The sequence below is a fragment of the Sturnus vulgaris genome, chromosome 5 (assembly GCF_052056855.1).
Source record: "Sturnus vulgaris isolate bStuVul1 chromosome 5, bStuVul1.hap1, whole genome shotgun sequence".
Lineage (NCBI taxonomy): Eukaryota > Metazoa > Chordata > Aves > Passeriformes > Sturnidae > Sturnus > Sturnus vulgaris.
Window position 1 is genome coordinate 48,807,839 of NC_142247.1, and position 144,179 is coordinate 48,952,017.

The following is a 144,179-nucleotide window of genomic DNA, read 5'->3' on the forward strand; positions in this document are numbered from 1 at the left end:
TGATTTAGCACTGCAAGCCACAGCTGGCCAACTGAACTCCAGACTGGAAAGGCACACCTATCCTCAGTTTTGGTTTAAATTGATTATTCTGGTTTTTTCACAGGTAATTTCCACTGAAAGTCTCTGGTGCATCACTGCAGCCACAGAGAAATCAGTGAATCCCTGTGAATTCCTAGCTGTAGAGGAAACCACCCTGCAAACAGAGGAGAGAGTTGTCCCACTCCTGCCAGCCCCAGCCCTAGCCCACACCTGGCACAGTCCTTCCCTGCTGCTGGGACCGAGCCACGAAGTTTGCCCAGGGCAGCAACAATGGGAAGGCGTTGGCCTCTGCCTGGGAAGTGCCAGCACAGCCCCTCTGGTGACAAACCTGGCACTGCCACACCGGGCAGGCTGAGGGTTTATCAAGTGGGAAATTATTTCCAGTGGAATCATTGATGCCAGGATCTGGCCTTGCTGCTGGGATCTTGCACTGCTGCCACCTCACTGACCGTAGCAGGATAGCTGCAGCAAAGCCGAGTGCAAGGGCTGAGTGTAGGGAACAGCAAAATGGAGCACACCAAAGCCTCCTGCTCTGCTGTGCCCTGTCTCCCCAGCATCCAGGTTGCAGAGGAGGTACAGCTTCAGAAACCTTGAAAAAGTTTCAATTAAGATTTATAAGAAAAATCATCTCATTTTAAGGAGGAAAAAAAAAAGGCATTTTGGACTGAGCATAGTATTTCCTGCTTCTAGATTTTACTTTTTCTTTTTGTATTACCAAAAGCAAAGGGAAGTGGAGGACACAAAAAATAAAATTCACCAGAGACCCAGAGAAGTCCCCAGTGACCTCAGAGATAGCACAGCCCAGAGGTGGGAGATCCCCAGTTAACCCTGTTCCCCTCTCCCACCCAGAGAGCTCACAGAGCACACACCAGCATGTCCCCTCCCTAGGACCAGCCAATCTCTCTGTCATAGATGGTGTCACAAGCATTTAGGCTCAAGGTAACAAAACACAGCAGGACCACATGCTTCCAGAGCACTGGTAGGAGGGATCCAGCAGTCCAGGTTCTCCCATGAAGTGTCTTCCAGGAGCAATTTGCCAGGAGCAATCAATCAGAATTCCTGTACTGCTGAATAGCAGATTTCCAGAGAAAATGGCTTCCTTCTCATGCCTCATCCCAGGAAACACTCAAGGCCAGGTTGCATGGGACTCACAGCAATCTAATCTAGCTGAAGATATCTCTGCTTATTACAGTGGAATTGGACTAGATGGCTTTAAAAAGGTCCCTTCCAACCCAAATAATTCTGTGATCCTCATTAAATCCTTTCGGTTAAAAAGTTCTGATAGCCCCACCCTTTCTTGTAAATCCTAAGGGTGGACTCATGTGCTTCCCTAATCACCAACTTATTAATCACTTTTCCAGGAATTTAGCAAGAGGAGACTTTGCAACATAAAGCAGATTTACTTAACATAAGCTGGAGCCAAGAGCATTTTGACATCAAGATTAGCAGCCTTGAAATAACGGAATTAAATTATTAAACTATTAAAATAATTTAGGGTGTGGATGTAACTTGAAACATATTTAGGAAATCAAACCTGACAGGCTACCACATTACAAGGTAAGAGCATTGTTTTGGAATCTTGTAGGCTTCCTGATTCTGATAAGAAGGCATCCAAGTAGAACAAGAAGAATTATGAGAGTAAAATCAATGTATACCCATCAAAGGTTAAGAACTATTTCCTGCAGTTTCATGTGCAAGCACTCCTATTCCAGCTGTGAAAAGAATCATTAATTTTATTTTTTTTTTAAGCCTGATGGGGTAAACATACTTTCAACCAAATGCTCTTATTCCTTTTCATCATACACCACTTTTGATAGGTGAAATTCCTCTGTGACAGGGCTATTGGATGGTGTTCAGCAATTGAGATTCTGTGGGGAAACAGAGATGCTGCTGTTGGAACATGCTCTTTTTTCCTACAAAAGAAGCATGCACAAATGACGAGAAGAAGGAATTAAGCCAGAAAAAGACACTTTTGACCCAGTTGATCTATTTAACTTGCAATATTACTGCTGAGGAAGTAAAAGCAGTTTAACCACAAACTCCTCCATGCCAGGAACTGGGCTTTTAAAGGCATGATTTTAGTGTCTTGTATAGTTCTCTGAGAGCCCCTTTGTAGTCAGCTTACATTGGGAAACCAGTAAAGACAAGGTTGTTTGGGCTTAAGCCATGGAAAAGGGGTAGCCAACCAGTTGCTGGAAAGGGCATCACTCCCAGCACAAGTACTGTAATGTCTTCAGAGACAGAAGATAAATAAACCACATTCCCGATGACAGAAATGCTGGGAAAAAAAAAAAAAAAGAAAAAAAAAAAAAAAAGGCAGGTAACAGTGGAAGGCTAAGTAGGGGGCTGCCTGTTCAACACTCCACAAGTGTGAAAGGAAAGCTTGAGGCCCTTCACCAGCAGTCGTGAGGCAATGCATTTATGGTGCTTAAAGGATAATATTCCTGGGGGTCACCCAGACAGGAGACCTGGGAAGAAGCAAAGTACTGAAATGAAAATCACATTCCATTAAGAAATTTGCCTTTACAGTTGTTCCCTCTGTGTCTAAGACTGACCTGCATTTCTGTATTTTTGCCAAGTAGCTTTACCTGTATCATAAATCTTGGCTTAGCCAGACAAAGGGGAAGTAATAAATTAGAGCATATAGAACAAGATAATAAAATGCAGAAGTTTTATACTGCTGTCCCATCAGCCTGAGAAAATATATGAGATCTTGGCTCTAGCAACGATGAAGAAACACATTAAGCAGCATTAATTCCTCTCAAATGCTTTCTTGAAAAACAGTTTCTCTTATCTTAGCCTCAAAGTTACCTGCCTCTGTTCCTTGCAAATTTCTGCCTTAGTCCCAGCAGACGGATGGCAATGATTTCAGTAGTAAAAAATTATTTCCAGAGATAACAAACCTATTGTAACTGAAATGACTGATGGAGCCACTAATCTCAAAGGGAGGAAATTTACAGAACTTAAATTTCCCATTTTATTCATTTTTATGCATCTCTTCAGCAGTACATCCCACATTAGCAGAGACAGTGAGGTCACAACAGGTTCAAGGCACACTTACACCATTAGCTGAACAAGGTTTTTGTGCTGTAAAATCTATTTCCTACCTGGATTACTGGAGGAAACATGACCTGCATAACCAATGCTTCTTAAACTGGTTTTATATGCAGCTCAATAAAAGATTTATCTATCTTTGACTTAATCATATAGTTGTTTCCACTAAGGACTAGCCTCTGCCTCTTCCGGTTGAAACATCTGGGCTATAACATCCTGCAAGGAAGTCTAGTGAAATCATAGCCAAAATTTCAGCCAGATAGGCACAAGCAGGCACTGAGTGAGAGTCATGGATGTGATTGGTGTCAGGGGAGTGTCACTGTCAGTGTGCCAGAGCTAACTTGATAGAAGCTGATGTACTGCCCTGCCAATATTTTGAGAAACTGCTGCTGGATCTGACCTCCATGACACTTTAGCATCTCATGGCCCAGCACAAGGACTATGGAAGCCCAAAAAGAGTATCATTAGGCCTTTTACAATTCAGTGTGCACATACGGCCTGTCCTGAAAACCTCTCCACAAAAAAAGAGCAGGCCCTTCTCAGGCAGGGGCAACCCACTGGCTCTGTTGGTTCCCCTAAATTGTTCCCAAAATTGGTATCTATTTATTGCAAGGAGCTGACTGGCAGGTCAGGGCTTCCAGCGTTGACTCTGCCATTCTGTTAAAATCACATTCCTACACAGCTCAGACAAGGAGATCTATCGTTTTAATACAATAATACACAAATTCCAGTTTTCAGTCTCTCAAGGCCTGTGTGAAACCAAGCACACAGTTAAAAGATGGTTTGCACGGGGCACTGTGCACACTTAAAAGCCATCTGTATCATCAATATTGAAAATTGATATAGATTTCATTTGTCTTTTTTGCTGTACCTGAGAAACAGCAATGGGACACACCCCAGGGCTAATTTAATATACTTTCGTGAACAAAGCATCTGCTTCACATCTCCAAGAAAATGAGTTTGAAGTCTTATACAGAATGAATTGCATTAACCTTTCTAATTATTTTTCTCCTGAGAAAGCACTTCTTGACAAAATGTATTTCGCTCTTGAAGTGTATTTACTGCCAATAGTTAAAACAAAAATAGAGCTAATGCACACACACTCCTGCAAGACAGGCAGCCCAGCAGCAGAACCACAAATGCTGAAGAGCCTTACAGCTCCATAAAGCCTTGGAGCAGCATGTAAACACAGCTGATATAAAATTCCATCCAGCACAAAATGGGTGCTAGCTACAGATTATACAACTAAACCCCTGGAAGTTAAGGTCTGACACCAGGAGTGTATTTAGTCCTCTCATTTAAAAAGTCCTATGTTTGTGTTAAATGCAGAGGCTTGACATGCTCCAGCAGAATGTGTCTGTGCATTCCAGCATGGCAAAGGATCAGTATTTAACATCAAAACAACCCCAGGAACATCCACAAGGTCTTTAAATGACAGACAACAGAATGTGTGTCCTCCCCTTCTCTCCCTACCCCAAATTGTGCACAGCTCTGTGTGATGTTACTCCACAGGGCAACTGAGACACTGGATGGTGTCTTCCTGTGATAAATAGGCACATTTATTGGGAACTCAGCACATTCATAAAAATGAAATGAACCAAAGCAAAAGTGCAGCGACTCACCAGTGGCTGATCCCTTTGAAGGGTAATGGAAATCAGAGATGGCACACTAGAAAGGATCACCTTTCCTCTGCCTCTGTCGATGCCATTTACATGTCACTTGCATTTTTAGCTCAAATCTACAAAGGAAAAAAATTCTTTCATAATGGCTGTATTGAGCTGATAAAAAATGGAAAATTGCTGATTTGATTCTCTTTAAAAGAAACACATAATTACTTTGGACTAGGCACAATAGCACTAAGTTCTGTTATAACTTGGTATAATTACAACTAGCCATTCATATGCTGAACTGACATCAAAGAACAATTAATTTTGAGTAATAGTCCCTAATTCACTCTAACACAAGTAATAAGAAATGAAACTTAGTATGTGCCCAGGCTACTGAGAGAGAATGGGAAGTACAGACTTTTGAGTTCGTACTTTGTAGGAACTGCTTAAAAATATGAAAGCTAAAGATTAATCACCCATCACTGTGCAAAAGATCAGGTAATATTAAACAACTAAACAAAAATCAAGCTGCTGAGCACAAAGGAAACCCATTATAAACACAGTGAAAATTATAGGTGCCGAAGGTAAATTAATTTCTAGTATAACTCAACTATTATGAGAAGAAAAAATAAAGCAAATATATTAAAAAGTGACTTGGGCCTCTGTTTGTGCAGCATGTGGTAGTCCCAAAGACAGCCTGAGGCTCTGTCTCCATTAGAAATGGCCATCCAGCCTCCCAAGACTGCCGCCCTGGAGTAGGAGTCTCCTACCAGGGTGGGAAGGAGCAGGGTGGCCACATCCCAGCACCACTGAGCAGCTGCCTGGCTGCAGAAGCCTCCAGCAAGTCCTGAGGGGTCTCCGCTGAACCAGTGGCAATTGCTTGGGCTACAGTAATCCCCTGGGGAGGCTCTCCAGGGATCTTGGACCTGTCCTGCTGCTGCTTTTCACAGGTCATGGCTAACATGGTGACACAACATCTGCATTTCCCAAGCTAAAACCTCCCCACCTTGGTCTTTCCCCCTGCCAGTATTTGCAAATAGTGGTCATAGTCCTTTAGGTAAGGACTAAAGGACAATACTATAACGTACCAGGCAGGCGTAAAATATAAAAATAATAACTAATCTCAAAATGCTGACACGGAAACCTCTATGTAAACTGTAGAGAGTGAGCGGAGTACAAATGTGCAAAAAGGCTTTCAATTGTTAAACTGCTGTCTTATGAAAAAAAAACCTGCTGCCTGTAAAATACAGTGACTTATCTGCTTCAAATAAAATAAATGAAGTAGAAATGTCACTGTGATAAAACATCTATATCATGTAGCACACAGGAAACAGGTACAACTCATTGCTAATTACTTCCCACCTTTCTAAGTACTTTGTCCCTGTAGCTGCTGCACATTTTCTTGAGCTGGTGTCTCACTGAAGTTTTGTACCTGATTGATAGTCTAATAATTCTGATTGCATTTAATGGCTTTACTGCTTACTTTTGAATGGCTGCATTTAAATCTTTTTTATCTTGAACATTTCTCAATGTATTTTGTGATTCTGCCTTGCTATCCACCCCTCACATCAACACTGAAACTGGGCTTCAAGAAGAAAGCAGGGGGTACCTTTTGTACCCTGAGACAAATATGCTGTTTTACTGAGACATTCAGGCAAAGGAGTACAGTGAACAGAAAGATTTCTTTTTGGGTTTAAATGTTGTTGGGTTTGGAGGCTTTTTTGACTAGGCTCTTCTGCACTCTTCTCATTCTCCAGCTCTGAACTTGCTGATTCCCAGGACTTGTCAACAGCTCAAGATGAAGCAATACCTTGTGAAGGGTACGTGGCTCTGAGCATCTCCATTTGCTGCAGCTGGGAAGAGAGGCTTTTGTGACAGGAGATATAGGGTGGAAAGCTCCAAAGAACCAAATGCAGTGAGTCACAAAAGTAAAAAGGAGGACTTAAAATGTTTGTCATAGTCCCTAGTAAATGTCTCAATATAGTTTGGAGGTAACCAGCAGCTGCTCTGGATTACTGAGCACTCTGTAGCACTCCAAGTACCATCAAAGAAGCTGCCAAAGTTGCCTGTGCTTAGTGTAGGGACCGCACTTCTGGGTCTTTTGGTTTGGTTTGTTTTAAAAAGTTGGCTTCTGAAGTTACTTCTGCTCTTCCTCTTTACTCAAATGCATTTGACCAAACAAATGTCAGCAGGCCATGATTTAATTCTGTGGAAGACAGATAGCAAGAGCCAGCTGCATTGGTTTTAGCTGGCTGGGAAAGTCTGCAACAGCCAGGGTGCCTTCCCTGTGCTTTGCTCTTCCTTCTTCACATGAGTTTCTGTGAACTTTTGCAGGACTACAGAGCTGTCTTCGTGTATATGCATATATACATATATATACACATTATTCCTATATACACTTTAAAATTAATCCCATACATGTGTGTAGAGGTATAACCTCTTACATAATCATGGGTTACATAGCAATCATGGTTAACCCTAATAAATGTTAATAATGATCCACTGGTTGTACATAAATACAACACCAAGGCCACACATGCAAGAGGCTCCTTTACCCACTATGTTAACAAAACTGCTTTTTATAGAAAATGTGTTTGTGTGCCCATGACAAAAATTGAGTAATGAATTCCTCAGGGTTATTTCAGGTTCACACACACACACACAAATTTAAAGTGCTTACACAGCTGCACCTGGACTTCTTCCCTTCTATTTGGCAGCCAGGAGTTATCCAGGGCTCTGGAATAGCTTGTCTTGTTTAACATTAACCAATGTAAACAGCTAACAATATCCCACAGTTAGCCATAATGCTAAGATACACATAGCACTGAGGAACCCTCACTCTCATTCTTTGTAAGGATAATTAAGCAATTGTAGACAGGGATGTACAGGGCCATTGTTTGCCTGGTTTTCAGGTCACTGGAGTCTCACAGAAATAAGGAAGACTGACCATTGCCAGGTCCATTTCAACAGGTTGAGGAAATTTCTAAGTCTCCATTACTGAAATCACGACTGAGCAGCTTCAATTTCCATGGACATCACCCAGCCTGCAGCTGATGCACAGGGATGGATTGGCAAAGGGAAGGCAAGTAATGGGGCAACATCTCTGGAGACCACAGACATACTTTCAGCTGGTAATGACAATGAGCATTAGGCTGATCTAACAGTCTTTAGCAGACACTGCGTCCAGTTCACTCCTAGCATGGATTGAATCACCATGGAGAAGCTGGTATTTCAGGCTGCTCTTCCGTCTCTGCTGGTCTGGCCTGCCCAACATTGTAATTTCACAGCTAAAACACTTCTGGGCTACAGATACTTCACCCAGACTCTCCCTGAAGCTCATAGCCAGCAAAAGCCACTGCTTCTTATAAACTTCAAGACTCTGAGCTATCCATTTTTACCAGTGTCACACAGGAGTGCTGACGTGTCCTTACAGTGTTAATAGCCCCAGGAAAAATGCAGCTGACCTTGTGGACAGCTGCAGGCAGGGGACTAATAGCTGCCTCTTAAGGGTGAGGGGTGAGATTTAGGAACAAGCTTATGCTGAGAGCTGCAGGCGAAGGTAGGCACTTTTCAGGACAGACAGAAAACAAAGCCCACCCTTCTGAGACACCTGGCATCCCCAGACATTCTCTGTTTCACTGACAGACCTGCCTTGCCTAGATATAACCCTGTAGTGCCACATTAGGCTGCCCCATGAGAGGGGATAGGCAGGGAGCTGAGGGCAACCCCCATCCAACAGACCTCTGCCACACTGGGTACATCAAGGGGTGAGCCAGGAGCAGGGAGCAAAACAGGAGGCCAAAGGAGCAGCAAAAGGCCAGGCAGGGCTACCCCTATAAAGTAGCCAGGATAGGTGTCCTGGGCTGAGCTGTAACAGGGTCCTGGACCTTGGAAAAGGTGGGGAGACTCCAAGGCAGGTGTGGCAGGGCAGTGAGGCCTTGTTTCTTCATATTCAATGGCTGCTTGTACCAACTACTGCTTTACTTTGTATTTAAACTACAAATATGTTTGGGCACAGGTCAACATTATTCTCCCTGTTTGAAAATGGGTCTTGTAACAAAGCATTTCTGGTATCAGAAGGAACAAATGTATTTTCTCTTAGTGAACGCTGCTTTAGAAAAAAAAAAAAAAAAGATTTTTTTTTCTTACAAACCTAGAAGAAACATTAATTTTAAGGTTTCTCTTCCTCCTGAATTCCATGTAGCCTGATAACTCTATGTGAGATATGATAGCACCTCAATGCACAGCAAATATCTAAACGTGATTAGGTTGGAGCACCCTGAAATGTCATTGGGAGCTGATAACATCCCTCCTCAACAACTATTCACTAACTAACTACTTGCCCACATAGCTTATAGGTATTTCAAACAGTACTGATCTTAACATTGATCTGTAAAGAATTCCAGTTGGTAATCCCCCTCTATTATGAAAAACAAACATTTTTCTCTATCTTTTATTGGTATTTGCAGCTTGCCTAATCATGTATGTGAAGAAGTCTATGACATGCTGGGGAAATTTGCAAATTTAATCCAATTAAAATGCTGAAATCGGGGAAGAAAGGTAAACAAAGAGTGAGGAGAAGACTCTAAGGAAATGAAAGGCTAAAAAAAAGGGAAAATTCCAAAACCAAGTGAAAACACTAAAAATTAATGGGATGACAACAAGTGCAGGGAAATGGACCAAAGCTTTCCCAAATAATCCTGAATTCACAAGATTTACTTCTCTTTCATGAAAGGAAGGATTTCCTTTCAGGAAATCTTGAAATCAGAGGACGAAGTCTAATAAACACGCTGGAAAGGAGATATGAAAAAAAAAAAATTCAATAGAAAAAAACCTAGAAAATAAGGAACTCAAGTAAATATAACAAAATATACTTGGATGAAATGAGGGGCAGTTTAAAGGAGCATAACTTGAAAAAATTACTCCAAATAAAATCCTGAAATCATGGAAGAAAAGTAAACAAATAGTGTTGAAAATTGCAAAAGAAATGAAATGCTAAAAGAAAAAAGGAGAAATTCCGAAACCAAGTGAAAACACTAAAAGTGAATGGGATGACAAAAAGTGCAGGGAACTGGACCGAAACTTGCCCAAATAACCCTCATTCAAATAATAGGATTTCTTTCCCTCTCCTGAATGAAGGAAACTTTCTTCTCACTCAAAAGGAAGTCTTCTCTTCATTCTTTGTAAGTAAGTTTGTAGTTTGTAAGGATAGTGCAGAAGGCAATTTTCCTCATTGCCGAGAAGTGGAAACAGCCTTGCCTGCCCAATGAAGTTGGGTGTTATAAAAGAGTGGGCTAGCTAGTGAGAGTGGGTTGCAGTTGAACTTTGAGATTCAGAGTCTGCTGCAGTTTGAGATGGGGGCTTCTGGCTATGTTGTGAGGAGGAAGGGACATACAGTCGTGCAAGAGACAGACAAGGTAAGAATATGCTGTGTGAGTGACAGAGTTGGGTGGCTAGGTAAGGGACAGGTTGGGGTTTAGGCAGTCATGAAGAAGGAAACTTCTGCAGAGGGAAGGAGTCAGTGCCATGTGGAGCTGCCTGAGAGAAGATGTGAGAAGTTTCTAATAGGGGACTGGTGATGGTGCCAGTTGTGTCCGTCTTGACAACTGCAATACCTTTCCTTATTCCTTATTTCCCAATGTTGGAATTTTAATTGGATTAAATTTGCAAAGTTTAGGTCCACTTTATGGGCCCTTATTCCATCCTAGTCCATTTGGTTGTAGTCACTCCATTTCCAAATTTTCTGGTTTTTTATAAATTTCATTTTCATGTATCATATCTCCTTTCTGGAGTGTTTCTTAGACTTTATTCTCTGATTTCAAGATTTAATTCCCTTTCCCAAAAGGAGCTATATATATGGAAAATTACCACCAACCCAGAATGAACGCTGACAGTGTTGTCTATGCCAGGGAACATCGTTTCATGTCTTGCTTAAGTGGTCATCAGGTTCCTTCTCTTTGGCTAAAATATATACTAAACAGCTTGAATCAGAAATGACCAACACAACAAATGCTCAGTATCCATTTCAGGCTAAACACAAGAAAAAAAAACTACATGATAAGAGCAGACACAGTGCTGTCATAATTTGTTTTACTGGAAAAAAAATATATGGTGTGTAGTCTCTCTCTTTAGCACTGTACTTTCAGGTTAGTGGTCACATTCTGTTCTGCTTTTCCCTTTCAAATTCTCCCTTCCCAAAGGCACATGCTCTTCTGTACATAGTTGTCAGGGTAATGTCCAAAACCCATGGATTGATAAAAGTGTGAAAATGCCTTCATCATTTGACACCACAGAACAACTTAAGTGGACAGAAATACTATCCTATCAACTCAATACTGAGCCGAGTTATCCTTCTGCTGGTACAACCAGTTACCTGTTATCCCTGAAAAATGGCTCCCATTGGGCTCTAGGCCCAGCATCTTGCCCACAAGCTGGTGATTATAACTGGAGAAAGCTGCAAGGGAAAAGCAGTAGCCATCCAGTTCCTCAATCATCACATCCCAAAGCTCACATTTCTTCAACTGCCAGCCAGATTCTCAAAGGTTTTTCTTATGTAACCTGCCAAGAGCGTGGCCTGAGGCTGTGCAGTATCTGAGCAAGAAAGCTGAAACGTGCATGCAAACAACCTCAAGAAAGAGAAGAGGCTTTGGGGATCCTGCATGTTTTCTCAGGAGAAATCTGTCGTTATCAGCTTTAAAGAAAAAGTTTATTTATCAACTGTCTAAGCAGGCCGCTTGATGTTAAGAGATAGGGTTAGAGAGCCTTTTGAAAGGCACCTGGTCTGTGGTGTATCTGTTCCTGCCAAATACAGGTCTCCCTTTCTGCAATTTCTGTCAACTGTTAAATCCCGTGGTCATCATGGTGCAGAGGGTAAATCAGTCAAATCAGTTTTCTTCAAGCTTTAATAGCTGTGAATCTTGAATTCTGGGGGGACAAGGGCACACGTGTGCCAGTGCCCCTGGTCCAGCAAAGTATCGAAACTGAGAGGGGCCATCATTGGCTGTGCAGAAGAGCTTTGTGTTATTTGAAATGCAAGGCAGTCCCAGCACCTCTTCCACAGCACTTCTGACAGACTAAACACCCAACTCACAGGTAGAATTGTGTCTCAAATCTTTCTTAGGGAAGTTCCCGTCTCAAAGTTATTTACTCTTTCAAGGCTTCCTACTCTGTTCCTTTCCTTACATTGCTATTTATTTATTAAACCACAAACTTACATGTACGGGGAAGACATATTTGCTAACAGACTTCACAGTGCATTGTCTGATGGAAAGTAAGATTTCCCATAAAGTACTCAGAAGAAAACTGTTTCCATGTCAGGAAAAAATAGCAGGCTGTTGGTACATTCATGTGAAATAACAAAATGCACATCTGTAATTTCTCTATGTTCAAATAAACACTGTGGTGAATATAGTGACATGAGACATCTGTCAAGTCTGCAATCCATTTCTTATGCTAGAAGCTTTTTAGTCTGAAGGAGAAAACAGAGAACTCCACCTTCTGAAAAGCTGTAGCACTGACTGCTACTGAAAGAGCTAATGTCAAAATAGAAAATGTCTTAAAATACTTTCTCCATTACAGTGGGTGGAAAACTAGTCCTTGAAAGTACAGGATATTATTACTTTCCCTAATGCCTGAAAATGAAACAAAGGATGAAAAAGACTGGAAATTAACTATTTCCACCTAACACCAGTGTTGAATGCTCTTATAAGGCAGAAAAACAAGCATCAGCCATGCTGAGAAGTGAATCAAAAACCTGGATTAAAAGGCAGATTTTAATGTTGTCAAACAATCACATCTGGGAATTCCACACATGTAAGGTGTTCAGGTTTCCTTGGCCTTCATGAAGGTCAGAAGTTAAAGCTGATAAAACTCACAGTGGGACAGGTGTATATTACTGTTACCACTAACTGTAGGTAACTGTTACCAGTGCATCCCCTTCCTTAAGATATTTTGCTTTTAATGGCAGCTGAGTTCCTTGCATAACATCTCTCATCCACACCAAGCCACTTAAATAAAGATATCAATTATTAGCCACATAAAAGGCTTCAATCATTGATCCAGAAAATCAGCTTAGTCTCCCTTGGCTTTTGCATGAAGTCAATTATGCAGATGTGGAGTACGTATTATGCACTGGCAGATAAAGCCAAACTCTGCAGAAATACTGTAAATATATTTTCTTAGCTAATACCCCAAAGCTTACCCGGTGTGAATGCTATGAAGACCACCAAAATTCAGCGTATCAAGTCCTTGTATTGCCACCTCGTGGCTGATGCACGTATAACTTGGCTTCACTACCAGGAGAGCGGATCAGAAATTCCTTCTATTGCATAAGAAGGAGGAAAATGCTGGCATAAACTGAAACAGAGTTTTAAACTGAGTTACATTTAATAATGATACTTTGCATTGGAATGAGGATCTTCTCTGAAGGAACAATATGAATCAAATACTGGGTGAAAACTCAGGCATGAAGTGGAAACTTAAGCGAATACCTCATGCAAGATGTGTCAGCTCCCTCAGCCTGGCAGGACACAAAAGACAACGGTGCCACTAATAAGTGACTTCAAAATTATTCCAGTTAGTAACCTGTCTGGGAATCTTTTTTAATCGTTTCCAAGGCCCCTGGGTGATTTGATATTCAATGGACATAGAGAGTTGTGGTTTATAGGAAATGTTACCTTTCTTTGAGAATTAGATCATACAATAATCTAAGGGTTGACTGTGATTATGTCTGCATCTACTTGAATATGAGGGCAAAAGAGCCATGGGCTCAGTGAAGAACAAGGAGGAAAATACAAGTGCAGGTGTGCCTACCACTGGAAGTGACATCAACTACTGCCCAGATGTCTTGATTTGAAAGGCAGGAGCCTCTTTTTAAAATGGAGAATGTAAACCCCCTCTCTCCAAATTATTATAATTCTGAAATTAAGGGGCTCTCAGGCAAAGATATGGAAATAGGAATAACAGTTCTTTACAAGAAAAATTAAAATAGAAATACAGCATTACAAAGAACAAACCCAAAACCACTGACAGAGAATACAACCTGACACCCTGTCAGTCAGGGTGTTGGTAGCAGTCCCATTAAATGGTGACTGCAGTCCTCCTGGATGACAGATGTGGTTCAGTTGAAGCAGTGCTCCTGTAGAGGGGTGCAGTTTTCCTCTGAAGATCCAGTGATGGTGTGGAAAGGTCCTTTTTTTCCCTCTGGAATCCAGTGTAAAAAGGCTGCCTTGGTGTTCCACATCTTAGTTTTTATCTAGTTAAAAAGGTTTGGCTCCTTCAGCTGGCTGGAGCATTTCCTAATGGGATGATGTAATTTTATCAGTCATACAGTAGGACCCAATGGCCCATTAACAGATGATATCTTCCTGGAGGAAGGATGGGTTGTGGAAAAGATAAGGATGAGTGCCCCACCTGGATGTATCAGATGGCCCATTAGCAGAGAATATCTCCCACAGAGATAAGGATCACTGCCCCTGCTGATTTCCACAGATGGTGATAGAATACATACTTTTGGTCACATCCTGTGTTGCAACCTAAGACATCAGAGAACTGTGTGGCTGCTCCCCAGGCTCCACCCAGGCCTTTCATACCAGTCAGCATTTTATATTTACTTTAATTTCATATAGCAGTTCCCTGAACTCTCCAAGTAATTTCCTTCAAACCACCTGGAAATTTATACACCTGCACTGGCAAGCAGAGGGAGTTTCAACTTTCATATTTACTTTTATACTTTCTGAAAGCAGAATGGTTTTCTCCTTTCCATCAGCATCATCCAGAGGTGAGGCAGCCAGGATAAAGGATTCATCTTCAACATCCTTCTGTTCTGAATTGGAACAAGAAACATTCTTATTTTCATTATCTCTTGTTACTTCTTGTTCTAATCTGTGTTATTTTTCCAAGTACATTGCCATGAAAATAATGATCCTTTCATGACTATTTTGTTTATCATAATGGAAGCTAAGCCTTTACTATCAGTTCTGGATTTCTTGTGTGCAAATGCTTTCAAAATGCCTGCAAAAATCATTTGCCTACAAGGTCAAAATTAATTGCTTCATGATTTATAGGAAGACAATCACACATAAAGATTGATGACTTATAATGGAAAGACTAAGCACCTAAATCATCTCTAACTGCATCCACATTTCCTCTAATTAGGCTTAGCCTGTCTCCTAATGGGATTTAGTCCTGAACACTTCCTACTTTCCCTGGTTACATCACTGGTATCCCATTATACAGCCAAGAGAGATCACCCTTGGCTTTGCCCCAATCTCTTAAGTGATTGGTTCTCAGAACAAATCATTTGACCATTACAGTATGGCAGGGTGGCAAAATAGTCATGAAAGTTTTCTCAGTTTCTCACACGCAAATACTTTGTTAGTGAGTGATACCAACCTGTAAGCTTTGGGGGAAAGACACCATGTGCCTATACACATTGTGTAATTATTTAAATTTCATGGGAGATGCAGAACTTTCTTCCCAAGACTTTCATCTGATTTGAAAATTAAGTCTATGCATGACTGTTTGTGGAGAATGCAGAGATACTGGATTTAGGATACTATCATCTCTGAAAAAGCTGTGTAAAAAATAATAATTTCTGAAAGCTAACAAGACACAAATAATAACATTCTCACAACAATATTTTAAAAATAAAGAGGATTTTCATGGTTGATTCTGGGTTTGGGGTTGTATTAGAAAAATCCAGTATTGAAATTAAATTCTATGGAGTCTAAAGTGAAGGACAAAAGCAGCTGTCAGCACATAGTCTGCAAACCCTTGGGTCATGGTAAAATCAGCAAAATGATTTAACATGGAAAAATATGAAAGCATAGTCCATATTAATTGGTCTGATATTTAAAAGATGGACATAAATTTAAAATCTGAAACAAGATCAATAAGGTACAAAGACCAATTAAACACAGCTATGCACCTGTCAGAGGACATAATAAGAGGTCCATGGAAAAGAAACAAAATTAAACAACCAATTACAAAAGAGAAATAGTAGAAAGGAACACATAAGCACCAAATACCCCTAGGTGGAAAGAGATGAGGAAACAGGGAACTAGTTACTCTTCAGCTGAAAAAGATGACAAGATAAAAAGAAGAAAACAAAAAGATATTCTGAAAAATAAGAGCAAATGAAATCAAATAAATGGGAGGATGACAAGCCACATCAAAGGAAAAGGAAAACTACTCGTTCAAATGCTCTGATTAATCTGAGAGATAAAAGCTGCAGGGGGATTAAGGACTGCAGAAAATAATAATCACCCTCTTGCCTGCAGACACCACAGAGTCAAGCATGACTACTTCTTAGATGTACATTCAACACAAGCGCTTTTCCTACCCCTAGGCCTCATAAAGAAATAAAACCCTTATAGTACAGAATAAGCAATAATAAGAAAAGAGTGTATTGGTATGAGGTGTGCTTCTGGAAAGGAGTGGGAGCAAGCAGAGCATTTACCATCAATTATCTCAGTACCAAGGAATTTACCAGAGAGGGGCTGGGGGAGGTGGATTCTAAAGCTCATGTTGCTGTTGCGGAGCTTTATGGTGGTTCACCATGCCAGCAGCCACAGACTATCCCTGTGAAATGAAAGCAGAAGTACAGAAAACATGAATAAAGAACAAAATGGCAAAACGTAGCTCTGTAACAAAATTAAACGGTTCATTGCAAAGAGAGGGATGCAAACATAACACAGGATCTCAGAGATTTCAAAGAAGTAAACTTCTGGTCCTTCACCAGCTCCATCACTCTTCTCTGGACATGCCCCAGCAGATCTCATTGTCTTGTGTCATGAAGGGCCCAAAATTGGACATAGGATTTGAGGTGTGGCCTCACCAGTGCTGAGTAGAGGGACAATCACTGCCCTGGTCCTGCTGGCCCCACTATTGCTGACATACGCCAGGTGCCATTGGCCTTCTTGGCTACCTGGGCCCACTGCTGGCTCACGTTCAGCCATCCTCAAACAGCACCCCCAGGCTGATTTTCCCCAGGCAGCTTTCTAATCACTCTTCGCCCAGCCTGTAGCATTGCAGGGGGTTGTTGTGAGCCAACAAGGGAAGAAAGAGCAAGGGATTATCTGAAGTCAGTGGCCCCTTCCAGCACAAAGCAATTGAACCATTTGCTCCAAGTAAAAACTTGCCATAGTAATTGTTTTTGCTAGCACTTAAATGTGCTAGAGAATAGGAATTTCAGCTGTGTGTGAAAGTGGTGCATGGAGAACATTACCAGGCCCTCTACAAGATAATGGTTATTTTTTGGGATCTAGTGCATCAGAACTAGATACTCTCTTCTTGGATTATTTGGAGACTTAATAATCTAACCTTCTCTAAGTCTGAAGAGTATTTCCTTTTATTGATCTTCTCACTGTATTATAACCTCTACATATTAATTCTAACACAGAATGGCAAAGATTTTGGCCATATCTATGAAGTGCTTGTCATTGTCTCAAAGGTAAGAAGGTTTTTAGCACCATGCTCTGACCAACTGAGCCCCTTTTCCAGTCAGTGGGAACCTCACCAGACTGCCACAGCTCCCCAAATATGATGGAAAGTGGCTTAGATGTTTCATCCACCAGTCCCCTCAGATCACATTGAGAGGAATGTTGAATTTGTCTTTACAAATGAGTTGTGGATCAGCCTGTAGATAAGGCTAGCACTGAGAGATAAAAGAAACAATGGGATGGATTCCACTGATTGATGAATGGAAAGAGATATTTGCCTTTACAAACAAACTGTAGGGCTGCTGATAAAAGAAATTGGATATCGAAAGATGAAAGAAGCAACGGGGGGAAAACTATGAATTCTATAAGAATTAAAAATTAAAAGGGAGGGTTATACATTAGAGGGGAATTTCAGTATCAGGCGTTCCGGGAAGTCTGTGCCTCTCAAGTACCTCAGCCAATGGGGAAAGAGAGAGGGAAATGCGGCCGGGAAAATAGGATAAAAAGGAGGCTGCGTCCTCCGAAAATTTGAGAGATCCCAGGGGAATGTCCCACGGCCTCTCCCTTTATTCGAATAAAGCAAAAAGGACTCCTCTGTCTCCTTTTTGGACATAAACCTCTGGTGTTTCTGGATTAATTTTCCTGACAACATGGACTCATTTCATTATGTCCTATGGATTTCTGCACCTGCAGGCTCCTTAGAAGGATTCAAACCTCATCTTCTCCTACAGCAGGTGGTTCATTCTCCTCATCCTTACCTTTCCTTCTGCAACTCTGCTGCTTGGAACACTTGTGTTATAAATGAGAGACAAAAGTCTCGATATTCAGCAAAATTTTAGATTGCTTTATTTGATATAGAAAGAGCAAGCAGCGCGCTGGGGAACGCGAGGGATCACCGCCCACTCCACGCTCCACCGAACCTTGGTTTGCAGCCTCTTCTTATACTGTGGGTTCTCGTACACAAATTCACAAAGCCTTTGGGTGATAATCAGTCACAGATAGCCATCCGGTCCTTGTAGATGACCACCAGGGAAGTTTTAGAGGTCTGGTCTTTGTAGATGACCACCAGAGAAGTTCTCGGAGCCTGGTTTTTGGGATAGGCAGTATTGATCAGACAAAGGCAGGAAGGGCTTTTTGGGAAGTCCGATTTTGCAAGCTGGTAGCCGATACAACTTATTTGAAAAACATAACATAATATAACATAATGTAATAATACAACATAACATAACAAGGTGATTTTAAACAGAATTATTTAATCATATAATTTCCTTTATCTAGTGTCCATGCTTCACTTCAGAGTTTAGTATTCTGGTTTATGCAAACCCCAATGCTTTTGTGATTAACACGAATCTTTTATCAATTGTCACACTTGCCAGTGAAGACTGAGGCAAAAAAATCATTGCACACCTCAGCGTTCTCCATATCCCAGCTGTTCCATTCCCTCGCAGAGGGCTCATGTTTCCTCAGTCTTCCTTTTATCACCCACGTGCCTACAGCTACACAACCCTATCTATAGTTTGAGTCGCCTTTTCCCAAGCATTCCAGACATGTTACATAGCTAAAAATGTCTAGTAATATAGCTAACACATTCTAGTAATATAGCTTATGCATTCTGGAAACATAGCTAATAAATTCTAGACTAACTCAGGCACGTAGTACCCGCTCTGCCAGGTGCCTTACTACCAGCTGAAGGGCTGATTTCCAGCGCCTGACAGCACTTGAAATCCCGGTATTCCGGGTGGAGAAGAGAGCAGCGGAGGAGGAGCCAACACGCGCCGGCTTTGTCGCATCTTTTAATGTCGCGGAAAAGAACCACCAGCCAGCGCAAAGCATGACCGCAGTCCTGCCGTTCAGGCCGTCCTCAATACCCCGCGCCCCCTCCCAGTTCCTCCCGAGCAGACCTCCCGCTCATCCCACGCCGGCTCCCGGTTCCGGGGCGGCCCCAGCGCAGCGGCCCCGCCCGCCGCGGCGGTCCCGGCGTGCCCCGCGCGCGATGGCGGCGTCCGCGCTGTGCCGGCGCTGCGGGCGGGCGGTGGGGCTGTGGGTCCTGCGCCGGGCCCCGCTCCCGCCGCCGCCCCGCCGCCAGGCCCACGAGCAGGCGCGGCGGGCGCGGGGCGCGGCGGGGCTGCTGGCGGCGCAGTGCGAGCGAGGACTCTTTCAGGAGGTGTTCCCGGCGCAGAGCGCGGAGGAGCAGCTGCCGGCGCTGCTGGAGCCGGGCCGGCCGCCGCTGGCCGCCTACTGCGGGTTCGACCCCACGGCGGATTCGCTGCACGTGGGGCACCTGCTGCCCGTCATGGCGCTGCTGCACTTCCAGCGCGCGGGCCACGACGTAATCGCCGTGGTGGGCGGAGCCACGGCGCGGCTCGGGGATCCCAGCGGGCGGGAGCGCGCACGGGAGCCGCTGCCGGCGGGGCAGGTGCGCGCGCAGGCGCGGGCGCTGCGGGCGGGGCTGGAGCGGCTGTTCGGGAACCACCGGGAGCTGTTCTGGGAGCCGGGAGCCGGGCGGCTCGGCCGCGCCGCGCTGCTGGACAACGCCCGCTGGCTCGGGCGAGAGCCATTGCTCCGCTTCCTCGGCGGCGCGGGCGGGCGCCTCCGCATGGGCACGCTGCTGAGCCGGCAGAGCTGCCAGGCGCGGCTCCGCAGTGCCGAGGGAATGAGCCTGGCCGAATTCCTGTACCCCGCGCTGCAAGCGTACGACTTCCTGCACCTCCACCAGCACCACGGCTGCCGCATCCAGCTGGGCGGCCACGACCAGATGGGAAACATCATGTCTGGATACGAGCTCGTCACCAAGTACGCGGGAGCGCGGGGGGAAGGTGATGCTCAGGGTCCGGGTATCGGGTAACCTATGTCAGCATTAGTGTGGCCAGCAGGACAGGGGTTGTCATTGTCACCCTGTACTGGGCATGGTGAGGCCGCACCTCGAGCTCTGTGTCCAGTCCTGGACCCCTCAATTCAGAAGGACATTGAGGGGCTGGAGCAAGTCCGGAGAAGGGCAGCGATGGAATGGACTGGCCAGGGAGGGGATGGAATCGCTTACACACCTTGTTGGTGTGTAAGGAAAGAGCGCACATGGCACTTAGTGCCATGCTCTAGATGTCATGGTGATGTTCGGTCACAGGTTGGACTCGATGATCTCGGAGGTCTTGTCCAACCTCACCCAATTCTGTGATTCCATGACAGAATGCTGTGTGACTTGGTGCTGACAGTCTCTAAACCACCAGGAGCAGAAGTCGATGCTAAGAGATTTGGCCACAGACAAATCTCTGTGATTTGAGAGGAGCAGTTAATTGCCCTGACCATAAACTCGGTATATACATACATTTTGACCAGGCTTATATAAATTATTAAGAAAAATAAGTTCTTGTATTAATGAATCCAAGAACCGAAATCAAACACACTGAAGCATGGGACAAAATGGAGATAAGTCTGCCAGCACACACATCCTGATGTAATCACACCAAAGTAGAGGCAGTTGTGGTATATAACATATAAGCTACTTAAAGTATATAAATGTCTTTGATGCATACAAAAGAACTTAAAAACTTAGGGTGCTGATTTTTTATCTAAAGCCCTCTTCACGGAGCAGTGTTCTGGCATCTTTTGCCTATCACCTTCACCTTTATATCAAGGATAGGATCTTCCAGAATGCTTGTATTTTAGTCAGCTTTACCAAGATAATTATTTTTTTTTAACACGCAGTGACTCTTCTTTTTCAGGATGACAGGAACAGATGTGTTTGGAATTACTGTACCTCTTATTACCAGTACTACTGGCGATAAACTGGGAAAGACTGCTGGAAATGCAGTTTGGCTGAACAGAGATAAGACTTCTCCATTTGAGCTGTATCAGTTTTTTGTTAGACAGCAAGATAACATAGTTGAAAAGTAAGTTTTTCTCCATCTTGCTTTTTGTCATTGTTTATAAAACCCGATTCTAACTGTTCACTGTTACGGCTTCATTTATGTGCAATTATGTGAAACACAAGCTCCATGTAGAAGTATGTGTTAATTATAACTGTTCACGAAATTAACAGGCATGACTGGTTCCTAAGTAGACAGGATAGTGGAACTTCCGTATGCTGAAATAAGCACCAGAAAATTAGAAGGTGGATGACAAAGGAGTGAAGCATAATGCATATTGTTCTGCCAGTGGGTTGACTCTCTTACGTTGCATATTAGTTTCAGTACTGTAGCATTACAGTTTTTTTCAGTACACTACATTACTACATCAATTTTAATGAGTTGCTCTATGTTCTTTTCTAAATCTGTTTTACTTTAAGCATCAACAGCACTGTGAAATCTGAGCTACTTCCTTCTCATACAGGGATCTAACTCATAACTTGCCTCTCTCAAAGGTTTATCCCCTGATAATTCAAGTCCATGTTCTGATCCCCAACACCTTTCAGACTGAAAAGAAGGGTATGTGGGTACTTAACACTAAAATATTTCAGCCATTCAGGCTTTTCACTGGTAAGGGTATCTTTTAATACACTGCATGGGACAGAAACCTCATAAAAATGGACTTTGTTGTAAAGAGTAAGCTTAGGGATACATCTTTAAATTCTTGATTATCCTAAATAATCTTCCTGATGAAATACTTGCCAACACAAGTATGCTTCTGTCCCATGACTGGCAGTGGGATTTTGCATTAGCATATTGTGGATCACCTAAGATAAATACACAACCCTGTTACTTGACACAATAAAATGTTTCAATAAATCCTGTAAAAGTTTCAAGAGGAAACTAAATTTTTGATTGGATTACAAGCTTCATAAAAGCATCTGACACTATCTTATGCTTGAAGAGTTTACCCTAGGCAGAATATTAAGTAAAATGTGAGTTTTAAAGATTTGATTGAAAGGACAGAGCATCCTAGTATGTATTTCTTAAATTGACTAAAAATCATTTTAGTGCAGTTCCTGAAGTTTGAATGACAAAGGCAGGAAATCTGTAATATGGCTATATAGATAAAATATTTTTTCCCTGCTCATAGATACCTGAAACTATTCACCTTCCTTCCTCTTGAGGAGATTACCCACATCATGGAAATGCATGCTAAAGAACCTGAGAAATGGGGTCCTCAGAAACGACTGGCTGCAGAAGTAACTAAGCTCGTCCATGGTAAAGAAGGGTTGGAATCTGCTAAGAGGTAAAATTTGATTTTTCAAGCAGTTTTGCTTCAGATTTATTCTATGGTAATTCTCCATAGCTTTTCAGGGACTATTTTAATCTATTAAGTTGTTGCTTCGATGTTAGAAGAGAAAAATGTAATAATCCTGTAGACTTTAAAATACACTGAAAATTGCAGGGCAGTAGGGTACAGTAAAAATAGGGGTGGTATTTAAAGTATTTCTGTTAGTTTGTGGACTGTGAAAAGAAACTGGGGAGGGGAATCTGGCGAATTGAGTAGCACTTTGTGTGAAGAGAAGACTGGCTCTATATTTTGAATGCTCTTTGTTCTTTCTCACAGGTGCACTAAGGCCCTTTATTACAGCAATGTGGAGGCACTGGAAGAAATGTCTGACCAAGAGTTACAGGAACTTTTCAGACAAGCTACTTCTGCTGAATTGATGCTTGAACCTGGGATGACTGTCCTTGACTTGTGCCGCAAAGCAAATGCCATTCCAGATGGACCTAGTGGGTAAGTTCACACCTGTGCTCGTGGGTAATACTGAAAACAGTACTGGAGTAGTAGTGGCTAAGGTTAATTTCAGTCACTGTTGACCTGGACTGAAAGTGAATTGCAGGAGTATTAAAAAGTATTCAATTACGCATCCAACCAAAAAAAAAAAAAACAAAACAAAAAACCAACCCCCCAAAACCAAAAACAACAAACAAACCCTAAGTGAACTTTCAGTTCTTAATAAACAGCTTTCTCTTGCAATTAATACTTGTTTCTGTTTTGTTTTTCAGGTACCGGAAAATTACAGATGGAGGTGTTTCAATAAATGGGAATCGTGTAACTGATCCTGAGACTATTCTTATTCTCGGACATCATATTCTGAAGAATGGAGTATCATTACTTAGGGTTGGAAAGAAAAATTATTACATTATAAAATGGCTGCAGTTGTGACAACATGGTATCTCCGTAAAATGAGAGGTTTCTATCTCTGCTGCTTGAAGATGTACTTGAAAATATTTCTTTACTGTGCAGCTCACAGACTGACTTTTTCAAAATGCACCAGAGTTCAAATAAAGTTACACCACTGAAGAGATTGTAGATACTCTGCTTTATTCAAAGCACCAGTCATAAGGATCTGCATAAGAAGAAAATGAAAAGATTAATTTCAAAGTCCAGCGATGGAGATGTGCTTCCCCTCCTTTAACAGCCTTTGGTGTTGTAGAACAGTGGCCAGTTATTCCACAGGATAGCTCAGATGAAAATGAGCCAAAGCAGACTCAAACCCACTCCTTTCAGCCAGTGTGTGCTCAGGTAACCAAGAAACCTTGCTGGGGGCAAAGACAACCACGGTCATGTTTCTCTGAACAGGTTTGCTTTGAAAGAAGCTGCAGAAAATTCATAATAAAAGGAGTAAGTGATTAATCACTGATGTAAGTCATTTCTTGGTTATGTATGGGGACACATTGCACCAAAGCTTTCTAGCTTTCATGTGGGAATACACAGCAAAGTCTCTTTTGAAGTCTTAAAGTAGAGAGCTTAATGAATCCCTTTTAGGCCTTCTGTGTGCATAGCATGACTTACAAGGAGTGGCAGTTGTTCTACTTCTTTGGTCCTGTGAATGACATTGATGCATCCATTGTATCCAGCATTCCTTGTTGAAGGAATATCCTGGTGCTAGTTCTGTAGGCTCTGCAGTCAGCTGGAAGATAGCACATTAGACCAGAAGATTTTGAGCATATACATGAAAGGGCTTTTTTTAATGTTAACTGCTCAGGAGTTGTGGGTGAACAGCACCACAAGGATCTCTGGATGAGGAAACACATGAAGGAAGCTGAAATATTTTGCAGTGTTGCTTTCAAGGACCAAGCCTCACTCTTAGGCCATGGAGAATAATTTCCTGGTCCATGAAATCTTCAATACAAATTTGCAGTAATAGCAGCCACAATGGGGGAAGCCTTAATCTTAGCTTCTGAAATGTGGTATATATTCTAGAGTTGGGTGGGGAGTTTGTTATTGTTTTAGGTATCTTTTTAATGTTTCTTTATACTTGATAAACTTGATGCTGATTTCATTTGCACCATGACTCAAGATTTCAACAGTAATAAAACAGTGGCTTGCTTGTTATAGATGACAGTTTCTTCTGGCAATAGAACTGAAATATGGCACTTTCAGAAGCTCAGCATATTCTTAGTGTTAATTTCAATTTCCAAATCCTACTTAGCTGTCTCATAATGAGACATCTCTAGCTTAATCTGTATTTCCAAACAATGAAAAGTAGTTGAGTCATTTCTACCTCAAGGATGGGAAGGGTTCATCCACCTAACACATCCATCTTGTTCTTTAAATGGGAAGCATTAGAGCAAGTCAGAAACATGCACCTGGGACCAAAAAACTCCAGTACACACCTATGTTCACCTCCAGAGAAATACAGCAGCCCATTTGAGAGTTTCTTTCTGGTTACAGGAAAAACTCCTAGGAATAAATAGTGTTTCATGTCTGATCTCTTCCCTGCCTGTCTTCTGTCATTGCCAAATGGTGCAGATGCACACATTTGCACCATAGACACACTTCTAATAAATTAGTGAATTTATTTTTTAGAAACGTGACACAAAAAAAGAATAAAGTTCTTTCCATGCAAAGTTTCTAGTAAGACTCATAAACCCCAAGAAATTTAGTCCATGCTTGCCTTTGACCAAGTCCCAGCAACCCAAACCCTTCCCTGACTTTCTGGAGAAACAGCTGGATACAACCACTACTTGTCACGACCATACAGGGCCATCACAACTCAGCAGTTGAAGACTTGGGTCAAGGATCAACGATGACTTGAAAAATCAACTATTCTTTCTTAGCCTGGTCTTACTTCTTATATACAGGTACATTCAGATGATCAGAAAGAGATTGTCCAAACTTGTTCAAATGTGAACAAGGAGTAATTAATATTGAAGTATTTAACATGGCTACAAATGCATGATTTAAAAGTGCAAAAAGAAAAGTAAGGGCAAGATATTTTTAAAATCCTAAACCAAACAAAATAAAAAAGCTCCCCCAAAAATATTTGTGCAGCACAACCTAGAAGACTTGAATTTTACCTTATTGCAGCAGCTAACAGTCAAGAGGTAAAGGGTGAAAGGGCATGCAGCAGGTAACTCAAAACTATATGAGCATGAAAGCACCTTCACTAGTTTAAATAGTGTCACTGAACACAAAACCATATCCAAGTGTTATTAAACTTTGAGGAACTAATCCTCTAGCTCTCAACTCAAAGCAGAGTTTAATTAGCAACAAAAAGCAAACGCAGTGGAGATCCTCAGTAACTACAGAAAACACCAGCTACCCATTGCTCTCACAGCTGAAGGAGAAAACTGCAGAAAAAAAAAATTAGGTTAATTCCATTCAAGTTCCCAACAGGGGCATAACAAAGTGACAAGTTTTATCTTTCCCCTGCTGTGGTCCATAAAAGAGACCTGGGTTTGCCAGATCCAATCTGGCATCTGTCATTCATCCACAAAGCAATGAAAAAAGTATAAATATATATATTTATAAATAAAGCAGGTTTTACACAAGGTCTGTTCTGTTTACTTCAGAGTAAGGTCTGAAGCACACAGATACCACTGCCCCCTTGACTCATCTGTTTCACTAAAATTTGAACCTGACTACTAAATACAAACTGTTCACATCAGGATACTGTGTTTTAGTTACAGCAGGACTACAAAACGATATCAGACATTTACTAGTCTGAATTTGGCTACAAGGAGTTTTAACCTCCATGATTCTCTCCCCACTGGAGAGCAAGCTAGCTAAAACTTGTGCATTGATGACAAAATTATTTCAAATTTAAATTAAATAAAGTAATATAGAAGACAGGTGTAAACCATCAGTCTAATCTTGAAATTTGTCAGTTGCTGCGCTCATTAGGCTTTTTTCCCACAGCTTCCCCATAATTTCTTTTAATTCTGGTAGTAATAGTGGAATTTGAAGTATTTTAGCTCAGTTTCAGAACACAGCTTGTTTCAAACCTATCAGTAGGCATGATCAGCCTATCTACATTATGAGTTATGGAACTATTCAAGAATGTAAAACTGAGTGAGAACAAGTGAAATCATAACTAAGGCTGTACACATATAGGTACTTATACTACTAACTTACAAGTGCATGTAAGTCCTGCCACCAGAACTACAAGTCAGTCCAAAATTATTTCTGGTATAATTAATTTTGTGTAGTATCTGTTTATTAAATATCAGGATTGTTACAGCATGGACCTTCAAAGTCTTGCATTAAGGATTACAAATCAAGTTCATTTCTTGGCACTCAAACATTACCAAATTGAAACTTTTTATGAAACTTAAAAAAAGTCATAATATTTCAGAAACCAAGTAACACTGGAAATTTCACATGACATTACAGAGCCAGGTATCACTTGCAAGAATTTCTTCAATAGATGAAATTCATTTGTTCTATGTAGCATTTCAAAACTTTACAAATCGGAGTATTTCTGCACAAAGACTCTTGACTGAACTTCGGAAGCTAAAGCTCAGGTAGCAGATCACTTATGGACGGCACTACCTTGTTGAAAACTTCTTGTATATCGAAAGCAAAGGAGAGAGAAATGTAAGGTGAATTCCAAACAGAAATATAACGCTTTTGAGAAAACTTAAAAGCTTTCACTGATCACCAACTTGATTTAAAAAGTGGTTTGCACTTCAGTCATACTTCTTAAATCTGAAAACTACCATCCCTGGATACAATACAAGATACAAGTACCTCCTTTGTCTTCATTACACGTAATGCATACACCATGTCTTTCTGGCTGTTTAAAAATACACAATATATATTTTTGTGTTCTGCATGAATTACCTCAGATCCTACAAGAAGTATCCAAAAGTTGCATCTGTCAGACATAACTCTGTGCTCTTGCATACTGATGCCAAACTGAAGATTACCATGAGAAAAATACATTTTAAAATAAAGCTTCTTGTAAACTGAATTTTTAAATTTTCAATCTTTAGCAGATTACCAAAGGAATTCCATTTTTGCTGATTTCACGGGGAAGGAACTGCTTATGGTAATAGAAACCTCACTATCTTGGCCCAATACCATAAAATCAAGCCATGGAGGTTAACAGCAGCTTCCTATTTTTCATGCAAGTTGTGTTAAAGAATGTATCAGCAACACTATAGTAAACATTTTCACTTTATACAAAAAGAGTGAGTCTGCTTGAAAAGTACATGCAAATATGCTGGCTAGAGTTTAAATAGATTTTTATTCATAAAAATTAAAATTACTTTTTCAAGGCTAGTGTGATCAATAGTTATCCATATGAATTAAAAATCAGAAAAAAAAGGAAACCTCATCAACTTAATTTCCAACCTAAAATTTCATAATTTTATGATTGTCCTCAAAAAAAAGCTACTTACAGCACTATAAAATTTCCTCAAAAGCAACTGTAATCTCTGATATAAATATTCCAATTCCACTGAGTTTCTTTCATACTGTTATACATTCCTAAATTTACAGAAGTTGTGGGCATCCCCTTCTCCCTGGCCAACTTCATCTGTTTGTAAAAGAAACGCTTATTATCCCATTACATTTTTAAAATCCAGTTTTATTTTTCAGTTCTGCCAGAGCAAATTTACTATCAGATGGTCCAGGGGCTTGGTCCCAGGGGGGAAGGAGGGGAAGATGTCCTTGTGCCTGATTATAAACCCCAACATTCATACACAAGCTCCAGTGCACGTTAATAACTCTGCAGCCACTTTTTAGTAGGCTGCTCTTGTTCACAAGCTCCACGTTAATTCTTCCTACATGATACTCGATGAAATCAAGTCTGAAGTTTTGTCTGCCATTGAAACATTTGGGGACAAAGTGAAAAATAAAGGGAACACACATACATAGTAATACACTCAACATCTCTACTGTGCTATAAAATGGAGACCTCCATCTGTCACAGTGCATGCAATATATTCATGAAAGAAAATGCTTGGTGCTTTCTTTTCTTCACAGTATTGAAACTTCTACTGGAAAAGCAGCTTAAAACTATGCCACAAGACTACACCGGCTGTCTTAACCACAGACAACCTGTTCAGCAAGTCAGGCACTGGAACTTGAACGTTTTTCCCCAAGTTCAAATGAGACTGTCACTGAGACAGAAGACTTGGTCTGCTATAATTTGCACCAGAAACCTGGCAAGGAAACATTTAGAGCCATTTATTATATGGATTAAATACGACTTCTTTTGCAAAATACAGCATATTTTTCTGTTTGCAAATCAAACCAACTGTCTTTACATGAGCAGATTTACACAGTTGCAGTACACAGATAAGAAGAGTTCATAAATAAAAATTCTACTCCGTATACCATGCCTAGCAATTGTCAAGCCAATGTAACCTCCAATGCATATAAATAGTGTGGCTGATACAGTCTTCACCAAAGATGTGTCTCACGGATCTCTGCAATGATCTGGCTGGCTCGCTGCAGGGCCTGTACACAGGAACACACAAAACCCAGAGTTAGTTATGCTGGAGAGATTTCCCAGGGACATAACAGCAGCAGTCTTGGAAGTACAAAGCTAAAAATCAAATCACAACTCATCAGTGTCATTATGAAATGAGTAGCAACCCATTAAATTCTCAAGAAGAGCAGACTTCTTCACTAGACACAGTTTTAATGCTGTAAATCTTAAAAATAAAATATAAACTACACCTACGTTTTACCTAGTCTGCTAAACTACAGATTTAAAAGCTTGTATGTAATCCTTTCTGGTCATGTATTGGTTTTTGAGAAATGCAATACACTAACATAGTCTTAAAAAGCAGTAAAGAAGGAAGACAAGTCTTCAAAAAGTCTCCCACTGATATGGTTAACTGCTCCCATGAGCTCCTGATCTCTTCATTACCTTTAGCATGTCAGCTGCCTCTTTTCTGCGCTGTGCCATGTCCTCAGACTCTGTGAGAAGGTCATCCAACAACAGGGATTTGTACAGCTGACCCACCAGCTCACTCTGGAGAGTGTCCTTCACGTGGTTCACCAGAAAATGCATCACTGCCTTTGGCACACTGCAAGCACAGAAAAACTGTTCCTTTAAAATAATCGTTCAAAACCAGGTCTGTTCTAGATTGAAGAATGCTCAATGAGGGCAAGCAGCTACACACAGCCTTTGCTCAAACTACCAGGAATCTATCACTATCATCAATAAAAGCTCTCTCAAGTAAAAGCAACATCATGTACAATATTAGATTAGAACTAATTAATATAAAATTAATTTCTTCCAAATAGAGAAGCTGCATTGTAAAAAACCATGAATAGTATAAAACACAAAATAAGAATAAATAACTTTGTTCATTAGACATCACCCTATCTCTACTCTGCTAGGGATGACACACATTGAAGTATGTCAACCCTAAAACCAAATTTTATGTGTATACAGGAAGGGAAAGGCCAAGAAATAACTAATATCTCTGATATTACATAGTTCGAACAGTGCAGCAAAGTTAAGGTAAAGAAAGCACTCCCCTGACATGAAAGACTAAAAATTATATTGAAGGTTTTAGTTTACTGGATAGACTAAAACACCTACGAGCCTCACTAACCTGCTCTAAAATCTGGTTTCCAGATTCCTGTACTTCCTCCCCAAACTTCCCATATATATAAAAATATAAATATATTTGAAGTTAGACCTTTCCACAAAGACATAAACGAAAACGTTTTACAGAATTCCTCATTAAAAAAAAAAGCATGACATTTTAAAGCAAAAACTTGAAAAGCATTTTCCGCAGTAGAAAGAACTTTTTCATGCTGTTTCCATTCCTTTTCTAGCTAAGTGCTGGAAAACTGAGCCACACACACTAGTTCCTATTTGACCTTCCCATTTGAAATAAAAGGATGGCAAAGCTGGGGTACACAGCACCTAGAGCTTATTCCAGTTATTTGCTGCACATCTTCCATCTGAATTGAAGCATCCTGCAGAAAAGCAGGTGTCTTGAGGTACAATGTAAAAATGTGTATTCTATCACCATCTGTTAAAATGTGGGAGGGGTGGTGATCCTTATCTCTGTGGGAGATATCCGCTGCTGATGTGCCATCTGATAAAATCAGGGGGATGATCTTCATTGTCTTTTCACAACCCATCCTTCCTCCAGAAGATATATTCTGTTAACGGGCCATTAAGTCCTATTGTATGACTGATAAAATTACATCATCCCATTGGGAGATGCCCCAGCCAGGGGCAGGAGCCAAGCCTTTCCTACCTACAGACAGGGTGTCAGGTTGTATTCTGACTCTGTCGGTGGATTTTCTTTTGTATTATTACATGTATTTTATTTATTCTCTTTTTTTTTCTATTAAATTGTATTACTGACTTGGAGTCTCTCACTGGTTTTGCTTTCAAACCAACACAGCAGATATGTCCTAAATAATTAAACCTTTTACTTAATATTATACAGAACTTGAAACCATTAAGAGAAAACAAGTGCTTCTTCAAACTGCTTCATTCTGTGAAGGGTCAAGTTTTACTGCTGCTGTCCCTTCTAAAAAATAAATATATTTTCTCTCCTCTTACAAACATAAGAACATGATAAAAATAACATGAATATATATATGATTCTTGAAATATCACAGTATTTGCATAGCTTAAATATTTCAAGGAAGTTTGGCTTTACCTGTCCTGAATGTTCTTCCTGACAATAAGGAAGTAAGATTTAATAAGTCGTTCAATCACTTCACAATCTCGTTGCTCACGGGCAGAAAGTTTGCGTGCAACAGGTACAGGCTGTGTGGGGAAAAAAAACCCAACAAACCTCAGCTTACCAATTCTGCTCATTTGCATTTGTAAATAAAACGCAAAACTGTAAATACTGCTCTTTTAGCTCAAGTCTGATAGACGTAACCTGTCTTGCAACAAACCTATAATGCACCAGAAATAAAATTAAAGACATCTCAAAATCCAACACATGTGAAATAAAGGTCAGAGGGCACCACTACGTTTTCTCTAAAGCTCTCAAAATACTTCAAATATCTCCATCTGTTTTTAACTTAAGCGGGTTTTGTCTTTAATGATTCTTCTCCTCTAATATAAACATTAAAATTCAGCAGAAGAAGAGCAGAAATGTGAGTTGAGCTGAGATTTGTTTCTGTACCAACAGCTATCTGGACAAAGAGTTCACTTGCACAAGAATTTGTGAAAGGAAGCCAGTTATCCCAATCATAGTTTGAAACTGGAGCAGGCAGGGAGGTTGCAGGAAGACTGGAATCAGGCCAGGAGCAAAGCAGAAGAGACTGGCTAGAGCTCCCTGTTTCTATAATGGGAATTATTTACAAAGATACCACATATTAGCAGCAAAGTTAGAAGATCTAGAATTCAGATGTTTTCTTTCCTAAGCCTGAACTACAAAGAAAAGGAATTTGTCTTCCAAGACTCACCACATCTAATAGGTTTACAGCATGTCCTTTTTGAGGACTAGCAGGGAGGGCTGCAGCTGGCTTGGATTTTTCCTCTGCTGATACCTCTTCTGCTTTGGAGGGTTTCAGCATTCCTCTCCAGTTGCCTGTTCCAGAGTCCTGAGACACATCAGCTCCTACAGAAGGAGTCTGCACAAACAGCACATTGAGAAAACATGGCAGAATTAGAACTTGGGCACTGTAGAGAAGCATCTGATCAAATCACTACAGGTAAAATTCAGTAAAAAAATGATTTTCATAGGTATATTCCCTTCAGTCTGTTCTTCACGTTTATTCTCCTTTTGCTAGTTACAGCTCACAAAAGGTACCAGTAAAATGAAAGCTTTTAAAACTCATACTCTACCTAATAAAGGGTATGAAAATGTCTCACACGGAGAAGCTCCACAGCATTTTAATGGTCTACATATCACTTCTAAAACATGGGGTGGTCTTTGTAAGTAATTTGGCTTTGACCACACATCCTATACTATTAGGATCATTCTGAAAGTGTATTTTGAAGATGACCACAGCTCTTGCAATACTCAAATTTAAATTCTTCAAGTTTTATTTAAATACAAACTGAAATTTCTTACCATAACAGCTAAAAAATACGCACATTTCTGTTTTGAGGTACCACAGCTATAATCATATTTGTGCTGTCAGAATTTACAGAAGGCTTTTTTTGTAACAAATCAAAACAAAAACCTTCATCCTCTGGAAGTGAAGAGGAGAGATTCTGGGGAGTTCCAAACAAAGAATGACTCAAGAATCTTCGGCGAAAAAGATGTAACACCCAACTCTTAAACATTAGGAATCACTGGATTAAAGAAATATTCGTGGATGGTATCCACAATATGCTAATTAGTATTAAAAAAACCAAAGTTTATTTTCATGTAGAATAGGGGCAATTTTTATTTTGTACCTTTTCACAAGCCTAATATCTCTTCTATTTACTCTGTGCTTTAAAATCTACTCCTGTTTGAAAAACAGTCAAGGTCATTCAAGGCTTCAGATATAGGAGGAAAAAAGCTAAATTTATCTGTTGTGTTTACAATGAAACACCACAGGCTGATCTTTTAAAAAAAAAAAAAAAAAAGAGAAACAAAGCACAGCAAATAGAATACCAACAGTAGCATACAGGAGGAAACCCAGCTAACCTGTGCACATCAAAAATTTTATTTAAATTGCACAACTGCTCAGAGGCATTGTAGAACACACTAGGAATTAAAATCAAACTCTGTTAATAAGAGAAAGTTACTGTTAAGGAAAGCTCCACTGCATGATTTCTGATTGCAAGACAGCTGCTCAAAATGACAAAAACTCCCCTCACCTTCTGTGTTACTGTGGAGCCTGCTCTGCTTTCAAAGTACTTTCAGAAACAAAGCTACACAAGAGTGTGAAATGTATCACACCTCATAGAGGACAGGTTTTATGGGAAATGCAAGCCAAATCTGGCAGCTTCCTGCAACTTCCTAAGTCACAACACTATCTTCACAGTGGCTCTTGATTTATCAATTTTAAAGCATATCAAACCTCTAAAACACTGATGAAAGTAATAGTTAAAATTTTACTATTGACTAGATGTTGACTTTAACCACTTTATTCAGGACAGAAATGGAAGCTTTGCATTAAAATCTGAATTTGCAATAGAGCAGAAAGCCTGAGTCCCCTTGGTACTCCTAATACACAAACTTGTGACTGCTCATCTTTTCTGACTCCAAGCAAGAGTATTAGCAGAAAAGCCTTCAGAGGAATAATGACCTGATATTTTAACACATGAGACAGCATACCCAACATGTAAAAAACCACTTTTTACAAATATAAGCAGAACACACTCCACAAATGTAAGTAAACCAGGGATTCAACTATTATGTGAAGCAATACAAAGGAGATTCATTTTGAACAAAGTCTGTAAAGATTCCCTGCAGGAAGCAGGAAACTCACATTTTAGCTTATCTTCTGTCCTCCTCCTTTAACTGTCAACACATTAAAAACATGCAGTTTAACAGTCATGCTGAAGACTTTTGACTACTTTTGATACTGTTGCACCCAACAATCTACTGACAGTTTGAGGCAAACCAGGTGCATATTTGCACCACAATATATTGCAAACAAGAGTTGAAAGAGAAAGCAGTGACTTGGCCTCATGGCATGTCTTGACATGCCACTGCACATAAAACCAGTAGTGCCAAGTAATCCACACTGAGGAGGACATCTAGACTGGGTAGGACACACTGTTTGTGACAGAACACTAGACACAAACTGCTTTCCTTACACCTGGGGTGCACCACAACAGAAATATACATGCAGTGCTTAGAGGAAAAAAATCAAGACAGACCTTGCCATCAGCCTCAGCAGAAGCAGCAGTAACAGTCTCCTGGGAAGCAGGTGCCAATGCACCTGGAGCTTTAGTAGACTAAGGAAAGTAAAAAATGCAGGGAGGGGAAAAAAATTCAACTGAAGACCACCAAATTTACCTAGCAAATTTCATACACTTTTACCTACTAGCATCTTCCAAAATTCAGAAAAGAAATTTTTTGAATTTGCAAGAAAAGCAGTAATAGAAGCAGAAAAAAAAAGAAGAAAGAAAAGACAAGGAAAAGTAGAAGAAAAATAAAAAGCATCTCCAAGACAATTATTTTGGATTACCTGACCTTCAATTTCAAGTTCCTACACTGATGACTTAAGTACGAAATCAATAAAATGAGGGATAAAAGAAAGCAATCTCTTGATAGCTACCTTAAATTCCCAGTTTATCCATCAGTTTTCTTAGACTGATTAAAGGCAGCACTATTAGATCTACTCTGGGACTTCATCTCACTTTTCAAGGTAATGAACTTAGTGAACAGATTTCTGTCAGCTGTAGAAACTCCTGTTACAACCTCATGAGGATCCTACACTTTAGTCTCTATCTTTAAATTCTTAATAATTCACATAGTATTAAGTAACTGTCTAAAATTCCAACTTAGTGTCCAGACAGTATTTTCCATGACATTTGGTCGGTTCTTCCACTCCTGTCACTGCACTAATCCCAAAACCTGGTAAAATTAAGCAAGTTCCAGAGACAGAATTGGATTGTGACAAAACTGGATTATGAACAACCAAAAATGTCACCTCCAACATCTGCTCCCAAAGAAATTAAGACTGCGATAAACTGCAGCTTTAAGAGTGACTTAACAAAAAACAACCCACAAGTCACTGTGTTGGCACTGGATATTTTAAATCACTTATTTCTTTTGAAATCAGTGTGTCTCAGCTATAAATATAAGCATGAAAGTTCTGAGTCCATCTTCAACATCTGCAGGCATTTTATATCTTACCTGAGATGACATTCAAGTAATATTACAGTGTAATATATACTGTAATATATAAATAGTGTAATATTACATTTATAGACAAGTCTTCTGAAATATCAGACTTAAAACCTCCCAAAAACTGCATCTTTCTAAGAAAATGACATTCCACTTCTATCTTATGAAACTGAAAGGAAAAAACTCAATACCTGGAAGCTCCCAAGACTGTTACTAGGGCAGCATATCAGAATTTCCAATACTTAGATTGGATCATAGGAGAATGCATTAAAGCTTTCTGTAAAAAATAAAACCAAACATTATTTACCTTGTCTCGTGGCACAGCAGAAGGCAATTCCCGGGCTAACCTGTTCCGTCTTTGTTCCTTTAAAAACAATCCAGCAAGACCTCAGTTATGTATTACTCTGTATCAACACATAGGCAAGATTCACATTTTACAGAAAACTTCCATTTTAGACACAAGCACGAGTAATTTCATCTCATCCTGTGCCATGAGAATACTGTGGTCTATGAAACCCTTGATTATTTGGATATTTGGATTACTTGGTCAAAAATAAATTCTCAATATAAGAAGTTTTGCAAAGTTTTTTTGCACCACGCTCCCTAATCAAAACCTGAGCCTTTAAAAACAACATCAAAGCTCCACAGTTTGGCTCAGCACAGATACCCTACAGCCCTCATTAAGCTACAAATCCTCCAAGTAACTGAAAGGATGCGATTCTGTGGCCACCACACGATTAGCCCCAAAATGAAGGAGGAGGAAGAATTTGCTTCATAGCAAAATAGAATTTGAAGCAATCGGGACAAAGAAATATCTGATTTTGCTTGAAATTAATAACTGATTGTCCGCCAAATAAGGCTTGGGTTTACATGGTTTACAAAAATTTCAATGTCCTGTTTAGGAAAACATTAGGAAAGAACTACTTTAAGTAACACATGATGATACAGTTTTGTATGTTCAGCTTCCAAAAGTCTTAATTTCTGTACTCACAGCAGTTTCCAGACATATTGTTTTTGAACTAGATAAAAGAGCAGTCTACCAAGGCAAATTTAAATGCATACCTAGTCAGTAGAAAATATATGTATAGAAGGAAGTAAAAGGTTAAAACTAGAGTAGAAATTGTAATGTAAGCATTTAAAAAAGGAACGCTACAAGAGCATGTAATGACAGGACAAGGGGGGATGGCTTCAAATTGAAAGAGAGTAAATTTAAATTACATATTCCTTAAGAATAAATTCTTTATTGTGAAGTGGTAACGCAGTGGCACAGGTTGCCCAGAGAAGCTGTGGATGCCCTACCCTTGGAAGTATTCAAAGCCCGGTTGATGGGGGCTCTGAGTAACCTGGTCTAGATGTATAGAATATGAAACTGCACATAGCAGGGGGGTTGGAATGAGATGATCTTCCAAGCCAAGCTATTCAATGATTCTGTGATAAATGAAAACAAACACAAGGGTATTAACAAGCTCTTAGCCAGAGAGATGAAGTATTGCAACAACACCAGAGTGATTCTTCCAATCTAGCAGATTGGCTGCTGAACAGGATGCAGCAACAAGTATTATCAATCAGAGCTGGACTTGAAAAACACAAGATTACTGATGGGAGACTGATGGAGAGAATGCCCTAGGGAGACTGAAGTGTGGAAACACAGAGATTCAAGAACAATGCAGCAGAAATTAGAACCTGAACAGAGGAAACAATACTTGTACTATCCTTTGGTGAATGAGAGGAACGGTATAGATACATTGTGTCAGAGACTAAATGCAGTTACTTCAACATGAAATGCCATTTCACAACTACATATTTAAACTTCCCCTTAAAAAAACTTCATAAGCAATACTTAATTAGGTGCCCATCTTATTTTCCAGACTGAAAAACAGTCTGGAAAAGTGAAGTATCAACCAGTGATTCTGAATGTAATATGCAATAGAAATTTAAAAATCCACAGATCACAAGAGTATACACCATATTCATAATTCATCACATTTCTAATGCCTCAAAATGCAGATATGTACTTCAAGGAAAGAAGTTGAAGCATTTTTTATTTTACCAATTTTGCTTTCACTTGAAGAGACAAGAAACTTTTTAAGATAACATCCTTTCTTACCTCTATGTTGTTATTCATTAACCCACAGGCATCAGCGAAGTCTGGATGTTTGGTATTGATATAAGCTAATTCAATGGCCACCAGATTATGAACCTTCAATGCAAAACATTCCCAGATCAAAAATTCAGGGAGTAAACTTAATGCCAATGCAGAGCAATGACCTACAATGCTGGCAAGCACAGCTTCAATGCCGATAGCAAAAGACCACTCAGCCACAAACCACCTGCAACAGGTGAACCAGGGTGAGATGGCTCACTATCAGGGACAGTGAGTATACAAAACTTTTGCTTTTCACATCAAATGCAGAGTCAAATACTGAAATACTCTACTCTCCAACACGCAGTTGAAATCACACTTTCATATTAAAACATATTTATTTAAAGGTACAAGTTGAACTTTTAGTTTTCACTAGCTGAAGGGCATTACAAGCCTCTGAAACACACAGAAAAAGGATTATAATTTAATTTTCATCACTGCATCCCAAACTCTACAGTAAATGCAGCTTTTGTTACAAGGGAGGGAAATAACATACATGAGGAAGACTAGAAAATGTTAAATTGAAAATTTGTAAAATTTTTCTGGGAAATTGAAACATAGGGGACAATATGCTTAACCCTAACCCTACCACTTTGTTTTATACGTATCTATACTCTAATATAAAGAAGATTCAAAATGTGTACATATTAAGTAACTATCAATTTAACAATAAGTTAAGATTCCTTTAGTAACTTGGGTTCCTGAATCTGCAAACAGAAGCATCAAGAGTCCAGAAAACATGAGCTTTTACCAGTAAAGTTACAGTAGATGGAAACTTACCATTTCATTCGTGACAGGAAGTCTCCTACGCAAAAGACAGGTTACTACTTCAACTATGGCATCATGCAATTTAGGAAACCTCAGTAATTCCTAAAAACAAACCAAAATCTTACTGGTGAGACTTCCAGAAGTTTTTACGCAAGTCATGACACCCACACACATGCATCAGTAATTACAAACTCAATTCTAAAGCATGCACTTTTACCTGTGTACTGTAATTACTACAATGCTGGATAATCCTCTGCATTTCCTCATGAACCAGCTCCACACAGCGCAAGCTCGGTTCTTCCAAACGTTTGATTTGCCTTTTTACCAGCAACTCAAAGGAAACTTCAGGAACAAACAAGGCAGGACGGGGACCCTGGTTCAGAAGGAGGGAAAAAGCTAAATTGTATATAAAATAAGATGCATTTCTAAGAAGTAGTATCTGATGAGGCCCAGAATAAATCAGGTCACAGTGATCACACATGACATTCAGAACAGGTCTCAAGAGTAAAATACGTTACAATATTTAAAAATAAAAGCTATAAAGTGCTATCTTTAAGAGAAACTGTATTAAACAATGATTAACCAGCATTCTTATAGAATCTTGGAGATTTCTACCAACTCATGTCACTTTAGGCTTACAAATCTAAACAATGCTTTTTTACATTTGTGGATTCACATTTAGATGAAATCCATTATAAAGGCAAAGACATTTTCTTTCTAATTTCAGAGATAAAAACTGCCATTATTTATTGGACAATCTTGGGCATATAAAATACCATACCAACAAGATAGGTGGGTTTCAGTATTAGGAGTAATTTCATTTATCACCATACAGACCAATGCTTAGCTAAACATACAACATTTTTAACCTAAAATATGACATCTTTCCTGTTACTAAGTCCTGTTTTTACATTTATAAGAGAATAGGAACATACACACAGATCATTGCTGTGGAGTACCTCGTGCTCCAAGACCATGCAGAAACCTGCCTGTCTGTCCACACAAAACAGGCACAGTATAAAAGCAGACTGACATTTCTGACATCCAAAGTCAAGCTTGAAGGAGTGAACATTTAATTATATACTGCAAAATTTAAAAGTGGCCTTATTCTGTTAATTCTCAGCAACACCAATTCCCACATTAGCAAGAAATCAAATCTCTCAGGAAAACACTGAACCATTTCAAAGTTGTGCCCCTTATATAGAATTAAACCTTAGCTTCCTATCTAACATACAGCCACAACACTCAGAAATACAGAGGAACACTCACAGTGGCATTTCTAATGGCAGTCAGAATGTCAATTGTGTTAAGGCCACCCAGAGGGTCAACAGATTCTAAAGTTCTTCCAAAAGTCTCATGAAAAATGTAACAGATTCTGGCTCCACCACATCTGAAAGAAGAAAATAGCAACTGAATAAGCAAATAAGAAAAAAGCTAAGCTGTAAGAAAAAAAGAGTTGAAAACATTTTTTACAGTTGCTTGGATTCAAATATTTTTCAGCATATTAGAGTCCAGTGTAGTAATAATGCCAGTAAGAGTCACTGGGTCAACCTAACCACTCAGTCAATATTCCAGGAAAACATTTGTACTTACAGCTCTGAAGTCTCTATGTATTTTGCTGTTCCTTCAATAGTGTTACAATATTCTGTGGCAAATTTGGTGATCAGCTGCAATAAAGTAGCACTTTTGTCTTCAACAGGTTCCCCATAGCTGTTCAGCAGAGACTGGTACTGGGCAGCTAAAACATTAATTCTGGTTTTCAGTTCTGGCAAGCAATCCCTGATATGATGCATCAGCAATCTAAAAATATAAAACAGTCTCTTCATTAGAAGGGAGGAAAAGTTTCAGCTTTATCATCTCCATCAAAACAGGGAAGAGACACAAAATAACCACGAAAGGAAAACATTTACTTGGGAAAACTACAGTAAATTCAGAACCTGAGAGAACCAGAGTTTACAACCAGAGTTTTCTTTAATGCATTACTGTACAGCACCAAAAGAGACACTAAGGGTAAAAAGAAAGGTTTGCACATATGTTTAACACATCAGTTTATATCTTCATGTAATACCTGTTCAGTGTTCTAGCAAGATACTTGGTTCCATTTCGATTGGCCAGGGAAGGATATTTCTTTTGAAGAAACCCATACTCGTCACGAATAGAATCAGCCACACTCTTCTTATTGTTAATATCCAACTGACTCCTGAAGGTAAAAGGCAGAGTTTACAAACTAGTTAATGGATAAAAAGTAAAAGTAATTTACACTTCTACTTTTCTGGACAGAACATTTAACTACTGGGTTTTGCTTTACACACATAACTCACTTTCCTCAGACTTTATAGGTTTTTATTTGTTTCTCCATGGAGGATAGTCAACAATTCAATACTGGTAGCAACTATACACAGAGTAAGCAATGCTCTTATCAAAACTACATGAGATTTGACCTAAGTAATGCAAAAAAATACAGCAAACAGTACCACAGTCATATGCAGTTAAAACTAATATATACAGGACCTGTGCTGGATCAGAGCTAATGTGAACAGCTGACCAGAAGCACCCCTCAAGCTGAGGGACAACAGCAGAAGTGGTAATTCTACAGTTATTTTTGAAATGTCTCTACTCCTCTCTGCATTGGCAGTTGATTGAATGGAAGAACAAAGGCTTCTGAGAAGTGAGCAACAAGCTTCTCACTTATTCAGAAGTTTATTTCAACATTATAACCTTATTCTTAAAATTATATTCATGGCTAAAAAAGCAGAAGCACTACTTCATATTAACACAGTTTTAAAAATAGCACAGTTTTAAAAACAGACCTATTCACTACTCCAATGATGCCAAGTTTGACTGGAATCACTCTTCCCATGAGCACATCCATAGCATCAGTGCCAGCATCCATGAGATCCAGCTTTGTGATAACAGCAAGGGTTCTTCGACCTACCAAAAGGAAAATACTCACAGGGATGTTCTGATTTGATCAGAGTAACTAAAACTCATAATTCAGCAAAGTGGAGAATTAGTGACTTAAATTCATTAAGTAGGTAAATATTGCCCATCTAAACCAGTAGACTAATACACACAGGATTTGTCTGGGATCTTAATATTTCCTGAGCTCTTGGTCTGAAACAAAAATGTGCTAAGAACTTTTTCTTTAAAATATAAAACACTTCTGGAATCTAAAAAAATAAACCAGCATCTCAGTAAAATCAGTAAGTTCTTGGGTCTTGAAACTTCCATGTGAGTGGAGCTACTTCAGTACTGCAGGTTCCCACAATATAGCATTACTCCTGCAGAACCTGCAGAACTCCTGCAACATGATCTGCGACTCTAGATCTTTAAGTTTTGGAATTTAGGGAAGTGATCCAAAAGACACTGTTGATCATTTTTACAGGAGTAAAATAAAAGGGGTCTGATATCTTGAACCAGGACAGTTTAACTGAGCAGACTGCCAGAAGTGGTTTTCCCTCACGGTAATGTGGCAGACAAGCCAAAGAAGACTTGGAGTTTGAAAGCAATCAAGAAATGTTACATTTTATGGAAACATTAAATTTTAGCCTAATTTCTGTATGCTTGTTTTCCAAGTGTATTAATCCATGTCCTTTCAAATTACACAGTGCCATTTGTTAGTCAATAGTACTGACAACATTTTGTAAAAGCAAGAAGCAGGCTTAGGTAAATATAAAATTACAATCTTCCTACTCCATTAAGTCAGTCAGTTCCCCCCATAAATACAGGGCACCAAAAGTCATCCTTACTAAAAATCACTAAACTAACAGCTAGACAGCCAATTACCAGCTTCAGGGTAGCATATATTCTCTACCAAAGGAAACAATGCTGTACAATAAAGCATGAAGTTGCCTTAAGAGACCACTGTGAACTAAATCTCTGAATATCCCCAACATTCTTAACATGATTTTGCTGCTGTGAAAACAGAAGTGACTCCATGACTATTAGAATAGTTACTTGGTCTGCTGGCAAGCCAGAAGTCTACCAGTTATTGATTTACCCCAGCATTCTCTTGAGTTGCAGAGACCACAGCAAGAAGTCTTTAAGCAAATATAAAATTTATATTTTCTAGGAAATGTGGTGACATTTACTTTTCTTACTATATTTTGCTCAAAGAGCATCAGTTTTATCTTAGGTTTGAGTTTTAAAAAGCACTTGAATTACAGCATCCAGTTAGCCTTGGTGCTTACCATCTGGATCCACCTCCCGAGCTATTTTCAGTGCTTCAGAAGTAGCCATGTCTGTGTTAGCAGCCGTGACTGCTAGGATAATGGAATTGGGGTTGCTGATGAACTGAAGGATGAGCTCTCTTATTTGAAGTTCAATGTCTTTAGGCTGATCACCAACAGGCACCTTGAAAAAAATATGGAACTGTTCAAAATTGTGTCTTTATGCCTGCATGAGGCTTGGTGTGCAAGAACCACCTGCACAAGTGGAAGAGTGGGGTGTGTATGTGTGGTTGGGCAGGGAAAGAAGTCATCTTGTCTTCTTCATGTCTCAGAAAATTATTCCATATATAGCTTGAACAAGCAGGATCTGAACATTTCTGTTAGGATATCCTCACTTTATACAGCCTCTTATACAAAATACACACAGCCACCCCTGCAGAAGCAATGAGGAAAACATTTTCCAACTTGCCAAATACTCATCTATCCACAGGTACAGCTCTGAGACCTGGAGCGCTACTTCTTCTATGGAAAAGAACATGCAGCCCACACACCTACTATCACTTATATGTAGAAAGAGGAAAAGCAAAAGCAAATCTATCTCTGACATCAGCAAAGTGTATCAGAAACCCAAATTTTCCCCCAGAAGACAGTGACACATTAAATTTCTATAACACTGCTTAACTCCAGGAAAGCACTTCATGCAACAATGCAGAACAATGGCAAAGAGTGAACAGGCACACCTTGTTCAAAAATATAGAATCAGAAGAGGAGCATTCTGCACCTTACCTTTGTCATTCCAGGTAAATCCACAAGAGTCAGATTTACAACATTAGATGAAAAAATCTTAAGATGAATCGGTTCAGGGCTGATCCCCTAGAAATACATTAATAAGAAGGAACAATTACTGCCCTGGAATATTTGAATGCATCATTTGAAAATCCAAAGGCTGTAGTTTCACACTACAAACACTTTCTTTCACCACATATGTTAAAACACCCAACAAGGGAAAAAAGCCAAACACATCTGTCAACCAATTCTTTTGTCTTTGGCGGCAGCCAATTTTGTGATTACACATAAAGCCAGGTATGTAGAAAAATAAATGTAAGTTTAACTCAAAGTTTATTTTTGCACTTTTATTACAGAATCTTGAAGCAAAGCAACAATTTTGTCTTTTAGCTAAAAAGAGATAAATTATGAACACAGTGAAAAAATCTCAAGATAGCAAGCAGTATTCCTGTGTTCTTCATTAGAATAGTTAAGTGCTTTGAAAATCAATAGCAAGACAACAGATGGACAGTACAGGATTTACCTTATTGTTTCCTGAAATCCTCTCTGTTTCATTTTCTATCTCCTGACGAATTTCATCAAAATCTGTATAGATCTGAAGGAAGAAAAAGAGTTTAAAAATCAAAGGCAGCATTTACTTACCTAGCTGCAAAATAATGTTCTCTTCTCCAATGGATGGTGAAAAACTCTCTAAGTACATAGAATATGGAAAAAAATATTAATTACTATTAGCCCTTAAGCTGATGCTAAGAGGACTCATCAGTGCTAAAAATTACAGAAATTGGTATTTGATCTGTTGGTTAATTCTGTGAGATGGCAGTTATTAGCACTTATTATCAAATCAGACACAAGTTATTAATTTGTATCCACATACAGAGAATTCCAAACACTTAATTACATTTTGAGTATTGTTGTAATCCTTTGAAGTTAATAAGCAACATATAGCCTAAACCACTTCTCATCTTGAAGAGGACAAAGGGTAGTTTCATTTTCAAATTTTTCCACTCTTGTAAAAACTGTTCTCCTGTCATGAATGCAAAAAAGGTTATCACAGAGCTACCCTTGCACTGGCTCTCTCTATATTCTTCTCTAGCTTTCCTTCAATTCCTAGCACTGCCTAGAAGGTGAGGAAATAATTTGTGTAATAAACACATGTAATTTACCTACCAACAAAAATATTACTTTCTTCAAGCAAGAATTAAGCTTTGACTCTCTTCCTGAAGTGCTAGGTCATCTCAGTTTCTGCTCCTTACCCTGATGCACATGAGGCTCTTCTGTCTTTTTCACAGCTTTCTAATTAACCCCTGAAGTAGCCAATTCTTCAGTGGACTGGAATGACTCGTGCTTACACCTATCCTTGTCTTTGTGACGTCCTTTCTAACTTTGGCAATGCACAAAGTAGAAGAATCAACAAAATAACCCCAAAAAGACTATGATAACTCAGCAGAACCAATGACCCACACAACAGACATTTTATGTTTTTAGAAGTTTTCTACTCATAAAAAGCAAAACACAAAACCCTCAGTATTCTGGTACATAATATACCAGGTATATAATGCCAATAAACATCTTCTTTCACGAAAGTCAAGGGAAGAGACAACAGAATTAAGTATATATATGTTAACATATTTATGACACTGCTACTTCATCAAGAGAGTAAACATACCTTATTTTTGGTATGAAGAAATTTACCCCATTCTGCAGCATCGACCTCTGAAAACAAAAATGGATACATGAGAAAGAAGTAGATGTTTCACTAACATTTTTCCAAGGCCTGCTCATTGAAAACTAAGAGATTCTTTTTTCAAGCAGCAAAAGAAAAATTAGTTAGCTTTCTACAGTTAGATGTTAAATAGTTCAGTATAAATAGGTTTATGATTCTGTCTATTGAAACACTGCACCTCACTACTATGGCTAATTTGTCTCACACAAGGTCCACGTTCCTACCTATGACTGAGTCAATCACCTATCCTACAATCTTTCAGAAATAGTCTTGTTCACTAAATATCAGCTTGTAACATAAAACAAAAGAATTATTAGCAATAGCTTAAAAACCTGGGTGGGGAAAAGCTAGCTTTTAGCATCTCTTTTTAAACCATGCAAGTGAGATCAAATTACAGCTGAAAGAAAAAGTTAGAAAAACCTGTAGGACTAAAAGCAAGCAAACAGAAAATACATAAGAATTCTGCATAACGAAGAAGCCTTAGGAGAACATGTCTCTTCCCAAATCTGTCAAGGACCAAACATCTTCACTCTTGTCAGTCACCAATGAGGTCCAGAATTACTTGGGGACTGCAAGAGCAGTCCCAGAAACAGCAAAGGAGGTTTTGTTCAATTCCTGCTTTGTAGCACAGGCAGCAGTTTGAGTCACACTGCAAGATTCACACTTTCACTATTAGGTTTCCGAGTCACAGTGGCAAGTTCCATTTCCAATTTTTAGTTTGCAGTCATTTCCTCTGTGCTCTGTGACACGGCAATCTGCTCCATAAGAACTGTCTACAAGAAATGTGGCCTTTTGGTAAACACATGGTTTCCCTACAATCAAGTAATCTTTAAAAATTTTTTTTCACTTAAGCTGAAATTTAAGAAAGTTGATCAACGAAGATTTTTTTTTTTTAAGGATTTGGGAATTAAAAGTGCAGGAAGTTCTATGAAGCAGCAACAGCAGAGAAGAAAAGCAAAAATCATCTCATTCTAATGCAAAAAGGCCAGAAAACTGAAAACCAATCAGGTCACAAGACAGCAAAATAATCACCACAGTAGCTGAAGTGTAAAAGGAAAAGTGTAATCAACAATTATGTGGCATGAAATGTATGTGATTAGTGTATATAAGCATGCACTTTAGGTGTAGGGAGAAAAAGCAAGTGGATAAATGCAACCTTTAGCAAGGTGTCTTGGATTTTTCCATGTAGCAGGGTCTGCAGTTAAAGAGAAACAGCATTGAATGGCGTTTAACATTTTAAATAATATTCAGTATAGCATTTTATTCACATTTAGTACCAAATTCCATTACAAAGAGCACAAATGCATGCAGACAGATGTGGATGCTATTCTAGTATTGATGAGAGTGTGTAACATTAGCAATATACACAAAAATCAGATCTTAACTAAATACATATAAATTATGCCTATTAATCAGATACTCTATCCAACAAATTCTGATGATGACTATTATTGCCATTAACCTAATTCCAACAGCTCAAAGTATTTTCTTATCTAAGCACAGAAAACAGCACTACTGGGCTCCACAAAGCTGAACTTCTTTGGCAAAATATTTTTCTCATAATTTACTCATGGCAAGAACCAGAAAGAGTAAAGATATATTTATAATGCCACTGGAAGTAGTGTTACTGCATGGGAAGGAAATCTGATGCTGTGCATCAATATTTTGAAGACTCAATTAAAGAATAACAACAGTTTTAAGACAGATTTAAGAAGAGACAACATAAGCATTACCCTTCTCAACTTTTAATTTTTTCAATTTATGGCAATTTCATTACAAAAAAACCCAACTTCTTATTGAGGAGTTGATGAATTTACAGCTCTATTTTCCTGTGATCTCTGTACAACACCCTGAAAATGGGATCAGCAAAACAAACTGGTGAAGATATTCTTGGTTTGTGCCTGTTCGGTACAAAATTCAGGTAGCACAACAATCATCAACTCATCTGTTTGAAAAGCTTAGTTCATCTGGAGAGCTAATGTTTTGCTCAGTCAAAGGTGTGTGTATCCTCAACAGAAATATGATTTTGATGGACTGGATGTGTTAAGGAAAAGTTTTTAAAACCAAACTTTCATCCCTATTGCTCTGCAGGCACATGAGCTATGAAGAAAACATCATTCTGAAAAAGTTTTCATTTGTATTGGTCAGTAAATAGGCAAAATGGCATACCAGTCTCGAAAGTAAGTACAAAATGAAAGGGTTTCTCCATTCCAGGTTATTGAACAGGTTGTATTTACTGCTCAGAGGAAATAAAGTAAAATGCACATAGAGAAAGGAATTACAGTATGTTCAGTATTGCATTGCTCATCTCCTCTTGAAAACTAAATCTAAGGGAGTAAAGAGAAGCCTAAAGCTAGGAAGAAAAATATACAGCAAGATACAGCCACTGCTACATTTGAAAAATATGGACCGAGCATTCTCTGGTTATGTCCCTCCACAGGAGATGATTTCCTTCTCAGACACTGTTTTAGTCATAAATTATTCTCTTTCTGGTGACATGGGAATCTGCAGCTAGGTACTAGGCTTAGTTCTATGTAAAAATATTTTTTTTCAGTATTATCTATAAGCTTCTTAAATATTAAAAAGACACACTTGGGTCAGAGGCCCTGCATTTTAACTTGCTAACACCTATGGAAAAGTTTCCCAATAGATCTAATTTAATGGAAAGAAGTTTTTTTAGGAAAGGGGGAAGGAATTGCATTTCTCTAAATGTAACAATGCTCAAGGCAAGGAGAAAGTGATTTTAATTAGCCTACATTCGATGACCCACTGGTTTCCATGTAGAATTTTTTTTTATCATCCATTTAACTGGTAAATCAGTCTTCCCTCAGTTGTTATTTTTTGGAAGCTTTTCAGGCAATACCTTCAGAAGAATTAATCACCTGATTACATTAAAAATTAAATGCTAGATAAAGGTGTGAGGAAATGATACTTTGGTCATGATGAAATCCAGTATTACACATTATAAGAAATAACTAAAAGAACAGCTATTAAGAACAAACAGATCCTGCTTTTCCAAAAAAAATCCCCACCACATCTCGTGAATAAAGCATCCGTCTATATTTTTCTTGTTTTCCATATCCTGTAGTAAGTCCTGAAAACCTTAATTAATACACAGGAAAAGCACACATATTACTTGATTTTTCTCAGGACTGCCTTCACCAAATTGTACTTGTTACATCCTACTCTATAACACTCCTTTAAGAAGCTCAATACAATACAAAGATTACTGAGTTCAGTTATTCATGTATCTCCTCTCCCTTTCTAAAACAATAGAAATGTTATTAATTTCCAATGGAAGAAGCTGCTGGGAGTCATAAAAGGCCACCACCATAGAGAATTTCCTGCAGCATGGCAATGGGAATTTCCTAACTGTTGTACCATTTTCCCCAGCCTTGACACTAACTAGACTGCAAGTACTTTTGAGGGAAAGCTTTTCTTCTCTTGTGCTTCTACAAAACCAAGCCCAGTGAAGCAAGCCACACTGTTTGGGAGGTAGAGGTTCGAAGAGATTCCTATTTGAAGTAGAGAACAAAAGGCTAAAAAAACAGTATTGATTTATTAAGCAATGGATCTGTATTAATCATTCCTGTATTCTGTATCAATTATGTCTGTTGAGAATTTGAACAGTGTTCAGTTTCCTATCTTGGAACAAATGAGAAAAAGGAACATAAAAGCATTTACTACTTGGCCACTGGTATGTTCTCTCTGATTTTCCCTATCTGAACTACCATTATAGGTCTTCACTGCAAGGTCAATTTAATAATTCACAAGATCAGGCCCAGTTCTCTGATAAGTGCTGCTTCTCATGCAATTTGATCAGAGAACACTGCAGTGTGGTATCATCACATCAAACACACCATACGTGCTGAATCACTAGAGGCCATCAATAAACAGCAAAAGCATGATGAGAACATTTCCTTCACATCAATTACACATATTCTCTGTAGAATATACAGATCTGTTATAAAAATACAGAACTTCACATTTAATGGAAAATTTATTTTTGGTATTTTCTGACTCTCTTGATTTATTGCAGTGATCACAGTACAAGGGTATCACTTGTCCCTCCCAAAGTGAACAGCACAGCAGTCAAAAGTGCTTTGTGTTAAAAACTGGGAAGCTTTCTAGATGCCAACACTCCAACAGAGGTAAAACTAAAGACTGTAAGAACCACAGAGTAGCAGCTATTTTGAAACAGCTGTGTTAATATATAATACCAGTAGAGCAAGCATTAGGATGGACACAGGTGACAATCACAAAACAGAAGACATAAGAGGAGAGAGTTGTATCAAACCATCTGTGTGCACAGAGAGTTCAATGCCAGCATTCACAAAGTAGCATGCCAAGACTGATACTCGCTATTCAATATTCAACTTGTAAAGAAGAAATCCCTCACCTGGATAAAATCCTTTTCTGCAAGATTATTTCCCTCTGCAAGACTATATCCCAAATCCATATTCAACCCTGCCTCAACATCTACCTCATGACAAATAAAATTACCTCTAAAAATAGACCCTCTAATGGCACTTATTACAACATTACGCAGCACAGCTAGGATAAGAGGTTTTTTTCTTTCCAAGCTACTTGATCCCATCTTCTCTTACAATTATAACACCACAATCTGAACATAGGCTAAACCAGTTCAGTGACAACACCATTTAGACCACAATTTGCTTGAATTTTAGAGAGAAGAGATATTTCAAACTCAATTGGTAAATCATAATTTCTGTTCTTATCAAATCTGTTCTTACCAAACAAGCCCAAATCTCTTTCAGAAGAACAAGATGAGATCATAACATTTACATCTTACATATTGCTTGTTTTCTCCAAAAAAATCTAAGTGGGCATCATAAAAAATAATTTAGTCCAATATCACTATGAATTTTAAATTTAAAATCCAAATCTCAAAATCAAATGCAACCTAAAACAAAAAGGCTCTGCCTTGTCTCAGAATATTCCAACTACAAAACCTCCTTTTACATCTGTAAAGCTGCAAAGAAAAACAAAATCATATTTTACCCTACAACTCAGAATTCAAGCATTCTGAGAAGTTCTAGAAATACAAACTAAACACTGCACAGTACAAGCAATGTAAAACTGCATTTAAAGACCTCAAATGCACCATTTCTAAAAGTTGCAGAGATTGAATTCTCCATCCTTCGAGGTTTTCAGACCCAAACAGATAAACATCAAAGAAACCTGGTCTTGACTTCTGAGTTGGCCCTATTTTGAGGAGATTAGACTAGAGGTCTCTTGAGATAATTTCCAGTCTGAATTGTCCCTACAATTTCTTACCTGGTTTGCATGCTAATTGTTAAGAGCCCTGTGTTCTTGCTTGTGACGGTAATAAAGACTGGAGCTTAAACATTTCAAACAGCACAACTATGAGTAATTGTCCCTGAGAAATCAAAGGTCATACATATTACAGGAAAACAAATACAGTAAAGAACTTCTGATACCTTGACTTACTATTGCAGAAACAAATTAAGAAACATTTGAACACAATGAGAACTAATATTTATAGTCCCAAGTTTATCATGCCAACAAAGCCTGTGCAGTTGTTAGTGTCTACATAAGAAACCTAATATTTATCTTACAATCAGAAGGTGGATATGCCCCTGCTGCTCCTTCCTAAGATCAGGAGCATCAGTTGGTATAAAATGAGCATTGAAACTCCCAAGGGACAACTGAGATCACTTTCTTTATCTGCTGAAGAATAAAATAGAAGCAGTACAGAAGACAAGCTTCAAAGTAAACAGCTACAGAATATTTAAAGTGCTGTGCTTGATGCACTTGGAATCTCTCAGTACAGCCCAAGAGGGTGGCATCTGTAAGCTACAGAACATGCCATTTCAATCATCTGCATCTATTACAAGTTTGTTTTCATTTCTCCTCCTTCCTCTTCATTCATTGCCTATTTCCTACTCTCCTTCTAAAAACTCTCATACTCATTAGTCTCTCAATGAAATACCTTATTTATACAGCAAAAGGGAAGGGAATGAAAAACACACAAGAATATCATGTTTTCTACATTCCAGACAACTTTACAACTGAAATGCTTTCTTTGGCCTCTTTTTCCCAAAAGAAATTCCCAAGAACAAGAAAGCTTAAAGCATTAAAGGTATTTTGAATAACCAAAAGATTTTGACTTCATGACATTTGCTAAACAGAAAAAACAGATGAAACAACAGCTGTGTTTTCTTCCAAGCAAATTTTAAAAAGCATACTAGAGTTTTAAGATTACAGCAACTGGTTCTTCATTTAGAAGGACAAGAAAGACTTGAATTCTCTTTCCAAAAGGCAAAACACATTCTTGGATCACACTTACCATTTTCATCTCCAGCTCCTTTCCGACCATCCTCTGGGGAAACGTGCACCAGCTGCAGAATAAGGGGTCTCCGGGTGACAACTCCAGTACCTCGTGGGAGCAGATCCCTCCCCACAAGACTTTCCAACACAGAACTCTTTCCACTGCTCTGAAAAGTGGAATACAGCTACATTACTTCCTGAAACATAAAAATTCTGTGATATTTTAGTTTACTGTCATCTGGCCTGCAAACAACACTCTGTTTTGTCCTCTGCTACAGAGTGCCTGAAGGAGCATAAGAGACTCCCCGCAGACACAGCAGTGCCACTGCACAGGCACTGAAGGACACAGATCTGCTACAAGCCAGTAACTGTCCAAACCTGCTTGGGATACTCAGAGCAGATTTCTATCTACATGGTTTTTACCTCTTGAGGTTAAACTAAACTCATAATAGGTTTCAGAAAAATGAATCTCCTATTTAACACTTTCTACCACAAATATCAAACTCTCCAGAAACATTTCCAGAAAAATATGCTTTTCTTTATAATGCTCAGAAAGAAATTCCATGTCTTCTACTATGTAATTTTCTAACATCTCATAGTCAAACTGCTTTGTAAACTGAGGAATTTAGCCCTCTGTTAGTATTTGTTAGAATTAACATGGGCCGGCTGTATTGACACCAACAGCAGTCATTAAACATATATATTAACTACATATACTTGAGTACATTAGGCTGTTATGATGTTATATTCCTCTCTGAGGTTTGGTTAGGTGAGGGGATTTTGTTTGGGGTTTCTTTTTTTTTTTTTTTTTTTTGATTGGTTGGTTTTTGGTTGGTTTTTTTTGCATAATGTACTGGATCATCTTGGTAAGCACAGACATTGTTTTACACCCTAAACATAGAAACGAACATTGTTTCACGGCATCCCACTCTCTCTCTGTATATATTTAAGTATTTACATAATGACAAACTGTAAAAAGTTGCGAAATACTTAAAGGCTGTGAAATTACAAATACTCTTTGAGAGACTACATTTAAAATGTTCTCCTGCAGGACATGGTCACAACTGGTCCAACAAGCTGCTGTGAAAACCTGGGTATTAAAAGTGATTCCAGACAAATACCATATTAAAACTAATGACTAAAAATAGGCCCAGCTATGTCAACATAATCCTCCATCTGATTGAGAAGATATTTTCTTTTTAATAATACTGTATTAAACTCTTCCAATTTTCTGCAGCTCTATGTCTACATAGTGAGAAAACCACTCTGACAGTCATTACCACAATCTAGGAAATATTTCTGTATTAATGCAACTACTAAACAATTCTCTTGTTAAAAACCACACAAACAAGAAAACAAAACCAAAAAAAAGGAAACCAACAGATGCTTCTGACAGCTGCAAGGTGCATTATGTAATTGCTATGGAACCTCCACTCAGCCTACCAGTTCTGAAGTAACAGATTTGAGACTTCAAGCAAATTATGAGTATATAACCTAGAATAACATTATATAAAAGAAGTGATGAATATCCTTAAATCTCACAAACTTAGTGACATTAGGTGACTGATGAAACTGAAAACTAGAAACTGAAACTGAAAAATAGATCAAGCAACACATTACTATCAGTACATTTCTACTAGTGCAGTAAAATAAAAACACGAATATATTATAAGAGAGCTTTAAAACCTATTAGAATAGGGCTTGTATGCACAATGACAAAGTAAGTATTAAAATACAAGGCCAAAGCCCTAGAAAGTTTGAACAGCAACAAATGAAAGCCTTCTTTTATTGTACCACTTTATACGCTTTATGGCGCAGAAAAAAAAAAAAAAAAAAGATGTTTTATCAAAAGTATCATTTGTCTTAACAGGCAAATAACACGCCAGTGTAGATTATGTATATTTTTCATATGACAGCAGTGAGATCAATAGTCTAGAAAGACTTGGGAAAAGAACAGGGTCAAACAGAAATACTGCCTTATTAAGATTTGGTTTTTCCTTCAAAAGACTCCCCTAGAAAGTTATTAATAATTTTCTTCATCTGTCCTTTTCCAAACCAACTTTGGGCACCTTCTCTGCAAGCAGCCTGTAACAGACCACTGGGCACTGAACTCTTACCAAATAACTTAAGAACAACCTGAGCACAGCATGAACTAGGTCTGCAAGCCTCCCTGAGAGAGCTCCTGTTCTGGCCCACTTCTGAGGAACTACTGACATCACAGACTGTAAAAAAACAAACTTCACAGAGACAAATAACAAACCATCTCTCAACAAACTTACTTAAAACAAGTGAAATGCCCAACCAAAAGAATGAGAGATGATAAAGGTTCATCTGTTGCATTGGAAGAAAACCCAAAGAATACCAGTGCTTCATTTATTAAAAATATTTCAAACATTAAGAGGCATCTGGATATGGCACTTCAGGATGATTTACAGGTGATTACACTGGGTTGATGGTTGGACTGGATGATCTTGAAGGTCTCTTCCAATCTTACTGATTCTGTGGTCTCTTGAGCAAGATTTTTCTAGGCATGTGAAAAATGATCACTCAGTCTCAAAAGGCTGGAGATCAGACTTAGATGAAGTGGCTTCTCATAAACATATAATCCAAGCAACACACAGGATAGTAACAAATAGGTGGAATCCTTATCAAGAACCTCATTACAAAAGGAAACCAAAATCCATGTGACAAGCTGCTGCACACTGCTGCTCTTAAGTCTTTCCAAAGGAGTGGTAATGCAGGAAGCTAAAATGGGTACACCAAGCCATGTATAGAAACAAACCACTGTGTCTTACTCCCAGCTACCTCTAGATGGGGAAGGAACAATCTGGAGCCTTTGCAAACACACTAAATGAAACAATACAGTACTCCATGCATCAGGAAATTCTTTCAAATTGCATTACACTTCCAACTAAAGCAATCTGTAGTTGGAATTCAATTAGCTAATGACGCACTTCTTAATCTGGACTCCGCAGCATCCATTACCAAGAATTGTCTGGGAACACGGTGAGGAAGGCAGTAAACACAAAAGCTGATCTTGTTCTGACACTGGGAGGAAGCAAGGGATATGGGTCCGAAAAGACTACCAAGTCAGTCCAGCCAGTCCTTCATATAATACATGTAAGACAGGCACTAATACTGATAACCACAGGAATTTTTAGGAATGAGTCTGCAGAAGTATCACACTGTTTTGTCACTTCACTGAAACACTTGTCGCAATTTTAAGCATGGACTGAAATCTATACATTCATTTCACAACGGGGCAAAAAAAGCATTAACAAACTCTAGCCTTTCATAGGCAATCAGGCAGATTTTCCCTCTGGACCCTAATATCTGATCCTAATTTGAAATATCTATTAGCTGTGATATCTAGAGGAACTTAATAGAGATTGCTCAGAAAGAAAAGGGAGGGGCAAATACAGGAACATCTTGTGTCACTCCTTTACCCTTTGTGTCGAACCACCATGGCTGAGTGTTTTACACTTGGTTCTGTCAACCACCATTAATCTCACAGAGAAACACCTGAGTCTGGTGGATGGTAAAACCATTTTCCCCCAAAGTACTAAGATAAAAAGAGATGATGCACACAGGACTTCAGTATTTTACATCATATGTACTGTCAGAGTATGTTGAAACTTTATCAGCATTCTCACTGCATTTGTAACACCTGTATGTTCATCTCTGGTTTAGATTAATCTGAAGATGGACGTTGACAATCAAGGATTAAGGGCAGTCACTGGGAAACAATTGTGCACTTCTCCCAAATGAAAAAGCTGCAAGCTTTAAGAACTGTGATCCACTCCAAAAAAAACCCAGCAGCTAGCTCTACTTTTAACAGTCCTCATGAGGCTGCTTCCCTATTCTTCATTTCTTCTTCACTTGTCCCTGCATGTTTCAATTGTGTGCACTTAAGTATCAGAAGAGATTTACTCCCATCCATTACACTAATTCTTAAGAGAAAATGTGGATTACAAGCTGCTGCATTACAAACCACAGTTTTAGGAATTCAGAAGCAGCACACACCAAGTGCATGATTCTACAATTGTCCAGCTTCATTAATAGCCAGAGATGTTACTTTCAAAAACACTATAGGGTCGTTGACAAGTCAGATGGAAGAGACTCTATCTTGAAAATGCTGAAGTAACACTATGAACAACCACTCACATTCATCCCATCCATTTACTTCACTGGCTTTCTTATTCTATTTCCACATCCTCATTAGTGTTACTATTTTCGGAGTCTTGGGCCCTACACCAAACAGAATGCAAAGATGTTTTCTCTATAGCAAGAAAAGGCTCTGACCCAATCCTCTTTCACCACTGAGTTATTCTCCACTTTCAACCCAGTACATAGGGACAAAGGCTTAGAAGACCCTGATGGAGAAGACCAGGGTAAAGAAAGGATCAAGTGCCTCAGCCTTGTCCATATTCACTGCCCCTGGATCGCCTGTCACAGTCAGCAGCAAGCATGTATTTCCCTCATTTCTCTTCTTCCTTAACTCCCGAGCCAGTGCTGGAAGTTCCTGTTGCCTTTGACGCCCCTACCAGTAGGAGTGGCTTTCTGAATACCACTTCTGCCTATGCAGGCAGGATTTTTATATCCCTGAGTGATCTTGTCCTCGTTTCTCCCTTCTGCATGAGTCTGGTGTGCTGAGGCTGAGTCATGAGTTCCCTCAATACTGCTGCTCTCCTTAGACCTCCACTCATTTTCCCAAGCAGGTGTATGGACTATTGCTTTGTGCTCCATGAAGCTGTCCTTAAAGGAATGCCAGGTCCCTTGTGATTCACTGTCCTTTAGCTCATGCGGTCTCACCAATTAGCTCAGTAAATAAGCAAAGTCTGCTCTTACTCTTATGAAGTCCATGAAGCAAGATGGCAAATTAACACAAGGCTCACCTGGACTCTCACTGATGCACAAGAATCATCAAATTTCTTACAGATACATGCTCAGATTGTTGACTGTTGTATATTTCAAGTATTAGTAAAATGATAATGGACTTGAATCAGCTGCAATATATTTCAAGTCATCTTACAAGAATCCCCTGCCTACCTTCCTCTATCTTTAGACTTCATGTCTTTGTGGAGCCAACACACACTACATAATCTGTGGGAAAAAAACCTTGTTAAGGAAACATGTCCAATAAACTACTGTGAAACTTCCAAACCAAAAATTAGTTGAAAGGAGTAAAATTTAGTTCATTGCTTTTGAACAGGGCAAACTGCTAGGTTTTTTTGCTATTTCATCCAATAGGGAAAAAAGTGCAAAGAATTCCTGCAACACAACACAGACTTATTACAGGACAGCATAAGAAAATAGAGGCAGTGATGTCAGAATTCCATATGACTTCTGGAGTGGCACAATGCAAACATTCAAGAATGACAGTAAGGAACTGTGAAGTTAAGAGAGACTTCTCAATGAGACATAATAATTCCTGAAGAGTTCTATTAAGGAAAGCAGTGCATCTGGCTTTGACATCTGAAATGAAATGGTGGCAATTCTGCAGTTTCTGTCATACAAGAAGTATAAAAGTCCTGCTGGTAAATCCTGCTCTTGGCAATACTACATATAGAATTCCTTAAATTTTCATTCTGTCATTGGGAAATAAAAGCTAACGCACTTGTGCTGGGATCTCATCCACAGGAATATTACCCACATTGGTGTTTTAAAAAGTTATTTGCAGTAGCCATCCTAGAGGAGTTCAGCCCGCTAAAACTAAAGAGCAGCAGTACTTATTTTTCTTTCCTCATTTTGCAAATACAAATTATTCTGGAATAAAAGGTGAGTATACATACAATTTCAGAGCAGCTCCATTAAGGAACGCTTTGGTTGGAACAGCTATTATAACAACTATTCAAACTAAGAATGCCCCAAGCTAGGCTGGTTCTAAACAGCTAACAAATTTTAAAATTTATTTACTAATCAAAAAAGAATGTTAAAGCTATAAGCAGGCCAAATGAATTCTTTTAAGACATTGTTCGAAACAAAATAACACTTCTAAAAAAGATGCAAAAGAGACAACAGGCTGTTCCCAACTTGAGAAAGCAGTAAAACCTGCCTAATTCATTACTCGTTGCAAAATGCATGCAAGATCTTGTCCAGACTACAAGACTGTTGCTCCTGCAGGGCATTCCCTATTTACTTGAATAGAGAGCTCTCCTGAATAGGTCAGGGAGAGACTCGAAGTAACAGGAACTACCTCCACATAAAACAGCTTATAGTAGTAAGGAATGCCAGAACTGGTAGAGATCAGTCAAAATTCTTCAGAAACCCCACATTTACACCATATCTAACGGTAGACACATGCCAAACAACACCAAATGCAGCAATGATTAAGAGATGTTTTCTTTCTCAGTACATCAATTCCCAAAGCCCTCCAATAATTCACTTAGGAAAAAAAAATGCCTCATCTAAGTAGAAAAACAACTTGCAGACTCTCAGTTAGAGAACCGTGGTATTTGAAGATTCACATTTGCAAGCCAGATATCTTGACCTCACATAGTATTGTGCATACTGCTATATTAATGACTTGCAGTAAAGTGAATCAAAACAAAGCCAACTTGCATATTCATATTTTAAAAGTTCTAAACAACAGGATTATTAAAACAAACCCAAACCCCAAATCTCTAAGTTAGTCAACCTTCTGGCTACCACACGAACAAATCTTTTCCAAGAACCACACAACCATTTTCTCTCCAAATTGTGAAAAACAAATGCCTGTGCTGTCTGTTTTAATACTCTTCCCCTCCATCTTCCTGAAAGTGTTTTCTTTGCACTGTGCCCCCTGGACAACATACAAGATTCTCCTGGTCTAATTAAAATACTGGTTTTCCTAGAAAAAAACCTGCCAAACACAAGACAAACAGGACCCTTGAAGCAAAACATCAAAACAAAACAAAGCATATAAACAAAACAAAAAAAGAAAAGCACAAGACTTCTTTATCCATATCCTTCTACAACTGTGAATTCTGTGCAGATTCTCCACTCTTCCAAAATAATCAGGCATTTGCAAACAATAAAATTAATTTCTTCTTCTAAATGTTGTTTAATAACGCTTTCATATTAAGAATCATAAAATGCTAAAATGCAGGATCAAGTTATTAGACCTATCATTTTATTTTAATTCATATCAAGTCTGCAGATAGAAACAGTGAAAATGCCATCCTTTCCATCACAGAAATCTTCAGGACCCAAAAAGCTCAGCCGTTCAGAAACACAGGGAGCACATCAGAGAAAAGAAACAGCACAACACTAAATGTTGTTTGCACTATATCATATCAGCAGCAACATTTATATTATGTCTGGTCAATGTAATCAGCTAATTAATGTCAGCCTCACTTTGCTGCTTGTCTGAAACAAACAGCAGAACAGTCAGGGCAGGATTTAACCAGAGCAAAGGATGGCAAAAAGGAAAACAGTTATACCCAAAATCAGAGACTGTAAATGCCAGATATGAAAACAAAGAAAAAAACAACAAATGAAATCAGGAAGTTTGCAAAACATTTGGGAGAAAAAACAAACTGTCCCCAGCCAGCACAGATGCAATGCTCTAGTTACATCCTCCATTCAAATGTACATAAAAATGAATTTTTGGATCTGCTTGAATTGCCAGAAAAGATCCTTGGACAAAACAACAACAAAAAAGAAAATCAAAACAAACAAAACCCCACAAAAATCAAACCAACAACCCAAAAAGAGAGGAGAGAGGAAGACACGGCTGTGCTTGGCATGGGGTTTTCCTGGTTGTTTGGTACAAACTAGTTTCCTTCACCTCAAGCTGGCTTTTTGCCAACACAACACAGGCTACACTGAAGGAGTAGTGTGGCTTAAATTTCTGTTCCTGTGCCAGGGACTCACAGAAGCTCTGCAGAGCACCTGAAGTTTCAGACCAAGGTGCCAGTCTCTCTCAGATGGGATGCTTTGATAGCATCTGCTGGATTCATCTCCCTATCCCACTAGCCAGGACTGGACATTACCTTCCCACTGCTGTCAACTTCTTAACAGCCAAATTAGCATTCCAACTATTTATCTTACCAGAATATAATCTTATACATATTCAAGTGATCAGGCTGTGACCTCAGATCAAGAAACTTTCCACCTTGCAGTAAAAAGTGGTTTAGCATTAGCATCAAACATGATATTTACACCAAACAGTAAAAAGAAAAAAAAAGAAATGTTATGCTCATCTATGAACCAATCCCAGGGGAACATCCAACAGAAGTCTATACTAAATACCGCAAACTACATTTCCCCATTTAAAGTCTCAAAATGGCATTGAGAGAAGACTGAGCAAAAGTACTCTATAAATGTACACATGAAAGGACACTCTCACTTGGGAATTCCATCAGTTGCTACATGAATTTCACTACAATGCCTCCATTTCAATTAACATCACCATGTGCAAATAAAGCCCACAAGGTGTTTTTATAATGTCAGTATTAGAAGAATTTTGCTACAAAGCTGACACCAGAGTTTGTATATAACAAGGATGATGACTACTAAAAATCCCAAACATATTCCAAGAACTAATGGCACAAAAAATAAAGAAAGAAAATTCATTTTTTACCTACTTCTAGGCAGATATTTGTTGTCTGGTTTATTTTCTTAAATTTATTCTAAATCTTTTGCCTGCTTTGGTAGTGTATGCATTTCATTTTTGTGATACCACCTATCCACACAGAAGGCCATAATTAACCATATTACTTTTCTTCCCCTTGCCTCCTTTTACAGTGGTTTTAATGTGTTTGATTGAGACACTTCAATACCACCTTTACCACTTTATGTATTTTACCCTATACAAATACAGTGCACAAAGCATTTGTATAAACCAGAACACTGAGTATTACAGTATTGAACAAATATTTTTTATATCATATTCCTAATCTGGACGCCTTTTTTTTTTTTTTTTTTTTTTGCAATTCAGTCATACAGTTCTAAAAATGGAACTGGAATACTGAATTGGGGAAAAAATAGAACACCGATCTGGGAATGGCAGCAAGACCCTGAAACAGTGAAGAAAAACTGGCAGTCTGAAGGTGTCCTCCGAGTTCTACCAGCACAGCCCCCAGTTCTCTCAAATGACCCTGCACTAGGATACAGAAATAACTTGCACAATATTTATGGTGAGAATGAAAAGGAATTCTCATATGGCTGAGTGGCAGAAAAGCCCCTACAAGTGCAAAAGGCCATCTAAAGGTGCAAAATTTACTGAGAAACAGTTTGCAATTAGCACCAAAATGTACCTAGAAAGAGGAAAAATTACAGCATTTCAATTGCTCAGGGCTCAAGGGAGGTAGGAAATGTATCCCAAACAACAGAGGTGGGGGAAAGGGAACATGGGAAACAGAAAATATTCACAGCTGAATTAAGGGTTACAAACAGCTTCTAGTTCTACACACTCTAGAAAAGAAAGAATTAACTTAATGTACAGAATGAGAAGCAGAGAAAGACATAAGCACAAAAAAGCAAAAGGGTAGATGAGAGAGAAAAATAAACAGAAAACTACTTCAGAAAGCATCTTTGCTCTCCTTGCTGAATATGTAAAAAGGTCATTTAAAAGAAGCAATTGGCAAATTGGAAGAAAAAAACGTAACTCAATTAACAGAGAATTACAGAAGCCTTAACTGGTAGCATTTGCTTCCTACAAGAAAAATGGAGGTGAAAAAATTCAAGACTGTTTATTGTGAATATTATTCAAAGAAGAAAAAGCAAAGACAGCATATGCCAGTGGGCTACAGCTGTGTGAGCAAACTTAAAGGCCACACAGCACTTCACAAAGAAACAAGATTGCCTGAAATGCACATGTTAAAAAAAAAAAAAAAGGAAGCAAGGTATCAGCAGCAAAACGATCAGCTCTAAGGCTATATCTGACACATCTCCAGAAATATGGTCCCCAATAAACTAACTTCAAATTAATATATTAATAAAATTTTATTTAAACTAAAATCAATTGCATTAAATAACCATCCACGAAAATACTATGTAAGTAAAAATATTTTTTTCTTCCAACAATCATGACTAAAATAAACAAAAAAAATACCAAAATACAGCTTGTTAGATATTTCATATATATTTTTTTCTGGTGTCCACAAAGGACTTTGTTTTGGCATGATAGGAAATTTCATGCTAATTCATGGGGGTACATAAATATCATGAATACAGCACTGAATAGATATTGATACTGATGGGGAGACTACTGAAGGAAAATACATGTCAATACTGTTTTAACTCACAATATTTACTTATGGAAAGTATTTACACCTAGGAAAAGATAACTGAGACAGAGTTTAAAAGTTGTGGTATTTTGAAAAGTACCACATCAATGCATTTCATAAAGTGAAACTGGAAAAAATACCTTTTTAATCTTACACAGAAAAATGTTATTGCATTTGCATATACGGCTGGTGTTTTAAATTTTTAATAAAAATCCTGAGAAAAGAGTACTTGGTATTAAAGTCTTTGGTGAGTAAGCTATTGTCAAGGAGCACAGCACATTCAATAGATATTTAAATTCCCAGAAACAAATGAGAGATCCATTAGCTTCAAGTTTTACTTCTGTTTAACACTTCATCTTCTACTCCCTTGTGACTGCTGCAGTGCTGGTCAGGCATGTTCAGCTGCCAAAAGTTCTGCTGAAAAGCAGCATCCCATTTGAGGAGATACGAAAGGGTCTGAGCCCAGCAGCATTAAAGGGGTCACACGCACGTGTTGCAACTGTTGCAGCCAACAGTCGCTGGCCTCGCCTCTCACCTTCCCTCTCCATCACCAGCTAAGACAAAGAGTCCAAGGGCACAAGAGCTCGGAGGAAATGACAACCATCTACGCCTGCAAGATGCCGTCCCGCTACCACATCCCTTTTATTCGGCTCTCACTGCACGGCCGCCGTCGAAGCAGAGAAGTCAAGGACCGAGCAGCGATGGCGGTCACGCTGACGCACCGGGGCGGCTGCCGCCCCACGAGTCCCCTGACGCCAGCCGCACCCGCGGTGTGCGGGCCGGAGCCACGGGAGACGGGGGCACCGGCCCTCCCCGCAGCCCTGCGGAGCTCCTCGGCCGCTCGCACCCCTGGAGAAGCGCCGAAGGGCGGGCAGGCGGGCGGCGCACGAGGCGCTCCCAGCGCAGCCGGGGTGAGGCAGCGGAGCCGCGGAGGGTGTGCGGAGGGGACGCGGGCACCGAGGGCGTCCCGCCCGGCCTCGCCTGCCGCGTCCCTCCGTGCCCTTGGCGGAGGCAGCAGCCGGTCTGCAGCGGCGGAAGCGCGATGGACACCCCGACCTTGCCTTCGGGGCAGTGAATGCCCGTGCCCCCGGTCCGGCCCGCCTCGCCTCACCTGCGTGCCTACCACCACGATCTGCGGCAGCTGGATGATGTCGGCCCCCACCGTGTTGAACACGTCTTGCAGCTTGTTAATGACGGGGATCAGCGCCTCCATAGCGGAGGGCGAAGGGACAAGGCGGGCGAGGCGTCGGCAGTCGATGGACGCGACGGGCACCGGCGGCTCCCTCAGCCGCCCCCTGCGCCTGCCGCCATCGGCGCCGGCCCCCGCGCACGGCCCGGCCCCCGGCAGCCTCTGCGCGCCCGCCGCGCGCACTGGCGCCGCCGCCGGGCACCATGGGAGTTGTAGGCTGTGGGGGCTGCTGGGGCCCTCCCGGGCCGCGCCCTGTTCGCGGAGCACAGTGGGGTTACTGCGATCTTGTGTCACAAGACATTGCCAGGTTTTATTACACAGAACCACAGAATCAGTGAGGCTGGAAAAGACTTCTGAGATCATTGGGTCCAGCCTGTGATTGAAAATGTCAACTAGACCAAGCCACCCTCCAGTCCTTCCTTAAACACCTCCAGGGACATTGACTCCACCACCTCCCGGGGTAACCCATTCCAATGCCCAATCACTCTTTCTGTGAAGAAATTCTTCCTAATGTCCAATCGAAACCTCCTCTGGCGCAGTTTAAGACAATGTGCTCTTGTCCTCTTGCTGTCACCTGGGAAAAGAGCCCGACTCCCCTCCTGGCTATGGCCTTCTTTCAGGTGGTTATAGAGAGTGATCAGGTCCTCCCCGAGCCTCCTCCAGGCTGGACACCCCCAGCTCCCTCAGTTGCTCCTCACAGGATCTGTGCTCCAGACCCTTCCCCAGCTCCATTGCTCTCTCCGGGCCAGCTCCAGCGGGTGCTGGCATCCCGTGTGGGGCAAGCCGGGCTCCATCTGCCCAGGGACATCACCAGGGAAAGGTGCTGAGTGGCAAATCGCCAGAGCTTGGCAGCATCTGCTGTCACAAAGCCAACAGAGCAGGAAAACAAGGCTGCTGAGGCAGGGAGGAGGCATAATGGAGATTGTTTCTGGGGGAGATCTGCTCCTACAGACTGTACAGTGAAAGGAATATTCTTCCATTTCTGTTCACATATTGAGAATTGCAATGGACACATGTAGAACAGCTATATTTATTCTGTTTGCTTTATTGTGGATTTTTTTTTTTTTTTTTTTTTTTTTTTTTTTTTTTTTTTTTTTTTTTTTTTTTGCTGTGAGACTCTTGGATAATCATCTGAAATTCTGTAACTTAAATGTGTAACAATAGATCAGGTTGAGGTGTGTCAGGAAGTGGGAAACTGTGAGATCTAATACTCAGCTGTGTTATAAAAAGAGATAGAATGAAACCAGGACATGACTTGTGATGCGAGATCACAACAAATAAGCCGTCTCATCTTCAAATGTCTTTCCGATGAGTGCATCTGCTGAAAGATAAATTATGAATATGCTGGCACTGAGTTAATTTGGACTTTGTTGTTTCTTGTAAACAACAGAGTAAAAAGGCTTCTGAAAGTTTCAAGTTTTGGATGGCATTAGAATTCTTGTTCTCTACAAATTAGTCTTTCCCAGTCTTCACGTCTTGAAACACTCAAATGTCAAAGGAAAGAGCAAGGATATGTGTTCTTATTTGTACATCTTTTCAAGAAAGTTTCTCATTCTTGGTCAAGCAATTTCACACTGTTTGTCAGAGGGATAATATTTTGTGATAAAATATATAAATATATACCTTCAGCAAGGTCCTGAATGGCTAGTGAGGACTTCCTGTCATACAAACATCACCCAGTGGTTTCAACCATTATCTCTCAGCATCCTGCAGCCAATGGCTCCCAGAGATCATTAATACAAAAAGGCCATTTGGCATCTGCCTCTCCAGCTTCCAGGACAAAAGGAAATGTTTCCCTGACACAGCAAATAATCTTTTTAAAAGGTTTGCTGTTCTCTGTCAAGGCTGATCTCCTCTCCTTCCTTTAGTCTCTGGAAGGAAAAGAAGGAAGGGAAGGAAAAGAAAAGAAGAAAGGAAAGAAAAGAAAAAAGCATCCCAGTTGCCGAGGACAAGAAGCTGCTGGCTCCCAATGAAGATAGATAACACTAGCTTATTTGCCTATGCAAATCTCTTTTGTCCTACCACTTTTATTTTGCCATATGACCTCATGGACACCCCATGAAATGGAGAAAGTGAAACTTGGTTTATGTCTTAATTTAGACCACAAGTGAGAAGTCTCAGCAAGAATGTAAAACTGGAAGAGGGTCAGAGAAGGATAACAAGGATGATGAAAGGTGTGGAACAGCTTCTATATCAAGATCACTAAGAAAGCCAGGAGCCTTCACTCTACTAAAGAAATGGCACAGAGTAGCAAGGACCAGAGGTCTGTGTAATCATTGGCAACCTAGAGTGGGTGAAAGAAAATCAGGTTTCTTTCCTCCTCCTTCCAATAGAGACATTTTGGGAATATCTAATGAAAGCAAGAGTCAGCTCAGAAAAAAACAGACAGTAGCCCCTTATGTGCTTTGGTGACCTATTGAGCTCCTTGCCAAAGGATGCTGTAGACAGTAAAACTTTAAATTTATTCAGATGCTGTATGGATTAGTTTAAGAAGGAGAAATGCATTGCATGTATAAAACCAGATTTGTAGGGATCAAATCTAGCTGGGGCTGTTTCTGAGCTGACAATGCTTGCAAGCCAGGAGAGCAGCATGCAGAAGCACTGTACATGCTCACCCATTAGCCTGTCCCACTATGGCTATTCTTAGAATTTTATCAGTGTAATATTTCAAAGAGCACACAGAGGAAATATCAGTTGCTGAACCAAGTTGAGACAAGCCAGCTTGCCCTGCAGAGATGTTGAAAGTCCTGTCAAGGGCTGTATACACCAATGGAGAAGCACAGTGGAGACAGAGGAAGTAAATTAAGGAAGAAATGCAAGAAGAAAGTACTAAAGAAGATATAAAGCTAAGAAGCATCAGAATGCTAAGTTTTATGCATGTTACATTTCTGGCTAAAAAGTGAGAGCCAGAAATACCTCTGCTATGAAGTGTCATGGCCTGCACCAACAGTTACCTCAGCCCTATTGAGGACTGTGCCAAAGCAATATTTTAACAAGCAATGGTTATCTGTAGCTTTAACCCTGAATTTCCATGGCTGACTTACATTGTACTGAGCAAGAAACTCAAAGATCTGATAAAGGCAATAGTAGTCAGACTGGTTATTTAAGTTAATTGACATGAGGACACAGGAACTGCCACACCAAATGTGACCTGATATCAATCTACTTCAGGACCTTGTCTCTAAACCTTCCAGCATCAGCCCTCTGGGGAAAACATAAAAATGCAGTAATAAGATCTTTTCATACCAAAACTGTATGTTAAATAATTTTGATATTGCTTTGAGATCTGAAGGAGACAGTTCAATATTTCTTCTATGTTACTGCAAACTAGATTGCTTTATTTAACATATAATAGAATTTTGTCCCATCACACTAAATTCTTGGCTCCAATGACAACCTCTGGTAGTAAATTTCATTATCTAATTATATATCATACAAAAAATCAATTTGGTATGAGTTTTGTATTTGTCATCTTCTAATTTCTATCTAAGCCTCCTTGGTTTTATGTTTGACATCAGGAGAACATTTCCAGACTTTCTTCTCCATGACATGAATTTCTTTTTAGTTTTGCATCATCATTTGCTTCCATTTTTCTTTGACTGCTGAGTCTTTTTTTATTGGCATACTGATAGTAATGGACAAGTCATTTGCCATTTAGTTCATTTTTGCCAGACAAGGCAACCACAAACTAGCACCTCAGCAAAGCATATTTCCTGACATCCTCTTTTGTCTAGAGAATTATTACTGAAATATATCAAGTATGTAATATAGCATTTATGCCTCATACTGTCATAGTACTTCTTATTGTAAAAACACCATTAGCAAAATACTTCTATAAATTATTCCTCATTAATGTCACCTTTTGGAATGGAACCATTCAGTACCATGCAGCACCATGCAGCAAGTATATGGGTCTGGCAGAGATCAGATTTGATGTGAAGTCAAATTGAATGGTGTTTCTGTGTTCTCCAGAGCAACCTTGTCACAGATGTAACAGTTTCTTATACCAGACATCTTCATTAGAAGATGATAAAAAGAAATTTCTGAATTCCCTTGACAAAATGACATTTTGTTTGGCTGTTCTACACAGATCTCCCAAGCTGAGAGATTCTAAATCTTGTTTGTTTGTTTGTTTGTTTTTCTAGAAGCAACAGAAGGCAGAGGTTTGAAATCCATAGTCCAGGAATTCTGCTTACTTGGCAAAGCTAGCTCTCCTATGTGCTTCAGCTGGCTGTAAGAAGTCATACTGCTGATAGGAATTCCTGAGTGTGAGGAAGGTGTTACTTGTGCTGACGCCCAGTCTCTGACAAAACAAAGTTATTCTGGGGCAGGGATGCAACTTTGCTGGACAATATGAACTAAACAACTGAGAGTTCCTTATATTTTCTTAATCTGAACACTGAGAAGTTATTTATGAAAATCTACTGGAAGTTTGGGGTGTCACACGACTTCTGTTAAAACTTGCTTGTGAAACTGAAACCAGGTTTCAAGTAAAAGGATGGAAGAGCAGAGGTCAAGAGCCATAAGGCAAGCATAACAGTCGAACCTTATAAATCAGTAACAAAGCCCAAGCACTTTGGTATTTGGAAGACATCAGCTTTTCTCACGGGGCCAATAGAGATAAAAACTTAAGTTGGAGATGAAAGTAATCTCTGTATCCTAGTGGATTGCTGTACAGCAGTGCTCTTTCCTTGCTGCAGCTGCAGTGTCCACTTGAAATAAACACAATACTTAAACTGTTGCTTCAGTAAAAGATTTTCACAACCTCAAAGGTTTGCAGTTCAATTTTCATATGAAGACTTTTTATGTTAAAGGACCAAGATATTGGGAATAAAGGCAATAAGCTCCTGTCCGCTATCAAGTAAGTTTTTGTTTTATTGCTAAACAAAATGCACACACAGCATTCAACTGAGGCAGCATAAATAGAAAAGAAAAAAATATTACCCCAACCAAACTTTACCTCAACCAAAACTTGCTGGTATTCAGGAGGAATTGAGCTTGTATCTTCTACTTCTGGATCTTGTGGTTAAATAAGACCATCTCCTGTAGTCTTTTTAAGGTAAAATAGTATGCCAAGAGGAGCATTTTTTATTTTTATGATACAAATTTTCTTGTGCACGCTGCTTATGATTGGCACAATTTTAAGTTGGCAATGTAACAATTGAGCATATGTGATTTACAACATCACACCCTGCATATAAGAATAATGATAGCAGACACTTCATGTCTCACCTGCCCTGCTTTGCTTTGCAAAGATTCATCTTGAAGCATAGGGATGCAGGTCTTTCCATGTGAAACACAACTGTAGGATGCACTTCAGCTAGTAAAGGGCCTTCAGTTAAGAGGACCAACTTAGTGCTAGTCTGAGATCAAATTCCAAAACACAACATAGCTAAGGCAGGCGTTTTGCAAATGCTGTGTCCCTGAACCTCGGGCTGTAAGATTTGGATTTACTTTGCAAGTAATATTCAAGTAAGACAAAACAGGTAAGGCAGGCAGTTCTACAGCTAGGCATTACATCTAAATAGAACTACAATGAAATCCTATCTTCTTCCATCACAGGTTCATTAATTTGATTTTACATTGAGAGAAGGGTCCTCTATTCAGTAGCAGTCAGAATCTAAAACCCATTTCCCCAAAGCAAAGGAATTTCCCCTTACCTAGAGTTTGGAAAAGTGAGTCAGGCATGCAACGTTAAAACATGTTCAAAAGAGAGCACAAACCTCCAGCCTTTTTTCCAAACACAAGCTCACAGAATCAGAGGTACAGTGTTCAGTGAACTCAAGAGAGAGTTCATTTCTGTGTTCTCCATTCAAGAGTGCTGTGACTGCCTGGCCCCCAGACAGGGTAGGAAGGGGCAGAAGAGAACATGAGGCTACTAGAGGCCAAAATGAGAGTAATCCCAGATTCTGCTCCCAAAATAATCTCCATTTCTTTAGCCATGTGTTATTTCAATATTACATATGTATAAATCAAATCCAGAAACCACCGAAATCTGTAAGTTAAATAAGTAGTATTCAGTAAAATTAATACGAAGACATTTTGGGATCTAGAAACTCATCTCACCCTAGATGCCCAGTTAAGGATCTATTCCATTAGGAGATGCTTCCAACAGCAGAAATTTCCTTCATTTAGCAAACAAAACTGGCAAATTTGGCAGTTGAAATTATTTATGAATTTTCTTGGTAAGATCTTGATTGTTGGAGGCCATGTCAACTCTGACTGGGGCAGACAGCACGTCCTGCTCATAACACCCAAGCACTGTGCTTTTGAGAGAGACACAGCACCGTGCACCACAGAGGTGGTATTCCTCAAGGAACCAAATTCCACAGTGTGCATCCTGACTTACCACGAGAACCAGGTCTAGTGAGGCTAAATATTGCCATGGCTGCCTGGTGCACAGGGCCAAGAAGGTAAGGGGTGAACAGCTCCCAAGTAAAATGGTCACAATCATAAGGATCCCACTGCTTGTCCATTAGACATGCCACAGGACCCTCCAGAGCAATTTATTTAGAGCAAAGCAGCTCCAAATACTGCATTTGTCAAAGGCTGTTCTGCCACTTCTCTCATGTTAAGAAGTTAATGCAATGCCAAGAAAATTCCATGGTAAGGAGGCAGTATTAGTCAGGCTCTTCGGGAAAGCCAGAGGAGGCAATACCTTCTTGATGGGCTCTGGACAATTTGCTGCCACGTAGAAATATCAGTGCTTATTAACCCTGCTGATTTAAAGGAATTAAGTAGGACATGTGGTGATGCATTTCCTGTAATTTGAGTTTTATAATTATTATATTTATTTCTTATTGAAGCACATTTTTAGGGTAAATGCTATTACTTTGTCTCTATGCAGAAGGCATTGCATTGTGCTTAACGGGGAAAATGAGATTTGGAACAGAGTTAACCACAACGTAACAAAAATCAGAAAAATCAGAAAGTTACATAAACAGAAAAGGAAGCATTAGTCTCTGTGTTTCATCAGTGCATATTTCAACTACTGCTTTGTTTGTGGTGTGTGCAAAGAGAAGATGTAGAAATGAAACAAGAATTCTTGCATGCAACTCTTTCCAGTCAGGAACTACCAAGTACTACAGTAATTTTTCCTGTCTCTGTTTTGGGAGAAGTGTTTTCTGCAACATTGTGCCCACCTGCAGAAAAATACCAAGAATAAATCAGATACAGTCAAAACAGGTTTAATGTGTGCAGATGATGGAAATCAGAGGAACTGCAACCAGTTTTGGTCTGTCAAAGGACACATCCAGTTAGTTACCTGATCATTTTTTGGTTTTCAGCATCACTTGAGTTCAGCGCATGAGATCATGCTGATCACTTAGTATTGAGTAATACTAAGAAAGATTTGAGGCTATGCTGAACATTTTCCTTTATTTCTGCACTTTTCTATGGGGATGGTAGTACAGAAATCCATAAAGCACTCATATAATGTCCTGGTCACATTCCTATTACAGAATTCTGGACCAAACTGTGCAGGATTGCACAGTTTTTATCTTTCCCATCTAGGATGTCATAGCATTAAATGTACCCTTTATAAACTCAGAATACAACTTTCATCAACTTAGCAGTACTTGTGAGTAACCAGCAATTCAGCAAATTAGATACCAGTGTTCCAAAACAGGTCCTCACTGTCACACACAACAAGTTTAAAGATTTAATCAGCAAAATGAACAGTAGGTGGACAAAAAAAAAGTCAACTAACAATACTTATTTAATGATGCTTTTATTTTACAGGATACAAATTTCTGTTCTTTTTAAGTACTCAGCATGGATTAAAGTGCTTAATTTTTACAATTCTTCACCCACCTTAGGATCAGATATACATATAATACATAAAATATGTACAATATCTTCACCTTTTTTACATTCATATATTTCTTAACCATAAAAATGACGACTTACATTTGCACAACTTACAATGTCATTTGTATTTTACCTTTTTAGTATTCACTTTATTGCAAAACCGAAACAAATTTACACTTCTTCCAATTATTATTTCTTTTAAGAAATGTTTTTGCAATTAAAATCAGAAATGCTTCCTTAATGAAGGGAAATTAATGTGTATAGCCTATAATTCTGATGTCGAACATTACAGCTGATAAAGCTCCCACTAAAATTAATGTATTCATCTGCCTTAAAGGCTGCAGAATAGAAAATAGACTGCTAGAAAAAATAATATTTCTATTGCAAACTATTCTCTACATGCAACAAATTTGGCTTAAAAATACCGGGGCACATAGATGCAAAAATGCTTTGATATAGTTCCCTCTTTTCTGAATGTTTCTGTCATAAATACTTAGTGAATCTATGAGGATTAACTATAAACAGAAGTAGGTTGGTGTTATGCAGTGGCTGAAAACATGTTTTATTGAAAGAAATCTGCTTGAGTATTTTGTGAAAAAACACATTCTACATTCACTTATGCTAGGAAGAGTAAGGGGTGAAACAAAATGCCATAGTTTATTCTGGGAAGAAATTTAATCACAAGGTTTCAAAGGAAGCTGATTGAAATACCTCACTGGAATTAGCATGTTTGTGGGGGCTTTTGCATTTGTTTTTATAGGCTGAAATAGCAAATATGCCACAATAGCAGATCTACCTCCATCATTTTCTGGAAAGCATACTTAACACAGTCATTATACATTCTATGTTTAATGCAGCACAGTGTATTTTTTGATTGCAAAATACTGCTTGAAAACAAGTCATCTGAATAATAGTCTCAAATATATAAATACACATATATACATATACACACATACATATGCATATGTGTATATACACACGCATATGTAATAATTAAATTAATCTTATGATCTCTTAAAGGAAAAGGATTTAGGAAACAATCTGACGAGCAGATTAAAACTCCTATCTGAGGAACATACTACAGTCCCATGAGTCAGAACCAGCTAGATAAATTCCTCACACCAACAGTGCCACAGAATAGAGCAAAAAACATTAACCCCATGTATTTAATTTCAGATTTCAAATAACAGTACACCAAAGAGACGAAAAATGATGCCCATTTCACCAAGGGATTTACCTTAAGGATAGTCAGTTCTGCCACACAATTATTTCTCTCCAGTCATTTACTTTTGGATATATATTTCCAGTTGTTTACATTCACCTTTGCATCAATTACCTTCATCTGAAGTTCACCTGAGCTCTGTGACTCCAGGTGAGACCTGGTATCTCAGCAGCTCCCAAACTGGTGGAAGTTTCATCTTCCACAAGTGTCCTTATATAATGTAAGGCAGATTCTATGTGAATTTAAATCACTGAAGGTATAGCTCCAGCAGGCCTATGCTAGTTTACACCAGCTATATGGAGAAAGACCTTTTGTTATTGCTTAGGATTATTTCTACATGGAATATTTATTTCTTTGTGAAAGTCTTTCCTTCAGTATAAGAAATAACTCTCTTAATTTTATTTAATCTTTCCTTGAAATGAAAAGGTGATGATTTTTTATGCTAGCTATGTGATAAGGAGCCCAAACAACCTGTCAAATGTTTCCACATCTTTCCCACCTGTTTTAATATATATATATTTTTTCCTTCTGACTCCACTTGGAGGTCTGTGGAGCATACTTCTATAATCTCACCTAAATTTTACTTAGGTGGTTAGTGTATTTACTCTATATTTAATCAGTGCCTTGCCTTCATCCATAACTTAAAATCATGAACAATAAAAATCTTCTTTTCTGTGAAAGGGAGTTAGAATCACTGAGATTTATAAAGCACTTTGAGATGGTTTTGCATAAAAAGGTGCTGCTATATATACACGCAATTAAAGTGGTTTAATTTTGTGCTCCAAATAGAAGAGAATGTTTTGTACTCTCAATATCTATTTTGCACATATAAGTTAAATACACTTTGGAATAAACAAAACTACTCGGCATAAAAGAATTTGAAAATACTATGTAATACAGGTTTCATAGCAGCTCTTCAACTAAGCAGGAGTACCTGATACCAAATGATAATTTTTAGAGAGTCTGGAGGAATGGTGCAACATGCAGATATCATGATACACTATTTTCCCATGTTAGGGGGAAAAAATAAGTAATTTCAAAAAATATATTGCTATGATCCAAAAATATGAATGATAAAATTAAGTCTTGTTCTCGCTGAACACATATAAAACCACTAAAATAACTTTTGATCTGATTTAAATCACATAGAAGAGTGATCACTTTTAAAGTGAGAAACAAGCATTGCTTGAACACAAGAGTTGCAAAACTTAAATAATTCAGCAGAACCATTCACATGCATTCATGCATTATGAATGAATGCTTAGTTACAGTTTATTCCTTACACAAAGAGCTTTATGCTCACAAATTTAATGCCTTTTTTCTTTTCCGTGAAGAATTTAAGAATTTATTTCAAATAGGAACAGCTTCTACCTTGTTAGAATGATGGCTTTAATTTCACTGCTTTTGTCATAGTTCTTAAGCAACAGCACCTACAACTTTGTATTTGTTCCTCTGCAGTCATAGTTTACAATTTAAAGTTTGCTGTTAGGAGGGCTTGTCTGTGAAGAACGAAGACAACAGGGTGGTTACATTTAGAAGCAATTTCTCCATCTTCTCATGTCCTTTAATATTGGTAATACATACTTTTCCCACAAAATACACATAGAACCATGTATTTGAGTGCCAAGGCATTCTGACTCAGAAGAGAACAATTCTGATCAAGCAATTGATTATGAGAACATGAAATGGGTTTCACTAAGATAAATAAAATATCCTGTGCTATATAAAATTTAATGGCCGAGAGCAAACGTGAAGCTAACATCCAAACAAACAACTCCCGGTGCTAACTTCATTTCAGATTGCTTATGCCCAAATGCAGGGCTTTGTCTGGGAAATGCTGCCATTCAAGTAGCTTCAACTACTCAATACCACTATAACAATAAGGCAGCACAGAAACTGCTGCTTCTCATCACTTAACTGGAATGGGGCTTCTTACCTGGCTAAGAATTAGATTTGCAGGAGCTTAGAAAACAGAATGTACTACACAGCACCAAGTTGCATAGGATGCTGACCTGCTGGAGGGCAGGAAGGTTCTGCAGTGAGATCCACACAGGCTGGATCAATGGGTCAAGCCTGCTCTAAGAGGTTCAACAAGGCCAATTGCTGGGTCCTGCACCTGGGTCACAACAACCCCTGCAGTGCTACAGGCTTGGGGAAGAAAGGCTGGAAAGCTGCCTGGTGGAAAAGGACCTGGGGGTACTGGTTTGACAGCGGCTGAACAAGAGCCAGTGTGTGCCCAGGTGGGCAAGAAGGTCAAGGGTTTCCTGGCCTGTATCAGCAGTAGTGTGGCCAGCAGCACCAGGGCAGTGATTGTCCCTCTGTATTTGGCATAGGCGAAGCTGTGCCTTAAATGCCATGTCTAGTTCTGGGACATGAAAGGCAGGATAAGAAGGACATGGAATGCTGGAGTGGGCCCAGAGAAGGGCAGCAGAGCTGGTGAAAGGTCTGGAGCACAAGCCCTGTTAGAGGTGGCTGAGGGAGCTGGGGGCGTTCAGCCTGGAGAAAAGAAGGCTCAGGAAGGACCTTTATCACTCTCTACAACTCCCTGAAAGGAGATGATGGCAAGTGGGGGTTGGTCTCTTCTCCCAAGAGACAAGCAATATGACAAGAGGAAATGGCCTCAAGTTACACCAGGGGAGTGTTAGATTGGATTTTAAAAAAATATTTCCCCACCATAAGGGAGGTCAAGCATTGGAACAGGCTGCCTAGGGAAAGGGTTGAGTCACCATCCCTGAAGATATTTAAAACGTGTGTAGATGTGGCACTTAGGGACATGCTTTAGTGGTGGACTTGGCAGTGCTGGGCAATAGTTGGGACTCAGTGATCTTAGAGGCTTTTTCCAATCTAATTGATTCTACAGTCATATCACTGTATTTTCAGTATAGCTCAGTCCTTCCTATCTGAGGACTCCTTTAAAGCAACTTCTTCCTTTACGCTCAACACCTTGACCATGGGAAACTGTTTTTATACATTGGGATGTGGTAAGACAACTCCATATCCCACAATTGCACTTGAGGCTCTTGTAGAAGATACCTACTCTTGGGAGATGGCCATGATGGAGAGATGGCCACCAAGAGTTCTGTTTGCTTACCTGAATGTTCCCCCATCCTTTGCCAAGGTAAGATTACATATATTAGCTAGGGAGATCTTATATTACCTTAGCAAAAATCTGATGGTATTCACCAGCATGAATCAAAACAAGCTTGAGCTGCCCATTGCTATAGGTAAACGCAGCTGCCAGTAGAAGTAACTTAAAACCTCTAAGACAACTACAGAAGAGCTTGCACATGGGATAAAGGTAATACTAGGTTTATATCCAGAATAATCTGGATAAAGGGAACACCTAAGGGAGAGAATTCAGAACTGACATGCACCAAGTCAGCTGGAGAGTTAGTACACTAGCATATTGTGTCCTGAGCATTGTTAACACTGGTGTAAAGTTACGGAATCGAAAGGCTATGGTTATGAATCTGTGCAAGTGAGAGCAAAATCCATCCTACTAACATTAAATTACATTACATTCTTATGAAGGAATGATGGACACTACATGCTCATGTATGCTTGACACTACAAACAGGTGTTAATCCCTTCCTAAATGCAAAATGAGTTGGGTTTTATTTCCCTATAATGTTGCAGAAAGACTAAAGCAGGAGTAGGAGGTCAGTAGATAGTTTGTTTGGCAAACTCATTACAAAAACCCAACAATTTAAATCTGTCATGTTACTAACAAAATTGAACCTGAGATCTTCAGCTTGACATGATTTAAAATATAGATTGCAGATTTATTGAGAAGTAAGATTCCTGAATGTTCTTATGAAAAGTTGATTGTAGAAGTTTTGTATATTCCTTCCTTTAAGGGTTTCAAAAAGGAAAGACAGCAATGATTTTAATTGAGAGTCAATCAGTACCTCTGAGTTTGCCATATTTCATTCAAGCATATTACAGTAAAAATTTTAGATCATTTGCCTCTATGTATAAAAACCCTAGTAGGAATGGAAGTTCATAAGGACCTTCATATTGTAAAGCCAGTGAGTCCTTATATCCAGAAGCAGAAAACAAATAACGTTAGTTCATAACTTGTCAGATTTGCAAGCTCAGACTTCATACTAAATTTTTATAAGCCAGGCTCTGCTTTAAAACAATAATCCTTGAAGATTGTTGTCATAAATAAGCATTACAATACCTAATCTTCTACAAAAATTAAAAAACTTAATTTAAAAATGTTCTTTTGCTCCAATAGCCATAATTGCAAAAATACACATTCCCAGAAGGTTACTAGAATCTATTGCTTTTCTCAAACCACATACTGCATTTCAGCAACAAACTACTGTACTCTTAAAAGCTAACAGTGATAGGTCACTGAAGAAAAGTGACTACTTGTTTAAACACAACTGGAACTCATTTGTCCATTACATGCCACTTACATTACTGCTAATTTTTTGATGCATAAAAGTATCAAGATCATTAAGTGTCAGCTATTAAATCACTGAACAGTATTTTTCAATTTAGGACTGTGTTTAATTTCAAATAAAAAACATGCTTTTTTAAAAATAAATTATTCACTAATAAGAACCCAATATCATGAAATCAAAGCAATAATCAAGTATTGTACATTTTTAATACTGTACATATATATAATTTTCTCATATTTCAGGCATTTATTTCTGGATTGAAAATCATTAGATTGTTTCCATGATAAATTGAAACTGTAAAAGCCAATATACCTATGAAAGCAATTTGCATTACTTTAATTAAAAAGATACAAGTGAATACAACATACGTACAGAACTGTGGAAATCAATCTATGAACTACATACATGAAACCTAACTGTCCCTGCATATTTAAGTACAGATCTATTTTGGCAATGTGGAGGTATATCTTTTATCCTGTTGCAAGTCCTATCATGTAAGGAGGAAGCTTCAAATATTTGCATTCTTAATGAAAGTAGCAAATGTTAACTAAAGAGCAACTGGATTTAAAAAAATTTACATTACCACAAACAAGTAGTACAGTAAAGTTAATAAGTATTTTTAATAGCATTCACATTTTTTAAAAAAGTCTCTGAAATGGACCTGTGCATTACTTTTATTGACAGAACATAAATATAAGAAAAAGATCCCTAAAAAGACCAGAATTCTTTCCCAAACATAAAGTGCCAAGATGTGTATGGTAGTAAGAAGTTTCTTTTTTATTTTTCTTTTTTTTTTCTTTTTTTTTTCTTGATTGAACAAGGAAAAGTTAACACAAAGGTTAACCACAATTTCACTTGAAATCTTTTTAGAATGTCATGTGTTCTTGAGCTTCAGCATTCAGATCTTTTAGAAGATTCAGGCTGCTCTTCTAAATTAACTTGCAGTTCATTTTGACATTCTGGTGTCTCACCTTTGACAGCTAAATGGATAACTTTTAGCCACTTCTGTTTCAGTTCCTCATTGTCTGCAGCAAAGCTGTGCACAGACTTGGACTGGGTCAGTTTGAAGCTGTGGGGGAGGTCAGCACTTTTTGGAGTGTCATCCACTGTATAGCCCAGAAGAGGTATTGTAGCCAGAGCTTTAACATCCTAAGAAGAAGAAGTTCTTTATTAAGAAGGGACAACTAATCTACCCACTGCTTATCTTCTGCTGTACAGTTTGGTGAAAACACTTGGATCTTTCCTCCATTAAAACACTTGGATCTTTCCTCCATTCCCAAGCTCTTTGCTGTCTCTTCCTCAAATGCCAGTGACAATAATTACAATCTTTTCTCTTTCCCCTGTACATACCTGTGGAGCACCATACATGTAGAGAACAAGAGCCTCCTGTTTTGGTATGACACACCATGCTTTCTGCCAGGGCTTGGACTTCTCCATGTACTGAAGAAAGCTACATATGACACTATTTCCAGAGACTTCTGCAGATTCAATCTAGGAGATAGTAGAAAGTATAAAAAGGAAAATAAGCTTTCCTTCAATAAAGACTAAAAACAGAAAGAAGAGAAAAGCAGGAAATTTATCACCATTCATATCAACTCCCAGATAGTATCTGCAAAAGACCTTCAGTAAATATCCAAGAAAGATCCTGAAGGACTGGATTTATGGAGAATATATAGATATTAAACACATACAATCACAACACATATTACCTTAGCATGTGTAATCTGTTCCTTTTTTCATCAGTAATTTTGGATTATAGACTTCTGCATTACCACAGCTAGCCTTTCTCTGTATCTGAGTATCTACAACATTGTCTGATTTCCAAAATAACACCATATTAGGCACTGAAGTGCCACTAACTATGGCACTAACACCAACATGACAACTTATCTACTTTGGCAGTCAAAATATTACGACAGACTCAAATTCAAACACATTTCTAAGAATAACATAAGCATTCAAGCACTAATTCTAGAGAAAAAATTAGATTAATTCCTTAAAATCTGTAGACAGACTAAACGCTAATCAAGTTAAATAGTGAACCTGAGATTATAAGAAAGTATCTTACTACTCAGACTCTGAAGGAAGAGTAAAATTCTCCCTCATTCTCCTCGTTTCCATCTCCAGTTCTTACAGACTGGATATATATTTTCAAAAATCAAACGGTACCAGTGGGGTTTTTTGCTATGAAAGCTTAACTGCAGAAGAAGAAAACTGAAAATTTATAAGGGAAGGTTAAATTTTGTCACAGGAGCTGATGTAACTGAAAGAAGCCAACAAGTTCTAAGGTTTATAATTTCCTCTAAAAGTGTAAATTTGCAAGAAACAAAGCAATTTTGCAAAGGTGAGTGCTGGAAACCAAAATCTATGGAATGGGATGAAACTGATCCACATACTTTTTATTTCTTAAAAGGAAAATAAACTCTGCAAGAATGATACCATTTTTCACCTATTCACAAACCAAAATGATTGCAGCTATATGTGTATAGTATTTTTGAATTACATACCTCCAAGATGCCCTTCCTCTTCTTTTCTTCACTGTCTGTACAACCAATTATTACATGATAGCAATCCTTACAGACTTTGTTCAATTTATTGCCATCATATTCGAGATGTGCTTTGTAATCAGAACATTTCCAGCAAACCACCTTAGGAAAAAAAAATACATATAAAATTTAAGTATTTATAGAAGTTTATCAAAATATAAATAAAATAAAAATTAGTATTATGCTATTGTTAGTACACTTTTTAATTATACAGAACAACAAAAAGGTCTTTATAATATGTCAACAAGAACTTACTTGAAAATAATGATTTTCCAAATTTTTGCCACTACTTCTTAACTAGAAGTGCTTCTTCCTATTTACCTGGTGGAAATTTTGTACTTTGCATAAAATCACATTGGGCTATTAATTATACCTGTACTTTAAAGCTATCAGAATATAGCCAAGCCATGCTGTCAGTTTCTTTATATGCCAATCTGAAAAGGTACATTTACCAGCTGGTTTTCTATGTAACCAGAATGAGGTTATGAGAATGAATAAAACCTACAATTGAGATGACCTTTTAGTGATAAAAGTCTGATAAAATCAGAAATGGCTACTTTTATAACTTGCTAAGAACCATTGGCATGCTTAAATGTATATATACCTATACATATAAAATTTACAATATTAAAATCCAATCATAAATACACAGAATAAATAAGACAATATCCACTGATTTTCCCTGATTTTTCTTTTCAGTATATAGGTAATTGAAATGCAAGAGAGATATCAGAGTTGTTTCATTAGAAATGTTTTTCCACAGAATTCTTCTTTCACATGAAATAAAAAAGATGCCCTGAATAAAAAATATGAGAAAGAAAGGTAGAACTTGAACCATTAATGCATCCGAACAAAACTTTACTGTGGACCAAGGCTTTGCAGTACTAATCTAGATCACCACCTTCAGCTTGTAGCTCTAGACAATACTAGTTAAGTATTCCAAATTAGTCATTTCTGGAAAGCCAACATTGCTAGCCCAAATTAACTCCCATGAAAAAAATATTTTGAAATTGAAGCACACAGAGATGTGCTAGAACTATAATAGAGGTTAAGGAGTTAGGAGTCTAAACAAAAAGGGAAATACAAAGGGAGGGTGTGGTTTTAACATTAACATAATTTTAAGACAGAAAGATCTGGGGGGAAAAGCCTCTATGACAACTGTAAACTCAGTAATTTAGAGGTTCTGAAAAAGTCTCTAGTGTCCTGTAAAGCACAAAAGCAGCATTATGAATACAGCAAGCCATCATATCACTTAAAAACATTAGAAAGAAATCAGACAAGACACTCTGTACCACAAATACTAAACCTGGGCTTGTGCTACCATCTGGTGGAGACAGGCAGAGCTGCTGGGTGCCAAGAGAAGAAAGCACTGTAGGTTTGCTGTTCTTTTGTTAACTTCTGAAAACTCACAAGTCATGCTACCACTGTTTGATGCTTGCTTTCAAGCTGGTTTTGTTACAGCAGCTGGAATACTCTCTCCTCACCCTCACATTCCCTCCTTCCCTGATGCTTTGCACATGTTCACACAGTTACACACGACCTAGCTGGGAGCAGCTCCAAGTTAACCTAATGAAAAACTGCAGGGTTTTATGGTCTTTTGGTGGAGTCATCCAGTGCTGCCTGAACTAATGCTGGATTATGCCATCTTAATATGGCCCTGAAACTCTTCATATTAGTAGAGATCTCTCAAAACTAACAATATACTGCGTGCAGGGCCTTGGGACATTATACACAATTGTATGCTGCTCCTAATGACTTCCAAATTCACCATATCAGGTAAAGCAGGCAGAGGGTCCCTGATGGTATGCTTCTTCCAGCTACAAGTGCAGCAGCAGACTCCATAGCCAAGGCACAGGCTGCCCAGGGAAGCTGTGGATGCCCCATCCCTGGAGGTGTTCAAGGCCAGGGTGGGTGTGGTTCTGAGCAGCCTGGTGTGGTGCAAGGCATCCCTGCCCGCAGCAGTGGGGCTGGGGCTAGATGATGTTTAAAGTCCCTTCCAACCCAACCCATTCTGTGATGACAAGGAGCCATGAGAAGTCAAGCAGGTGCTTGGAGACACTCCCAGGCCTGATGAGCAGCTACAGACACAGGGGTTTGCACTTACATGTCCACATGCTCGGCAGTGGTGCCTCCTCCTTGTCAGTGCATTGAAGGGTTCCTTACATTTCATGCACATGGTGACTTCGTTGTCCCGGATCCACCTTGGCGCTCTCTTCCCAAGCTCAGCATTCTAAAGGGGGGGCAGGAGGAGGATAAAAGAATTTAAAAAGTAGTAACCTTTCCAAGTACCGCTTTCACAGTATGTGAAAGTGGGAAAATAATTATTCTCTTCCTCTGGAAAGGAAATTACAAAACGTAGCTCAAGATGCATTTTGAAATCTATAAAAGCAGTAACAAAGAACCCAGTCAAAAATCATGATGCATCACTGAAAGGGTACTTTGTTACATGTTTCAAGAAAGAGAGAGGCTTGTTTACAAGGTTTGGCATTATGAAGAAAAACTATTTCCAACAAGATGACTGCTTTGTGATTACTCTGCTATAAGAATGATGAGCTTGAAAACAAAGTTTCTGCCAAACTTTTTCCACTTATTGAAGAACACAATGGATATTAAGAAGGTTACAGAGGAATAATAGCAGCTTACAGAGACTTCAACGGGCATGTCTTCATATTCTTTAGCGATAGCATTTCTGAAAGTTTCATTCCTCTGCTGGAAAGCTTCAATAGTACTCTGAAGTGCCTAAGGAAACAGTAGAGAAATTCTTCAGACGTGGTAAAACTTAAAACAGATTCCGCATTCTGACCAGTTATTGATCAGCAGAGAGATGGTAGAGACAGAAAACATGAATATTACTTTTCTGATTGCTTCAGTGACAATGTGTTTAGAAATTAAAGAATGTAGATGAATTTACCTTTATCCATTCTTCTTTATCCTGTTCAGAACTAAAAGAAATATTTGACACGTTAGTTCGAGGCTAGTTTAGGAAACATTATCCCACTATCAACAACTTCTTGCAAAAGCCAAGTAACACTACAGTGATTCTCAAGAATTTAAACAATACTAATTGTTAACTGTCCAACTTAAAAAAAAACCACCCAAAGGTAAAGGAGCGGTAACTCAGCAAGAGGAGGATATAAGGACTAATAAATTGGAAAGCCAAGAAAATACCAGTCAGAAGAATGCACCTGGAGGAAAAGGACCCAAGAACTAAAAGGAGAGCTTGCCTTCCAGGAGGAGGTTGAAACTTGGGACTGGAAGAAAACAAGTAGATGGGAAATGGGCCTGAGGAACCGAGGAAAGGAGATGCCCACCTACTGCTGCAGAAAACTGTTCTGTGGAGATAAACCCACTGGGAGGGAGAGCTTTGTTTGTTGGACCTGCCCTGAGGTGAACAGGCTTGTTGGCACCAGGGCAGTTCAGATCCCAGAGGCACCAGTGATTAACACAACGAGAGTCCTAAAACACTTCAGTCAGACCAGCTCACTTGGCACTGCTCTCATACTACCAGTTAGCTCATTCACAGCTATCTTGGGCATTTCTGCCAAGTTAGCCAATGTGCTATGCATCCTAGATACATCATCTGCTCAGACAGATTCTTGAACTTTACAATTCATTATTTTTTGGTAGCCTAGGCTATTTTCGAAACACCAATATTAAGATGAAATCCACTGCACTGTTCTTCAAATCTGTTAATCCACTCTTCTGTGTGTATATATTTGATCTCAAGAAACTGGCTAAAAAGGCTGCTTACCTGGCCTGCAACTCCAGTGTCCGCTCTTTTCCAGACACTTGGAAAGTGTGTGGATATTCTTCATTATGAGTTTCTATAATCTTCATGCCATCTATGCCAACTCTGGTTCGAACAGAGAACTTGGATCCTACCAGGCTGAATTTGGGGACGCAGTAGAGCAACATATTGTTAAACTGGGGGAAAAAATAAACACATGGTTTTGCACTAAGGAAAACACGGAAAAACCCATAGTTTGTCCACTGAGAGCTGGACAATATAACAAAATTAGACTTGGTGGATGAGGTTCTTTCCTGATCAGCTGATACATGAGAAGACCGAAGCTCTAATGCAAGACAACTTCTCTTTCTTATTTCTTTAGGAATAGGATGCAAGGACAGCTTCAGTGAATGCAAGAATAATTGTTCTGCATATGCAACAGTCTTCATAGTATTTATTATCAAAATATACTCAGGCCAGATATTCTATGCCAATGCAAATCTTTTCTAACCAAATACCCTTTCTCGTGCTCCAATTCTGCAAAATCTACTGTAAACTGTAGAATAAGATCTCTTCCCTTCAGTGTATATATTTATATTTATCCTGTACCAAAATAATTTTGTTTTGTACAAGTTGTAACTAATGTTATTTGAAGACATTATTTGTCTTTTCTCCAAGACAAAAGAATACTTCTTAAAGCTTTTATTTCCTGAAACCCTCCATATCATAGGGGGGGAAATAGTACTGAGCAGGACAAAGAGATATTCTTTTATTAAATTAGAAATTTAAATAATGTTTAAATGTCTGAAGCCCTAGCCTAGAAACACAGTTATTAAATTAGATATAAAATGTTTAATTTTCTCACTTTTTTCCCCCTCTCATTTTTTTCAAAATTAATTATTAAAAAATGAAACTCCCTTCAGTTGAATCCTATTTCATAGAAATCTTGACTAGAGTATTTCCTAGTCCATATCAAGACACAGCACATTTGAGCTTGTCACCTCTCATATGAAGGGGCCATCATTTAGGTCAGCTGTGTAACCCCAGCTGGGGTCTTACTATTCTATGATTTCTCTTTTTGTTTGAAGCACAGTTAAGGAGGAGCTGTGTCTCAACATCTTGTCACTACTCTTTATTAACCAGATGAGGAGCTATGCCAGAGACTACTGAGCAAAACTCTATCAGCAATTTTCAATGCATGGGACGCAATAAACTACATCAAACCTTTTCCAAGGGAGTTGTAAGGGAGCATGGCTGTACTTCTTGAATTCCAACTGAGAGGATGATCTGACACCATAAAAAGCTCCCACAGAACCACGAGACTTAGTTACTGGGACCTCAACACAGTCTACCAGGGCAAAGATCCCAAGCTTTTACATTTCAGTTTAATGAGAATTTCAAAGTTCTTATAATCAGCAGCCACCACACTCACCAGGAAGAGATACCGTTCTTGAGCAGACGTGTTGCGAGCAGCCAGTTTAAGGATCTGTCCTTCTTTTATCAGCTCATTTGAAGGGTTCACAATGTCTTCCTCTTCTCCCAGCATCTCGTATATCTCTAACAACTTCTTTAGATTCTCCTTTACAGTGAAAATACAGTTATAAAACTTATTAATTGAAAGCATAAATCTTTATGCAGTTTAAATTAAATTATGGGAACTGGCATAAATCTGGAGACTGTTAGCTTTGGAAAACATATTTATACTCAGTGTGTGTGGTCTGACTGATTAATTTAGTTGATAAATCAAGAAGTACTTTTAGAACTGTTATATCCTTGGTAATTTTAAAAATGCAGTTGTTTATACAGTCTGCATTATTTCTTGCCTGAAACATCTCACATTTCAATTAAGATCCTATCATCCCAGCCCGATCAGGCAGAGAACTGTTCTTTACAAACATTATCCAACACTCACAGAAGCAGATTAAACAAGGTTAGGAGTTCAGTGCAGTATCAGTGATTTGAGCCAGGAGAAGTACTAATTCTGTCCCATTTTCCACTTGAGAGAATTTGTTGCAATGACAGATTTTGTCTATCATTTCCAGGAGCTGTATAAGTACATTAAGTAGGAACAATCACTTTGACCCAAGAAACCAATTCTTGCCATTTTAGGGAAGATTTGCAATTCACTCTCCTAGCTTCACCAAATATTGAAATATAATATATTGAAAAGTGATCAGGGAAACAAGGATCGTTTACCATTTTTCTTATTGCACTATTCGAATGACTTGCTGCAGTGGATATAATTTCCAGGGATTCTAGACAGAAGAAAAAGAAAATAAGTAAAACCAAAAAGCTGTACTTTTATGTATTACATAAGGGGGGAAAAAAGGGGGGGCACGGGGGTAATTCTACAAAAATGTTTGTTGCTTTTATGTAAATTACAAAGCGCAATAAATTTCTTCAGTTAGCATTAAAAAGAAAACAAAGTAAAGTGGAAGGTATACAAAAGTTAGCCACCAAATAGAAATTATAATACGGAAATACCAGAAGAGAATTATTACTGTATCACTTCAGCACTTTGAATCACATTTTTCTGTGACAAGAACAGTCATGGTTCTCTCCCTCCTTTTCTCTGCATTGCTTTCCCTCTAGTGCAGAAAGTCAAACTACATATTTTCAGCTGAAACAACTCATTTTACAAGTGTTTACTGTAATGGTACTAAAAATGAAATATTTAAAAGTGGGCTGTGCTTTTTCCCTGCAGAAGCTTAAAATTACAATGAGTCTAACTTCTCTCTTTTTAAACAAATAACAGTCACACATTCCAAATGTGCATAAAGCAAACCAAAATGCCAACAAAACAAAATAAATTTAAAAGCCACCACAAGCCCAGATCATCTGCAAAGCAAACAAATCAAAACCTGTGTGCTATTCCAAAACCAAAGTAAAACTCATGTGCTCCAGGAGAATACTAAAGGCTTTATGGTTTTTACATTAACTTCAATTCAAACATATTTTTTTCAAGGAATGCTATGATTCCACTGAAAAAATTCTATCATTCTTTTCACAGGTAATTCTTCACTTGATCTTTCCTGAAAATATCTTTAATTTACGGTATCCTCTTACTAATATCTTATTATAGCTCCTTTAATGGCCTGAAGATATTTACTTTCAGCATCTTTCCAGTCTAGGGAATCCTGAGGCAATTTCCTTAGGTAGTCCTTTAGAAGCATCTCGTAGCGTGGAATGCGTTGGACTGGTTCTAGCATGTGATGTTGCAATGTCAAATTTCCACACACCTTTTCCTTCTAAAAAATTGTAAACATATTTCAATGAAGCAAGCAAAAAATGTCATTACGATACCATAAAATAAAAGTAATGGTTGATGAAACTTAAACAATGTATTTTGAAACATGAATGATAGATCTTCTGAAAGAATATAGAAATATTTTACCAAACCAGGTATCAGAAAAACTTCACAAAAAATAAGAGTAAAAACTTTCCTAAGTATGTGACAGTCTTACTAAAAAGTCTTACCAAAAAAAAAATCTTTTAAACTCCAGTATTTTAAAATAGGTTTGTAATAAATGACAAGAGAAATATTTCTGGATTGATAAGAACAGTTCATGACCACATATCATAAACAATCATTTAAGTGGGCTACAGAGGTATGTTTTACCTATCTGAGGAGGGAATGTTTTCTCGGAGTTTCATTCACAATGTCAACTCCCTCAGCAGTTTCCCTCCCTCATGTCTTAAAATGTATATTCATTTCCATAATCTCAGATGCAATTATATTACAAAACCAAAAATTACATTAAAACATACATTGTTTTCTTCCCTGGTTTACAACCACAAGACCCCACAGAGCAGTAATATTTAAGTAGAAATATTTCATCCTATTTCTCAGTGCTCAGACTGCAGCAGGACACACACCTGCCAATTCCCAGAGACACACACACGGAGCACCAGAGGGTGTGAAACGAGCCTTTGGAAAAGACTGGCATCCCTGGGCTCTCCACCTTTCTGTGCTCAGCATTACTGCGAGCAAACACAATATTATTGGATACAGTGCAGGGATCCAGAGTTGCACTACTTTTTCACTTTATCCTAAAATGGTATTTACAACAAAATGCACTATTTTTTTAGTCTTCAGATGTTCCAGCCTTTACAATTTGCTCCTCTATTTTGCAGGAGAAAAAAACTGGATTTTCGTGGGTGGGTTGTGCACATACACAGGAAGGAGAAGGGAAAAATGCAGTGTGAAGTGGATAAAAACAACTACTTTAATTCTATTTGGTATTTAATTTTCTTTTTTAATCCTTCTTTCCAGCCACAAATCTACGCATTTTTATGTATTACTTGAGGATCTACGTTATTCTCCCCATTACCTGAATGTCTTGAATAATTAATTTGAACTGAGGTGACCGTTCAGTCCACATTTTCACCAATTCCATTGCGTTATCGAAATTCTTCACATACTCGCCATACATCTTGAGGAAAGGAGCCAACTTTTGCAGAATATCTCCAATCCTAGGGGTGGTAGTCCTGGAAAGTACGAGGGTGGAATCGCAGAGCAAACAGGAAAGAAAAAAAGTTACACAAAGTCATAAAAGATTTCAAGTGTTTAACAGAGAATCCTTGTGTTTGGGATTGCCTCATATGGAGTTAAAATGTAAGCATTAAATCTGAATTCACATAGAAAGAGTGTTTGTATGTATAAGCACCACAGGTCATGTAGAGGACTAAAGTAAGAAAAGCTAGAAATTGAAGACATAAAAGATTTTATTTACAAAACATGGCCTAATTTATTTTATCTGCAATTCCTTAAAACTACTTTATCTTCTTTTAACCATAATTCAACCCCCAAAATATCTGTGTGGTTTGGTTTGAGGTCTAAACCCATTCTGTACAGCTTCCATTCTGTACCTTGTACAAACATATGTATTACCTTTTTTTTTAAATTACTATTTATCTAAGGAAACATATGAAGGAAAGATAATCCCTTGGATTCTCGTCTTTTGTGAGAACTTTCCCACATTTTCCCCAATTCCTGATGATATCTTCAGATAAAACAGAATAGTAAAGTAATGGATGGAGAGGCTGCACTCCCAAGGCACACAAAAAATGTGGAGCAGCACACAGGCTCCAAGAACTACAATAGGAAGTATATTTCATGTCTCACTTTCAGGGACAAACTCAGAAACTCAGTATCTCAGTATGGATTTCTGAAGGTCTGAAATCAATGTTCCCATTGCAGTCTAAAGGAAAAAAATCTACTGCAATTACTTCTACAGCCCACTCCAATGCACCACTTCTCTGAGAGAAAAGCTGTACAGAACAGAAGAGTTATACTTGAATAGTGAATATTGCATGACTGTCAAAAACTGTCCAGCTTCAACTGCCTCTGCAGGACAGAGAGTTCCTGTGTAACACCGGCCAGAGGACTGGGCTGCAGCTGGGGCTGGCAATGAGACCACAGGACAGGGCGGGTGATGCCTTTGGTTTTAAGTTTTCCTATTCTCCTTGGATGTGCTTTTTTGATGTGCTAGGGTGATGAAGATAAAACAGTCCTATTCTAGTTGAGAACTCAAGGACAGTTTCTCCATACTTCAGAGCCTGAGCACAAACTACGTGGAAAGGTGGAGGGTGGGTTCATGCAAATGAACCAAAACCTATAAAAGTGTAAGATTTTGTGACCAACCTCTCCTTTGCTTCCATCTTGGAGCCATCCAGGCAGGGGTCACAACTGCAGCACTCATACTGCTAGGGTGTGGCTTCTGTAGGCCTTTCGTAGGCCTCTGAATAAATACCCATTTTATTCCCCTTAACTCTGTGTGTAGCCTCTGTTCCAGCTCCCCAAGGCATTATGGGGAGCTGGTCTCTGAAATCATGCAGTATTCTCATGTAATTCCCAAGTACCTGCTACTGGTCATCCTTGGGTACAGAAGACTCAGGGTATTTAATTATTTTGTTTGATAATCTCGTGAAAGGTATCCCTGCCCATGGAAGGGGAGTTGCAATTAGATGATCTTAAAGGTCTGCTCCAAGCCAAACCATTCAATGATTCTATGGCACGGGACCACTGTTATGCTATGCTATGCTCTGTTACACACTTTTCATGGGAAATATATTGCAACAATATAACACCGTTTCCAGTGTTTTCAAGCTGTATGTTGCAAGAGTTATTCAGCTCCAGCTGTTGCTCAACTCATTCAAAATGCAGCTACCAGACAATTTCACTTTCACTTGATAAATTTAGATTCACACTGACTTTTCTTCCAAGAAAGAAGAATTTGCTTTTGATCTGCTTTCCCAGTTACAAAATTATGGATTTTTACTCTAAGTTTTCAATTTAAATCACAACCCAAGGAAAGAGTCAGAAATTTTTATCCAGCTTTTTTGCCTGAAGATAAATAATAGAAGCACATAAAGCTACCCACAGAACATACTGAATTTCTTGTGTTTAATGAGAGGAACTGCTGAGAAGACTATATATGGCAGAAGCTATTGTGCCAGACAATTTCAGAGACCACTGATGGGGAGAGAAAATTACCCCAGATTTTTCTTTCAGCAATGATCAGAAAAAGCTGTCTTCAACTGCACCCTTTTTTCTAACTGCTCCCAAAAGCACAATGTTTCAAGGACATTTAAACAGGCTGTTTCAGGTACAGCACAAAGGTTGTTTTCACACAATGTGGAAAAGGTAATATCCCTGTGATGCAATTTATTAGCTCTGCACCAAGAGTCAAAGCTTATTTGCAAAAGCACTTTTCAACCTTTGAAGCTATATAATTATACACACAATAGTAGTGAGCAGTTTGGCATTTTGCAGATATGTTAAGTAAGGCAACCCATATTCTCTGCTCCATAAAGTGTCTAGAGCAGAATTTTAAGATTACATTGTGAATTTCATTTCAAATTACACAGCACTGACTGACATAATGTGGTGTGAACTGTTTTTTAAACATCTAAACTCCACTTCTCATGAACATGCACTCAAATGTAATCCAGGCATTCATATTTCCTATCAGATTTTTTCAACTTTTATTAAAAGAAATTGGTAGGTTTTACTTACTCAAGTCATTCTGCAGGGAACTTGAAGTGTAAGCTTTCTTATATTTCACAATACTTACATTTTATTTACTTCCTTGCATTACAGACTACACAGAGGTACCATGTGTTTGTGCATGGTAAGTATTCCATTTTGAAGAATCATCACTTAAAGCGGAATCATCTTACAGAATCGGAAGATATATAGCTGCTGTCTAAAGCACCACTGTGTGGTCTAAGATCTTCGTAAGTATCACAAAAAACCTTTTTTTCCTTCTCATTTTTCGTGTGTTTTTTGACAATAAACGAATTATATGATACTTTAACTGGAAATTATGTATGGGCAAACACTTGAATTCCTCATAATAAATTCTAGACAACATAGAATATAGGAGCCAAACAAGTGCTGAGGTGAAATAACTGGATGAGATTGTATTTGTAATTTCTTTTTAAATAAGATTATCCTTTTTCCCAAGGAAGGTAGGAAAGGCAATGGTCTGAAACCTTTTCTTTTTTTTCAATTACATAGAAGAGATCAAAAATGCATGGCTATGCTTTAATATGCCCAGAATCACACACACACATCCGCCAAGGCAGGATAAAGATACTGCATCTGTACATAATTATTACACAGTATATTTACACCTGTTCTATCCTTGCTGGCTCCAAAGAGAGGTCAAGAAAAACTGAGAGGAAGATGTATCTGACATGGATTTTAATTTCAAACAGAAAACTAAAACATAGAAGAAGAAGAATGTGTCCCACCTTATTACAAAAAGCAGTAACAACAAAGGTTACTGTACTTCAGCATTATCACAAGCCACATACATGTTATTTACCTCAATTTTGTATTCTGTGCAATGAATTCACCAGGTAGCACATAATTTGAGTCTGAACCCCTAATTTAGCAAGGCATTTAATCATGAGTAATCTCACTGGCTTCAATGAAATCCATGTCCTTTATTTTGAGCAAATGATGCAAGTCCCCTGCTGAGTCACATCCTGAGGAAGAGTAGATGTTCTCTTACAGTAGTTCCTGGGCCTGAAGAGCTTAATTTGAAGATATTTTCCCTATCTCAACCCTGCAAGAGAGTTTCTATAGACACAGTTTTAGGAGTGTATTAACAGTGAAGTGCCTCTTACCATTCTTGCATTCGTTTTTCAAGTTCCGGAAGTAAGAATTTACTGTGGAAGGCATTTATTGATGAAATGTTAGAAAAGATTTTATTAATCACTTCAGGTGGAAATGAACCTCTGTTGGCTTCCTCAAGGAGTCTGGAATAGAATACCTGCAATACAGAAGAAGAACCCCAAACCTGTCAGCCTATTATATTTAACCAATGGAAGAACACCTATCCACTCCTCCTGCTACAGCTGAGACAAGATTAATATTTCAGTAATATACATCGGTAGTGATGAACTCATTCATTGCCTTTCCCTCATTGGAAGTGAAAAGCTTCTCCTCTCCTTACACCCCACTTCTGTTCTCATAAGCCAGGAGAGCACTGCAGGTAGGGCTGACATAAGGAGAGCCAAACTGAAGCAGTGCCATTTTGGATCAGCTCCAGACATCCTGCCTGTTTTAACAGCTAGATCATCTCAGCTTTCCCAGTCTTCCAGTTTATTTTCCACTCTTTGTTCTTTGCAGTTAACATGATGTCTGATCACCACTAGCCCCACCATGTTCCTTGAATGCTGTACCCTCTTATCCTTTTGAAATCAAGGCAGTTGGCAGACTATGAGTGGTCCCCACATATCATTTAAAGCACAGAAGGGACCCAGTTCTGAGTGGACTACAATCTCTGCTAAAAATAAATGTATTCCTTCTCGTTCTCAGGGCTCAACCTGACTGGGTACAGCTACAAAATGTGTATCTGTTAATATGCACATCACCAAAAAAAGTGCTTTTGGAGAGCTGCTGTCCCTCTGCCACCCTCTCCCATGCTTGAACAGATTGTATGTCCCTAGGAGGGGCTGCAGAAGTCTGGGTAAGGACTTACAAAGGAAGAAAAGAGTGTGAAGACAGGAACTTTGATCACCCCAACTGAAACAGCAGAAGTTGTCTTGAAAGGAAAAAAGGAAAAAAGCCATGTACTGCCACATACACTCTAAAACGTGCTCAGATTGCTGCATTGCCAAGAGGACAATTAGTTACTTTGAAGACCATAAAGATTACACAACTTTTAAACCAAGTTTAGAAATATAACAGTCCCTTTCCAGTCTTCTGCTTTCCTCTCATTAGCGGCAGTTGAACAGCTGTGTTTGAAACTCATTTTTTCAGAATTCTCTCCAGTTATTATCTGGAAAACGGACATAGCAGTAGTGCACTTATGAAGCCATCAAGGAAAATAATTGTACATTACCCATCAGAAAAATCTATGAAGGAAGTAAACATCTTTTTTCATTTTTAAACTTTTCTAAAGATCACCATATATCCATCACAATGTGGGTCTAGGTCTACTGTGTAAACTCACTTTCATGAGGACAATTACTTAGATCCCCAAGCAGCCTGAACAATTTATCTATCAGTTGAGACTTTTTACTTTTAACCAACTGTTTGTACAAAACTTCTGCACTGGACCTTTCAACAATTTCAACAATGAAGACAGAGAAAAATATCCTATAGTAAGGCAATGCAAGGCTAGAGGCATCCAGGTAAAGTGTATATGTGTTATGCGGAAAGTAAACAAGACTTAAGAAAGAAAATATTCAAGTACAGACTTTTACATTTACATAATATCAGCTAGATTCTACAAAGCATGAGAGTCCAACCCTTTCCTTGCAGGAAAAGTAATTTCTGTTTCTAAATATTTAATGGGAAAATAGAGAATATATTTTTTGGTATGGACAGCTTCTAGGTTCTTTGGGACTAAAGAAAAATTCAGATTAGGTGATTCAAATCAGAAAGATTTAGTAATTTTCTAATGAATGGGTGATTGCAACATTCACTCCAATTCACTGGAAGCCAAGACATGGTTACCCATCCTTGTTGGCTACCAGCATGTAATGCTATCGCTTATAGCGACATCTCCATACACAGAACATATTATATTAATAGCCACAAAATTCTAATACTTGTTTAAAAGGTAGCATTCCTAAAATAGAAGCAAAGGCAAAGCCATGTGACAACAGAAAATGACTGACTGGGAAACCAGCAAAATGTGAAAAACATGCTGTATCTCATGCAATTTATACCCACACTTATGCATAGCCATTTGAATGAATTCAAGGCAACACAATAAAAGCAAATTTGATAAAAACGTACCCCATCTAGGAGATCGAGTCGGCTAACGTAGGCCTTTTCTGTTTGCAAAAGTTCATTGGCAATTTTGTGACGTTTCTGCTCATCTGTCTCCTGGAGGAAAATAAGAGCAGCTTTTAGGATACTAAAGAAAACATAATTTAGTAACAATTTTAAAAATTTGAAAATACTTATGACTACCTTATTGTCCAAAAGCTGAAATACAAGTTTAACATTTAGTAATAAACACTAACTTTGAAAAATACATAATTTCCTGCAGTTTAATCAACACATACAAAAGTCAGAGAATGTTAAAAATCAGTCAAATTGCAGAGCAAAATTCAAGGTCTAAAAGATTTATTATTTTCCAGTTTGTATAGGGATCTTTGCCAAAGCACCAACTCCCTACTCACATCCTGGTAATTGAGTACCACTGACCTTTCAAAGCTGGAAGAACTGATTTGCAGAGTACGAGGGAACAGATGGGAACACTCAGTGTTATTTGAACTGTGTGTTCTTTGCACAACAAAATTATTGAAAAATGTGGTACAAAATGTTTTATGTTCATCAATACATTCACTGCTGAATAATTGCAATTAGAGGACTCCTTCATTAAGTCTTTATGGAAATAATTTTTGTATTTTAAGGGAAGTTTTCATTTTAAAATCTTTAATTCTGAAAAATATATTTCTTTATTCTTCTGCCGAACAGGAACTTAAAACATTCATTCAATTTTCAATATTAAACTAAATATGTTAGAATATATATTTTTAAGTTGCTGGGCTAAATTACTCCAAAACAAACAATGAAAAGATAGCCTTCTACAATATCAAAACATTAGGGAAATGCCTTAGGCTTTCAAGTGTGAGGCTCAACAAACTGACACTTCCATTACAAGTTTCTTTCTCCAGATCTAGTGATAGTCTGTTCACATCTAACGACATCAGAGTCTTCCTGAAATAAATGCCAGTATTATCATAGTGCTCATGGGAAACTGGTAATTGCTAGACAAACCATAAAAATTCTTCATTAAAAAAAAAAAAGAGTAGAGCTTGAGAGTGGTTTCTGATTTCAAACTGCACACTGCTTCCCACAAGAGCATGATAAACATTTGCAAGTATCTTTACAAAAATTGTGTGAAGAATACCGAATATTAAAGTACAGTCTTATATTTAAGGCAGTTCAGTGCATTTTTCCCCATTTTGGTATTCAATAAGTATTCCAAATTTCAACATATTTCAGTTCTAATTTGCTGCATTCACAGTTGCACTGCTACATGGCAAATCTCCTCCCTAAAAACAGGCTTTCAATAGTGACTTCAAAGCTGCTCATTAAATCTGTTTAAATCAGCATAGCAACCACAGTAACCTACAGAACAGTGTTTTAAGTGCTGTCAAGAGACATTGCAGGGAGATGGAGGATTAGCTATTACAGCTGCAGCTTGCTGCTTAGTGCAGCCATTTACAAAAGATCTCACATGTGGAGTTGAGACACAGAACCATGGAGATTACTGGTTCATCAGTAATTTTATTTTATTTTATTTTTCTCACCCCAGAACCCCACTTTCTCCCTGAAGCAGTGCTATAGAACCAACCTGTAGTTTTTAAAAGATTACTTGAACTAATTAAGAGAGAGAAAATCATGCATAACAAACACAAAAAAATAATCACATAAAATGAGCTGAGCCCAGATTTCCTATCCACTTAATAACAACCTTACGTATCTTAATTCTTGAGGCTGCATCTCCTTTCTACATCAATTGCACTACCTGACAGAGGGATCTTATATGTGGGGGGGAAAGGCACATCACAGATGAGTTATGTTTTAATCACTGTGGCATTTTCTTATTCCAGCATAAGAACACCCACCTACAGGGTTAGATCAGTGCAAAAATAAGAGAAAACTCTACTACTGCTTTCTTTCAGCACATCCTCAGGGGGGAAGCAGGGGGTGTTGTTGAGGGGAGGGGAAGGTAACTTCAAGGAATAATTATTTCTATTATTATTATTATTATTTAATAATATATTCAATTAAATTATTATTATTATTATTATTATTATTATTATTATTATTATTATTATTATTATTATTATTATTATTATTATTATTATTATTATTATTATTTATTGGGTGACAATCCATAACACATGGCAACTCAACATATAAAACCAATCAGAAATGGCTTGTGTGTTATATAGAGAACATTTATATTTACATTACACAGGTACATTATTTCATCTGAGGACCAAAATATCAGGAGTGTGAGATACCAAGAGTTGCATCAGAGTTGCAAACCTGAATCTTTACTCCAATGCTCACAGTAAATGTTTCAGCTATTCTGAATCTATTTCTTTCTTCTTCTCTATTTCTGGATCTATTTCTTTAGTACAAAGCTGCTCGTCCTTAGAATAATTATATTACTATGAATGCTTAAGAAATTGAAGTAAGTAATTTTGAACTCTGAAGTTAAGAAGAGGTGTGAAAAATGCTGGTGAAAGTATGAACTTTCTTATTATCCAAACCAAAAAGGAGCCATCTCCTGTCAAGAAAACTGCACCTGTCAACATGACAATGATGTATACGATTCACTTTTACTCAGGCATAGCCCTTGCCCTGAGGGCTTTGAAGGAATATATTAAACAACTCAGAAAGGGTGAGAGAAGTAGATTAAGAACAAATATAATTTAAATTACACTGTGCTTGTATCTTGCACAGAAACCAAGGAAACAGAAAGATCCTGGTATCCCTAAAGAGGTGACTGTTCACAAGAAGATTTATAGATTTGTATTAGTTGCTGAAGATACACAGCTTTGTTCCCTTTACTGTTTCTAGAGAAGACCAAAAAATGTAGACTCAAGAAGCTGGTAGACTTTCAGCAGTAAAACATTTTACCCAAAAATTTTTCCCTGGTTAAACTGAAACATCTCCCTACATTTAGAAATTCAGTATCTCCACCAGGTTTTGCATCTGAAGCATCAGAGCCCCCAGCACTATCATTGAAAGAAGACATCATATAAGGACTTTATTTAAGATGTTCAGTGGATTCTTATCCATCTGTGGCATGCAGGCAGTCTATATCCCTACTTCCTACCAGTCTCATAACAAACACTGGCACATTTATCCCCTTGTCTTTAGTCAGCTGTAGCAGCATATTCCCCACAAGATGTTATTCAGGAAGTTAATTGAGATGTTCTTGTACTATTCAGCCTACACAGTTTAGTAAGTTTTGCTCAACTTTTTCCAGAACCTGCAATAAACTGTCTTTACTCAGATCTACAGTAATGGGGGGGTGAAGTGGTGGGGGAAGTGGGGGGGGGGAGTTGGAAGGGAAGGAATAATTTTGAGAGCAAAACTATTTCAAAACAGGCCTTCTTTTCCAAGTCCAAAAAGTAATTTCTGCACTGGTTTTGCACCAGTCCCCGGTTTAATTCACCCCTTCCAGCTATGGATTTAGGATTACTTCTACTGTACATGTACACATTTACAAAGAGAGAGAGCACTGCTTTTCTGCTTTCTTGAACTAAGAAACATGGCATGCAAGAGACAAGATAATTTGCATCAGCATCAAAATACATATATCAGACTCAAAGTTTGATATGACTCACATGCATCTGCTTGTTTTGCTTTTATTCAATTGTACTTACATTTTTAATCAAAAGAGTAGGAGAGTGCTGTTATCCTGTGCACTGCAACTCAACTGGACTGCATGCCAGTTTTAATATTCTATAATGACTAAGTAGGCATTTAGCAAAATCACAGATTGTCTAATGCTCTTACTTCTTGCCAGTGTGTGCCTGAATATAGAAACAGCTTAAAGCTCCACCAGAACTCTCTTCTTGCTCATCATCCTTCTCCTAATCCAGTCAGCATGGCAGCAGCTACTTAGATAGCGCACCACAAGGCTGATTTCCAACTCCAGGTTGCATTAATCCAAACTAAATCAGCGTTTGATTCTGTAAAGGGTGGCAGACACTCTTCTTAACCTCACTAGACTAAAGGGGAAGTCCTTGTTGCACAGGATATCTCAGGAAGGGCTGCTGTGACCCAGATCAGTTTTACTGATTCAGTTCTGCACCAATGCAAGCTTAAAAGTCGTCCTACATGAGTTTGTCTTGGTTTTGTACCCTTCAAGCACCAGTGAACAATATACACCTAGTTACAGTCACGTTCTGCCTCACAAGCTCATTGTCACTATAAGACAAATCACACATGCTAGTCCCAGCAGCTCAAAGACAGATTTTAATGAGATTGCTGCCATTAGCATTTGCCCAGTTCCTTCCTGAACTTTAAAACAGAGCTGCTTCCCTTCTCAGCTTTTTCCTGAAAATGCTGCCAGCACCTTACTGTGTGACTTGGATGCAAGTTAGCATCGGTGCCCACTGAGAATTCAGCACTTTATAGGCATAGAGAGAGGAAACAGGCATTACCCAACAGGAGACAGAAACATTATGACAGGTGTGGCAGGCCAAAAGTGCCTTGGACTGTACCCAGGCTTATGCTTAGGTGGAATCATAACATTCATTTATTACTGGAAAAAAACCCAATCCCTAAAAATAAGAAGAAAACCCACACAACTCATCACTTTCTTATCATTACCTATGATATTTCATCCTATAATACATGAGAATTTGAGAGCCACCTTTCCCACTCACAGAATCTGCCTCCAGGCGTGTCGTGTAGGACCCCCAGCTAACTAGACTCAAGGGCTGGAGTGAACTGGTGTGGGCACACACCTGACCAGCAGTGAGGAGCTTTTTCTGCATCAGCTGTTTGGCTCTGTGGTGAAGAGGAAGGCTGGGAGGATCTGCCAAGCTCCCACTGCCAAACAGGGGATGGCTAGACAAGAACTGTTAATCACATTTACTGCTTTAGTACAAGGAGGAGAACTGCATAAGTAAACTTTTACAAGTGAAAAATATGCACCATTTTTCAGACATTAATTTCCCAAGACAGATTTCTTTCCACCCACTTACTTTGCCTGAGCATTTAAAACCTTCCTTACAAGGTAGCTCAAATTCATCATGGTATAAGTTCTTCTTGCTAAAAAGTCTTATATTTAGTATCCCCTGAACATTGTATCTATCTGATCACTAGCAGAGTGTCACTGCCTTTCCACCTTTGACTTGACAACTACATCCAAGTCAGGGATTCACACAATTCTTCTGCCCGAAGCTCTGTCATTACAGTTTACTACACATGGCATTTTATTTCATATACACCACTAACATGTGTCCCTAGTAGGCTGGCACAGCTGAAGAATGGTGCTAAACAGGCACACATATTTGAGTTTCACTTTTTTTTAAACCCCAGATAAATAACAGGGAAAGAGACAAGGGGATGAGGAGAAGAACAAAGGAGGGGAGAGTGTGGGAAGAGGCAAGCAAAATTTTTTTTCTCGTCTTTTTTCAGAGGGAAGATAACCAAAATATTTTCAATTTCTGACCTGTTCCTGGAAGCCTATTTTTGTAAATAAAAACCTAGAGAAAATAAAAAAGTAGTGAAATATCAGGAATGAAATCACTTCTCTCTTTACCTTTGTTTCTACAGGTTGATCTTGTTTACTGCTTTCCTCAGCTGGTTCTTCCTTGACACTAGTATTAATTTCTAGAGGTTCACTTTCGGATGGGAGTAGTGCGTCACTGCTCGGAGTCCTGTGGCAGCTGTTGAGCATCTGCTCCTCACAAGCAGTCGCACTCTGTAAGGACCCTCTGGGAGTGCTTTCTCCTTCCCCGTTTATCAAGCTGCTGTCCATGGCATCATCTGGGACTGGGCTGGACATGGCCGAGCCACGGTCCGGCAATCGCCGGTCCTCATCTTCTGGCTGGTCTGGTGCTACAATGCCGTTGGCCGTGGGCAGCTGTGCAACCTGAGTTTTGTCAGTGTTACGGTTTCCCTGTTTCTGTAGTGAGTGCTGGGAGGGGAGTTTTGGCTGAGGTGATGGTGTGGACCCATATCTTCCTTGAGATTTAGTAATGTGGAGAACAGAGGAATCTTTCTTCAAATCACTAGGATTCAGTGAGCTAAAAACACCAAGCAAATAAAATGTTAATGAGAGAAGAGTTAAACATGGACTTATATAAAATCCTGGTATGGGAAATAGGAGAGTTGCACCATATAACCAGTTTGTCCAATACTTTTATTCCTGTGTTAATATTAGGAATTTCTGAGACCTGAAATGCATTAAAACACTTACAAGCAAGCTTCTCTTACTAGAAATTTAGACCTCTTTCCATTCGGAGCCATTGCATCCCTATGTATCTTGAATCCCATGTGTATGGGAGATTTAAATTGGATATTAGGAAAAATCTCTCCACTGAAAGGGTCATCAGGCATTGGAACAGGATGCCCAGGGAAGACTTTGAGCCACCATTCCTGTAGGTATTTAAAAGATGTGAAGATGTGGCACTTGAGGTTTAGTGGTGGATTTGGCAGTGCTGGGTTAGCAGCTGGATTCAATGATCTTTTATCAACCTAAATTTTTCTATTCTTAGCTCCATGAAACAAAGCAGGAAACCAGGGAACTGACAGATGAAGCAACTTGCCCAAAGTGTCCCAGAAGGTTATTGGCAGAAGTGGAGCAAGACTCATGGTTTCCCAAGTCGTAGTCCACTGCTTAAACTAACAAGTAACCCATTCCCTAATAGCTCTTTAATTATTAAAAATTTGAACACATTCCAGAACATTTAGCATCCCTTTCCCTAGTTCAGAATATTACACTAGACCTTTACATTTTAATGTCATTTATTTTTCAGTTTCCTTTGTTAGCAATGTTTTCATGCCGCATCTTTTCTGAAGATCTTTTACCTCCATATTTTATCTCTGCTTTAAACACATTATCTCTTGTTCCTGATTGTCCTCTAACTTTCCTAGTATGGACCTCCATCTTCTGGAAGGATGAAAACTGCTTACAAACAGTACTTTCACTCTTTATTTATAGGATACTTTATGAAAATGTTGCAAAGACATTCTGCACTTTTGTGCACACAGATCAAAAAACAGCTTTATCTCCTTCCATCATATAACAAAAGAAAAAATTAAATCACTTTTTCTTTAGTCATGTAAAGACTATGCCTTTTTTAATTAAATAAGCTTAGCTCCAGGATAAAATATTTTCAATTGCCTGCACAGAGTAAAGAGGTTTAATTAACTTTCTGCCATGCCTACATGCTTATAGGTCGTAAAGACTAATGAAAAAAAGTTCTTATGGTTGACAATCACAGTTTGCAGTTCACGAACATGCTACCACCTAGCCATTTCAGGATCATTAATTAAAAATGAAGTTCAGCTTCACAGAAGACACATTTTATGAGTTGAGCTCATTCTAAAACAGGAATTACCTCCACTGCCAAAGCAGGATAATCCAGAACTCAGCATGCTAATCATGGAAGTTTCTCATAAGCAGAGATCATAGACTTGAGTAGAATTTAGTCACTGGACAGATATTACTGGTGTATCTAATAAATGATGCTGCCCAAAAGCAACTCAGCTTCCCATAATCCATAAAGCATCCCTACTTGTAAAGGTCTATCAACAAGGATGTTTTCTTTCGTTCTTTCTAGTTTCCTTTGATTGCATAACATGAAAGAAGTTCCTGCACAACGCAGAAGGCAAGTCTAGGAGGAAGAAATGTAGGGCTCAGTGGCGTAGGGCACAATGAACCTGAAGAGTTTTCTTTCAATTTCTTAGGATACTACACTGTTTAAAAGATGGCTGATGCTTTGGAGGAAGACTGGAAAACAAAGTGATAGCAGGATTAGAGACTGGTGCTAGAAGTATTCACAGGACCTCCCGTGCTGCAGTAATATCTTTTTCCCATCTCTGAGCACCTTTCATGACCAAGTGCAATTAAGTCTCTGCCTAATGACAGAAGTTTCTTGCAGATGAAGCTCTGAAATTATTTCTATTCCAATGGACAAACATACTTTTGCAATGCCCAGCTGCTTCCAAATAAAGGATTAAATTTCACCCATCTTGGGGGGAAATTCTTTCAATGAAAGCCCTATTACTCTGGCTCCACAGAAGGTCATGCTTTCATGAACTCTGTTGTACATCATGCATTCACTCCCACAGGGGGCATCCTTTCAGAACTCCAGTGTCCCAAGGGAATATTAAAAAACCACATCCAAAACTTGCAATGCTCAACTGTCACTGTACTGTTCCTTGAACTGTTCCTCTATCATGGGCTTCCTGGAAAGTCTCTCTCTCTTTATACAGAGCAGATATATTTGAAACTTCTGTTTCAGAGCTTATAATGCATCTACTTAGAGATGCTTCACATGAATCTAATTAAAGAGACCCAGAAACACCATTTTGTGAAAGCACTGTTCATTGCGGTTCTTTTTTCCCCAAGTTCCCATAAACCACAGAATCTAAACTCAAGAACACTGAGCTTTTCCACCGAAATCACCAGTACTACAAAGCAAGCCATTTAGGGAATGTATGTCATACCACTACAAATAATTTGTAGAGTTCATCCTCTACACAAAAATGATTTAAGAAGTTAAGACAGTATAAAATTAAAACCAGTATTTCAGGTTTTTCTATTTACTCATAGAAGTTTGTTTTTTTTTCAAGAACAAAAGCATTTAATATTAGCTTCAATATTAAACTTATTTCAAACTGGTGATATTTTTCAGGTTGTTTTTAAAATGCTACAAGTTTCTTAGTTTATTTTTTTTAAAAGGAAAATTAGGACTAACGCCTTATGAAAAAGCACAAAAAAAAAGCACTTCTAAAGCCAAATATACAACTGGCTCCCACAATTTCAAAACACATGCAGTTTTGTCATAAGGTCCTTTAGCAGGGATAGGAGTGAGCCCTACCACAGTACCAAGTTCTTCTTCACAGCTGCAAGTTCCAACAATCCCCACACACCAAACAGAGCCACAAACCAATCCAAATTCTATTACATACCTGCCTCCCTCAAAACGGTTGATGAGATCTGACACTTTACTGGACTTGTCCTTTGTGACACTAGAAACAGCAGCAGGTCTCTCTTCCTCCATTCTTAGTTTCTGACTTGTTAAAGCTTTATGCCTAGGGGTTTGGTATGTTGCCTTCTGCAGATGAATTGGCTTTGGAGGCACTGCAAACAACAACAGCAACAAAAATCAGTCACTCATGTTTCTTTGAGCTGCTAGAATACAGAACCATAGAATGGCTTAGGTTGGAAGGGACCCTAAAGATCATCTACTTCCAAACCCCCTATTGTGGGCAGGTACACCTCCTGCAAGACCAGGTTAAAAATCTCACAAATTAGATTTTTGCATAACGAACTTATTGCAACAATGAAAATGATAAACTCTTGGCTTTAGTTAACCTTAAAGCTGCTTTACAAATACAGGGACTTCATATAATTCTTCATGCGCTGTTTGGTATTAGGAATCTTGTTACGTTTCTTGACCAAAAGCTGAACCATATGCTACTTTAGAAGCTAAAAAATTTGGGAGTTTTCTTGTTTGTGTGTTTGTTTTTATAGTTTACTGTAGGAAGTACATATGAGAGGTTTATGATTGCAGGTTTTGTAATAAAAAATAATTGAGCACAAAGGAAAGAGCCATACTGTGGAGCTCAAGAGAGAGATTTAAATTGCTGCCCCAAAACTCTGGTGCTCTCATTCTTGACCTTATCCCTTGTGACCTCAGTAATAATCATCAGCAGAAAAGGTATTTGCCTTCAGCTTTAAAATTCCCTTACTCAGTGAACCTTTGTCTAATTATACTACTGAAAACCTTCCCCCCTGAAAATATATTTTTTATTCTTGCTTTTTCCCCATCCTTACTATAAGTCCTTCTAATTAGATTGTTAATGATCAGCCACTGTTTAATACAGCAGTGACTAGAACACAAAAGACAAGGTGACACATAAAGCAACTAAAGTCACAGCACTAAAATCTTTTAATTTTAAGCAGCCATGCAGCATTTGTGGGCAACAAAAGCACATCACAGACAGGGCCCAAATGCATCCCACATCGGAGCAATAAATGTTCAGTTCCATCAAAAGGAAAGACAATGGAAAAGGCCCTTAATTTCCAAGAACACAACCCTCTTTATTTCCACACATATCCCCAAAACATACTGTGGGAGCAGTGAAAGCATTTGATATGAAATTGGAAAAAAATATTCAAAGGCAGGCATAAATTGGTAGGAGTAGATGATACCCTGCTAGTGGAAGCATGGCCCAGGGGCTTGGGCACTGCTCCACAGGCACCACATTCCAGTGGGGCACAGGCACTGGCCCTGGCCCTCCAGCAGCTATAAAGACCTGCCAGTGAGCAACCATGAAGGGAAGGAGGACTTGAATTGGCTTTAGGAATCACATGCCACTCTTATAGTAGGGAAAAAACTCTAGTACAGGATACACAATAGACAGATGTGAAAATGTCACATTCCTTGCACGGCTGATGCTAGAATATCTTCCAACTTATCCTGGAAAAACCTTGCACCACAGGAGTGATCTTAAATCCCATCAACTGACATTTGAAAGGGATGTCAAAAAATTCTTGTGAATATACTAATCATAGATGGTGATAAACTTGAAGAAACATTCAATTAAGGCCAAATTTTAATTTCTTCCCTTCATTAAATTTATAGGTAATACAGGAGGTAAAATATTTGTCTGTGTTTCCAACAGCCTAATTGCAGTTAAGTGGGATTGCAGTGATCACTGCAGTCTGAAAAGTACCACGAGAGACTCTGTGCAGAAATGAATTTGCCACAAAAAGCTTTAGACTTCAATTATATCAACTGCAAAGGCTGAGAGATTAAATAATCAGAGGGAGAAGGAAGACAATTACTGTAGTTCAGATTCTTTTACTGTGCATATATGCACCTTCAGTCCATGGAAGCTTTATATTTATTAACACGTGTGAAAAAAAGCAGGTTTGGGGAAGGATGCAGTACAGAAAGATGACTCAGAACGCTGCTCTTTGAAATAAGAGGTTGTTGTTTGCACCCCTGAAACAAGCAGATCATTAAATGGTGCAACTGTTTCGGTGTCTGCACTAACTTCAGTCCCTCCTGAGAAGCCCCGTGTAGCTGCTGGGCTGCAGCTGCAGTGCAGTGGAACAGCTTTCCCCATATTCCCTCTTCTCAGGAAGCTCGGGCAAGGCCTGGCAGAATTAGGCCAGTGAGCATCAGATAATTGTCCAAGCTCTTAATAGCCCGCTGTGCCATGGGACAGCTGAAAAAAGGAGACACAAGCAGGCTGGGGAAAAACAGGACACATCATTGATCATAAGCACTGCCATCCCCTCGGGGAGGAGGTGGACAGCAAAGGGGACACGCAGTGGATTTGCTGACCAGCACCATAGCAATTTGTAGGAACATCTTTTGCTCTTGCAATGGGCTCTGCATAACCCCCAGTCCTGTGCATTCTCTTATGTAATGGACCCGTACATCTCTTCAATTCTTCTGTACATCTCATGAAATCTTAATAACCTCACAAGGATATATTAAAACTACTAAACTTGAGGGAATTAATATCTACTGATAAAGCAGAAGGCGTTAGTTGGTAGCTGTTTTTATACTGGATGCACTGGGACAGAAATCAAATTCTAGGGCATTTTGTGGAAGTGTCACACACTTTTGCAGCTGTTACTAAAAAAAACCACAGCTAAGCAGCATTTAATATGGCAAGCAATGAGGAACCTCTTGTCAGACTGGACAATCCCTGTGTACTGAAAATACCTATCATGTCTTCAGAAGAGAACCACAAACCAAACAGCCAATTCACTCATGCAAAATATTTTATTCCTCACTCCCTATCAGCACCTAGCAGACAGCATTTCCCCTACCAGCTGCTGCTGTAGCTACTGTATGGTTCAGAAATAGTGCAGTGGAGAAAGAACAGTCACAAGATCAATGGAAAGAAAAGAATCAGTAGTGTAAAAAAAAAAAGTAACCCACAACCCTCAAACCTTCCTGTAAGGTCAGCCTTGTTAACAGGGATTATGGAAAGCAAATTCCATTAATTCTCTCCTCAATGTACTTCTGTAGCGTTTTGTTTTAATCAGATTATTTTTCAGTGTGCACAAAGCAAGGTTCTTAAGAAAAAAAAAGAGAAAAGACTGGCCTATTGTAGTAACCTGCATAATACAGAGCTCTGTTTGAGTCTATCAATACTCTTGTGTCTGTAACGTAGAATTTTGAGCTCATTAGGAGATATGAACTGCTTATTCTGCCCAAGAAAACCTTTCCATATACTGAGGTAGCTGAGACTGTACACCACTAGCCAAAAGCAAGATTTATGCTGCAGTGCCAAGTTGTGCATTCAACTTTGCATTCAACATATATACATAAGGAAATGTCAGGTAATGCTAATAAATGGCTCAAAACGTACAACCACCTTTGCAGACTCCAAAGCATATCAGTAAAGGTAATTTATCTCTTGTCTTAGAAAGTATAATGTGTTCACTGGTTAAAAAATGGTGCTGTGCCTTGACTCAATGAAAATGAAGTTAAAAGTTCCTGTGGTAAGCAACTACAGCTCTCCTGGCTGAGTCATCCATTATCTCTGTATCCCTGCATGCTCCATCAGCTTCAGGAATATCAAATGAGTACTGCTGAATAGATGCCAAAGATTTATACTCTTAAGAACAATATGAAATAACCGGTAACCTAGACTCAGCTGAAAGAGAGAAAAAATAATTTTCTCTTTGAGATGTGCATTTCCATAATTTTAGTTCACACCACAAGAAGAATCTTTCAATAGTATATCAAGAGAGAAGACCAATAATAATCAGATGTGTTTTGTTCTCTCATTTGCCTTCTTCACAGAGATAATTTGGGAATTTGTCAATTTTGTTGATAAAAGAGACATTGTAGCAGGTTTCTTACAGGACTGCCAAGACTGGAGAAGCCTACCTTGGAACAGCTGTCAGTTTTAGTTCAATTCACCTTTAAGTTCAATTCACTGCAGCACAAGTTTCATTTGCCAGGGAAGTACAGTCTACATCTCAGACTTTTAAGAGGTCTCTCAGCTTTTTTAAGCCCAGACCACTGGAAACTTTAAACCACAGACTATATAATAACTGAGAAAGAAAGACAGGATTCATGCTACACAGCAGATAAGCAGCTAAAATTGACTGCTGAAGTCTAAATGTTGAATCTGTTGCATCCTTATAATTTCATAGTAGCACAAACCAGGCCACATTTTGGAGTGGAAATTCACCTCCAACTCAAACAAATTTACCTCTTCAGCCTCAGCAGGAGATTTCTAAGTACTCCAAGGCTCTTATTAGGAAAATTTAAATGAGCTACTGATGCACAGTCTTGAACTGACAAGACACCTCACTGCTTCGAAGAAGTGTTGGCATTTCCACATGTTTTGCATCCTACAATAAAACTGCCTGGTACAGACAGTAGTTTCAGTGCCCAGTATTTAGCAATCTGGCATCATAAAAAACTGATGCAAGAGGATCAAAGAGTAAGGAATAGAAGAAACTAGGGGGAAAAAAAGTAAATTTTTACATGTCACTCTACATGAACTCTGCTATTGCAAGAGTGGCTACCCATGTATTTGTAAATTAGGGCAAATTTCAAATTATATAACTATTTGCTTCCTCCCTTGTGGATTCATATTGGAACTTGGTAGCGTATTTTGCTATCTCCACTGTCTGCCTCCAGTCTGGATTAGTCCACGTTATCAGGGAATGCACTGCAAAGGCAAAGCATCACATCTCACAGTTGGTACAGGCACACAGACTGTGACTGCTCTGCTCCACAGCCCTGATTCCTTTGCTCAGCTCCCTCATCGGCTTTCAGCCAGTTTCAGGCTTTGTTCCAAATTTGTTCCAAAGATTTTCCTGAATCAAACTCTGCTCCAGACAGAAATCTGGCACATGAATTACTAAATTGTTGATGGAAGGAATTATTGGGGAACAAAAATTGATGGAAGTAATTATTGGAGAACAAAAATTCTGCTTTTACTGACAGTGTATCAGACAAGTTTTTCTCTCCTTGAAAGCCAAGGGGAAAAATGAAAACAAAAAGAAAGAATTTTATATTGGATTGCATCCAGAAATTTATTCACTTGACCCAGCTACCCTGAGTGAACTGTTTCCAAATACTTAAACTACTTCTCAGGGACCAAGTACAGACAAAATTAGAGGGTTCACTTGAAGTGCAAGATTTTGAACATTTTTCCTCAATATTAAAGCTCTTTTTCCCTTAATAAAGCAAAATTTACTGAAAATGGCAGTACCACACGTGCAACACAACCTCAAAGTCATGTTTATATCTCTCATTTTAATTATTTTTGGTAGGTTAGATTAAGGTCATTTGCCAGTTTGCTCCTCCACAACCAAATACATTGGCATTACAATTCAAGTCTGTCCTCTTGTTTCCTTTCACTATGAAAGGCCACTTAGTATTTGCATGAGTAGAACAATCATATGGAAAAATGTTTCCTGCTGCTATAAACCCAAAACTTTACTTCTACATGAAAGCTATTAAAAAAAAAACAGTGGCCACTTTTAAACTAATAAACCAGAGCAAACTAGTTTGCTTAGAACATTTAGACTCCCAAATGCCTCTCTCATTAATTCTTGTTCCTTTTGTTTCAATTCAGTAAAAAGCCAAACAAAAGATACACTATAAAATTCCATCTGATGCACATATTTAATATTAATAAATGAAGAGCGACCCATGAACAAAGGAGACACAAAGTACTATTTATGACAGTATTATTGAACTTCATCTACACAGCCGCATTTCTTAGACTACAACACTATTGCTGGCTGTGGCACATTTTGGAGTACATAATATTGACAAACAAAAGCAAACATGGCTAGGAAAGAGCAACAACAGCTGTGTAACTTGAATGAATGTGGTCCAATAATATATAACCCCTAATTTATCTAATTTAGCTAAAATTTTACCATAAGTGTGTTGGCTTTGTTTTTGAAAGGCTTAAAATCTTTTTATTGATGGCACACTTTTATTTATCTATTAACGATTTCTAAAATATTTTTCTTAGGAAGAACACATCCTCTCTTTGCTGTAGAGTATTCATTCCAGAGACCTAAGAAATGGTGCAGAAAGGCTTCTCAGATAAGTAATTTTTACATATGACTGGCAAAAATATCTTAATTTAGTTAACAATACTGGCAAATGTTCTGTAAAAACAAACTATTAAAAAAAAAAGAAACCCCCCCCCAGCTTTATTTTGCTCTCGTTCTCCTGAAGTAAACAACACCTCTTTCTTGACACCTCAAAAAACTTCTTCCTGCTCTTAACTCTAAGACAAACTCAGGACTCATGCAAATTCTTCAAGGGGCATTTTCCCATTGAGTGATACAGCTATTTTTGACTCCATTACACGATGACTCTGCGTGGTTCTAGTTTCCATACTTGATTTAGATGTGCTCTAGTATTGGCTTTGTGTGACAAGGTTTTGATAGCTGGAGGGACTACAGGAATGGCTTCTGGGAGAAGCTGCCAGAAGCTTCCTCCCTGTCCAACAGAGCCAGTACCTGCTGGCTCCAGGATGGACCCACCACTGGCCAAGGCTGAGCTGATCAGAGAACGGAGTAACACCTCTGTGACAATACATTTGAGAGGGGGAAAAAAGTTATTGTGCAGACATGATTGTGCTCAGAGAAGAGTGACAATATGTGAGAGGAATAACTCTGCAGACACCAAGGTCAGTGCAGAAGGAGGGGCAGGAGGTGCTTCAGGTGCTGTAGCAGAGATTCCCCTGCAGCCTGTAGTGCAGCCCGTGGTGAACCAGCCGTGCCCCTGCAGCCCGTGGAGGTCCATGGGGATGTAGACATCCACCTCTAGCCCATGGAGGAGACCCATGGTAGAGCATGTAGGTGCCTGAGAGGAGGCAGTGACCCCATGGGAAGCCCACACTGGAGCAGGCTCCAGGCAGGGACCTGCAGACCTGGAGAGAGAGAAGTCCACTCTGGAGAAGGTTTGCTGGCTGGGCTTGTGACCCTGTAGGGGACCCATGCTGGAGCAGGCTGTGCCTGAAGGACTGCACCCTCCATTCATACTGGAGCAGCTCATGAAGAACTGTAGCACACAGAAGAACACACGCTGGAGAAGCTCAAGGTGAACTGTGTCCTGTGGGAGGCACCCTAAGCTGGAGCAGGAGAAGGACTCCTCCGCCTGAGCAGTGGCAGGAACAACCTGTGCTGAACTGACCACAACTCCATTGCCACCTCCCTCTGCCACTGGGGATAGGACGCAGAGCCTGGGAATGAGGTTGGGGCAGGGGGAAGAAGTTTTTAAAGATTTTACTTACCTGTTCTGATTTTGGTTAATAATAAATTCAATACTTTTCCCATGACAGTAATCAGTTTGTCATCTCCCCCTTCCTTAACTGAGAAGCCTTTCGTTATATTTTCTCTCCCCTGTCCATTTGAAGAGGGAAGTGATAGAGCAGCTTTGGTCAGTACCTGGCATTCAGGCAGGGTCAGCCCTCCACATCTAGTTTTCTGTAAGCAATTCTCATTTCTGTCTTATCAGCACTGTGTCTCAGAATCCAATGCACGGAGCAGCATTGTGATTTATGTCTTATAGACTCACTCTTTTTTTTTTTTTTAACTTTTAAAATAATCAAAGTTCCTTTTGCATGTCACCTCTAAAAGATATCAGTCCAGATCTGATTGAATTCAAGATTTATAGAATATAGTGACTCTTTGCTGTGATCAGCTACAGCAGAGTCAACAATATTACTGAGAAGATGACATAAAAAGATGGTTTGAGTCAATATATATCGTGATTTTATATACGTAAGATTTATATATAGGTATTTATACATATATATGTATAAAGTATACAAAAAGTCTATATATATAAAAGGTGTATATATAAAAAAGTGTATATATACATACATGCATACATATTTTATATATATAGTATATATATAAGGTGTATATATAAAGTATGTATGTATATATATGTATATATATACAGGTTGATCTATTTCGCTTTTAAAAGTGAAGATATTATTTATGGACAGAGACAAAAAGAAGGGAAATCTAATTCTAGTCTGTGTACATTACTGTCAGCTTTTGGTGCACAAACATGAAGTTCCCATCTTCCCACATACTCCTGCAGGAAGGCTCCTCCCAATCTCTGCTAGAACTCCAGAGACCCTGAGCATCTCCCCAGCACCCCTGCCTTGAAGTCAGACTGTCAAACGCTCCAGTTTAAAAGCAGTGTCCAAACCTCCCAGCTCAAATACAGCAATACTTCTGAAAAATAGGCCAAAAATTACAGAATCTCAAGGCATTTACAGAACATTTGTATTTCAGTAGAAAGCTTACGCCCCATGGTTTTCTCTCTTTCAAATAACAGTTCTCTCAAGGTGCTCTGTTGCTCTCAGATGTCTGAGAGAACAGCTTCCCTAGCAAAAATATTTGAGAGTACTTACCTTGTGGCTTTGGACTTGAAGCTGAATATGGGGACTTTTTGAGTGGCACACTTCCATTCATTCCCTGAGCCGCTTCATGGCGTACATTCTGCTCCACAAGCCTGGCTGTGGCACTTGCTGCACAAGCTCTAGACAGTATTAAGGGCTTTGGACAGATGCTGTTGCCTGAAAAACAAATACATACAAAAGTAAGAAACAGGACTGAATATAGGGTAGAATGACGACAAGAACACTTACTAGAGTGCTAACAATTCTCTACAGAGAATATTAAAATATTTAAGAGTGTCTTATCCTAAAAGCACTCTTTGCCTTCACTGAAATTTATATTGTTTAAACCTTGAAAAGTTGGATATGAAGAATATACTTCCACCATGAGTAGTCTAAGCTCTTCTATAGGAACATGACAATATCCAACAGACCTTTTTCCTATTTGAATTGCTGCTTGTTGAACAGAACTGTAGAAAGCCAGTATTTTTGTTCAGCTATTCTATTTCTGTATTCAAAGTGTGTACAAAATGCTATGTATTCAGAACATTTATTTCATTACTAATGGAAGGATCCAAAAGCCAGCTAAATTAATTGCATCTTTTTTGGTAGGAAAGGGGTCTACTATAAGCATTAAAAAAAAAAAAAAAAAAAAAAGACACAGCACAAAGCCAGCTGACTTTTTCTTAGTAGAATGGAATTTATTCCCATTCACAGGATCAATATGCTGCTATTGATAAGAAATATGGAAGAAAATATAAAGTAGAACATATGCAAACAATGGAAACTGCAATAAAAACACTTCTTAGAATGTGACTACAGAAGCCAAAACCATGCACTCTAGTTTTGAGGCTCAAAAGCAATTGGTTCTCTAAACACAATCAAAAACATGAAAGAATAATATGAAGGACTCTGAGATGACACTTACGTAAATATTCATTTACCTCTGAATCAAAAAAAAAAATCCACAACATTTCTGTGGGAGAAGCAAGGGAAAGGAGGAAAGCCCATTTATCATTTATTGCAGTGTTGTTATAAATATTTTCATTTAAAAAAAATTAGGGTAGAGTTTCTGCACCTCTATTTGCTGTTGTTATTTGTCACCCTTTCCATTTGCTTACTTTTGCTGGGTTCTTCTTTGCATGTTTCCATAAAAAGCAACTCCAAAACCCAATCAACCATTTCATAAGGTGATCTTCCTATATGTTCTGAACATCAACAGGACAGCAGAGTTTGGACCCTCTGATCTGATCCAACTCCCTCTCCCACTGCAAAATCCACCCACCCCTAGCTACAGCCAAGTCTGCTCTTAGAACAGCAATGGAAAGGGATGCTACAACTATTGTTCTGTGCTACTTAATGATTCTTCAGCATTTTCTGGATTCCAACAATACTTTGAAGTATTTATTCTTTATTTCCTGGAAGCATATTTTTCCTGTTAAACACTGAGGTAGCCTTACACGCAGAGGCTGCCTCTACCAGCAAGGACTCCTGCAGAGGTCCACGGTGAGATCAACAATCCATGCTACCAAAGTCCCGTACTCGGGTGACAGCACATGCACAATACCCACGGCAGCAGCACAGTATCTTCCCCTCCTCCAGTACATCCAAGTAGCAAGGGATCTCCCAAGAACACAAAGGGGACTGTTCCAGAGTGATGAGGATAATCTAGTAAGGCCCCCAACCTGCAGAAGCCTCTAAGATGTCTACGATCTCAGGCAGAGATTCCGTGACTCTGTTTCCTTTGGTAACACTCCTATCCACAAAAACAGGGTACTTTAAGTGCCATATCTGTCTCTCCTATGGGGGTGGGAGTACTGAAAGTTCTTAGAAAGACCAAGCTGATGGTACAGGGAGATGTAGCAGCAAGTTTTCCTTGTCTCCAGTAAAGAGCGGACAGGCTGAATTTCCCTCTCCTACAGAATCCCATACAAATGCTGCTACAAATGTAGCAGTTTGCACTCTAATAAAGCAATCCTTTATTTTATTTCAATTCAATTATTTATTATTTATTTCAATTCAGAAACAAATTTAAGAAAAGTTAACTCCTGTGAGATCAGTAGGTTGCACAAATTGGGTAGGCAATTGCACACAATTTATAAATCTATATTCAGATCAGTTATAAGTTTGCAATAAGGGTCCAAACGTGAAGCCTTAGACCTTTCTGAAAACTAATTAGCTTGTAGATTGTCAGTCAACATGCTGCAAAATCCACAGCTGCCAGAGTGCAGCTCAGTAAGGGGCATTGCTGCGACAACTGTTCAGGCCAAGACTGAAAAATCTCTATTGAAATGGTACTTTATTTATTAAAAAGATTTCCTAAGGAAATGAGGTTCTGCTGTGGTGAGAATAGGAACTTATTTTGCACACACAGCTTTGTCAATGCATTCACGCTTGTTCAACACGCCTTATCACTCACGATCACCTAAAGGCGAGCCAAATACAGAGCTGCTGCTGAGAACAGAGCTGCTCTGTGGTCAGCCACGGTCCCCCCTCCTTGTCAGCTGCTCCAGCTTCTGCTTCTGGCTACTCCTTCCCCTGGCCCAGCCCTTGTAGCACTGCACCACGACATGAGAGCAGAAATGCGGCAGATGGAAGCTGGAGTGCATTTTGGATCAGTTTGACCTCACAGCCGCACCAGCACTGCTGCTTGCACAAGGGAACAGCTGGGAATATGGCTGGAAGGGGACAGGACAGCTCCTATCAGCAGCAGTCCTTCCTTAGACCTGCCTGATGAGATCTTTTCAACACAAACCTAGTTCCATGAGCAGCTGTTCAGACTTTCATTCTACTTCATGGTTTACACATGCACACACACAGCCTTAATAGAAAAGTCCAGGAAAACCAGCAACAGCTGAAAACAAATCTTTAATGCAAAAACATTAGGTGGCCTTAGGAATCAATGCTGTTGTCAGCATCACATGGTCCCCACTAGATTGGCAAATACTACTTGCATTCAGTGGGCAAAAGCCATTTTGTAAAGCCTGTCCACTGTAATAGGTAACAGTAACACAAGCAACAGAAAATAATGCTTCTCTAGAATGGGATTTTTGCAACTGTTTACAGGAAACAAAAGCTCCAAGAGGTGTTCTGATTCAAGATGTGTTCTGGCTTTACACCAACAACTCAGCACATGGGGGTGTGGGGAAACAGAGCAACTTCAAATTTGCTATTGTTGTACAGGCCATTAAACAAATTCTCCTTCCTCTCTGGAAGCTATATTTGCTCGAGATGGACATGCTGCAGACAGTTAACCTGTATTTCAAACTAGTGATTTTGGTAATCCTGTCACATCCTCAAGCCAGGTAAAGCTGGAATGGTAAAAGGTAACGAATCTAGCCACAGCATATTTCTATACAAAACTGAGTAGTCAAATTCTCTGGGCAAAAAACATCCTTTAACACCTGTGGAGCCTTAGTTTCTAGGCAATGAGCAGTATCACCTTCCAGGTGATGCAAACAATAAAATTGTGTCAGAAACACAAACTTGTGGTGAAAATTCCTGTATGTAGTGTATTGTATGCAAGTGTATTGTAATATAATAATTTTTTATAACAGAAGCCTAAAACATGCAATATTCAGCTGAAATACTTGCTCCACAATCAGTAGCATGCATTTCAGTAGGGCTGCTCAGTTCTCTAGGTTTAAGTAAGCAGTAACACAGTCTGCCTTTTCAAAATACAGTTGTTGCCCTGTGAATACAATGTAAAATCCCATTAGATATGCAAAAATGCAGATGTGCTGCAAAAACCTGCACCTTTTACTGGGATGAAGTAGAACCTCATCATGATTATTTCTGACCTGGTTAAAAAAACGCTTGTACATTTCTGCTACTCCTAAGAATTATAAAAACTGAGAAATTTTACCTGAAGTCAGAAGTGCCATGCACAACAAAATACTACCAGCCACTTACTGTGTTGACTGCTACATGATTAATACTCCCCTCTTATAATCAGGAATAATTAAATATATTGAAGAGGAGAGAAAGGTGAGGAAAGATTTAAGAAATGTAAGGGAGAAAGAGGTAATAATAACTAGTAGAAAACAGATAAGCGCTTAATTATTTTATTTATCATCTGCAAGGAAATGAGAAGCTAGAATGCTTGCAAACACGCTTGCATCTTCAAGTATGTTTGAAGCTGGGTGATGCATTATCTATTTTCTCAGGGCATTTTAATTAGAAATAACTGAGATCCATGAACATTTAGACAACAATCAGCCAGCTTGAAATGTCAGTAAGATTAAAAAATGGCTTATTTATATTCACGAAGATTGCACTAATATCTTAATATTTGATAGGTACTCCATCAGCAGTTCCATAAGCCAATCTCAACACCATTAACTCCTCTGTTGCATTTATTTTCATTCCCACTTACAAGCACATAGTGCTTCTCCACTGCTGCAGCACTATCCAATTTTTGCTGCCACTGTGATCTCACTCTTGTTCATACATTCTGAGTGAAATGCAGTGTTTCTGAGGCATAAACCATGGGGCAAGTGTTAGTCTCTTGTGACAAGAGGCAAAATTAGAGATTCAAAATGACTTCTCTTGAATTATATAGTTACGCACGTTCCGTGTGTAAAGTCCCAAGAGCACCTACCCCAGTGGCTGTGGTTTTGCTGTTCTACTGCTGGATCTTTCCATGCAACATCAATGCAAAGCTCCACACTTCCTGCCCAGCCCTGAACAGAAATGGGGGTTCAGCAAATAGACCCTGCCAAGGCACTGGCTCAGAAGCAGACATTCTCCTGACCAGCTTGGAGCAGTGCTAAGTGACACTGACACTACCAGAGACTACTCCAACCCATCCATTTACTCACCAAACATTACAGGAACTGTGGCAAGGAGAGAGCAAGAGTGAGCAGAAGCTTCCTGATCACGAGCAAGAAGGCAGAAAGTGGCTTCTCAGTTACACCACCACATGTTGAGGCCTGAGCCAGACATCCAGTACATGTGGTCAGATTTTGCACACAGTTATGTCCAAATCTGCCCTTAAACCTAAGTCTCAAGTAACCTGGTACCTTCCCTTCACAGATTTATCCTTTCTGTGGGGGGAACTGACATGCTTCTAAGAGGCTTATACTGCTGAAGCATGCCCAATGTCAGTAAAAACTGGACTAAGCTCAAATTATCTGAGAATTAGGAGTGCGAAGGAGGAGAGTAGGAAATCAGGAAGTCAACATTTCTCTCGTGAAAAAAAAATCTTCCTTCTTCCAATTTCTGTTAAAAGCTATCATGCCAAGTTAATTACACAGTTGTGCTTTGATACATCCTCACCTCTCCCACTGCAGTGCTGATAGAATTCAGCTGCAGAATAGTGCAGAAACTCCATACTGATATTCTGTTCTGTGCAGATGAGCTATAAAGGTTAAACATCAGGCCAGCCTTTACTGTGGTGAGCCACTGCTGAAATACTTCAAATAGCTGATAACCAAACTCTGCAAAAAGAGAAAAAAATAGCTTTTGCTGAAGTCAGAAGGGCTGTCTCACCAAATAAATTAGTTTTCTTTCTGCAAGAAGGTGCTGGCCAGAAAAATAAATAGCAAATAACACAGTTTAGAATTATCTTTGAAAAATGGAATCTTGGCAAAGTATAGGGGACAGATCAGGTTCCATTAAAGGATTAGCTCAGATATGTATGCTGACAAAACACAAAAATGCAGGGTTTTTTCCTTGCAGAGCTATTCCCCAGACACGGACAAAAATATTCTAAGTTCAACAGAAGAAGGTAGACCATTTTCTGGGAGTAAAACAGATGTAAACCATACAAAACTATTATTTCTCACTGCATACAAACATTAATAGAACTACCAAAACAAATATTACCTGCCTTTCATAGCATTTTCTGCATGGAGTAAATAAATCTTCAAGTGAGTATGGTAGATATAAATTTAGATTGGAAAAAAGTATATAAATACTGCTCTTTTATTTCAATGACCCCTGTGAATGTACTCACAACATGTGATGGTGAAGTTAAACAGGAAACATTACTGAATTTCAAACTGTCAGACCAAACACTTTCTACATGATACTTGCCAGGAACCAGAAAATATTTAACTTCTTGGTAGATATGGTACCTTGCTTAGGAACAAAGAGCAAAGGTTTCCAGATTGTGGTATGCACAACAGTGTGTGAACCACTGACAACAAATAGACAGAGCAGCGATAGAGAAGGAAAACAGAAAGAAACTTCAGCAAGTTTAACTGTGCACAACACCCAAATTATTCTAAAAGAAGAAATGACTTTTGAAATAGTTTCATTTTTAATAAACTGAGGTGGGTTATGCAGAGAATCAGTGACAGGTATTTAGGAGACTTGAGCATTCCATGCTGCTTTTCTCACGTTTTGCCAAGCATTACAGTTGTTTTGATTGGAAGAAATCATACATCTTTCTGATGGTAACTTTCATTTTTAGACTGAAATAGAGCTTTCCGTAATTTCTACTAAAAAGATGGAGTTGCTATGGATGCTACCATTTTTAATAAAGATACATATTTAAGGCTACAAATTCAAGATTATAAAGTCCAAGCTTCAACAGGAAGCACCAAAATATTAACTAAATAAGATTTATCATGAATCCCCTGATTTCAGTCTCAGCATAGAGTGAATCACGCAAAGCAAGAAACTGAATGGTGAATTCCACAGTCACTGCAAATGTCCTGCCAATGCTGGCTACAGGAGGCAGACTCTGTGCTTCACTCTGTTGTCTGGCTGTGATCTTTGTTCTTTTGGCTCTGACAGTCGTTTCCTTGCAGACAAACCTCCTCATCTGCTGTGACTCTTATTAAAATGAGTCAACAATTAATGGGATTATCTTTTGACATTTGTTTCAATTTCAGATTAGCACAATAATATAACATGCACTTCACTAAAGTTTTAATTACTCACCTTCACTTGTACACACTGTGACGATGGCTTTGCTGATGGTAGAATAGTTCATCAGCTATTTAATGAATAATGGAGGTTTCTTAAATACACAGAGAAAAAAAATGTCCAAACCACATCTCCAGAAAGACATGACTGAAGGGAGAGCTCCGAGTGGGAGGAGTTCTGTTTACAGGAATAAAGTACTCCTCTTCTACATACTTAGTTCCTGTATTACAATACGTTCCCTCTAAGCCTTTTCACTTTAGTCTTTGAACACACATTATCTACAGAGAAAATATGCAATAGTATTCTTTTACTTTTAGAGATTTTCATGGCTTGTGTTTTAATGAAAAAATGTCAAAATCTTTCAGCAGACTTGGACAGTATTTTTCTTCGCTTCTATTATGACTACCAGACTTACAAGTGAATACATTTCCTGACCCTACAGCCATGGACTGAACTTCATGTAGCTAAGAACCACAGGATCCAAAGCCACAAAACAAGAAACACCAAGAAAGAAAATGGGTGCGTTGAGAAGCATCAGCTCCATCACTCCAGGAATAGGCAGGGCAAGTTGATGCTGTAGCCCAAGTCAGCTGCCCTACTGTTACTGTCTCATTTCTGCACCAGGTAACTTCAGGTAATTCCTCCCTCCTTCTCAGCACTGCCTTTTGCCAGTGACATAACTCACGATGGCAACTTTCAGCTGGAGAGCTGCTTCTCACATGACTGCATTTCACAAAGTTGCAGCAGTGTCCTGACTGCATCTGTCAACCTCTTCCCCATCATGGTAATGGGAGCACTGGTGAGATTTATATCTGGGGGGCATTCCCTCCCCTCCCTATCCCATGGTCTCTTTACTGCTTCCTTCATGTTTGATGAAGGAAGGGCTTGAGCAAGTTTTGTGTGGCTTTCTTGAGTTCCTACTCAAGAAATAATTAACATTAACAGCAATTTTGATTATGAACCCTACCACAGGAAAAGATTGACAGGATACGCCTCCTCCACGTTTTCCCAAAATTATTTTTTCGTTTTAGTTTTCTCCACAGAGCTGCATGAGGTGAGCAACGTCTGCTCAACTATTATTTTATGAGACAATGAAAATTTTCACTAAGTTTTTAATCATCACCAGAATATTTTGCACAGATGGCAATCATCATTTACTTAGTACCCCAAGCTCCCATTTACTAAACAAGACAACCCATTTGTAAAAACAGTTTTACTGATCACAGAAGAATCACTTGTCTGGGCAAGGGTTGTTGCACTGAGCCTGGTGTTTCTTTCATTTTATTTGTCAAGCTTTAAGATGATTTATTTTCTTCTTTCTTTTATCATATATCAGATAAACAGTATGACAATGTATTGGGCAGCCCAATTTAACTTCATATTAAGGAGAGCACCTGCAATACTGAAGAAAAAAATGCAGCTGACTATCTCATACAAATCACTGGAATAATTCAAGAGGATTCATTAGCATATACTTATCGGGCAAGTGCAAGGATTACTCAGACAATGACAGAAAGACCTCTCCTTCTATAATTCATAAGCCATTATAAAATAACAGTGTGCATAGAGAAATTTGAGCTAACTATAGATTTCATCATTTTGCTCAGTATTATTCATTGCTTCTGAACTTCTCTAACAAGCCCCTGACACGTCAATCTTGCTCTCTGCCCAGTTATCTGTGTAGTTATTTCGTCTCAACTCAGAGCTATTTTGGAAACCATCCATATGCTTTGAGACACGAAATCAGCTATTTCTGTAGATAAAAGGACTAAAAGAAAGCATTTTTAGAAACAGGATACTCAACAACCCAAAGCAAAAACCCCTCACAGACCCAATGGGGAAAAAAATAAAGTATCTAATTACAGAAGGTTGAAACTGTAACTGATTTATTATTTCAGAAGATCTAAGCAGAAGTTGTAAAGTACAGGCACATTCAAGTAATTTAAATAAAGAAATACATAATATAGTATATCCAAAATGCAGAATAGCCAAAGATCCAGAAAGAAGTCTTTTACTCAATACTAGTCAATAAAATTATCACTGATAGATGGGAACTGTTTCCCTGACCCAGCTGCTGAGGCAGTCCATGTGTCCTGCCAGCATCTGACAACCCAGAGCTCATCTAGCAGCCAGCTGTCACGGACACAAGTTGTTCCACCCACTCCCCTCCCTCTCCTGGCTTCCCGCTTCCACCACTTTCTGTGCACCAGTGTTGGCACCCATCTAGCTTCAGGATGCGGTCTGGGAAAGTCAAGCCACCAGAAATGTAAGCCCGCCAAAAAAAAAAAAAAAAAAATAGCAGCAAGTTCCATGCATTCATTCACCTTAGATGCACTGGAACTTGGGCAAAGATGCTAATTTATCAATAGGGGAAGGAAGACAATATTCCCTTTCCAGAAGCAAGTAGCCACTAGGAAATATTGATTTTATTAAATCATATCTCAGTGTGGTAGGAGAAAACAGTAGGAGCAGAAAGGGGAGAAAATAATAAAAACAAACATTATCTAAAAATTGATAGCTTGAAATATGCCCTAATTATAGAACAGGCAGTAGGGTATTTACTGCACAGTAGCATTACTACCAGGCGCTGCTTCCTGTTACATGAAAGGTTACAAGTAAATGTAAACTCGTGAACTTTATGATAAAGAGGAAGGTGGGGATGGAGAGAAAGCCTCCCAGCCCTGGGAGCGGTGCAGATGTACAGCTGTGCATGCCCACTGTCCGCCTCCCCCTGGCCCGGCGCTCTCAGGCTGCCGGGCACTGCAGCCTCCCTGCCAAGTAATTACCGACCATCAGCTACGAGACACTGCGAAACAAGCAGCTCCCTGGGAATGCTCGCTGCACCAAACCAGAAATATAAAGAACCCCAAGCTGGACACTTCACAAGAATTCAAGTGCTTCCTGCTTTTGACCTGGTTGAGGAAGAAAAAGTGAAGAATAGCAACAAAAAGCCTCGTTTAAGTGCATTTAGAGCCTTCCTGTGAAATTATTCAGGAAGGACCTTCCTTGTCCAGTCTCTTTAAAGCCTACCACAATTATGCCAGCTTTTACATCACCTCTTTTCAGTAAAGAACAAGAAACCAATCATCATTTCGCATTAACCCACTGGTTCATAATCATCCTTATGTAAGGAAGCCAAATGCAAGTTGCCTGGAATCCAAATGGGGAAAAAATCTCCTAGCCCCTAATTGCCAGAGATGACCACTCAGTGCTGTCCACAGAATTCACTCCAGGTTAACAGATCTATACGCGAATGCATTTGCCTCTTGAACATCATACAGCTTGAAACAGCTTTACACGTCATGCTCTGAACAGGCTGAGAGATTAAAATTCAGAAGTATTCAATTGTTTAGTTCTTGCTCCTCTTTTTTCTAGACCTCAATTTAAAATCTACTGTTAAAAAAAAAAAAAGAAAAACAGCAACTGTATGATGAATTTTGAATGTAATTTCTTAAAACTTATGAAGCTGGAAAATTCAAATATCTTGTTTCTGTGCAAACTTGAAAATTTATCATACTGTTCCAAAAAGCTTACTATTCCTATGAATATTTGTCTTTGAGTGTGCAAATGGATAGGAAATGCTATTAAAAAAAGCAAAAGTAATGTAATGTAAAAGTATATTAAACCCAACTAGACTTCAAGAAAAGAAATAATTTTGAAATGGCTGAAGTTTTGTCCAACACACCTCAATTACGTGCAACCTTTCACTTTGCAAACATTTCAAAACAGAAATGTTTGAAGGCCCCAGGACACACTAAAAAAAAGGCTGTTCCCACCCAAACTGTACCTACCCAGAGTGAGACAGCCCCCACCAAGATGAGAAGTTCCATCCTTTCCATCCCTCCACATCCCTGTAATTCCCTCTGCTCACTTCTTACTAGCTCTAGGGCTCACTGGGTTTCTCTCCAGATCAGTGTAACCCCATACAGCTCCCGGGCGAGTGGGCGCAGGTTTTACTACCAGAGTTTTGTACAGTGGGAGCAAGCTGAGCTGACTCATGGATGAGCCCAGGAGCTTCAGGGAGGGACCTGGCAGCCTCCTGGCAGCAACTGCCCACTGGATCACTTGAGCTGCTCGCAAAACTGCAGCCCAACAGAATGTTGCTGACTTCTATGTAATATTTAGTGTTTTCCTTCGAGCCTCAGCTCTTGGCATCAAAAGAAAGAGCATTCTAATAGTCACTAAAAAAAGTGGATGGCTTGCACGGTGGAGAAAAAAGTTTTCCAAAACAGAGAGCAAATAAACTCTACAAAATTACTCATAAAAATAACATTTGTTTAAGGTTAAGCATTTAATTTCTTTTCAAATACAAGGTTTGGCAATACTCCAATCCCTCTCCACCTCACATGGCATAAACCAGCTGTTGCCTCCCCTCCTTTTTGTTTCCTTTTTTATATTGATGGGTCATGATGGCAGGGGTTTTTTAACAGGCAAGCAAGAGCAATCATAATGCATTAAATAGTTTATGGCAATGTAAAGGAAAGACTGTGTTTCCTAACTACCTGTCCTTCTCAAGGTCAAGCATTGCCTGTCAAACTGTAAGAAATACATGGGCACTAAAGTTCCAAACTCTTAACACTAAAGAAGTGCAATACTTTGTTTTATAATAATTATAAACCCAGGGCAGAAGGGGAGAGATAGAGAAGAAGAGAATTACATAAATATTTTGAATTTTTAGTACAGACTCAACAAATACACTGGGTTTACAAGCATTGTTGTAAACCAACAGACATTTTCTGCTTCTATAGCAGATCTATACCTATCATGTAAAAGACTAACATAAGACTCAGTGCTGCAGGCACAAAGAAAAGCATAATTGTGACACTAATGAAAACACTGGAGTCCCTATTGACTTCTGAGTCAAAGGTATGCCCTTTGAAAAGGCATTGCTTGAAATCAGTTTTTTGCCTTATAATGAATACTACTACTAAGAGGACATAAACCTATAAAGTTCGAGTCTTCAAAAACATCAGTGCTCCAGGAAAGGTACATTCTACATAACTGTTGTGGGCCTTTAGTGCTTGGAAAAACTGCTTTGCTCAGGTACCTGGAGACACTCAACTGCCCAAATTGTCCATGGTGAACTGTTACGTGAATTTATACTTCCTGTAGATACTGTCCATCTTTTTTGCCCTCTCACCCAGTCCCAGCAGTCAGCACTGAAAGGATTTATTCATGTTTCAGACTGGAGGGAAGCAACGATTCATCAAGACACCCACTGCTTCTCTGACATTGTTTAGGGGGATCCAGGGGTATCTGTCCACTTGATTTAAAACCCACACAGACTGTAATTATTTGCTGTCACCCTTTCTCTGTGCACTGTCTAGGTCCATAGGCCTGCTACATCTGATAGTATAATTTATGTCACCTTGAAGCACATACAAGTTTATTTGTGCTTTACATAGTTAATAAAAAAAAAAAATCAAATATCACAGCTTCACCACTCTATTTGACGTTCAGACTGCCATTGTTACATGTAAGAATTCTGTAGGCCTAGGCCTTTGCAGACTGAAAGTAAGCCAAAGGGAAAGAGGAAATAGTGGTTATAACACCACATTATCCTTCCTGGAAAATCCATAAGGGCTCATGTCACATTTACAGGAAAAGGATATGCATTACATATCCTAGAAAACAGCTCTTAGGAGACAGATCAGAGAAAGTTTCCTACATCCACATGCAAATTCTTCTCAGGCTACAATAAAATGGTATTTAAAGAGTGGGAGGAAAGGTGTGATTCCCATCCTTTTTGTTGATTATTAAAAGCTAGAGGGGAAAGAGCAGTTTCAAACTTGCTCATAAAACAGATAAGGAGCCAACAGAATTTTTTAAAACAAGTGTTCTTTGTACCCCCTTAAAAAAGCAAATGCCCACAAGTACTGAAATCAGGAGAACTGGGTAGAACTATTTGCATACATCTACTCCAAGCTTTCTAGCAAATCTCAAACTCACACCGCTGGTAGCTTCCTTCCCTCTCTTCCCTCAGAGGGTTTTCCAGAGGGGGAGACTGGCATACTAAACCCAAACCTTCCAGAGATCAGTTTCACCTATCCTCTGTGAAAAATTTATTCAGAATATTTGCTGGTTTATATTAAGTGTTAGGGTTGGGTATATGTTTTGATTGAACTTAACCTAATCTGAATTTTCCTCAGAACTGAAAAATGGACTCAGAAGTAAAGCAGTATTTTCAACAGTATTCTTTAAAACTAATTTACAAGCATACAATGGAAAAAAATCTGAACCTTTCACTGGATGGTGCAATAAAAGATTTTTTTTTTAATTCTGGAAGCCAATTCTGTACACTAAATGTAGCATAAGCATCAGTTAAATGGGTTATTGCAACATTATACATAAAAATCTGGGTGTAAGTCACAAGTGTACACGTACTTCCTAAAACAGGGATATAAATCTTATGCAGGATATCAATCTTAGAGGCAATGCTTTCTCATAGATATGTCCTATAGAAACCCTACAGCTATGAACAGAGCTCAGTGAATCTGGCAAATGAGCCAGGAACTGAAACTACTTATAAACATCAAAAAAACTGATTTGCTTTTAAGAAAGTCCCGAGTTGGTGAAAGCAGCAGCAAAACAAGCCAAAAGCAGCGGGGTTAGCGGTGTGGCAGATGTATCAGGCAATCAGTCCAGGAGACTTCAAGCTCATTAACTGTGAATGGGAGGAAAAAGGCACCAGAGCATTCCAGCTGCATTGTATCACAAGGCAGCTGATGTTCACCGGTTTACACGCCTCAGACTAGAAAGTTTAACTCTTGGTGTCTCTGGACACAAACACACCCCGAGTCCCGAAGAGATGAAAGTTTACCAGAAGCATCCCGGTCAGCCTTACCTGGTTCAGAAGACATTATTTGCAAATGTAATCCAGTACCACTGCACGAGGAACTGATTTTGCAATGGCAGTAGCCCTAGGAGAGGCTCACATTTATCCCATTTACAAGCCTTACAAGTTGCTAGAAAGGACTTCTCCCCAGATGCTCGGTGTAGGCTGACAGTTCACATACTGGGTCTCAGTCACACGATGCTCCTCCTCTCGGAGGGCACGGCTGTGCTCAGAGGAGACGCATAAGCAACGCACATTAGTCTGCTTAGAGAGAAGAGTGAACTCTGTTCACCAGGGAAGAGGAAAAACAAAGAAATCAGCTTATGTAACGTACAAACTGCTGGAGAAAGGAGGAGGAGGGACTACTCTAAGTTGTTTTGTCTAATACTCAGCCACTATGAAAGTTTTGTCAGTATAAATTGTGTAGCTGTTTGAAATTAAAGCAGCATAAAGGTTAAAGGACAAGTTAGTACATTTTTCTGTTTGGTCCTTTGTTCTCCCTTTATATTGCATGGTCCTCATTTCAAATCATCTGCATTTCCTAATCTCTCTTTTTTTTTTTTTTTTATGCCTAGAATTAGGTACATAAGACACACAGGATACCAGAGCACTGACCAAAAGAATCTACATTAAAGAATTGATACGAAAACATTAGTTTATTTGGCATAGATTAAAATTGATTAGAATAATTTAAAATGAATTTTTAAAATTACTTTAACTACATATTGTGCTCCAGGGCACAATACAAAGATATTAGAGTGAATCATGAACTGAGGAAATACACAGTTTCAAAAAACAAAAGGATTAACTGGAAAGGGAAGTTACCCCAAGTAACTTTCTTTTATTGTTCAGAGCTCCCACACCATGTGATCCCCAGCTGGGACGCATTCATCTCAGCAGGAGAAAAAACCTGGGATTTAAATCCAGTCCTGCCAATTCTGATATTATGAATAAGGATATAGCAGCCAGTCATTTCTAACCTCTGCACTGGTCCAAAGCAGAGCTCCCTGCAGCCCCTTCCATCTCCAGCCACTCACAATCCCCACATTCACAACACTGCAGAGCTGCTTGGAGGGGTGAGCACCAAGGGTTACATGGAGCAAACACACTTGCAAAACAATCCATGAGAATCTGTTTGTCACTGAGGGGACAGCCCTCTGGAACGGGCAGCTAATTGATTCCTTTCTATTACAGATGTTGTACGGCAGAGGGATATTGCCAAAACCAGAAAAAAGACCACAAAACAATAACAACAACAACAAACAAAACCCAAAAACCAAAAAAACCAACCAAACAAAAAAACCCAAAAAAACCCCCCCAAAAAACCCAACCAAACAAAAAAAACCACCCAAACACACACACACAAAAACCACCCCCACAACAACAACAACAACAACAACAACAACAAAACCACCAAAAAACCTTTCCTCCAGTTATTTCAACAATTTGGTGCCTTTTTCATCTTGAGATGAGCAGATGCAATCTCCATATATATGGATTTGAAACCCAAATGGAACACAGTTTTAACACCTTGGCCAAGATTTACAAGTTTTCTTTCTGTTCTGAGCATTTATTTTTAAACTGCTGAGTCAGGAAGTTGCATTTCCTCATCCCTGATACTCCTAGCATGTAATCCCAAGATACTTAAAGACACACACAAATTTTACTCACCCAGATCATCGACGCACCATTAAAATAAAAAATAGCATTAGCTGAGTTTCATAATCAGACCAAGAGAACTCCAATGCATAAGTTATATTTGGATTTTGAAAGTTTACTTCTAAGAGTTCAAATTTTGCACCTGTTGCTTGGGTTTCACATGAAGTGTCTTTATAACAGAACACCTTATTGCTCCAGGAAAGCCTTTGTTGAGAAGATACATTTTCTGCTCAGTTTCCCACATTTGGAACGAACCACTTTCCCCAGGAGTCTGGTTTGTCCATCTGCAGTAAGTGGGAGCTTTGCCAGCCTTTCTTCAGCCAGGTCTACTCTTCCCGACCCAGGAAAACAACTGATAATGCTTGTCATACAAGTACATGCCAGATTTTTATTCAGATTGGATCAGCTATATAGGTTTCCATATTGACACAAACAATATAGTAGGTTAGAAAACTGTAAGACAAATGGCTACAAAAGAATTTAAGAAGCAATTGTTTTAGATAAGCAGCTACATAAATTGTTAGAGAGAGAAGAGAGAGGGGAGAGAGGGGAGAGAAGTCACACGAGGAAAAGTAGGGGCCAGAGAGGAGAGTCACTGCAGCTCTGCTACCACTCAGAAAGAAGGAATTTTACACACATGAAGGAAACCAGGAATCCTATTTCACTTCCAGAAGCAGCACCATTTGAACAGGTATAAAGAAGTCACTACTGCCCATTTTTTAAATACATATTTAACTCTTCCTTTTTCTAAAAAAGTAATATATTAATTGTTCCATATCTATTTGATTAGCTAGCAGATAAGGGGATTTGGAAGAGATTAAACTGCTAGAAGGAGAATATCTCATTAACCTATTACCCTGGTTTCACAAGTATTCTACACCCAACTTTGCTTTCTCTAAAAGCAGAAATGTGCAAATTGCACAATGCAAGTATTAGCTGCAAACTCATCAACAAGAGGTGCAGCTATGTGTTCCCTGTCATCAAAACATGCCTATGAACTTTAAAGAAAAGTTAATTAAAAATAAGGTTAGTTTTATTAATTTTCTCCGTAAGGCAATGAAGACGCACAGAGAACTACTAGTTAAATAAAACAAACATTCTCATTAATGTGTCATAAAAGTCACACTACTAAGATAAGAAGTTGCCATCATTTAGTATAACCAAAATAATTACACAGACTAAACACAGTATGCTTTTTGTCCTTGCACAGCAGACTTAAATAGATGACACTCACTTTTTTTCCACCTCCAAGACTAAGCAATACCAGCTTTCTGTCAGTACTTTCCCCATTTTGCAGACCAGGGGACTCAAACTGTGTCCATAATTCATTTGAGTATTTTTAATGTGATGAAGTTGAGAAGGAAGTCACATGAGTATGGTTAGGAAACCTGGAAAGCTGAACTAAGTATAAAAGACTACATGAGCAGTGTCACCGTGACACACAGCCCCCAAAACCAAATTGGCTCATGTGACAACGAATCACAGTCCAGCACTCAGTGTGGCTGTCTTCTGCTTCTCTCCTCCTTCATGCAGACTCACTTCAGGCACAAAGTGTTCAAAAAGGTTTGCTGCAGATCATGCATCAGAACATGATGCAGTCAGTGTAAGCCAGTGATGGAGAGGGATTTTTGTCCCAGCCAAAGGATCAGAATTCAAGAGGAGAACTCCTGAATTTCAATATGGAAACACCCCCCCAACTTTCTTTTTCCATGGGAGAGATCAATAGACATCTCAGTGAGTCCAAGAAAGGAAAGCCCCTTTCAAAGGGCTCTCATAAAGCAGATGGGGTTGACTCACACTGATCTCCCCTTTCTCTTCTCCATTACACCCCAATACTTCAAAATCACAGGATTTGGTGCATGGGCAGAAGTAAAGGTATGCTTTGTCCTCATTGCCAAAGAGTTCCTGAGGTGCTGTTAGAAGTCCCTCTCACAAGCTGGGCAGTAGTCTGCTGAGGGGTTTGACTTGGCTCCCAGCTCTTCTTGGGGAAATGGGATCAGCTACAGGACACCACACAGCTGTGTCCCAGAGTGACCCTCACTTCTGTCAGACCTTCCACATGCTGTCCTTTTCATGGCTTATGGAATAGTCTAAAATCAGTAACAAGTAGTTCTGTGCAGAAACAAAATATATTAAGAAAAAAAAAAAAAAAAAAAGCACACAACTTATTAAAAACTGGTGTCTCGTTAAAGTGCATCCTTCAAGCTTTGCCCCAGTGGCCTGTAAGGAAGGAAGAAACAGCCATATCACAATTCAGAATTTGCAGGCATATAATGAATAAAAGAATGGGGGGAAATTTTATATTGAGGAAGTGACCTACAGAAATCATTGATCACCAGAAAAAGGAGGAGGAAAGTCCACACAGAAGTGGGCTAGGCAAGGAGGATGTTTAAGAATGGGTATTCATGCAACAAGATCTCTAAAAAGATCGGCAGCTAATCCTCAACAAGGGACATTGGATCTGCAGCCCAACAAAAACATCTGTTGAAAGGACATTTCCACTTTCAAACTCTGAAAATCAGGAACATCTTCACTCTCCTCCCTAGCTCTCCTGGTTCACATGCAAGGAGATTGCTTTTCTTGCAAGATGAGGAAGTCACAGTCTCAAAGTAGACGCGATGAACAATTATCATGCCATAATTAGAAAGTAAATAGCAGTATTTTTCCATCCTTTTTCTCTTTCCTTCCAGCTCAGCTGTATTATGTGTCTCAAAGGGAAAGCTTGTGGTTGTGCTCAAAGAACACACAATAGAAGTTCTTAGAGGAAAAGAACTTTTTGTCCTATGTTTGCACAGCTTTTGTCACTGTAGCATCTTGGTGTCTGCAATTTAGTCCAAGAGTGAGAGTAATCCAAGCAACAACAAAACTCTCCAAACAAATGATGAAATGGTTACAATTCGATGAAATCAGAGAACTATATCAAAGATCACTGAGTGCCATCTATTCTAGTAGAGTTTACAAAAGAACCATTTCTTCTAAGGCAACTCTCTGTTTTACACTAGCCATATAAAGCTGGATTTCTGTAGCTTAAAGTACCTTCCATACTTGAAAAAAAAAATTAAATCCAGGAATCTGTGGTTCATTTGTCAATTAATCTTCTTTAGTAAAGAAAGATCAGCAATTGTTAAAGGATTTCTGGTTTTAGACTTGAAAAGTGACCATCTCTCCATCAACTGGGTTTGATTTGCCGATTATTCTATTAAGAAATAGTTTAACAGTTTTTATTTCTAAAACCTCCTTTCTATATGTACAAACTATAAATACATATCCTGCAAAAACATGTTATGATTTAGGGAAGCAGACTCATTTTCCAGTTAACGTAGCTTTTGGTCACACAATGCACATGTGCATCCCACAGAAAAAGGCCAAGACCCAATCCAGGAAGCCTACCACACAGAACTGTCCTTAGATTCAGCAGCATAGTGAAAGCCTGAATCCGTAACTTTAAAACTACCCCTTCCACATTAAAAATCCAAACAACAGACTCACAAAATAAGCAGATCAGAGTGCAGTGACCATAATTTAACTTCCATATAAAAATCAAATCAGGGCAGTGCTGGATACTAAAAATTAAGTACAAATTATTCTTGGTTTGAGTTAATAAAACCTTCATGGAGGGTTCACAAAAAACAGCAGAGTGGAATGCATCAATACACTTCTGTGGTAGCTAAGACTACACAAAATATGATCAGGGGAAAAAAATGATTGAAAATCCAGTCAAATATTCTTTATCTGACATGAAGCAGTAGTAAATGTTTGGGTAATCCACTGCAGAAGGCATCAAACACACAAGGCCCATGGCTTACAGCATCAGTTTATGGATCACCCATGTCATTTGTGCAACTGTATTTTACCAGATGCTGAAAGCTATATTCACTATGGATTTGTTTAGTGTTTCCCTGAATCCCCAGAGGGCTCACATTTCTTAAACAGAATGTGTGGCAGTACAAGCATTTTTAACCTATTCCAACTTAGCCCTGACTCCATGCTTTCTGAGTTGGAGAAACTTGAAAGCACGAGACATTTCCTGTTCCACCTTCCTCCATCCTCCCTGTCACACTATAGAAAGTATCAGAGAAGCTTTCTCCAGAACATGTAAGTTCCTAAAAATCACAGAAGCATAGAATGATTTGGATGGAGACCATTCAGCCCAATCCTCCTGCATGAGCAACGACATCTTTCACCACATCAGTTTTAGGACAAAAAAATGTCACTATCTGCCCACAATTCTTTCCTTCAGCATCAAATATATTTACAGCTGTAGTCTCCTTACTTTGTCCTGTTCGGGCTAATATAATCTAGTATTTGTAGGACAGTCAGCAAATTAGGCCCTTCTTTGCAGGGTTTTTTCTGCCCTGCCATTAATACATAGAGCTGATTTTTTCCTAGTCCATCTAGCCTTGTGTACCTCAACTGTCCAGAGAAAAATGATCGCAAGGAATTCAAACTAATTTAATTTGAAAAGGGAAGGTAAAAATAAAGACAGTGGTGACAAACAAGGCAATGTAGAAGTGTATTTCAGCTTTTGGAGGGTAAGGGTCAAAGGCCAGAGAGAGCTGTGACTGTTTTTATATAGTGAAGTTCTGCTGATAGTTAAACATAGCCTTTGAGACTATATCTGCACTAATGAAACTGTAATTTCCTTTAAATTATTGCCATCCACACACCAGACCTCACCAGCCAGACAGTAATGATTTTCATCATTTATTTCAATACAAAAGCAATCAATAAGCTTTCCCCTAGTTCCTTTACTGCTCTCTCTGAACTCTAAAAACCCAGAATCAGAGAAGATGCCAGCTATAAAACAGACATAGCCAAGTTTCGTTGTTGTCCTTCTTATGGAATGAAATTCTAAAACACCACCCAATTTTGTGATGAATAGGATTAAAGCAATGCAAAGAAAATCTTAATCCATTAAATCATGATGAACAGACTAGAGTATCAAAGAACAGTAAGTCGATCACAGTGGATTGAGAGGCTTTTCCCTCTCATCATGACTGTGTCCTGGGCATTGTTTTGCACTGAAAATGTTTTGTATCAGATTGAGGGAATATCATACTTCTGCTCACACAAGCTGAGGATACTCCATGGAAGACACACATACACAAAAGTTCCACCTCAGTTGCCAACTGAAGTTTTGCTCCTGTGTTGAGCAGCAACTAAAAAAGCATTCTACAGTTTTCAGAATTTTTCAACAGTGGGGAAATTTTGGAATATTTTCAGGCAAATCATGGAAATACCAGGAATAAGACCAGTAAAATCAGTGACAAATCTGGAAAATTTAATCCAATTGTTTAGAAAGACTGTATTTTAAAATCAATCAAAACAGCTTTATAAACACATACACACATAAATGTTCAGTCTCTTATGACCTAACTAGGCCACAGCTTGCAGAACAAGTGGGCAAAATTTGCAGGCAAGGCTCTTCATCTACAATTTCCAGACTATGATTTTAAAATGAGTATTTCCCCAAAATAACAGGATGCTAGCAGACAACAGAGGGGTCCAGCATTGCTGACTTCACTGAGGGCAAACAGTGCTAACTGTGAGTATTTCAGTGTATTAGATTTTAACTGTTGTGTTTCAGTTCTCAGGCAAAGCTCTAATTCCATCACTGACCCCTTGAATTTATTTTGGCTTATAGCAGCTATCTTTAAGACTGTTTGTAGCAGCTTCCACAGCTGAAACTGACTTACACACAGAAATCTTGACAAGCCAAGGGACTGAAACACTTGCCAGTTACATTATAGTGGGTGGCCAAGTCATAACAGCAACATAAGGCTCCAAGCAATGGCGTGAACAAGAGCTACTGAAGAGAACAGACATCAAAATTAGTCTTGGAAACTGCCTTGACACATAGAGCTGCCAGAGAACCATTTCAGCTATAGAGAAAAGTGGCATAAGATCTTTAAAGAAAGGCAACAGGTAATCTTACATAATCTATGAAGTCCTTTGATATTTTAGAGAGCTGAACAATACTCAACCACACTGAACAAGTAAAATGGGTATTAATTATTTATTAGATGTCCCAATCTCAATGTAACCGCTACAAGCATGCTATGGGAAACCATAAAACTATTTTGAATCACAAAAAAGTCACTTCATGCTTTCATCTTCCCGAGCATCAGTGACCTCCTTAAGAAAGGGAGGAGAATAAAAATACAAAATAAATATTAGCTTGTGTAGAAAACAGGACAGCAGTGTAGGAGAACATAAAGGATGCTGATACTGAGGAGGAGATATGATGAAGAAAAATCCCAGGTGAGAAGTTCAGGTCCTGCCCTGCAGGAATGACTCACTACAAAATCAAGTTCAAAATATTATTACAATCTCTTGAGCTAATTTTCCCTCTACTGCTCAAACAGCACCTATGTTCGACACCTCTCCAGGGAATACACCACACCATCCATTTTGAAGGCACTAGGTAATGCCTTCAAAAGAAAACCTTTGGTTGTAGAGAAGTCAGTTATTCTGGTCTTCTGCAGCCTCAATCCCCAGTTCATTTGCCTTTGCTGAAAAGGTTTGCATAAATCTTTGTTTCAGTCTTAGCTAACAAATTTAAAACAGATATTCAAATATGAACCACACCAACACCTAATTGGGCAGGTGAACATGGATTTTGATTTGTTTTTTTTGTAAGCTTTACTACACGTAGAAGTGGAACAGACAAGTTAGAACACTGTTTAATAATATCAGGGTTAGCTGCACCTACACCCTCCCCATGAAGGTAAAATGCATGCGTGGTAGTGGGAAAACCACAGCAAAAAAGTACAATCTGAAGAAGGCACAAGCCAGAAAATATCTACAGACAGTCAAGAAGTACACAAAAACTGCCATGAGGGTTCCTCCAAAGATCAGCAGCTGGAAAAGCACTTCTACTTGAAAAAGCATTCTGCTAGCCATCTGTCAAGACTAGAAGGCTATTCTATCCTCAATTCAAAATCTGGCTGCTCTGGGTTACCATTCTTCTGAAGCACTGGAGGCTGGCTTGAGCCCAGAAAACATCATCCTGATAGCACAATTCATGTCTCAGTGTCCGCTTGAGTTTTCTACTGACAAGGATCTCATTACACTGGAAATGAGTTCAATTTTCTTGTTCAGTTTCTGAAGCACACTGTAACACTGGTTTTTCATCATTTAGCAGAGCTTAAAGCTCTCTTTAAAGTTTGCTTCCCATGGCCATAACAGTCTGTGATTTGCGGTATGCCAGAAAAAAAGTCTCCTGATATCTAAATGCCAGGTAAGTTATAAGGCTACCTGTGACTGAGGGTGACAGTGGGGAAATCCCACGCAAAAACCCCTTAGTGACCAAATGGCTCCTTCCATTCCTGATGGTAATGTTCCACATTCCCAAATGCACTCAAGGACTTACTTTGCTGAGATATTCTTCAAAAAGTAAACAATTCCCATGGCTCTTATAAGACCAAGTAGTATTTTTATACTTAAAATGAACAGCTAATTATATAGTAAGAGTAATTGGATGAACTGGGGGCAGGGAGGGGAGGGAAGAAATAATTCCACTTCAAGATATTCTGTTGCTGGAATGCAGTCATTTCTTCCCATTCTGTTCTTCTTCCAGCTTTGAATAACAATTACTTGGGAGGAATATTTTCTGAACTATTTGCAGAACACCTCTGAGTCTTCAGGTTCTTCAGTTGGACACCTTAACGAGGTGGAACCACACAGAAGGACAAAAGTACTTCTGCACTAAATGCAAGCCCCTCTGGAAAAAACCTACTACAATTCGCAAACACAATTCATCTGCCAGTCTCTCCCATTTAGTTACTCACCATCTCACTGCATAGGTTTAGGATGGTGATCAGCTTTAGAACAAATTCAACCAAATTCATGTTTTATAAAATCTGGTACAACGCTTTCCAGCACTGTGGGAAAAAAAGTGTTAATGCCTGAATTTTGACCCCACCCATAGAAAGCATAAAAGGCACCAGCAATTTTATGTGACTAAGGCCCAGCAAACAGACCAAGAGCAGCAGCGCCTGTGTCAGCAGGTTTATCCTCCCACATCCAGTGTCTGGAGAACACCATTATTCCATGGGACTTGTAAAGAGAACAGTTTGTAAACAGGCACCAGGACTTTCCAAAACAGCTGGCCCTTCAGAGAGAGCTGCAGGCTTTAACCTTGAAACAGCCATGCTGCTGTAAGCAGACAGTGAAGAGCCTGAGCTTTTTGGATTTTTTGTTTTAATGTTCACTACACACGAGTAAACAGCAAAAACAAAGTATATTGAAAACGAAGCATGTTTAAAACCTCCACCAAGCAGCAGCCCGAACACAATGTATAAATAAACCCAAGTCATGTCAAACAGCATTCCACAGTCATGTGTCAAGTGAAAAGCAGAAAGACTTGTCTGTTTGAAGAAAACAATTGTGGTCGTTTATGCGTAAGCCACTTTCCTATATATTGACTCAGGATTTTACCATTTAATGACAAGTTTCCTGAAAGCTTAGTGAGTACAGACACTATAAACAAGATTATTATGAGCTCATTACATACTAGGTTGCATTTCTAGACACTATTTAGTTGAGAGTTCATTCAAAATGACCTTTTATTGTGAGATGATGTACCTAAGTTTAGCTTGCCCTCTTAAAACAACACAAACCAAATCACTACTCAGTATGACTATTCATCTCTGCTGGCCCCCAAAGCTTGTATTTTAGACTAAATCTCCTTCAAGAGATCATGTAGCAGATTACATTGACAATCATTTATTTCCATTAAGCATAAACATCAGAGCCACTTGTAATAATCTACCAAAGATTAAAAACAAGAAAAAGCCGTTTTAAAAAATAAATCATTAGTTTCCACCAGACATTTAACAGTTCCTTTCTTACATGGAAATGGGATGTCTACTATGAAAGACCAGATGCTCAAATGGATTAAACAGTGTCTAGCCTTTAAATCCTGCATCCACAAATCAACACTGACCTAGTGACCTAAAGTAAAATTTAATAATTAAAAAGTATCCAACAGACACATATAGACCAATCAAGACAGAAATAAAAAATAAATTGTTTGCCTAAGACTGGACATTGACATGGTGCTCATCAGAGAATATAAGAGCTGGAGAGTGCAGAATGTGCAGTCCCCTAATTATCCTTGACACAGGTTTAGCAGAGGCACTGGGAAAACAAGCTCCTCAGCACAGCCCCTGTTAGCAATCAGGAGAAATCACCTCTGGAAAGGGTACACAAACCATTACCTTCCTGCCCTTAGGACTGTTGCTGTCTGTGAAGACTTGCCAGCGAGACAGTAATTCACACGCAGTGACAGTGAATCCTGTGGGCAGCAGCTGCCTGCCTTGGAACAGAGCAGGGGACAGAAACACATCCCACAGCAGCATAACCTTGGGAGGGTTGGCCTTCACTCCAGGCAGGTCCGGGATAACACCTGAAGGGTGAAAGTCTAATCTCTTTCCAAGCACAAAAGCCAATCTGCCCCTTTCCTTCTGACAATGCAATTACAGACTTGGGACTTGCGCGTGTGAACAAGTCCGCTGCAGCCCATAAAGAGCAAGTTTTGCATAAACCACCAATTTCAAAGGCAATGCAATATTTAAATTTTGGGGAAGGATGGGAATTTTTCAAAGGGTGGGGTCTTTTTAAAATACAAGTTGATACAGCTTTCATTAAGGGTGCTCACCCAGTTCCACCAACATGAGAGCGTTACATGATGTGTGAAAGGACTTCAGGCACATATACTAGCCTCTCAAAAGCACAAGGAAAGCTCATTCACCACAAACAGTTAAAGTACCCAAAGAAATAAAAACCCTCTCAACCTCCCACACACTTTTGTTAAGCACCAAGACTTGAAAAGCATCTTGTAGGTTAAAAATTTATCTTAGTCAAATATGTTGCAATCGTGACTTATTAACTATCAGTAACTTGCCGTCCAGACTCCAATATCCTTACATTTTCTGCATAAAAGCAGAGGACAGAGTGGTTGAATTAGCACTGACACAGTTTTAATTAAAAGCTTCTAGTAGTGTTCTCCCCTGCACCAAATAAAAATGGCAGTTCTGGCAAGAGGGATGCAGCATAAGACCTTTATTTGAAAAGGGAAAGCCCACATGTGACTAAAAACATCTGCTGAAACAACATTTTGCATTTTTGGGGTGCAAAATTTTAATGTCCCTAGTTTAGGTCAGCAATTTGAGTTGCACTAAAATGTTCACCATGCATCTATTATGAAAAAAAATCATACTCCTAGCTCCTGGAACACAGCAAAAAAAGTATTTTATAGGACGAGAAAACCTCACAAGGATATACTTCCGATTTTATTTTCCCCTTTATATTAAATCCTGCCATCAAAACAGTTACAATATTTGCAGAGAATCCTGAAAATTCATGTCAAGTCTTTATACAATTAAGCTCTCTAAGAGAAAGTGTCCAAAATGTTTGGTCAGTTGGCGAGTTAGAAAGAGGGACAGAGGGTGGGAACGAGGAGTGGAAAACCTGCTCCTGCATTCTGCCTCCCTTACGCTGCTTCCTCTCGGCAAACTGCATAAAGCACCCTGAACATCCATTGTATCACCAGCTCGGTTCGAACATTTACCCCCTCGTCTCAACCTTCATGCCAGTACGAAAAACAAACACGTATCGCATCCAAAAAGAAATCACTCAGACAAAAAGCAACCAGCGTGAAAAGACATGCAAATCAAACAGATCTGGCAGCAAACAGCGTTTCATAGAGACAAGAGATATGGATTGCTCCATCTGTGTCAGTTTGGCCAGTTATTGTTCTTACTACTTTAACTACCCCAGATTAAACTGCTTGAACTGCAACAGACAAACGAAGATCCTTAAAATACAATCTCCCCCACATCCCCCTAACAATAAGCATTATTTCCGTAGTGCTGCCATCCTCAAATCTTAAAGCCACCACATCAATTAAAAATTACCCACATGCAAAATTAATTTAGCACCGACCTTGCAAAAAGCTTGCTCCTCTTGGCTAGAAATCATTAACAGTTTTGGTAAAATCCTTTCATGTGTTCCTCTAGCCAGCTAATTCCAGCCTTCCATTAACGCACTCCATTGCAGATAATTGCCGACAGCACACGCTCCCCTGCTTTTGCTGGTTCCCAACCCAGCGAGGATAATCACATTCCAGCAGGGAGTGAACAGATGGCAGCCTCCATGGTAACCAGTCCTCCCCAGCTAGTGGTAGCACTGGGAGACTCCCGGGGACCGGGGCAACAAGCGCTCTTTGTGCTCCAGCCTCGCAAAGCCTGAGCGCAGGCAGAGCCGGCTCTAGGGCTGACTGGGCATGCCTGGCAGGTGCCCTGCCTTCCCAGGCAGGCACCACACCTGAACAGAAGCTGGCGACCAGATTTAACCTTGGCACTGCCTGTTCCCGCGGTGTGCAGGGGGTGAAACAGCCACTGAGGTGAAGCTAAGTGGGGGTTCTATTTGCTATTAAAACAGAGGAAATTAGCTGCGATTTGGTTTTCCCCTGACAAAATTATTTTCTGAAGGCAGGCTTATTTCCCTGGAATGGGTTTGATTTCAGCACGATTGGAAACGTTTGCCGCCTGATCTCTATCTCCCGGACTTTGAAATTGCTCCCCTCAAGACACCATCATCTACTGCTCAACAAGGACTGCACAGACCCTCTGTTTCAGTCTCAGGGCTTCTGTCAGGCTTATCTGCTCTGCATCTGCCGTGATCAATGCTGATTCAGCAGCAGGCAAAACTGCCCTCTCTGCTGCACTGCCAGGAGAGGCGTGTCTGGAAAAACCTTTTTTTCCATATCAAAGGTGTGCCTGAAACCTCTGCTCTCACTGGGCCAGACCCTGCACAGCTCCACACCTACAGTGAAGGTGTGTGCAGCAGCTCTGAGAATTCCCACTGATGATGTCTGCAGGGAAAAGGGAAGTGGCTTTTCATATCCAGACGATAATGATCTCCTCTTCAAAATAAAAGGGCTTTGAAAGAACTTATTAAAGTTTTAAATACTGATGAGTTGCACAGTCTCAAAATATTCAGGGTTTGAAACTGAAGGTACAATAGCCTTGACTCACACAAACTTTCTCTGCCTCACTCTCAAAACCACTCAGCGTTTATGACTAATGGCATGTCAAAAAAACTGGGTTATTTTACTTGAACCTGCACCAAATTTGCACCAGACATGCAGGTTCCTGCATGTTAACTTAGGTCTAGCAAACATTTCTTTTGAGGAAGGGAAAATGGTTTCCTTTCTCGATTGATCTTCTAGCTGATCCTGCAGAACAGCTTTCATTCCTCTAAAAGACTGAAAAACCCAAGCTGGACCCCACCATCACAAAAACACATTCTTCTGCAAGAGGTTTCAGGCATGGAGCTCTGATTTTCTCTCTCCTCCTACCCAAATTTCAGTTTTCCTCATCTGCACAGCACAAGGATGTTTATTTTGTTTCACAGCAAGTCCAGTGAGTTTACATTGGTAAGAGACACCACTATTAAACTGCTGGTACATTACCACTGGAAACCTTTCAGACCTCTGCTAACAGTAAAACAGTATCTGTAATCCACATGAAAGTTCCCACCACAGAAAGCTGAAGAGGACCCAGATTTCAGAAGGAAATCACAGAATTCACAAGGTTATTGTGGATACTGGTGAAAGGTGTGGAACAAAACCCAGGTCTGCTAACTTGCCCTCCAGGACTACTAGACCATTCTGATTCATGCTGCTCATTTCAATCAGTTTTTTTCCTCTAAATAAGCAATCTTTACATCATAAAAAAATTTCTTAAGCTTATATGGACACCAAACCTAATTATCCATCAGCAACAGCAGTAAAATAAAGTAAGGAAGAAAACCAATACCCTATTCAACTTGTCAATTGGCAATAATAAAAACTTTTCAGCATTAAGGAATCATGAAAGGCAAAAACATAATTTCCTTTTTGCCTCTTAAAAATAAAGACAGTGGCTCAGAAATTAGTTTTGATGTACTTCTAAATTCTTATGCATTTCTGGGGTTAAAAAATGGAGCAATTACAATTCTTAGCAAATTGACTTCAAAATTATAGGGATTGAAGTTCAGTTTCAGTCTTTTTTCCATCATGAAAGGGACACCTACAAAACAATTTTCTAGATTTATGTTAATTCTAACTTTGTATTTTAAAATTGACTTGTTTACTAAAACATTATAAGCCATCTTGTTACTGGAAAACCTGTTCCATACACCATAAAGACCATCTGTTCTTGAACAAGAACTAGCTGTACTCATTGCAGGAGGATTGCTAGCAGAATGAAGTGCAACAGCAGTCAGAATCCATTTCAGTTTCTTACTTGGAATTTCTTTAATTATTAGGTCTGATTTTATACATATACAGTGGAAAAAAAATAAACTACATGGAGCAGCCATCATGCATTGGAAGGGACAATGGGACACACTACAATCTTTGACAGAAGCAATAGGTACCATATACGGAGCAACACTAAAAAAAGTATCCGCTGTTCATATGACAGAAGTTTTATTCAAGCTACTTGAAAGTGACTGAAGAAAACAGCGCATCCAAAATTATTCTGAGGAGGGGTAGACAAAGAAAGGAAAATTTAGTCCTCTCCCCTTCTTGTTTGGCTCAGAGACAGAAGTTTAGGAATAAACTGGTTTTAGCTGGAAGACGTGAATGGAAAATAAAGAACATATTGACATCCTGAATTGATTCCATTGAAAGGATTGTCTTTCACAACAATGACACCATGTGCTTAAGCTTTTCCAGTCTCAGCTGCTATCTGACAGACCACGATTTTGGCATTTTATTCCGGTTGATGACGTCTGAAACTAAGCTTTAGAAATGTATGTTTTTCGAATTGGATGGGGGGGGATCTTAAAAATCTATTCACCCAAAACAAGTTATGTGAGATAAGAATGAGGCATACAAATAGCAGTTAATCACCACTGTCTGCATAAGATTTGAAAGCTTTAACCAAAACCAACTACAGCATCTAAGTGACATGTCAGGCCTCACAGACACAGGGTTTCAAGTCCTTGCCCATTTGTCATGCCTGACAGTTCCTGACAGTTGCAACATTTACTGCCAGACAAAGTAAAGCAATAGAACTTTGATCTGCTCTATTGTAGTACTTTGTTTCTACAGAGAAATCAACTTCAAGATAAATACAGAGTCATAGAACAGTTTAGGTCGGAAAAGACCTCCAAGATCATGGAGTTCAGCTGTTAACCCAGCATTACTGTATTCACCACTAAACTATGTCCCCAAGTGTCACATCCACACATTTTTGAACACTTCCCTGAGCAGCCTGTTTCAATGCTTGATAACCCTGACAGTGAAGAAATTTTTCCTAAAAATCCAATCTAAATCGCCCCAGGTGCAAACTGAAGGACAGTCACTTGTTATCTGGGAGAAGAGCCTGACTCCCACCTTTCTATAACCTCCTTTCAGGGAGTTGTAGAGTGATAAGGTGTCCCCAGAGCCTCCTTTTCTCCAGGCTAAACATCCCCAGCTCCCTCAGCTACTCCTCATAGGACTGGTGCTCCAGACCCTTCACCATCTCCACTGCCCTTCTCTGGACACTCTCCAGCTCCTCAATGTCTTTTTCATAGTGAGAACTGAACACAGGATTTGAGATGCAGCCCAACCAGTGCCAAGCACAGGGGCACAAAATGGTCATGTATTCCTTTTAACTCCAAACCATTGAGAACTGAAGAAGTGTACTTTAAGGGAAACAGGATGTCTACATTATTAAGAGTATTAAAACATGTATCTATCCTCATAAGGAAACATAAAGGCTGAAATTTGCAAAATTTCCTCTTACTTTTTCAAAAACCCAAGATTTAGCATTTTTGTGATAAGCACAGAAGGGCAAATGCTTCCACACTTCCACTACCTCTTCTGCCTTACCCTCAACTGGTTGTTTTCCTAAAAACCATGGTACTTTGCAGAAGGAAAGCAATGAATTTCAGGCTGCAAAGCTTCGCAGCAGCCTGTGCTCCTCAGTGCCACAGGAAACAAGACTACAGCATTTATTTTTCTTTCACAGGGTGCCCTGAGAGAAGATGCGTGCTGGGCGTGGATAAAAGAGCAGCTGTTTTGCTTTTGTTCTTACAGGCAGCGTTTGATTCGCATGATGCCAGTGTTTCAGGTGGTAAACCTTTCCCTTCCAAACTGCTGCTGTTTACAGAAGGGGGATTTGCAGCAGAGATGAGCTATCTCCTTCTCTCCGCCTCTATGACACTGTCTCCATCTCCTGCAGCAGTCGTCCTTCCAATGTTACAACAGCTGTTCTCCAGTGGACGTTTATTATTAGCAACTATCACTAAAGGACAACAAAGAAACACAGACAGAAGTTGTACTAGGCCATCTTAGTGATCTCTTTCAGTCCGCAAGCCTGGAAGTTATCCTTCCCTCTTAGGCAGTTCTCTAGAATAACTTTCAAGTTACAGAAATACAAGAAACAAGACTTTTACTGTTATGTCTCCAAAGATAGTTTTTTCAGATCAGGCACAGCACCAGCCAGATACGCTGAAACATGTTCTGTAAACCAGATTTGCTTTTATTTCCAAGCAGTTTATGGCACCTCTCCTACTGAGCTGTATCAATAGTGCCTTTGAGTTAGTAATGCCTGTAGCAAAGATATTGTTTCTTCCTAAAGCCAATACTAAAAAATATCTAGAGTTAACCAGGCACGTTGATAAATATATTTTCAAGTATTATGGAAAGCAAATTATGTAAAATGCAATTTCAAGAAAATCCAGCCATTGAAAGGCTCTAGATTTCAGCCCCTTCCTCTAGAAAAGAAAATCCTTTTGCTAACTGCTGATAATAAAGACACAACTAATTAACAGAATTTTACATTGTAAATGTTGAATTATTTTTATGTCAACAGCAAAATGTAGTTCACAGAAGAATTGTTAAGTACAATTGCACAGGCTCCCTCAAGAGCACACTGCAGCTCAGACCTTGCACATCTGAGGCATGAAGCAGCTCATACTGGTGGTACCTACCCAGGAGCAAGAGGGCTGGACCTGGTTTTGCAAGTTGTGCATGAACAGAGAGAAATTGAAAGCCAACATCAAGAGGCTTGCTTCACAACAGCAGTCACACTAATGCATTTGATTAAAAAAAAAAAAAAAAAAAAAAAAAAAAAAGCAAGAGGTAAGACAAAAGTAGAGCAAATTTCAGCTAAAAACTCAGTTTGTCAAGGTAGGACAATTCACTGTCTGGAAGCACCCAACAATAGGGCACAGCAAACAGCAGACGTGCTTGATTATTTCTGCAGTCTCACAGAGTGTTTCCATGGAAAAGCAGCAGCCTCCTAGGTTTGACGTTTAGCGTCTGACAGCTGAGCCAGCCAAAGCTCAGACTCACAAGGCTCCAAGAGAGATCACAGACAGCTCTTTGGACGTGGTTCTGAGCAGTGCAAAAGTAAATCCAGCTCTGGGGAAGAGCCCAACCCCAGGGGTTCTGCTCTGTGCTTTCTATTTACCAGTTAAGTTCCTAATGAAAGCAGAACAGACATCAGAGCAGCACATGGGTGGGAACTGTGGCCACGGGGCCTTCCTTTCTCCTTAGGCTTCACTAAAGAGTTTCTGAGAAGTCTGTATAGGAACTGAAGGACTGCTCTTGGACAGAACTGACAAAACAAAGAGAGAAATGCCGCAAGAAGAATAGCTTGTACACTTCCTCCTCTATAAATTATCCTACACTAACGACGAAAAACAGTAGGAGAATAATGAAATGCAGAGAAACCAATGCTACCACGATGAAGTAACTCACAACATTATGGGTGTTCAGTGAGGTTGTCTCCTCCATGCAGGCACAAGAAGTTCTCATACTTCATCAATCAAACTTGCAAAGAAAAAAGGTTATTAGAACTCCAGAACTTGAAGTTAGGCTTTGCAGAGGTAATCTGAGGTACAGCAGGAGCAGTATGAGGTATTTGAGCAGTACTAAATATTACATCATGCTTTAACCCACTGCATGTGGAAAACTTATTAGTGGCAAAGAATGCAGAAAAATTTCTTAAAATGCATTTAGCAGATCCACTCATATAATACACATTGATTTGATTTAAATTCTTCTCCAAACTCATCAGGCACCACTTTGCCAGAGGTTTCTAAGGTCTAGAGACACCAGTGCCACATCCAACCAAACAACCCAGACTTTTCTGGGCAATCTGTAACAGTTTTCAGAACATCACCACATCCATTTTACAATACACTTTGCCCTTCTCTACCCAGAAGCTCCTTCCAGAGGTCTACTGAGCACAAAGCCATCTAAAGAAACCTCATTTTGGAAGGTATTTGGTAAGGCAAACCTGGCGTGTGCTCCTTCCATGCCCACAGCTGACAGCTCCACTGACAAGAGGAAGGAAAAGCAGCATCACAAGATTTACTGACAGCTGACAAGACAACACTAATGAAACCAAATGAAACTAAATTCCACCCACCTCCCATGCTAGCTCATGCAAGAGTTAGCTTTTTTACAACCCAAATTTACAGGGCAACTTAGGCCAACAGTAGCTATATGTTCCACTGGAGCCATCCATAATACTCTAGGCCTTCATTTTTGTTTATATTTCAATGGCTCGGAGATTTCTTTGCAGTCTACCTCCTCCCACAAGAATAAGCAACCAGTTTCACACAAAAAAAAAAAAGAAAAAAAAAAAGGAAAAAAAAAAAGAAAAAAAAAAAAAGAAAAAGAAAAAGAAAAAGAAAAAGAAAAAGAAAAAGAAAAAGAAAAAGAAAAAGAAAAAGAAAAAGAAAAAGAAAAAGAAAAAGAAAAAGAAAAAGAAAAAGAAAAAGAAAAAGAAAAAGAAAAAGAAAAAGAAAAAGAAAAAGAAAAAGAAAAAGAAAAAGAAAAAGAAAAAGTGGTTTTGCCAGAAACAGTTTAGAAAATTCTGATGAATACTGCGGGTCTTGGTCACAGAGGGTTTCCAAGTGGACTCCTGACAAATATATGGCACTAGAGGCATACAGCAGGTTATCTCTATTTCAGATTATTTTCTATAAAAGTAATCAGCCTTTTACAGCATATTGCTGTACAGTATTGCTGGCAGCAAGCACCTCGTGAAGGCTTGTATTATCATTGCTACAACATATAATGCAACTAAGAGGGATCTTGCAAGGATTTTTTTATTTTGCTACAAGGAAATAAAAAGAATATTAGCACATGAGTCACTGCAGTACCTTGAAAGGTCTAGAATTCTCATAGCTTGCCTTTCATTGCACTTACTACATGAAAGGATGAGGGGAAAAAAATAAACACCATAAATCAAGACACACATACAAAGACTCCACATTCTGAGAAATGAGCAAGAGTGACACGCATACACAGAACAGAACTAATAAACTGATTTCACTCACTAAAAGAAATTTTGGAGACACTTTTAAAGTTTGGATTGTCTTTGCACTGGTGAGAAAAATGAGTCAAATAAATGCAGTACCAGCAGGGATGAATAATTAACTGCATTTCAATGTTCCTCAAGTAATACAATATAGTGCAAATGTGTATACATAGTGTATATATGCACTACAATGAAATATTTTCCATCCAGTTTGCCTGTACTTACATTTTAAACAGCTAGGATATATTTTGTATTTATATATATATATATATATATATATATATATATATATACACATCATTATATATTTAAGTAGCACTCTAGTAAATATATTACCTACACTTTGCTTTCAAGAAAATAAAATCTTTGGCAATGCACTGCAAGGTAATGATGGGGAGTCATAGTGACACTCACCCCCTGTCTCCCATCCATAATTTCCAAGATCATCACTATTCTCACGCTTCATGTGACAGAAAAACAGGAAGGAAAGGTCAAGAAAATGTCAGAAACCAAGTTTAAATTTGAAGATAAGTCCATGGTGTGCAATGAGGAAGGTCACAAGCCTCTATTTCTCTTTATAGGGGTAACTGCCTTAGATCAACACATTCTTGTTCTGCTTCTGCTCATCCAAGCAATGAGAATTCGGTTTAGTGCAACTCCCTTTGGACGTTGGCAGATGACTTGGTCCTCAACAACAGCAAGAAACAAGCTTTCTTTTTGATATCAGCAGAAAAATTAGATCTAGACAACAGATTCACTCCTGCACAGGAAAGTTTGGTCACAGCCTACAAGAGAGGTTACTGGCCTCCTGCTGATTTCTAACTCTTCAAGAGAGATCTATATGCTTATCAGCTACGGGCCAGGATGAGAAAA

At 39.0% G+C, this 144,179-nt stretch overlaps 3 protein-coding genes across 6 annotated transcripts; 1 reads left to right on the forward strand and 2 right to left on the reverse strand.

The window, feature by feature from the left end:
* Positions 1-19,118: 19,118 nt before the first annotated feature.
* On the forward strand, positions 19,119-23,686 carry YARS2 (tyrosyl-tRNA synthetase 2). Its single transcript, XM_014881581.2, has 5 exons — positions 19,119-19,933; positions 20,860-21,027; positions 22,136-22,291; positions 22,613-22,783; positions 23,056-23,686. Exons 1-5 carry the CDS (start codon positions 19,134-19,136, stop codon positions 23,213-23,215), a joined length of 1,455 nt encoding a protein of 484 aa, XP_014737067.2. The 5' UTR covers positions 19,119-19,133; the 3' UTR covers positions 23,216-23,686.
* Positions 23,687-26,470: 2,784 nt separating this feature from the next.
* DNM1L (dynamin 1L) lies at positions 26,471-62,486 on the reverse strand. 4 transcript variants are annotated; one of them, XM_088165687.1, is made up of 20 exons: positions 62,231-62,461; positions 50,928-51,075; positions 45,753-45,791; positions 44,540-44,586; positions 43,397-43,468; positions 42,874-42,960; positions 42,109-42,271; positions 40,729-40,849; positions 39,987-40,118; positions 39,512-39,718; positions 39,188-39,308; positions 38,136-38,291; positions 37,931-38,020; positions 37,115-37,207; positions 35,315-35,371; positions 34,035-34,112; positions 31,679-31,846; positions 30,919-31,028; positions 29,157-29,316; positions 26,471-28,741 (listed from the first exon to the last, which is right to left on the reverse strand). In XM_088165687.1, exons 1-20 carry the CDS (start codon positions 62,330-62,332, stop codon positions 28,685-28,687), a joined length of 2,208 nt encoding a protein of 735 aa, XP_088021813.1. In that variant the 5' UTR covers positions 62,333-62,461; the 3' UTR covers positions 26,471-28,684. The 4 variants fall into 4 exon arrangements, with proteins under 4 accessions (XP_088021813.1, XP_088021814.1, XP_014737084.2 ...); XM_088165688.1 differs by lacking the exon at positions 34,035-34,112 and having other exon boundaries at positions 62,231-62,486; XM_014881598.2 differs by lacking the exon at positions 45,753-45,791.
* A 12,722-nt stretch (positions 62,487-75,208) lies between these two features.
* FGD4 (FYVE, RhoGEF and PH domain containing 4) lies at positions 75,209-101,318 on the reverse strand. Its single transcript, XM_014881584.2, has 15 exons — positions 101,172-101,318; positions 97,792-98,278; positions 92,283-92,372; positions 90,161-90,306; positions 86,356-86,512; positions 85,134-85,272; positions 84,221-84,279; positions 83,457-83,603; positions 82,049-82,221; positions 81,209-81,239; positions 80,941-81,036; positions 80,402-80,527; positions 78,259-78,399; positions 77,102-77,242; positions 75,209-76,900 (listed from the first exon to the last, which is right to left on the reverse strand). Exons 1-15 carry the CDS (start codon positions 101,261-101,263, stop codon positions 76,643-76,645), a joined length of 2,283 nt encoding a protein of 760 aa, XP_014737070.2. The 5' UTR covers positions 101,264-101,318; the 3' UTR covers positions 75,209-76,642.
* Positions 101,319-144,179: the final 42,861 nt, after the last annotated feature.

Bases quoted from the DNA above. Each gene is read 5' to 3' on its own strand.
- YARS2 (XM_014881581.2), top strand. From the start codon at position 19,134: ATGGCGGCGTCCGCGCTGTGCCGGCGCTGCGGGCGGGCGGTGGGGCTG. The intron at 21,028-22,135 runs GTAAGTTTTTCT...CCCTGCTCATAG, and splicing joins CAAGATAACATAGTTGAAAA to ATACCTGAAACTATTCACCT. The intron at 22,784-23,055 runs GTAAGTTCACAC...TTTGTTTTTCAG, and splicing joins ATTCCAGATGGACCTAGTGG to GTACCGGAAAATTACAGATG.
- DNM1L (XM_088165687.1), bottom strand. From the start codon at position 62,332: ATGGAGGCGCTGATCCCCGTCATTAACAAGCTGCAAGACGTGTTCAAC. The intron at 43,469-44,539 runs GTATGTTTACTC...TTCTTCCTTCAG, and splicing joins TTCTTCATACCAAAAATAAG to ATCTATACAGATTTTGATGA. The intron at 39,719-39,986 runs GTATTACATGAA...TTATATTTTTAG, and splicing joins CTTGCTAGAACACTGAACAG to ATTGCTGATGCATCATATCA.
- FGD4 (XM_014881584.2), bottom strand. From the start codon at position 101,263: ATGGAGGAAGAGAGACCTGCTGCTGTTTCTAGTGTCACAAAGGACAAG. The intron at 98,279-101,171 runs GTATGTAATAGA...TGGTGTTTTTAG, and splicing joins AACCGTTTTGAGGGAGGCAG to CTCACTGAATCCTAGTGATT. The intron at 81,037-81,208 runs GTAAATTCATCT...CTGTTTCCTTAG, and splicing joins ATAAAGAAGAATGGATAAAG to GCACTTCAGAGTACTATTGA.